The following is a 144,179-nucleotide window of genomic DNA, read 5'->3' on the forward strand; positions in this document are numbered from 1 at the left end:
ACCTCTTCCCTTTCTACTTGGTGAAATTCCAACATGCATTGCCTCTCCTTCATCATACAATCTTTTATAAGGGTATATGACATGGAGCCATCAGTTGGACTCATGGCATTCCTCAACTTGTCCACTTTGCCTGTAAAATATTAATATAATATGTCATTAAAGTAGTTTGCGATGTCGTGAGGTTTTGTAATAAATATACCCTCTGATTCAACAAAACAGGCGGACATGTTCCAATTCCTACTCATAATAGCGTTCAATGTTCTACACAGTTTTTTCCCATCACCCTTTACTTCATCAATTTTGTGCTGATAGATTCCCTTCTTCTTTCCTTTGTTTAGCTTGGTTACAATATTTCTTAATTTACAATAAAATTGCTTATCAAACAGAGTGCCAGATTTATCTGCTGCTTTTTTGGCATCATAACGTTGAATCATTAAATTTCTCAGCTAATCATCAATCCATGGGGAACCGTTTGACCTCACAGTGCATTTTCTTAAAGGGGCATGCATATTAGCAATTCTCATAAATAATTTCATAAACAAACTTAGTGACATTTCAGGATCATCCTTACTACACACTTCTAACCATTGTATATTCTCAATCTCATCCACAAATGAGTCCGGATTGAACCCTCTGTAGGACCTTCGGTAGATTACCTTTGGTATTTTAGTTTTCCTAGTGAGTGCAGCAAGTTATGATCACTACAACCTAGTGCCACTGATACAGCTTTAGAACAATGTTCAGCCATGTTAGTAAAAATGTGATCAATACAAGTTGATGATGTGATACCAGACCTATTAGTGAACGTTCTGGTAGGTAATGTCATAACTTGGGTCAGGTTACATACACTACCGTTCAAAAGTTTGGGGTCACTTAGAAATGTCCTTGTTTTCGAAAGAAAAGCAGTTTTTTTGTCCATTAAAATAACATCAAATTGATCAGAAATACAACTGGCAGCTTCATTAAATAGTACCCGCAAAACACCAGTCTCAACGTCAACAGTGAAGAGGCAACCCCGGGATGCTGACCATCTAGGCAGAGTTGCAAAGGAAAAGCCATATCTTAGACTGGCCAATAAAAAGAAAAGATTAAGATGGGCAGTCTGAGATATGGCTTTTCTTTTGAAAACAAGGACATTTCTAAGTGACCCCAAGCTTTTGAATGGTAGTGTACATTGGCAACAGAAATACATGTATTTCTCATTGGACAGTTGGTGTTAAATTTTTTTAAAATTAATATCTCCCCAAAATATATTTGCCTATTTTCAACAGATACCTTATCCAACATTTCGCAAATTACATCAATATATTTCACATCAGCCCTAGGTGGCCTATAGCAGCAACCAACTAGTATAGGTTTCAAATGTTGGAAATGCACCTGTACTCATAGCGCCTCTAATCCATTCAACATTAAGTCCTTACGTTGTTTTGCTGGAATATGACTCTGGATGTAAACTGCAACTCCACCCCAATATCTATTTCTGTCCCTCCTGAACAAATTGTATCCATGTACAGTGGCTTGCGAAAGTATTCCCCCCCCTTGGCATTTTTCCTATTTTGTTGCCCTACAACCTGGAATTACAATATATTTTATTTGGGGTTTGTATCATTTGATTTAAACAACATGCCTACCACTTTGAAAATGCAAAATATTTTTTATTGTGAAACAAACAGCAAATAAGACAAAAAAACAGAAAACATGAGCGTGCATAACTATTCATTTCCCTCAAGTATTTCCCTGTATTTAGCGCCATCCATCATTCCTTCAATTCTGACCAGTTTCCCAGTCCCTGCCAATGAAAAACATCCCCACAGCATGATGCTGCCACCACCATGCTTCACTGTGGGGATGGTGTTCTCGGGGTGATGAGAGGTGTTGGGTTTGCGCCAGACATAGCGTATTCCTTGATGGCCAAAAAGCTCAAGCTTATTTTTTTCTTTAAGCAATGGCTTTTTTCTGGCCACTCTTCCATTAAGCCCAGCCCTGTGGAGTGTATGGCTTAAAGTGGTCCTATGGACAGATACTCCAATCCCGCTGTGGAGCTTTGCAGCTCCTTCAGGGTTATCTTTGGTCTCTTTGTTGCCTCTCTGATTAATGCCCTCCTTGCCTGGTCCATGAGTTTTGGTGGGCGGCCCTCTCTTGGAAAGTTTGTTGTGGTGCCAAATTCTTTCAACTTTTTAATAATGGATTTAATGGTGCTCCGTGGGATGTTCAAAGTTTCGGATATTTTTTTATAACCCAACCCCTCCACAACTTTGTCCCTGACCTGTTTGGAGAGCTCCATGGTCTTCATGGTGCCGCTTGCTTGGTGGTGCCCCTTGCTTAGTGGTGTTGTAGACTCTGTGGACTTTCAGAACAAGTGTATGTATACTGAGATCATGTGACACTTAGATTGCACACAGGTGGACTTTATTGAACTAATTATATTACTTCTGAAGGTAATTGGTTGCACCAGATCTTATTTAGGGGCTTCATAGCAAAGGGGGTGAATACATATGCATGCACCACTTTTCCATTATTTATTTTGTAGAATTTTTGGAATTACTTGTGTCTGTCGCTCAGCCTAACTCCTTGGGAGAGAGGTTGAACAATCAGTTTGTCATACCTTAGGTAGGCTATGTCATCTCATTCTCTTGCAGCCTTCATAGCTGATATTAGTTCCTTTCTTCTTTGACGGACTGTATCAGAGAAATCCTCATTGATGAAGATGTAGGACCCTTTAAGGCATTTGTATTTTTCAAGGACTGCAAGCTTATCCTTGAGTTTCACTACAATTGGCCTGGGTCTGGTTCCATTGGCACCACCATTGGCACCACCATTGCCCCCTGGTTTTCCAGACCGGTGAGCACATTCCAGCTCAACCTGTTGATCCAATTGTAGCTGTGGCACGGGGGGCACCTCAGGGTCGAGTGGGCCCCCCTCTCTACTGCTGGGGACATACCCTCGAGGGGAATCAGGTGAGCGGGACCTCAATGCGGTCGCAGCGAAGGACCACTCCCCCCACTGTCGCCCTCTTGGAGAGCCGAACTGTGGGTTTGCAGCCTGCTGCATAGCTCAGGGTTACAAAAAACTATTGTGTCAGCTTGTAGCCCTCTCCCTGCCTTGGCTCGTGGAGGGTGTGGCAGACCAGGGGGTTTGGTCAAGATGTTTACACAGATCAGACATGGACAGAATTGTTTTAGCTCGGTTTCAAGGGTGTTTATTTAAATAATAAACAAAGATAAAATAATAGGTCTCCTCCAGGAGACCTCCTCCTGGATACCGTCTTCTGGGCTCCGGGGTCTTGCTGTATCCTGTGGGGAACAAAACAGAGCTCCCTCCGTTATCTCTGTACGGGAGTAACCTCTCTTCCCCAGTCCCCACTCCCGTGTGCTGCCCATCTGGCAGCTTTATGGGACTTGTCCAGCTGGTGAGCAATCAGCCCCTTGATTACTCACCAACCACAATCAGCCCCAATTAGTCCTGGCAAGTCCAGCAGTGGGAGCCATTGTCGTGTGATTCAAACTCCGTCTGTCACCAGGCATCAACGAGTCTCCCCCTGGTGGCTAACCTGCGGTACGCCACAAGGGGTAGACCTGGCTGCCACGGTACCCAGACCTATAGGGCAATTAGAAGTTGAAGGCTTCACCTTCCTTCTTCCGCATTTCACACCTCTGCCGCATGGCGGCAACAGAAGGACCAAACAGTTCCTTTGGCGTGATGGGAGCATCGAGGAATTGAGATTTTTCCTTGTCCGAGAGGCTGGACAATACAATACATTAGTTTGTGTGTTTCTTTGCCTGATAGTGTCGCCCCACACAAGCAGGGCTGTGCCGGTAGTTAGGCAGGGGCAGGAGTCCTTCTCGGTTCTCCCTGTTCCACAGCATGGGCAGCAGGCTCTATGGCTCCAAGAAAATAGTTTTCCTCTAGCAAATTACAAGCTAGCTAGCATCAGCCACGCGGCCGATAGCGTAGCTAGTCAGCACAATGCTACCCAGAGAAAGCTTGTGCTTTCTTTGTCTCTCGTTTTGAGCTAAATGAGAGAGGAGAGCAAGCAATTCAACCTTTCCAGGTAGAAAAGCTAGTTACAGTTGAAGTCGGAAGTTTACATACACTTAGGTTGGAGTCATTAAAACTCGTTTTTCAACCACTCCACACATTTCTTGTTAACAAACTATAGTTTTTGCAAGTCGGTTAGGACATCTACTTTGTGCATGACACAAGTAATATTTCCAACAATTGTTTACAGACAGATTATTTCACTTATAATTCACTGTATCACAATTCCAGTGGGTCAGAAGTTTACATACACTAAGTTAACTGTGCCTTTAAACAGCTTGGAAAATTCCAGAAAATTATGTCATGGCTTTAGAAGCTTCTGATAGGCTAATTGACATAATTTGAGTCAATTGGAGGTGTACCTGTGGATGTATTTCAAGGCCTAGCCTACCTTCAAATTCAATGCCTCTTTGCTTGACATCATGGGAAAATCAAAAGAAATCAGCCAAGACCTCAGAAAAATATTGTAGACCTCCACAAATCTGGTTCATCATTGGGAGCAATTTCCAAACGCCTGAAGGTACCACGTTCATCTGTACAAACAATAGTACGCAAGTATAAACACCATGGGACCACGCAGCTGTCATACTACTCAGGAAGGAGACACGTTCTGTCTCCTAGAGATGAATGTACTTTGGTGCAAAAAGTGCAAATCAATCCCAGAACAACAGCAAAGGACCTTGTGAAGATGCTGGAGGAAACAGGTACAAAAGTATCTATATCCACAGTAAAACGAGTCCTATATCGACATAACCTGAAAGGCCGCTCAGCAAAGAAGAAGCCACATCTCCAAAACTGCCATAAAAAAGCCAGACTATGGTTTGCAACTGCAATGATGAAACAAAAATAGAACTGTTTGGCCATAATGACCATCGTTATGTTTTGAGGAAAAAGGGGGTTACTTGCAAGCCAAAGAACACAATCCCAACCGTGAAGCACGGGTTTGGCAGCATCATGCTGTGGGGGTGCTTTGCTGCAGGAGGGACTGGTGCACTTCACAAAATAGATGACATCATAAGAAGGAAAATTATGTGGATATATTGAAGAAACATCAGTCAGGAAGTTAAAGCTTGGTCGCAAATGGGTCTTCCAAATGGACAATGACCCCAAGCATACTTCCAAAGTTGTGGCAAAATGGCTTAAGGACAACAAAGTCAAGGTATTGGAGTGGCCATCACAAAGCCCTGACCTCAAACCTATAGAACATTTGTGGGCAGAACTGAAAAGGCGTGTGCGAGCAAGGAGGCCTACAAACCTGACTCGGTTACACCAGCTCTGTCAGGAGGAATGGGACAAAAGTCACCCAACTTATTGTGGGAAGCTTGTGGAAGGCTACCCGAAACGTTTTATCCAAGTTAAACAATTTAAAGGCAATGCTACCAAATACTAATTGAGTGTATGTAAACGTCTGACCCACTGGGAATGTGATGAAAGAAATAAAAGCTGAAATAAATTATTCTGTCTACTATTATTCTGACATTTTACATTCTTAAAATAAAGTGGTGATCTTAACTGACCTTAGACAGGGAACTTTTACTAGGATTAAAACTGAGTTTAAAGGTATTTGGCTAAGGTGTATGTAAACTTCCGACTTCAACTGTAGGTATATTTTTGTATATTTTATTTATTTAACCAGATAAGCCAGTTGAGAACAAGTTCTCAAATACATATCAAGCCTTGCAGCGAGTTACCCAGGTTAGCTAAGCCTTTTGGCGAGAGCTAGCCCTTTGTGGGGTTAGCTAGCTTTCCAGAGAGGCGAAACTTACCAGAGACGGGGCGATTGGAGTCTTATGAAGAGGAGAGGGGCTCACCTCATTCACCGCTCAACCTGTCTGTCTCCAACAGACAATGTGATTGGTACTTCAGTTAGTGAATCCTCTAGAGCAGGGCTTCAATCCTGGTCTGGAGGGCCAAACACTTTGTTTTTCTTCACCACCTGGTTTCCAGTGAATTAGCCCCTGATAGAAAATAAACAGTTTTCGCCCTCCAGCATCTCAATGAATCCTTATGAAGTGAGATATCGAAATGATATATTTGAAATAGAAACACAATTTGGTTTGCGGAAACTTATTCAAATACATAGCTTTAACTTAACTTAACTTTAATACATATTATTATTTTATTTATATTTTTATTTAATTGTTTTATCTTTTTTTTTTTTTTTTTTTTTTTAAATCTTTTTTTTTTTGGAAGGAGCACGTCGGGGAGGTCGTCGGGTAAGCTTGGCGTCGGGTAAGCTTGGCTTTACACATAGCTTGGGCTTTGTCGAGTAAGGCTTAAACTATGTATTTAGATTGTAGTTAGGTATTGTAGGTAGTTATTGTGGGTTATTGTATGTAATTATTGTAGGTTAGTATTGTATTCGGCTGTGCCCAGCGTAGCCCAGCGTAGCACGAAGCTAGCTAGCTAACCCACCACCGGGACTAGCTGGCGAGTAGCTATTAGCAAAGGTATAGTTATTTCACGCCTGAGAGTGCCTGTAATTACGCCAGCTGGCTGCCTACAATAATTACATACAATAATTGCCTACCATTCAGCTGTTTCCTAACCTCATTGTCTGAACCGTTAACGTTGGGTAGCAAGTGGCTACTGTGCTTGAAATATTAGCTAGCTTGTTGCTACCTGGATAGCTACTAGTAAACAATAGCTGGAACGACCGTGTGAACAGACGCAAACTGGCTGAGTCAATTCAGTGGCTAGCTTTGCACTTGGCTAGCTAACAGTAGCTGCTAGGGGTAAGTCATAACCTACATTTGTGTTTTGTTTTTTACATATTGATAGCCCGAGTCGTTCAAGGAATTTGGGACATGGGTGACTAGTTAACGTTAGTTTGGCTCTCTCTGTGAGTTCGTGCCGTGAAAGAAGGGGTTCTTCTTTGTCTGAAAGCAATGGCTAGCTAGTTTGCTAACTATTCTAGCTAACTAACTGGCTGAATAACTTGACGACGGACTCGCTCAAGCTGTCGGGACTAACCCACAACGTTAGACACGGACACGAACGATCTGCTTGCGTGTTGATACACTGGTGGTTTGTTGTGGCAGAGTATTGGCGCTAAACCGTGTTGCTGGAGTCCGGCATGCTAGCTGGCTGTGGCGTCATATGACTTGATGCCCGGACGATTTTCACGGAATAATACTGCACCTAGTTAGCTAGCTGAATAAACTGAGTTAGTCTATTCCTAGAAACATTGAACCGCTGTAGTTTACAACAATTATAGTTTCTGAGGTGGAAGTTGGGAGAGTTATATTTGGGAGTTGTGCTGAGGGAGGCCCTGCTCTCTCCTTTCCCAGATGTTTAGTTCATTTCATTCCGATCTCCTCTGCATTATTGTAGCCATTTGCTGCAGCCTGTCAACTATGCCTATCCCTGTTCTCTCCTCTCCGCACAGGCTACACAAACGCCTCACACCGCGTGGCTGCTGCCTCTCTAACCTGGTGGTCCCTGCACGCACCACCCACCTGGAGTTCCAGGTCTCAGGCTGCCTCTGGAACTGCCGTTCTGCTGCCAACAAGGCAGACTTCATCCCAGCCTATGCTACCCTCCAGTCCCTCGACTTCTTGGCGCTGACGGAAACATGGATTACCACTGAAAACACTGCTACTCCTACTGCTCTCTCCTCGTCTGACCATGTGTTCTCGCATACCCCGAGAGCATCTGGTCAGCGGGGTGGTGGCACAGGAATCCTCATCTCTCCCAAGTGGACATTCTCAATGTTTCCCCTAACCCATCTGTCTATCTCCTCATTTGAATTCCATGCTGTCACAGTCACTAGCCCATTTAAGCTTAATATCCTTGTCATCTATCGCCCTCCAGGATCCCTTGGAGAGTTCATCAATGAGCTTGACGCCTTGATAAGTTCTTTTCCTGAGGATGGCTCACCCCTCACAGTTCTGGGGGATTTCAACCTCCCTACGTCTACATTTGACTCATTTCTCTCTGCCTCCTTCTTTCCACTCCTCTCCTCTTTTGACCTCACCCTCTCACCGTCCCCCCCTACTCACAAGGCAGGCAATACGCTTGACCTCATCTTTACTAGATGCTGTTCTTCTACTAATCTCACTGCAACTCCCCTCCATGTCTCCGACCACTACTTTGTATCCTTTTCTCTCTCGCTCTCCTCCAACACTACTCACTCTGCCCCTACACAGATGGTAATGCGCCGTCGCAACCTTCGCTCTCTCTCTCCCGCTACTTTCTCCTCTTCCATCCTATCATCTCTTCCCTTTGCTCAATCCTTCTCCCTACAATCTCCTGATTCTGCCTCCTCAACCCTCCTCTCCTCCCTTTCTGCATCCTTTGACTCTCTATGTCTCCTATCCTCCCGGCCGGCTCGGTCCTCCCCTCCAGCTCCGTGGCTTGATGACTCATTGCGAGCTCACAGAACAGAGCTCCGGGCAGCTGAGCGGAAATGGAAGAAAACTAGACTCCCTGCGGACCTGGCATCTTTTCACTCCCTCCTCTCTACATTTTCTTCATCTGTCTCTGCTGCTAAGGCCACTTTCTACCACGCTAAATTCCAAGCATCTGCTTGGAACCCTAGGAAGCTAGGAACCCTAGGAAGCTCTTTGCCACATTCTCCTACCTGCTGAATCCCCCCCCCACCCCCCTCCTCCCTCTCTGTGGATGGCTTCGTCAACCACTTTGAAAAGAAGGTTGACGACAGCCGATCCTCGTTTGTTAAGTCAAATGACACTGCTGGTCCTGCTCACACTGCCCTACCCTATGCTTTGACTTCTTTCTCCCCTCTCTCTCCAGATAAAATCTTGCGACTTGTGACTGCAGGCCGCCCAACAACCTGCCCGCTTGAACCTATACCCTCCTCTCTTCTCCAGACCATCTCCGGTGACCTTCTTCCCTATCTCACCTCGCTGATCAACTCATCCTTGACCGCTGGCTATGTCCCTTCAGTCTTCAAGAGAGCGAGAGTTGCACCCCTTCTCAAAAAACCAACACTCGATCCCTCTGATGTCAACAACTACAGACCAGTATCCCTTCTTTCTTTTCTCTCCAAAACTATTGAGCGTGCCGTCTTTAGCCATCTCTCTTGCTATCTCTCTCAGAATGACCTTCTTGATCCAAACCAGTCAGGTTTCAAGACTGGTCATTCAACTGAGATTGCTCTTCTCTGTGTCACGGAGGCTCTCCGCACTGCTAAAGCTAACTCTCTCTCCTCTGCTCTTGTCCTTCTAGACCTGTCTGCTGCCTTTGATACTGTGAACCATCAGATCCTCCTCTCCACCCTCTCCGAGCTGGGCATCTCCGGCGCGGCTCACTCTTGGATTACGTCCTACCTGACCGGTCGCTCCTACCAAGTGGCGTGGGGAGAAGCTGTCTCCGCACCACGTGCTCTCACCACTGGTGTCCCCAGGGCTCAGTTCTAGGCCCTCTCCTATTCTCGCTATACACCAAGTCACTTGGCTCTGTCATATCCTCACATGGCCTCTCCTATCATTGCTACGCTGACGACACACAAATAATCTTCTCCTTTCCCCCTTCTGATAACCAGGTGGCGAATCGCATCTCTGCATGTCTGGCAGACATATCAGTATGGATGACGGATCACCACCTCAAGCTGAACCTTGGCAAGACGGAGCTGCTCTTCCTCCCGGGGAAGGACTGCCTGTTCCATGATCTCGCCATCACGGTTGACAACTCCGTTGTGTCCTCCTCCCAGAGTGTGAAGAGCCTTGGCGTGACCCTGGACAACACCCTGTCGTTCTCCGCTAACATCAAGGCGGTGACCCGATCCTGTAGGTTCATGCTCTACAACATTCGGAGAGTATGACCCTGCCTTACACAGGAAGCGGCACAGGTCCTAATCCAGGCACTTGTCATCTCCCGTCTGGATTACTGCAACTCGCTGTTGGCTGGGCTCCCTGCCTGTGCCATTAAACCCCTACAACTCATCCAGAATACCGCAGTCCGTCTGGTGTTCAACCTTCCCAAGTTCTCTCATGTCACCCCCCTCCTCCGCACACTCCACTGGCTTCCAGTTGAAGCTCGCATCTGTTACAAGACCATGGTGCTTGCCTATGGAGCTGTGAGGGGAACGGCACCTCCGTACCTTCAGGCTCTGATCAGTCCCTACACCCAAACGAGGGCATTGCGTTCATCCACCTCTGGCCTGCTGGCTCCCTTCCTCCGCGGAAGCATAGTTCCCGCTCAGCCCAGTCAAAACTATTCGCTGCTCTGGCACCCCAATGGTGGAACAAGCTCCCTCACGACGCCAGGACAGCGGAGTCACTCACCACCTTCCGGAGACATTTGAAACCCCACCTCCTTAAGGAATACCTGGGATAGGATAAAGTAATCCTTCTACCCCTCCCTTAACCCCCCCCCCAAAAAAAAAAAAGTAAAATTGTAAAGTGGTTATCCCACTGGCTATAAGGTGAATGCACCAATTTATAAGTCGCTCTGGATAAGAGCGTCTGCTAAATGACGTAAATGTAATGTAATGGGACTAACAAAATGTCCCCAGTTGGTCAAATTTTGTTTGTTTACTATTCTTGTGGGGACTTCTGGTCCCCACGAGAATAGTTAAACACGCACGCACACACACACACAAACACACACAGGGCAGAGTGTGGATGCTGTAGCTACAGCCGGGATCCCTCTTCTCCTGCGTCCCAGATTCACTCAGGTTTCCACCCAAAACCTCAATTGAGCAGAGAGAGGGAGAGAGCGAGGGGGTAGATAGAGAGGGAGAGGAGAAGAGGGGCAGAGCGAGAGGGAGGAAGACAGAGAGGGGGAGAGAGAGAGAGAGAGAGGGGGGGGGAGGACAGCGAGTGAGAGAGAGAGTATTGTGAAGGGGGGAGGGGGGGGGGGGGTCCAAGAAAGGGAGAGCTAGAGTGACTTGTGGTTTGAAAATGGTCTGGGAAAGAAGATATATGGGACGAGAAACTCAGGTAGCAATCAACCCTGTCTCCTCCTCCTCCTCCTCCTCCCTCCTCCCTCTCATTCCAACCCAAAACAATATAAAGCAGTCCTAGATCTGATCTTCTGGGCAACTATACCTGCAGCACTGGACATACTATGTCCAAGTATGGACATTGTACATTCTACTACTGAACTAATTTGTCTACCCCTCTTTCCCCCTCACTTTCTCTCTATCATATCCCCTTCTTCTATTGCTTATTTCCTGTGTCTCCCTCTACCGTTCTCAACTCCCTCTCTCTCTTTCTTTCCATCATTCTAACCCAATTGCCCCTTCCTTCTGATCCCTTTGTTCTCGCCTCCTCCTATTCCTCCCTCTCCCATCTTTTCCCCTGCTTCCCTTGACTTGCCCTCTCTCTCTCCCTCCTTCCTTCATTCTTTCCCTTCCACCCTCTCACACTCTCACACCTACTGGATTTACTCACTGTGTGTATGTGTGTGTGACACAGGAGGAGAACGCCTCATAACAATGGCCGGAACGGAGCAAAGGGAATGGCATCAAATACCTGGAAACCATGTGTTTGATGAATTTGATACCATTCCACTAATTCCACTCCAGTCATTACCACGAGCCCTTTCTCCCTAATTAAGGTGCAACCAACCTCCTGTGGTGTGTGCATGTTTGTGGGCCTGTCTGCCTCCCTGCCTATCTGCATGCATGTGCACCCACACACGCCCCCGTGTGTGTGTGTGCTTCCACTCCGGGGTGTCTATTCCAGTTAGTCTTTCATTTCCCCTAGCAACTCGGTACAATAACACTCCAACACCTCCTTATTTATTTGACTGTGGATGGCAGGGCTTCAGACTTTACATTGGGGGCTTTTGGGGGGCCCAACAGAGACAGGAGCCACAAGACATTAGGGGAGATAGACGGTAGTCTCTGGTGGAGTCATGGGGCCCGCGTGGGACCCTCTCTCAGTTTTTATTCTCAGAGTTACGGCTGTGGGACTTAGAGCACGCCGGCACCAGCGTCGGCGCCCGGGCTCCGTGTGAGAATCCGCCAACTGGTGGCGGTCGCCATCCAAGTCAATGGCTGGGGTCGGCCCCCCCTAGGCGGCTGGCATATGGCGGACTGGGGGAGACTGAGGGGAGACTGGGGGGAGACTGAGGGGAGACAGAGGGAGATCCAGGCAAGACCCCTTTGGTGTGTCACATACATATCAGAGAGAGTAACACACAGAGGAGCCCTGGAGCCACCCAGGCTAGGCCCCGGTCGCCGCCAGAGACGCCGTGTCACCAAGCCGAGAGAGAAAGAGAGAGAGAGAGAGAGCAAGGAGAGATAGAGATCGTCGTCTGAGAAGCTAGGGAACAGTTGATGAGGACATCATTGGGGTTTAGGGGTGTTGGTTTGAGTGGGTTTGAGTGTGTGTTTATGTGTGTTTGTGTTTGTGTGTATTGGGTGCGGGGGTAGACAACCCAAATCCCACCTTGTCGCCCCCCCTCCTGAGAACGCTCAATCGCACATCCCCATGGCGACTCACTGCTGTCTCTGTTCATCAAAATTAGGGAGATTTACCTACCCCCCAACACACACACACACACAGATACACCACACACATGCTGAACAGGTGGCAGGCCTTGCTCTGCTCAGCAGGGCCCTTCAAAGGTTAAACATTCAGAAGAGTGTGGGCTCTTTCTTTGGCCTTTTCCCAAGGGAGGGAGGGAGGGAGGGAGGGAGGGAGAGAGAGAGAGAGAGAGAGAGAGAGAGAGAGAGAGAGAGAGAGAGAGAGAGAGAGAGAGAGAGAGAGAGAGAGAGAGAGAGAGAGAGAGAGAGAGAGAGAGAGAGAGAGAGAGAGAGAGAGAGAGAGAGAGAGAGAGAGAGAGAGAGAGAGAGAGATTCTTACCTAGTGTTAAAAGGTCCTATTCTAAGTCTTGGCCATGTCTATTGTGTCATCACCACTAACCCCTTCTCTGTCTTTCTCTCTGGTTTGCTCCTGTACGAATGCTGCCAAGCTGGGGGTGGACAACTGGTAAAGCCGATCCTGGATCAGTTTGGCTTCATGCTAGGGCCCTGTGTTTTGTGTCCCGTTTTCTTCTTATGGCAGATGGTCCAGCACCATCCGCAGACAATTGCTTTCATTTTGGGTGTAATTCTAGATAAGGCTCAAAATACAGGATAAAATCTTGCTATTTCACAGAATTGCACAAAACACAGGGACCTATAATGACACAGACTGGTCCCAGTCTCTATGGCAGTCTCTATCGCAGTCCTGAAGATGCATCCCTTCACCACCCATTCCATTGAGCATGGCGTTAAGGTCTACATCTAATCTTATGAATTATATCTGCCCATCTTTAATATCTAAGCTCATACATAGTTATTTTTGTTTTTCAGATGTTAAATCTCAAATCTGGCGATGAGCTGCTCCACGTTTTCTGTACTTTATCCAACAGAATATCCTCTCTGATGATATAAGTGTGTGTGCGTGTGTGCGTCCTTGTGTGCACGTAAATATGTGTGTGTCTGTCTGTGTGTATGAGTGTGTGTTTTGTCTGCAGTTTGTTGTGTTCCCATGCCAACCCCTGTGTGTCTGTGGTTGTGGGTCAGAGGGTTAGCGTGGCTCCGTGTTGCCTATAAGCAGATAAGAGCCAGCGGGGGGAAACTATGTGAATCCTAGTAACACTGCCCCCGCTCTCCCTCCCTCCGTTCCTTGTCCAGCCTGCCTGCCTCCAGTCTGTCTGGTGCCAAGTATCAGATTTCAGAATTTCCTTCTACAAGCCACATTTAGAGTCAGCCAGCAGAGTCCACACATCCCCTTGCCCCTCTCTCTCTTTCAATCTTTCTCTCTCTCTGTCTCTCTCTCTCTTGCTATCACTTTTTCTCTCTCACTCTCCCGCCCTTTCTGGCTCTATCTCACACTCTCTCTTTCTGGCTGTCTCTACTTTGCTCTCTCTCAACCTCTGTCCCCTTTATCCCTCTCTGTCAGTACTGTCCTTCTGCCTCATTATGCATCTCTCTCTCTCTGCCTCATTATGCATCTCTCTCTCGCGCACACACGCACGTGGAAACACACACAATCCTTCACCTTCTGTGACATGAATACAATGATAATTGTAGAAGTTACCTCTAACCAAATCAAAAATAATATCACATTTTAATTGTCACATGCTTCGTAAACAACAAGTGTAGACTAACAGTGAAATGCTTACTTACAGGCCTTTCCCAACAATGCAGAATACAATAAAAAAAGTATGAATGTAACACGAGGAATAAATACACAATGAGCAATGACAGCTTGGCTAAATACAGTATATGTTGAGTATGTATGAGTTGATGTGCGGGAGTACAAGGAAATGTAGGTAGATACAGTATGTACATATACAGTGCCTTCGGAAAGTATTCAGACCCCTTGACTTTCCACATTTTGATACGTTACAGCCTTATTCTAAAATGGATTTAAAAATAATATCTTTAGCAATTTACGCAAAATACCCCATAATGACAAATGTAAATACCTTATTTACATAAGAATTCAGATCATTTGCTATGAGACTCGAAATTGAGATCAGGTGCATCCTGTTTCCATTGATCATCCTTGAGATGTTTCTACAACTATATTGGAATCCACCTGTCGTAAATTCAATTGATTGAACATGATTTGGAAAGGCACACACCTGTCTATACAAGGTCCCACAGTTGACAGTGCATGTCAGAGCAAAAACATAGCCATGAGGTTGAAGGAATTTTCCGTAGAGCTCCGAGACAGGATTGTGTTGAGGAACAGATCTAGGGAAGGGTACAAAAACATTTCTGCAGCATTGAAGGTCCCCAAGAACACAGTGGCCTCCATCATTCTTAAATGGAAGAAGTTTGGAACCACAGAGAATCTTCCTAGAGCTAGCCGCCTAGCCAAAACTGAGCAATCGGAGGAGAAGGGACTTGGTCAGGGAGGTGACCAAGAACCCGATGGTCACTCTGACAGAGCTCCAGAGTTCCTCTGTGGAGATGGGAGAACCTTCCAGAAGGACCACCATCTCTGCAGACGTCCACCAATCAGGCCTCTATGGTAGAGTGGCCAGACGGAAACCATTCCTCAGTAAAAGGCACATGACAGCCCGCTTGGAGTTTGCCAAAAGGCACCTAAAGACTCTCAGACCATGAGAAACAAGATTCTCTGGTCTGATGAAACCAAGATTGAACTCTTTGGCCTGAATGCCAAGCGTCACGTCTGGAGGAAACCTGGCACCATTCCTAAGGTGAAGTATGGTGGTGGCAGCATCATGCTGTGGGGATGTTTTTCAGCGGCAGGGACTGGGAGACTAGTCAGGATCGAGGCAAAGATGAACAGAGCAAAGTACAGAGAGATCCTTGATGAAAACCTACTCCAGAGTGCTCAGGACGTCAGACTGGGGCGAAGGTTCACCTTCCAACAGGACAACGACCCTAAGCACACAGCCAAGACAACACAGTAGTGGCTTCGGGACAAGTCTCTGAATGTCCTTGATTGGCCTAGCCAGAGCCTGGACTTGAACCCGATCGAACATCTCTGGCAAGACCTGAAAATAGCTGTGCAGCGACACTACCCATCCAGCCTGACCGAGCTTGAGAGGATCTGCAGAGAAGAATGGGAGAAACTCCCCAAATACAGGTTTGCCAAGCTTGTAGCGTCATACCCAAGAAGACTTGAGGCTGTATTCACTTCCAAAGGTGCTTCAACAAAGTACTGAGTGAAAGGTCGGAATACTTATATAAATGTGATATTTCATTTGATTTGATTTTATAAATTTGCAAAGAAAAAAAAAAACTGTTTTTGCTTTGTCATTGTTGTGGGGTATTTTGTGTAGATTTATGAGGGGGGAAAATTAATTTAATCCATGTTAGAATAAGGCTGTAATGTGACAAAATGTGGAAAAAGTCAAGGGGCATGAATACTTTCCGAATGCACTGTATATGTGAGTGTGTGGGTAGAGTCCAGTGTGTGTGAATAGAATCAAAAAGAGTTAGTGCAAAAATGGCCGATGCAGATAGTCTGGGTAGCTATTTGGTTAACTATTTAGCAGTCTTATGGCTTGGGGTTAGAAGTTGTTCTGGAGCCTTTTGGTCCCAGAATTGTCGCTCCGGTACCGCTTCCTGTGCAGTAGAAGAGAGAACATTCTATGACTTGGGTGGCTGGATTCTTAGACAATTTTTAGGGCCTTTCTCTGAGACTGCCTGGTATAGAGGTCATGGATGGCAGGGAGTTCTGTCCGAGTCATGTACTGGGCCATACGCACTATCCTCTGTAGGGCCTTGCGGTCAGATGTCGAGCAGTTGCCATACCAACCGGTGATGCAGCCAGTCAAGATGCTCTCAATGGTGCAGCTGTATAACATTTTGAGGATCTGAGGGCCCATACCAAATCTTTTCACCCTCCTGAAGGGGAAGAGGTGTTATTGTGCCGTCTTCACGATTGTGTTGGTGTGTTTGGACCATGATAGGTCCTTAGTGATGTGGTCACAGAGGAACTTGAAGCTCTCAAAACGCTCCACTACAGCCCTGTCAATGTGAATGGGGGCATGTGACTGGGCAACTCTCGGCTGGGTTTTCCTTTGTTGTCCGTGATAGTTTGCATGCCCTGCCGACGAGCGTTAGAGCCGGTGTAGTAGGATTCGATCTTAGTCCTGTATTGTAGCTTTGCCTGTTTGATTGTTCGTCGGAGGGCGTAGCGGGATTTCTTATAAGCGTCCGGATTAGTGTCCCGTGCCTTGAAAGCGGCAGCTCTATCCTTAAGATCAGTGCGGATATTTCCTGTAATCCATGGCTTCTGGTTGGGATATGTACGTACTGTCACTGTGGTGACACTTATTGATGAAGCCGGTGACTGATGTGGTAAACTCCTAAATGCCATCCGCTGATACAGGATCTGATGTTATTTACAGTAATTTCCCTAAGGGTTAAGGTTTGGGATAGGGAGGGTAATCTTATCCTAGATCTGTGGATGAGGACAATGTGTATCTATACCAACAAGCTCTCACAATCTCACTGCAGAATTGGATGTTTATCCACATGTCAAATTTAGAAGTAGGTTTTTCCTTTAGCAGACATTCTTGTCCAGAGCGACTTACAGGAGCCATTAGGGTTAAGTGCTCAAGGGCACGTTGACAGATGTTTCACCTAGTCGGCTCAGGGATTCAAACCAGCAACCTTTTAGTTACTGTCCCAACGCTCTTAACTGCTAGGCTACCTGCCGAAGTTGCCCTAAATGTCAAATTTCAAATAGTTTTTGACACCCTGGGATTACTCCCCCTGCTCAGTATCATTCCGTTTCTCCAAATGTCAAATTTCGAAGTTGCTCCAAACGTCAGATTTAGAAGGTTAAGGGTTAAGGTTTTGGATAGGGTTAAAACATAAAGTTTAGGCACTAATTCCAAATTGTTAAGATAAGAGTTAAAACAAAAAATGAGTGCCCACCACTGGGATCGAACACGCAACCTTTTGATCCAGAGTAATTGGATTACACCTATCCGCCACCCCCAACGTTCTCAGGACATGAATATACGTCCAATTTCGAAGTCACTCTTGAGCGATCTGCCTGATCCATACCTGCATGTTGTGTATGTTGTTCATGTGACAGAAAGCTACATTCAGAGAAACACACAACTACTGTGCACACACACGCACACACTCTGGAAGACACATATCCAGAGATACCTACACAAACAACCGACCCCAGCGCACCCTGCGGCCATACGGCCTAGGAGAGATTTATGGAGGCCTGTGGCGGCAGATTGGCCTGGTGTGGAGGGGCCAGCTTGCCAGCACATAGCGGACGTGAGAGCACGACACACACACACACATACGCACAGACGCACACACACACGTACAGTGAGGGAAAAAGTATTTGATCCCCTGCTGATTTTGTACGTTTGCCCACTGACAAAGACATGATTAGTCTATAATTTTAATGGTAGGTTTATTTGAACAGTGAGAGACAGAATAACAACAAAAAAATCCAGAAAAACGCATGTCAAAAATGTTATCAATTGATTTGCATTTTAATGAGGGAAATAAGTATTTGACCCCTCTGCAAAACATGACTTATTACTTGGTGGCAAAACCCTTGTTGGCAATCACAGAGGTCAGACGTTTCTTGTAGTTGGCCACCAGGTTTGCACACATCTCAGGAGGGATTTTGTCCCACTCCTCTTTGCAGATCTTCTCCAAGTCATTAAGGTTTCGAGGCTGACGTTTGGCAACTCGAACCTTCAGCTCCCTCCACAGATTTTCTATGGGATTAAGATCTGTAGACTGGCTAGGCCACTCCAGGACCTTAATGTGCTTCTTCTTGAGCAACTCCTTTGTTGCCTTGGCCGTGGGTTTTGGGTCATTGTCATGCTGGAATACCCATCCACGACCCATTTTCAATGCCCTGGCTGAGGGAAGGAGGTTCTCACCCAAGATTTGACGGTACATGGCCCCGTCCATCGTCCCTTTGATGCGGTGAAGTTGTCCTGTCCCCTTAGCAGAAAAACACCCCCAAAGCATAATGTTTCCACCTCCATGTTTGACGGTGGGGATGGTGTTCTTGGGGTCATAGGCAGCATTCCTCCTCCTCCAAACACGGCAAGTTGAGTTGATGCCAAAGAGCTCGATTTTGGTCTCATCTGACCACAACACTTTCACCCAGTTCTCCTCTGAATCTTTCAGATGTTCATTGGCAAACTTCAGATGGCCCTGTATATGTGCTTTCTTGAGCAGGGGGACCTTGCGGGCGCTGTAGGATTTCAGTCCTTCACGGCGTAGTGTGTTACCAATTGTTTTCTTGGTGACTATGGTCCCAGCTGCCTTGAGATCATTGACAAGATCCTCCCGTGTAGTTCTGGGCTGATTCCTCACCGTTCTCATGATCATTGCAACTCCACGAGGTGAGATCTTGCATGGAGCCCCAGGCCGAGGGAGATTGACAGTTATTTTGTGTTTCTTCCATTTGTGAATAATCGCACCAACTGTTATCACCTTCTCACCAAGCTGCTTGGCGATGATCTTTTAGCCCATTCCAGCCTTGTGTAGGTCTACAATCTTGTCCCTGACATCCTTGAAGAGCTCTTTGGTCTTGGCCATGGTGGAGAGTTTGGAATCTGATAGATTGATTGCTTCTGTCGACAGGTGTCTTTTATCAGGTAACAAGCTGAGATTAGGAGCACTCCCTTTGAGAGCGTGCTCCTAATCTCAGCTCGATACCTGTATAAAAGACACCTGGGAGCCAGAAATCTTTCTGATTGAGAGGGGGTCAAATACTTATTTCTCTCATTAAAATGCAAATCAATTTATAACATTTTTGACATGCGTTTTTCTGGATTTTGTTGTTGTTATTCTGTCTTTCACTGTTCAAATAAACCTACCATTAAAATTATAGACTGATCATTTCTTTGTCAGTGGGCAAACGTACAAAATCAGCAGGGGATCAAATACTTTTTTCCCTCACTGTATATGCACAGAAAAGTGGCGGTCGGTGCCATTTAAGATGAAGGAGGATGATTTTTATTTTCATGAGCATGGCCTTATTTCTATTACAGCATATTGGATGACTGTCATTCATATTCCATTCACCCAGTTCAATTTAAAAGCGATAGGTTTAGACTACTACATGATACTCACATTTTCCATAGACCCATCATGAGGTTTCCACAACCTAGCCTATGAATTAATATTTACAACGTAGGTGCAAACAGGTCGAGAGAAAAATTAGAGGCGACAGACAGTGACACATTCAATACTGCCTTGCGCATTCTGGCCTGCATCTAGCTGATCTAGGGTGTAATCATTAGTCCAACAGTGGCAAACAAGAGTTTCTATTGGACAAATCCAGGTATGTTTATCCCTGTTTCGTTCCTTTTGCTCCTGTTTAAGAAACGTTTTTCAACAGTATAGGCAGAATGAATACACAAGTAAATACAGTTCACTTTCATAGCAGCTACGTTGTATTCATTCTCACATCTATGCACTCTCCTCCTCTCACCTTTTCTCTTCACTTGTGGACTTCAATGCACAACACATAATCTGTATGTGACCAGGCAAAAAACCTTTCCAAGCCAAACCATATCCTAACCACTACACACAGCCTACATTGTTGTCACCATATTAACTAAAGTAACGTCATAGCCAAGATAGCTTATAGAACTAACATGTTAGTAAACCCTCTACAATCATGCATTAAAGTTACAGTGTACAGTCAGTAAGCTGTTTAGCACTTACACCGGTGGGCCCCGGTGGCAATTAATTAGTCAACCAAAAGCTTACCTTGACTTGGAAGAGTCCCAGTGTTTTGTTGGATAGTCATAGCCAGCTAACTAACATAGCATCACTCTGTTTGAGTATGGTGTTTGAGTAGGCTAAACTAGCTAGCTACATTTGCTAGCTAAGTAAGTGAAACTGAAAGTGAAAAAAAATGACAATCTCTCTATCTCTCTCTTGCTTCTCCATCATTTTGGAAGAAATTCATTTGTTCAAAACTGTTCAACCATTGTCTTTCTCTCTCTTTGCGTCAACTACTCACCACATGTTATGCACTGCAGTGCTAGCTAGCTGTAGCTTATGCTTTCAGTACTAGATTCATTCTCTGATCCTTTGATTGGGTGGACAATAATAATATGCCATTTAGCAGACGCTTTTATCCAAAGTCATGTGTGCATAATTTTTTTTTTTGTGTATGGGTGGTCCCGGGGATCGAACCCACTACCTTGGCGTTACAAGCGCCATGCTCTACCAGCTGAGCTACAGAGGACCACATGTCAGTTCATGCTGCAAGAGCTCTGATTGGTTGGAGGACGACCTCCAGAAGTTGTCATAATTACTGTGTAAGTCTATGGAAGGGGGTGAGAACCATGAGCCTCCAAGGTTTTGTTTTGAAGTACAATCTACCCAGAGGAGGATGGAAGCTAGTTGTCCTCCAGCTACACAATGGCGCTACCCTACAGAGTGCTGTTGAGGCTACTGTAGACCTTCATTGCAAAAAAGTATGTTTTAATCAATTATTTGGTGACGTGAATATATTTAGGATAGTTTTATCTAAAAAGGATAAATTCACTAAGGAGGATGGTCCTCCCCTTCCTCCTCTGAGGAGCCTCCACTGGCACAGACGCACACACACATACACACACACATACACGCACACACATACGCACGGGGGCACACACACATGCTTTCGCACACATAGGCACAGAAACACAAACACACACAGGGATATGCACACACACACACATACACAAGGGAGGGAGGGAGGGAGTAAGGGGAGACAGAAAGCGAGAAAGAGAGTGGGCAAGGAGAGGGCAGTCAAAGAGGGAAGGAGGGATGCAGAAATGAGTGAGTGAGAGGGAGAAAGAGGGGAGGATGAGGGAGAGGGCAGGAAAAATTATCTGCAGTGAGAAAGGTGGAGAAAGTGAGCAAGAGAAATACAAGGGATGGTGAGAAGAGGAGGGGGAAGGAGAAACACACACACGGAAATGTGCACACACACACACAAACACATACGCACGCGCACACACACACACAGCTCCCATGTTATACAGTAAGCATCCATGTGTAATTCCACTCCCTGTGTCAGAGTTCCAGTAGGTACTGACAGGGATGGATGAAAAGGAAAGGTGGTAGGATGGAGGGAGATAGGGTATAGCGGGAGGAGGGGAATGGAGGAGAGGAAATGGTGGTAGAGAAGACTGGTGTGTGTGTGTGTGTGTGTGTGTGCATGTACATTGTGTATGAGTGTGTCAGTGGCGGCGGCGGTGGTGGTGGTGGTGGGGCTGTAGCTGTGCTATTTGATGTGGGCTTGGTGAGGGGCCAAGCATGAACCCAGGATTCTGGTAGGGCTTTGTTCCCAGCAGGACTGTTTCCTGCTCACAGCGTGTTATAAGGCAGGAATGGGGTGCGTGTGTGTGTGTAATATACCCAACGGTGGCTTAAACAACGTATGTTCTACCCTCTTGTAAGATTCCCAAGATGAAGAGTTCTCTAATGTGTGCTGGGGTGTCGCTGATAGGTGCCTTAGCCATATTGGATTCCAGTCCTGATGGACTATATCAGTATATGCATTTGATCAGCTACAGTATGTCCTAGATCTGTCATTGTCCTATTGTACATGGGGATTTTCAGCACCTCTGTGTCCCTGCTGGGTGCTGTTCTTTACTAGAAGTGGACTGACGAGGTCAGGGTTCCCCTTTGTTCTCTAAAGTGGACTGGTCTGTGCTAATTCTGTTCCCCCATCCCCAACTTTGACAAATTGGGTGTTGAGAGGTGTCGTGTTAGAATGCTGTGGCTTTCAATGCTGTGGCTTTCAAGAGTTATTTTGCTCTCTCTGTCCTCCCCCATCTCTCTCTCTTTTTCTTTCCCTCTGATTCTTGCCCTCACCTATTACTGTCTCTCAAAGCTCAAACTCTTAACTTGCCCTCCCCCTCTCCTCCCTATCTTAAACTTTCTCTCTCCCTGCTTTCCTCTCCATTTCACCATCTCTCTTTTCCTCTTTCTCTCTCTCTGGTGTTGGAGACAAAAGGGAGTCACTGGGGGAATCAGTGACTGTCATTGAGGAGTGACTTTCGGACAAGTCACGTATGTACGTGGCGGGCAGCGGCGTCCATTGATCTTTGAAAGTCGCCGCCACCAACCCCTCGCTAATGTCGTCAAAGAGTGATGGGCCTTCTGGCGGCTGACAGAAAATGTCTGTTCCATCTCAGACAACAAACAACAATAAGCCTGCTGGAAATTCCTATACTACCTCCTCTTTGAAATGGATACTCAGAACATTACAAATATATCTCTGTTTTATCTGTGCCTCAGGCCCTGCCCCATGGAAAGATTATTCCAAATACCTGCGCCGTTTATCTGCCCCTGGAATAGGCTTGCCCAGGGAACACGAGGAAGCCTAAAATAAGACCCTCTATTATGGGACAGAACATTGACTGAGGAGAGAGGGAGAGGAGAGAGGGAGAGAGTGGGGATGTGATGGGTGTATTTTGGTGTGTCGTCCTGCCTGTGAAAGGGGTTGACGCGGGGGCGATCGGTGGCTCCACCGACCGTAGCCTTTATCTATGAGATATGTGGGCCCCGCCGCCACTGTCAGCTGTTGTTCAGTGTGTGTGTGTCCCTGCGTGTGTGTTAATCCTGATTACAGAAACACTTTAACTCACTTAAATTCTCTATTAATTATTCTCTATTCTCTATTAACACTCATAAACATCTGACTAGCATTGGAAATTGACTCTTTATACTGATTCCACCTTAGGCTCAATGTGTGTCATGTGCATTTGGTCCATGACATACACACAAATTCAATAGGTGATTCACTATTAACTAAGCAGAGGGAGGCTCTTTATTTTTTCTTTATTTTCTTTATTTTTCCACACTTCCTCTCTTTCTTTCTTCATCTATCTCTTTCTTTCTTATGTGGGATCGGGTGACGGAATGCGTCACCACCACCTCTGCATCCCGTTGATATTTCCGTCAGCGGCTAAGTGTGTGTTAGCGTCACTGCCCAAGCTCCCCCAGTCATTCACATTGTTCCTGTGGCAGAGTGGAGAGGGCAGCGTAGCTGCCATGCCACAGATGCCAAAATAGGAAGGAATGAGAAGGAATGAGCTCACATCAGCCGCTCATGAGAAAGAGGTGCCAGGTTGAGAGGGCAGGACTGGCAGGACGGGCAGTGGGCAGTGCCAATGGTAACTCATATGTTAACTATCATAATTACGTAGAAATGATGCCAATGCGATGGAATTAAGAAAACGTGTCAGGACTAGGACCAGGGGTTTGTCCTGACCACCTGACCAGGAAAAACGTCAGGTCCAAGTTAAAACCTTATTGTCCATTATTAGGGCCCAGAGTTTTCCCTTGTCAGGTCATATGGCTAGGAAAAACTCTGGGCCCTACCTCATAACACATGACCCTTAAAAAAGAGGCAAGTCACTTCCAAAATAGTGCATTCATTCAGTAGCTGGTGTAGGATCTAATGTGTTTTGGCTGTATTTTCTTAGTCTTCGTCAGACCCTCCATGTTAAGGACATTCTAAACAAGACATTCTAAAGATGTTAACAAGCAAGGTACTGTTTCTTATAACAGGCAGAAGCTTCAAATATGTGGCCCACCAAACATACTGTAGGTAATGTTTGGTGCATTCTTCAAAAGTGTTGGTAACCACAGTGCTAGTGATTCAAAAATACCAGAAGTACAACAAATACTCACCCGATTCCCCCTGTGGTTCCAATGGCTCAGTGGGTAAGTCCTAGCAACACCAGGCTTATGGGTTTGATTCCCTCATGGTCCCCAAATACTGAATATACTATAGTTGCCTAAATAAACTCTGAGTCACTTTGGATAAAGGTGTCTGCTAAAATACCATACTATGACCGATATAATGATGATACTAATACTCACCAAAACCCACATTCGCCCTCCCATGCATCCATGCACCCCTTTCTCCCCACAGGGCTGATTCAGCCAAGATGACCCAGCGAGAGATGCGAGAGCCTCACTATTTTCCCACCCGGAAAAAGTCCACCAGCCTGTCATCCCCGAGCACCGCCCGCCGCCTCTACAGGAACTTGTCGGGGAAGTTCCGTGTGGGCAACCTGCCTGGCCTGGAGGACAGTGAGGTGTCGGGACAGGGCGACAAGGAGCGCCTCCGCAAGTCCGCCATGGTGAGGGACACAGGCTCAACACAGAGTCAATACAGGTTTAAACACAGGCTCAACACAGGTGAGATACAAGCGAGACACAGGCTCAACACAGACACACCACAGACTAAACAAAGACATAACACAGGCTCAACACTGACACAACACAGACTCAACACAGACACAATACTGGCTCAACGCAGACACAACACTGGCTCAACACAAGCCCCTAACACCAAAGTCAGATGAATTCATGTACAGGTAAAAGTCAGTAAATTAGAATATTTTGAAAAACTTGATTTATTTCAGTAATTGCATTCAAAAGGTGTAACTTGTACATTATATTTATTCATTGCACACAGACTGATGCATTCAAATGTTTATTTCATTTAATTTTGATGATTTGAAGTGGCAACAAATGAAAATCCAAAATTCCGTGTGTCACAAAATTAGAATATTGTGTAAGGGTTACATTTTGAAGACACCTGGTGCCACAAACTAATCAGCTGATTAACTCAAAACACCTGCAAAGGGCTTTAAATGGTCTCTCAGTCCAGTTCTGAAGCCTACACAAACATGGGGAAGACTTCAGATTTGACAGCTGTCCAAAAGGCGACCATCGACACATTGCACAAGGAGGGAAAGACACAAAAGGTTATTGCAGAAGAGGCTGGCTGTTCTCAGAGCTCTGTGTCCAAACACATTAATAGAGAGGCAAAGGGAAGGAAAAACTGTGGTCAGAAAAAGTGTACAAGCGATAGGGATCACCGCGCCCTAGTCAAGATTGTGAAAAAAAACCCATTCAAAAATGTGGGGGAGATTCACAAGGAGTGGACAGCTGCTGGAGTCAGGGCTTCAAGATCCACCACCAAGAGACGCTTGAAAGACATGGGTTTCAACTGCCGCATACCTCGTGTCAAGCCACTGTTGACCAAGAAACAGCGCAAAGCGTCTCACCTGAGCTAAGGAAAAAAAGAGCTGGACTGCTGCTGAGTGGTCTAAAGTCATGTTTTCTGACGAAAGCAAATTTTGCATTTCCTTTGGAAATCGAGGTCCCAGAGTCTGGAGGAAGACAGGAGAGGCACAGGATCCACGTTGCCTGAAGTCTAGTGTAAAGTTTCCACCATCAGTGATGGTTTGGGGTGCCATGTCATCTGCTGGTGTCGGTCCACTCTGTTTCCTGAGATCCAGGGTCAACGCAGCCGTCTACCAGCAAGTTTTAGAGCACTTCATGCTTCCTGCTGCTGACCTGCTCTATGGAGATGGAGATTTCAGGTTCCAACAGGACTTGGCGCCTGCACACAGCGCAAAATCTACCCGTGCCTGGTTTACGGACCATGGTATTTCTGTTCTAAATTGGCCAGCCAACTCCCTGACCTTAGCCCCATAGAAAATCTGTGGGGTATTGTGAAAAAGGAAGATGCAGAATGCCAGACCCAACAACGCAGAAGAGTTGAAGGCCACTATCAGAGCAACCTGGGCTCTCATAACACCTGAGCAGTGCCAGAAACTCATCGACTCCATGCCACGCCGCATTAATGCAGTAATTGAGGCAAAAGGAGCTCCAACCAAGTATTGAGTATTGTACATGCTCATATTTTTCATTTTCATACTTTTCAGTTGGCCAACATTTCTAAAAAATCCCTTTTTTGTATTAGCCTTAAGTAATATTCTAATTTTGTGACACACGGAATTTTGGATTTTCATTTGTTGCCACTTCAAATCATCAAAATTAAATGAAATAAACATTTGAATGCATCAGTCTGTGTGCAATGAATAAATATAATGTACAAGTTACACCTTTTGAATGCAATTACTGAAATAAATCAAGTTTTTCAAAATATTCTAATTTACTGACTTTTACCTGTATACCATTTTTTTATCTCTGCATCCAGTATGATAGAAGTTAGAGTTAGTTTTGTGAGCCAATGCTAACTAGCGTTAGCACAATGACTGGAAGTCTATGGTATATACTAGCATGCTAGCAGTTACCATAGACTTCCAGTCATTGTGCAAATGCTAATTAGCATTTAACATGTGTTTATGTGTGTTAGTTCCAGAGCAACGAGGTGCTGTTCGAGGCAGTGGAGCATCAGGAGATGGACCTTGTGCAGTTACTCCTGTCCCAGTACAGTCTGGAGGAGCTGGACCTCAACACCCCAAACAGTGAGGGCCTGCTGCCCCTGGACATGGCCATCATGACCAACAACATACCCATGGCCAGGCTGCTGCTCCACGCAGGAGCCAAGGAGAGCCCCCACTGTGGGTACCTGTTCTGGCTGGCTGATTGGCTGGCTGACTGGCTGTCTGGCTGGTTATCTGTCTGTCTTTCTGTCTGGCTGTCTGTATTTGTTCTGGCTGACTGACTGTCTGTTCGCCTGCTTTCCTGTGTGCCCACTTGCACGCCCGCTCCTTAGCTTATAGGATCATAACAGTTGTTTATTGAAGAAAATATGTAGCATGTTCCATCATAAACCACAGTATGAGTAGAAGGTGCCCTTTTGGTACTGATTTAGGATCAGCTTACCCTCCCCAAATCTTAACCCTTAGAATGCAAAACTGACTTTATATATATATATATATATACATATATATTTGTTTTTTGTATTTTACCCTTTTTCTCCCCAATTTCGATCTTGTCTCATCACTTCAACTCCCCAATGGGCTCGAGAGGTGAAGGTTGAGTCATGCGTCCCCCGAAATATGACCCGCCAAACCACACTTCTTAACACCCACCTGCTTAACCCGGAAGCCAGCCGCACCAACCCTCCCCTAACCCGGACGATGCAGGGCCAATTGTGCGCTGCCCTATGGGACTCCCAATCACGGCCGGTTGTGATACAGCCCGGGATCAAACCCGGGTTTGTAGTGAGGCCTCTAGCAAACTGATGCAGTGTCTTAGACTGCTGCGCCACTCGGGAGGCCCACAAAACTGACTTTAGATCAGTGTCTAAAGTGACTTCATCCTAACTCTGGTAAGTATGGCCATCGTCACGGCAACTGTACCCACTTCCATGGCAACCAGAGCAGCTGCCACAGCAACCACAACCAGCAGAACAACCAACCTCTCACGATGCACCAAACAACAGCACGTTCCCAAACTAGTTTGACAAACTGCAGAGTATGTCAAAGTTGGCAGAGAGAGAGAGGTGAAAAACACAATGGCGCTAAGGGGGTGTTGTTTGTCATCTTGATGCGATATTAGTCATCTTCATAAGGCTGTTCTGCCGCCTGTGATCTAGCAGCCTCCGCCGTCTCACTCTCTGCTAATGATTAGGCCTCACCGAGCTCTCCCAGACTATTTGTGTTTGCACTCCCTTTCCAGAACCTATCCAGACATTTTATAAAGGTATCACCAAATTGAAAACACTTGAGGGAAAGTGGTGTTTACTGAAGTTCGCTCTTTGATTGCTCTCCGGAGCCCAAATAACACATGAAGAAAAAAGAGAGGGATAGAAAGAGAGGGAGAGGGAGAGGGGGAGAGAAATAAAGGGCTCTCCCGTTAGCCCTAGCCAGGATACAGAGTCAGCATTTTTATAAGAGCATTGTAATCAAACTCCATCTGAGGAGAATTGAGATCAAAGACAATGCAGGGCTTTCGTTGGGCTTTGAAAGGAAGCCATTGATTCTGCTGTAGGAGACTTCACAGAGTCTGTCTGCGGCTCCCTGAGACAGACAGGAAACGAGACGTCAGAGCGACATACTGTACAGAGACAAACAGAGATATAGGGAGACAGATATAGACAGGCATAGACTCATAGTGGTCCTGTGTGGCTGGTACAAGAAAGAGAAATAACAATGACACATACTGAGACATGCACAGGGGCGTCATGCACCCCCAAAATCTGAGGGGACACAAAGTACATGAGGGTGGCTGTGGGGTGGTTCTCTGGAAGTTGGAGAATTTTGCATATTTCAAACACCTGAAACAGCTTTTTCCTGCAACCTAGAGCCATAATAATTTTGCTTAATTCTATGTAAAAAAAATATGTCAATTTTTCTGCATATCTAAGCAGACCTCTTGAGCTGTCTGTATCCTCGACTGGTGGTTATTTTTCTTTAAGAAACAAAATATTATCCTCTGCATCGCTGCTAAAATCTGGGTAAATGTGAGTCTTATTCAGGTCATTTAGCTATTGTTTGCTTTTCTAGAGTCTATCAACCTTGCCAGCAGGCATGCCAGCGAAGATAGTTAGACAAGCTAGCTACTCTAACTTATTGATAACCTGAAATGGCTTCTTGATAGCTAGTTATGAAGTTGGGAGATTGGGAACCTACAGTTGAAGTCGGAAGTTTACATACACTTAGGTTGGAGTCATTAAAATTCATTTTTAAACCACTCCACAAATTTCTTGTTAACAAACTATAGTTTTGGCAAGTCAGTTAGGACATCTACTTTATGCATGACACAAGTAATTTTTCCAACAATTATTTACAGACAGATTATTTCACTTATAATTCACTGTATCACAATTCCAGTGGGTCAGAAGTTTACATACACTAAGTTGACTGTGCCTTTAAACAGCTTGGAAAATTCCAGAAAATGATTTTATGGATTTAGAAGCTTCTGATAGGCTAATTGACATCATTTGAGTCATTTGGAGGTGTACCTGTGGATGTATTTCAAGGCCTACCTTCAAACTCTTTGCTTGACATAATGGGAAAATGAAAAGAAATCAGCCAAGACCTCAGAAAAAGATTTGGAGACCTCCACAAGTCTGGTTCATCCTTGGGAGCAATTTCCAAACGTCTGAAGGTACCACGTTCATCTGTACAAAAAATAGTACGCAGTATAAACACCATGGGACCACGCAGCTGTCATACCGCTCAGGAAGGAGGAGCGTTCTGTCTCCTAGAGATGAACGTACTTTGGTGCGAAAAGTGCAAATCAATCCCAGAACAACAGCAAAGGACCATGTGAAGATGCTGGAGGAAACAGGTAAAAAAGTATCTATATCCACAGTAAAACGAGTCCTATATCGACATAACCTGAAAGGCCGCTCAGCAAGGAAGAAGCCATACAGTGGGGAAAAAAAGTATTTAGTCAGCCACCAATTGTGCAAGTTCTCCCACTTAAAAAGATGAGAGAGGCCTGTAATTTTCATCATAGGTACACGTCAACTATGACAGACAAAATGAGAATTTTTTTTCCAGAAAATCACATTGTAGGATTTTTAATGAATTTATTGGCATATGATGGTGGAAAATAAGTATTTGGTCAATAACAAAAGTTTCTCAATACTTTGTTATATACCCTTTGTTGGCAATGACACAGGTCAAACGTTTTCTGTAAGTCTTCACAAGGTTTTCACACACTGTTGCTGGTATTTTGGCCCATTCCTCCATGCAGATCTCCTCTAGAGCAGTGATGTTTTGGGGCTGTCGCTGGGCAACACAGACTTTCAACTCCCTCCAAAGATTTTCTATGGGGTTGAGATCTGGAGACTGGCTAGGCCACTCCAGGACCGTGAAATGCTTCTTACGAAGCCACTCCTTCGTTGCCCGGGCGGTGTGTTTGGGATCATTGTCATGCTGAAAGACCCAGCCACGTTTCATCTTCAATGCCCTTGCTGATGGAAGGAGGGTTTCACTCAAAATCTCACGATACATGGCCCCATTCATTCTTTCCTTTACACGGATCAGTCGTCCCTGGTCCCTTTGCAGAAAAACAGCCCCAAAGCATGATGTTTCCAACCCCATGCTTCACAGTAGGTATGGTGTTCTTTGGATGCAACTCAGCATTCTTTGTCCTCCAAACATGACGAGTTGAGTTTTTACCAAAAAGTTATATTTTGGTTTCATCTGACCATATGACATTCTCCCAATCCTCTTCTGGATCATCCAAATGCACTTCAGACGGGCCTGGACATGTACTGGCTTAAGCAGGGGGGACACGTCTCGCACTGCAGGATTTGAGTCCCTGGCGGCGTAGTGTGTTACTGATGGTTGGCTTTGTTACTTTGGTCCCAGCTCTCTGCAGGTCATTCACTAGGTCCCCCCGTGTGGTTCTGGGATTTTTGCTCACCGTTCTTGTGATCATTTTGACCCCATGGGGTGAGATCTTGCGTGGAGGCCCAGATCGAGGGAGATTATCAGTGGTCTTGTATGTCTTCCATTTCCTAATAATTGCTCCCACAGTTGATTTCTTCAAACCAAGCTGCTTACCTATTGCAGATTCAGTCTTCCCAGCCTGGTGCAGGTCTACAATTTTGTTTTTGGTGTCCTTTGACAGCTCTTTGGTCTTGGCCATTGTGAAGTTTGGAGTGTGACTGTTTGAGGTTGTGGACAGGTGTATTTTATACTGATAACAAGTTCAAACAGGTGCCATTAATACAGGTAACGAGTGGAGGACAGAGGAGCCTCTTAAAGAAGAAGTTACAGGTCTGTGAGAGCCAGAAATCTTGCTTGTTTGTAGGTGACCAAATACTTATTTTCCACCATAATTTGCAAATAAATTCATAAAAAATCCTACAATGGGATTTTCTGGATTTTTTTTCCTCAATTTGTCTGTCATAGTTGACGTGTACCTACGATGAAAATTACAGGCCTCTCTCATCTTTTTAAGTGGGAGAACTTGCACAATTGGTGGCTGACTAAATACTTTTTTTCCCCACTGTATCTCCAAAACCGCCATAAAAAAGCCAGACTACGGTTTGCAACTGCACATTGGGACAAAGATCGTAATTTTGGAGAAATGTCCTCTGGTCTGATGAAACAAAAATAGAACTGTTTGACCATAATGACCATCGTTATGTTTGGAGGAAAAAGGGGGTTACTTGCAAGCCGAAGAACACCATCCCAACCGTGAAGCACGGGGGTGGCAGCATCATGCTGTGGAGGTGCTTTGCTGCAGGAGGGACTGGTGCACTTCACAAAATAGATGGCATCATAAGGAAGGAAAATTATGTGGATATATTGAAGCAACATCTCAAGACATCAGTCAGGAAGTTAAAGCTTGGTCGCAAATGGGAAGTGACCCTGTATATACTTACTTTCTCGTGTTCTTCTTATTTTTATTTATCTTACTATGTTATTTTTAGTACTACATTGATATTGATTACTGCATTGTTGGGTTTAGAGCTTGAAAGAAAGGCATTTCACTGTACTTGTGCAGGTGACATTAAAACTTGAAACTAGTGATGTGGACACCTAGGAACTTGAAGCTCTCAACCCGCTCCACTATAGCCCCGTCGGTGTGAGGGAGAGGTTGTTGTCCTGGCACCACACTGCCAATTCCCTGACCTCCTCACTATAGGCTGTCTCATCGTCGTCGGTGATCAGGCCTACCACGGTCGTGTCGTCAGCAAACTTAATGACGGTGTTGGAGTCATGCGCGGGCAGGACAGGAGGGGACTAAGCATGTGTCCCTGAGGGGCCCCCGTGTTGAGGGTCAGTGTGGCGGATGTGTTGTGGCCTACCCTCACCACCTCATGCATGAAGACACACTTAAGCCAAAGTGAGACACAGTGACATACTGAAATCCACTTTGAGTCAGGGAGACTGAGATAGATACTGAGTCAGGCTGAGATAGGTACTGAGTCAGGCTGAGATAGATACTGAGTCAGGCTGAGATAGATACTGAGTCAGGCTGAGATAGATACTGAGTCAGGCTGAGATAGATATTGAGTCAGGCTGAGATAGATACTGAGTCAGGCTGAGACAGATACTGAGTCAGATCTAGAATAACTTAGTTATACCTCAGAACCTTACAGCACTGACAAACTGTTTCCCCATCATAGTGTGTGTCCCATTGAAATCCCTGCTCAACAGAGGAACCAAACCCCGCCCGGCCACACTTTTCTCTGACATTTTAACTCTCAATTATGTCACCCTTAAAGAGTGACTGCGCAGTTAAATGGGCTTTAATTAGGAATTTGCATTAGTGCCTCTGACAAACAAAGACATTGAAAAGGCTAGAGGGTTATACCAGTGGATTACGGGAAAATAGGAGGTTTTCTTAGAATTATTGTTTCTCATTCTCTGAGGGAAGAGCAATATGTTGAAGAAATGAAAAAAAGGATATCTGCACGAAGCGCATGGCTGATAATGTAATGTGTTGATCGCCTCAGCGATTCTAGTGTTAATATAAATTACAACTGTGTGTTGTTGTGCCCTGCAGTCGTGAGCCTGGAGGGCCGTGCTGTGCACCTGGCCACATTGGTCCTTGAGGCAGAGGAGCGCGTGGGGGACCTGCAGGCCCAGATGTGGAGTGAGGGCCCCAGGGAGCGGGAGGCAACGGACCATGAGATGCAACTCAAGGCCTGGGAGTGGAGGCACCGGCTCTTCAAACGCATGCAGACGGGCTTTGAGCATGCCAGTCAGTAGACACACACACACAAACACACACACAAACATGCAGACCCAAACACAAGCCAAAACACACATAATACACGCACAGGGGCACTACCTTGTGCCACTTAATTGTAAAATATGCTGTGTATGTGTGTGTGTGTGTGACATTATACATTTTTGAGCCAGAGATCATGTGCTCAGCTCCACTTGAAGTACAGTTGCTGCCCAGATCTTTCCAGCATTACCTTGATTTAAAATGTTCTGTTATTTTTTGGGTGGCATTCTGTCTGGGCTGAGCTGTTAATGGGTTCCATGTTGTTACGGCTGGGACAGAGCTGTGTGTGTGTGTGTGTGTGTGTGTGTGTGTGTGTGTGTGTGTGTACACTACCAGTCAAAAGTTTGGACACACCTACTCATTCAAGGGTTTTTTCTTTTTACTATTTTTTACACTGTAGTATAATAGTGAAGACATCAAAACTATGAAATAACACATATGGAATCAGGTATTAACCAGAAAAGTGTTAAACAAATCAAAGTATATTTTATATTTGAGGTTCTTCAAATAGCCACCCTTTGCCTTGATGACAGCTTTGCACACTCTTGGCATTCTCTCAACCAGCTTCATGAGGTAGTCATCTGGAAAGCATTTCAATTAACAGGTGTGCCTTCTTAAAATTTAATTTGTGGAATTTATTTCCTTCTTAATGTGTTTGAGCCAATCAGTTGTGTTGTGACAAGGTATGGGAGGGTATACAGAAGATAGCCCTATTTGGTAAAATACCAAGTCCATATTATGGCAAGAACAGCTCAAATAAGCTAAGAGAAATGACAGTCCATCATTACTTTAAGACATGAAGGTCAGTCTATATGGACAATTTCAAGAACTTTTAAAGTTTCTTCAAGTGCAGTCTCAAAAACCATCAAGCGCTATGATGAAACTGGCTCTCATGAGGACCACCACAGGAAAGGAAGACCCAGAGTTACCTCTGCTGCAGAGGATAAGTTCATTAGAGTTACCAGCCTCAGAAATTGCAGCCCAAATAAATGCTTCACAGAGTTCAAGTCACAGACACATCTCAACATCAACTGTTCAGAGGGGACTGTGTGAATCAGGCATTCATGGTCGAATTGCTGCAAAGAAACCACTACTAAAGGACACCAATAAGAAGAAGAGACCTGCTTGGAACACGAGCAATGGACAATAGACCGGTGGAAATATGTCCTTTGGTCCGAATTTGAGATTTTTGGTCTTTGTGAGACGCGGTGTGGGTGAACGAATGATCTCTGCTTGTGTAGTTCCTACCGTAAAGCATGGAGGAGGAGGTGTTATGGTGTGGGGGTGCTTTGCTGTTGACACTGTCTGTGATTTATTTAGAATTCAAGGCACACTTAACCAGCATGGCTACCACAGCATTCTGCAGCGAGTCGCCATCCCATCTGGTTTGGGCTTAGTGGGACTATCATTTGTTTTTCAACAGGACAATGACCCAACACTCCTCCAGGCTGTGTAAGGGCTATTTTACCAAGAAGGAGAGTGATGGAGTGCTGCATCAGATGACCTGGCCTCCACAATTACCCGACCTCAACCAAATTGAGATGGTTTGGGATGAGTCGGACGGCAGAGTGAAGGGAAAGCAGCCCACAAGTGTTAAGCATATGTGGGAACTCCTTCAAGACTGTTGGAAAAGCATTCCAGGTGAAGCTGGTTGAGAGAATGCTAAGAGTGTGCAAAGCTGTCATCAAGGCAAACGGTGGCTACTTTGAAGAATCTCAAATACAAAATATTATTTTAATGTTTAAAACTTATTTCGTTACTACATGATTCCATATGTGTTATTTCACAGTTTTGATGTCTTCACTATTATTCTACAATGTAGAAAATAGTAAAAATAAAGAAAAACCCTTGAATGAGTAGATGTGTCCAAACTTTTGACTGGTACTGTATTGTATGTGTGTGTGTGTGTAGTGTGTATGCGCATGCGTGTGTGTTTGTGCGTATGTGTGTGTATATATCAGTTGAGGCTCCTCAGTGGAGGCAGGGATTGACCATCCTCCTCAGTGAATTTCATAAAAATAAGAATAGTGAAACATTTAAAAAGTGATCCTTTTTAGATAAAACTATACTATCAATATATTCACGTCACCAAATAATTGATTAAAATGTACTGTGTTGCAATGAAGGTCTACAATAGCCTCAACAGCACTCTGTAGGGTATCACCATGGTGTAACCGGAGGACAGCTAGCTTCCGTCCTCCTCTGGGTACATTGACTTCAATACAAAACCTAGGAGGCTCATGGTTCTACCCCTTCCATAGACTTACACAGTAATTATGACAACTTCCGGAAGACGTCCTCCAACCTATCAGAGCTCTTGCAGCATGAACTGACATGTTGTCCACCCAATCAAAGGATCAGAGAATTAATCTAGTACTGAAAGCATAAGCTACAGCTAGCTAGCACTGCAGTGCATACAATGTGGTGAGTAGTTGACTCAAAAAGAGAGAAAGACCATGGTTGTACAGTTTTGAACAAATTAATTTCTTCAAAGATGAAGGAGAAGCAAGAGAGAGAGAAAGAGAGGGATAAAGAGAGAGATATTTCATCATTTATTTTAACTTTCACATACTTAGCTAGCAAATGCAGCTAGCTAGTTTAGCCTACTCAAACACCCGGCTCAAACAGAGGCATGCTACGTTAGCTAGCTGGCTATGACTATCTGACACAACACTGGAACTCTTCCAAGTCAAGGTAAGCTTTTGGTTTTACTCATTTATTGCCACCGGAGCCCGCTGGTGTAAGTGCTAAACAGCTTACTGACTGTACACTGTACTGCATTATTGTAGTGGGTTTACTAACGCGTTCGTTTTATTAGCTATGTTGACTATGATGTTACTTTAGCTAATATGGTGACAACGATGTAGGTTATGTGTAGCGGTTATGATATGGTTTGGCTTGGAACGTTTTTTTGGTCACATACAGCTGATGTGTTGTTCATTGAAGTCCACAAGTGAAGGCAAAAGGTGAGAGGAGGAGAGTGCATAGATGTGAGAAGGAATACAACGTGGCTGCTATGAAAGTGAACTGTGTTTACGTGTGATCAGGGGTGCATCCAATTCTGTTGAAAAATGTTTCTTAAACGGAAGCAAACAGAACGCAACAGGGATAAACATGCCTGAATTTGTCCAATGGAAACTCTTATTTTCAACTGTTGGACTAATGATTACATCCTAGATCAGCTAGATGCAGGCCAGAGTGTGCAAGATTTTATTGAATGTGTCACTGTCTGTCCTGTGTTGCTGTCTGTCACCTTTGTCTCTCGACCTGTGTGCACCAAGTTGGAAACTTTAATTCATAGGCTAGGTTGTAGAAACCTCATGATGGGTATAGGGAAAATTTGAGTATCATGTAGAAGGCTCAACCTATCGATGTTACTTTGAACTGGGTGAATGGAATATGAATGACAGTCATCCAATATGCTGCAATAGAAATAAGGCCATGCTCATGAAAATAATCGTCCTCCCTCATCTTAAACGGCACCGACCGCCACTGGTGTATGTATACAGTACATACATGCAAGTGTACACATGCGTGTGTGTATGAGTGTGTAGTCATATGTTTGTGTGTGTGCTCGCATATGAGTGTGTGTCACCACTTCCGCCGAGGCTGCCTGCCCTCCTTGTTCGGGCAGGCTTCGGCGTTCGTCGTCACCGGAGTACTAACCACTGCCGCCCCAATCATCATCACAATTGTCTTGTCAATCACACACACCTGGTTCTATTCCCCTAATTAGTCCGTGTATAAGTGTTCCCTCTGCCCCTTTGTCCTTGTGGGTGGTTGTTTATTTGTGGAGGTTAGTGATGCTCGGTGGAGCACGTGTATTGTGTATCGACGGGAGTATTTTTCCCGTATGCCTTGTATTTTCCAGCGCGCCTGTTTAGTGCCCTGGAGTGTGTTTGACGCATTTCTGCGTAAACCTGTATTTTGCAGATTAAAGCCTGTTATTCTGTGATTTACCCTCCTGCACCTGACTCCTTCATCACCACCTCATCACAGTGTGTGTAGCGCGTCTGTGTTCTCTCTTTAACGTTTTATAGGCATTTCATGACATGCGTGGTAGTAGGTAGACCGGCAGCCCCCTTACACCCGAATCAATCATTACTCTACATACTCCGTGCTTTTATGACCGGATGGCTTTTGTAGTACAGTAGTGAAATTATTCAGATAGTGTAAGATGCATGTTATGATTATGAATAAAGAAAAATACGTCTGAGTTATTGAACACTGTATGTAACTGTTTTACTGTAAGTAGACTGATGAATAATTATGAATGTGGGATATCAATTTAGTTTATCTTGATTTAACCACGATAGTCCGCACAGCAAAACTTTTCACTGTTTTCCAGGGAGTGCTGGGTATGTGATATATTATGAAATTATTAACACTTTTTGACAGCACTGACTGACTGTGATGGCATGAATAACATTGTTGAAGCCTTAAAAAGTAAACAATAGCACATAATATAAAGATGTCTGTCTGTCTGTCCGCAGGCCCTCCGGATGCTCCCAGCTTTGTCCGTTTGTCTGTCAGTAGCAGCTCCTGTCTGAGGGTGGACTTCCAGGAGCCTCTCAGTGTCAACTCTGCATTGGTCACCAAGTACAAGGGTCAGCAACTGTTACATGCTTATTACAATGCTTACTAATAAGACATTAAGTCATGTTTATTATTTTATAGAGATTGGGAGGAAAGTAGGTACGATATGCACTAATGCAGGGATGGGCAACTTTGATGGCGGTGGGGGCCACATCAAATCTGAACTCGTCATGAGGGGCCGCAGTTGCTGCTCACCTGACATCTGCATATGCCATTCAGAAGGCCAAGACGTGTCTGCATCAGTGCATTCTAAACACTTTGAGGTCAACTAATTATGAATATTTAGTATTAGCACTGATGACAGTGCGGCGTGCTCGAAAGAGGCAGCAAAGTGCCGAGCAGGGCCATTCTTTGACATCAACATTGTTTGGCAGATGGTGCTGTCAGTTTTGCTCTAAGTTTATGCTTTCATGCATATGGCAGCATCCTTTAAAACCCACCAGCTCATGTATTATCTATGGGCAAAAAATTATATAATTGTTGCCATGGGGCGGAGAGGAAAATTTGCAGTTTTACACCAAATGTTCTGCAATTTGACACATTTTGCCATAGGGTGGAGAGAAATGTTTGCAGTTTTTAATATGATATCTGAATGAAACTGACTAAGAAAATCAATCGGGGCTCCCCGGGCTCTAATTCGACTTTGATTACTACAGGTTTAGATAGCTGGCCGTTAGACTAATTTACCAATCTAATATTTTTTTGCTGATATGGTCTAATTGAGTGACTATCAGTGACTGACATAACAAGATAAAACTGTTGATACAGAACCAAATTTCGAAATTGCACCTTGTTTATTCTACTACTCTACCTCGCAACAGTAAGTTTAGTTTTTTGTGGTGGGGTGGGGGGAATTGATCCAAGTGGCCCATGGGCCACCAGTTGCCCATACCTGCACTAATGTAACTGTGTGTGTGCGTATGTGCATTCGCATTCACGTGCGTGTGTGAATCCGTGTGCGTGTGTGCTCCACAGTGAGGTGGAGCAGTTCCCCTTCCCTCATTCCTCTGTTGGGTGAGACGCTAGTAGAGGACACCAGTCTACTGCAGTGCAACATTACTGACCTCACACCTGTGAGTATACTCATACATCAGAGTCATGTTCAGTAGGGCACACTGTACCAAAACGTTTTGCAATGGAAAAACAAAATTCCATTGCTACATTTATATGCTCTTTTTGGACAAGTTTAGATTGGACCTTTCTGTTTAACTCGGTTTTCTACCTACTGAACTCAACCCAAGGCTAATCCAAAGCACTGATGTTGTTTTCCCCCAGCTATCAGTGAATAGCCCTCCTGCATAAACTACCACCATACCTTACTTCATTGTTAACTTACACGTACGAGATACCAGACCCGGTCTCAGGGATGGCTAACACTGAGTTAGATAAATCTGCTTTTAGATTTTTGCAACTTACTTGTGGAATAATCTCCAAGGTTCTCTGAAATTGGATGAATTGGTGCCTCTATGGCAATTCAAAAGGCTGATTGAGGACCTTTTTACTGAAGAATGTGTTTGTTTTCTATGATTGTGTTTTGTGTTCGTGTATTGATGTGAATATTGATGTATATAGTGATGTGTACAGTGTGTATTGATGTGTATATAGGGCTCATCTGTAAAATAGATATTGGCCTCTAAGCATGACTCCCTGTCAAAATAAAGGTTAAATCAAATTAAATAAATAAACGTATTCTATCAATGTCAAAGCTAAAATACCACCCCTGCAGGATTAACTGACTCAACTAGGCACTGTCTATCCAATGGCAGTTCCGTTATCTCTTGCCCCTAATCTCTACAGATCTGATAGATGCCGCTCTGCCTTACCACTGAGCTAGTATACAGCTAGGGACTGTCCCTCAAACTCAACAGTAAGGGCCTTACAGTAGAGTGGGCTATCCCCGAAGTCGAGTGCCTATGCTCCGTCACCCTGCAACCCGGCGCCTCTTCAGAATCGTCCAGGCCAGAGCTTCAACCTTAGAACACTATGAGAGGCTCCTTCCCGGGTTGACTTAGCCCAGAATCTCCCCTCCTACGACTCCTACCAAGGCACTCAGTACCTATAGTTGGGTCCCAGGTCAGGTTCCTTCATACCAGCCACTCGGGTACCCGATAGAATAACTAACCCAATGCTATAAAAATCCTCAATCAATCAAGTCTATTCCGGAAACCTAGAGTAAAACGACATGCACTTGTATGACTCTTTGATGACACAGGGTTTCAGAACAATAAAGCAAGTTTATTCAAAATTACAGAAACAGGCATAAAAAATCACAAATCAATCAATCACAAATCAATATCACAAATCAAATGATAAGCAAAAATTGACAGTAAATTAAATTGATAGAGCACCTTCAGCGCCCTTAACTAAACCCCCGTTGGGCTGCGCCAATAAAATATTTTTTTGTCTATTACAATTTTATGAGAAGCACAATATTTAATAACACATTTTTTGGCTCCCCCCTCAGGATGATCAGTCCCTCAGATGGCGTCTAAAACTCTAACAACTACATTACCAAACCTCTACCAATGTGGTAACCTTAAGGATTCCTCCTAGAATTTTACTTTAACTGAGTATAATCTAAATCTAAATGTAAGTATAATATAAATCTAAATATATTTTAAGCTAAAAAAGCTACAGCAAAAATCTTCTTCCAGCAGTCAACAGGTTCTTCTAGCAAATCTCAAGGAGAGTGCTCCTCTCCCAAAAATCATAGCTCTTTTATACCCTCCATTCTTCTTTCTGCTAACTCATCGTGACTGACACCTGCTCCGATGACGCATTCAGTGGTGAACACCTAATGCGGACATCGCTCCTTTCCTCGCTTACACAGGATGCCCGCCTTGACAGGATGTCTCCTCCTTGCCGCTCTGACCAGGGAACTTCCAATGCAGGCTTGCATTCTTAATGTACTTTATTAAAACATAAATCTTTTAACATTACCATTCCCCACTTAGCTCCATTACAATCCCCCTCTAACCTAACTTATTACTCCCATTACCTCTTAGATATCCAACAAGTTAAACATCCCATCATTACAACATTTCAGCATTATAACCTTTCATTATCAACCTTCTACAGGCTGTACGGCCTTGTTCCTATAGGCTTAACAAACATAGTCTATATGCATCATACTTTAATGCAAATAACATTATAACATTGTTAACCATTTTACTGCATTACTTTAATCACACATTGTTAACCCTTTTACTGCAATACATAAAACCCTTTTTAATAATATCTTCCACTGTACATTTCCCCATGCTTTCAAACTTGAACATTTAACATATGTAACCTTTAATCATTATTTTGGTAAATTCCAGTCCAACCTTTTTTTTTAAACTTATTTTTCTTATTTTCCTTAGTCAATGTCAATTCTCTCTCAATGTTCATTCTTCTTTGTGCGCCGTGTGTGTGTGAAATTGAAACTTCTTCATGAGTGTGTGCATGGATGTATGCACATTTCCACTGCTTCCACCTCAGGCCGTATAAACACTGCCACTGATGGGATACAGCTACACTTTAAATCGTCCCCATTTACGGGTGAGAAAGCGACACACAAAAATACAACAGTTAGCTTTCCAGCAGCTGGTAGCTTTGACCGATAAAAACATTTAGAAGGCCTCTATTCCACATGAAGGGCCTTGATAGGAATCACATATGTGACCGACCGGCTTGATTCGGTCTTATGTAGCAACATTTGAAATGATGTTTTTTACATTGGATAAAAGTAGAGACTCAGAGCTAGAAAATTGTATATCATACACTACAGTTTAGGAACAATGGGAAAGTAATTCTGCTTTGAAAGTTGATAACCTTGTAACCTCACTTTTGAGAAAATGGCCTTTGAATGTTTTGGTACACCCACTGGAGAGCTCTTCTTTGTCTACACCCATTCAGCATCGTTCACTCCCTCTTAAGCTATAGCGCCGCCCGTAAACTCAGAGCGTTGTCAGATTGCCCGTTTGTCATTTAAGAGCGTTTCGCTCTCGGAGCGTTCAGAGCGCACACTAGACGCTCTGGCCGAGGAGTAGGGTTGATCCGAGAGATCTGTCCTAACAACAGCAGTCAAGCACCCAAGCTATCTGGCTAATGTTGGCTAGCTTGCTAGCTACTTTCATTTTACTCGCCTTAGCAAATCAAATCAAATCAAATTTTATTGGTCACATGCGCCGAATACAACAGGTGCAGACATTACAGTGAAATGCTTACTTACAGCCCTTAACCAACAGTGCATTTATTTTTAACAAAAAAAAAGTTAAAATAAAACAACAACTAAAAAAGTGTTGAGAAAAAAAAGAGCAGAAGTAAAATAAAGTAACAGTAGGGAGGCTATATATACAGGGGGGTACCGTTGCAGAGTCAATGTGCGGGGGCACCGGCTAGTTGAGGTAGTTGAGGTAATATGTACATGTGGGTAGAGTTAAAGTGACTATGCATAAATAATTAACAGAGTAGCAGCAGCGTAAAAAGGATGGGGTGGGGGGGCAGTGCAAATAGTCCGGGTAGCCATGATTAGCTGTTCAGGAGTCTTATGGCTTGGGGGTAGAAGCTGTTGAGAAGTCTTTTGGACCTAGACTTGGCACTCCGGTACCGCTTGCCGTGCGGTAGCAGAGAGAACAGTCTATGACTAGGGTGGCTGGAGTCTTTGACAATTTTGAGGGCCTTCCTCTGACACTGCATGGTATAGAGGTCCTGGATGGCAGGAAGCTTGGCCCCAGTGATGTACTGGGCCGTACGCACTACCCTCTGTAGTGCCTTGCGGTCGGAGGCCAAGCAGTTGCCATACCAGGCGGTGATGCAACCAGTCAGGATGCTCTCGATGGTGCAGCTGTAGAATTTTTTGAGGATCTGAGGACCCATGCCAAATCTTTTCAGTCTCCTGAGGGGGAATAGGCTTTGTCGTGCCCTCTTCACGACTGTCTTGGTGTGTTTGGACCATGATAGTTCGTTGGTGATGTGGACACCAAGGAACTTGAAGCTCTCAACCTGTTCCACTACAGCCCCGTCGATGAGAATGGGGCGTGCACAGTCCTCTTTTTTTTCCTGTAGTCCACAATCATCTCCTTTGTCTTGGTCACGTTGAGGGAGAGGTTGTTGTCCTGGCACCACACGGCCAGATCTCTGACCTCCTCCCTATAGGCTGTCTCATCGTTGTCGGTGATCAGGCCTACCACTGTTGTGTCGTCGGCAAACTTAATGATGGTGTTGGAGTCGTGCCTGGCCATGCAGTCATGGGTGAACAGAGAGTACAGGAGGGGACTGAGCACGCACCCCTGAGGGGCCCCCGTGTTGAGGATCAGTGTGGCAGATGTGTTGTTACCTACCCTTACCACCTGGGGGCGGCCCGTCAGGAAGTCCAGGATCCAGTTGCAGAGGGAGGTGTTTAGTCCCAGGATCCTTAGTTTAGTGATGAGCTTAGAGGGCACTATGGTGTTGAATGCTGAGCTGTAGTCAATGAATAGCATTCTCACGTAGGTGTTCCTCTTGTCCAGGTGGGAAAGAGCAGTGTGGAGTGCAATAGAGATTGCATCATCTGTGGATCTGTTGGGGCGGTATGCAAATTGGAGTGGGTCTAGGGTTTCTGGGATAATGCTGTTGATGTGAGCCATGACCAGCCTTTCAAAGCACTTCATGGCTACAGATGTCAGTGCTACGGGTCGGTAGTCATTTAGGCAGGTTATCTTAGAGTCCTTGGGCACGGGGACTATGGTGGTCTGCTTGAAACATGTTGGTATTACAGACTCAGTCAGGGACATGTTGAAAATGTCAGTGAAGACACTTGCCAGTTGGTCAGCACATGCTCGGAGTACACGTCCTGGTAATCCATCTGGCCCTGCGGCCTTGTGAATGTTGACCTGCTTAAAAGTCTTACTCACATTGGCTACGGAGAGCGTGATCACATAGTCATCCGGAACAGCTGGTGCTCTCATGCATGCTTCAGTGTTGCTTGCCTCGAAGCGAGCATAGAAGTGGTTTAGCTCGTCTGGTAGGCTTGTGTCACTGGGCAGCTTGCGGCTGTGCTTCCCTTTGTAGTCTGTAATAGTTTTCAAGCCCTGCCACATCCGACGAGCGTCAGAGCCAGTGTAGTACGATTCAATCTTAGTCCTGTATTGACTCTTTGCCTGTTTGATGGTTCATCGGAGGTCATAGCGGGATTTCTTATAAGCGTCCGGGTTAGAGTCCCGTTCCTTGAAAGCGGCAGCTCTACCCTTTAGCTCAGTGCGGATGTTTCCTGTAATCCATGGCTTCTGGTTGGGGTATGTACGTACGGTCACTGTGGGGACGACATCATCGATGCACTTATTGATGAAGCTAGTGACTGATGTGGTGTACTCCTCAATGCTGTCTGAAGAATCCCAGAACATGTTCCAGTCTGTGCTAGCAAAACAGTCCTGTAGCTTAGCATCTGCGTCATCTGACCACTTTTTTATTAACCGAGTCACTGGTGCTTCCTGCTTTCGTTTTTGCTTATAAGCAGGAATCAGGAGGATAGAGTTATGGTCAGATTTGCCAAATGGAGGGCGAGGGAGAGCTTTGTATGCGTCTCTGTGTGTGGAGTAAAGGTGGTCTAAAGTTTTTTTTCCTCTGGTTGCACATTTAACATGCTGGTAGAAATTAGGTAGAACGGATTTAAGTTTCCCTGCATTAAAGTCCCCGGCCACTAGGAGCGCTGCATCTGGATGAGCGTTTTCCTGTTGATTTATGGCCTTGTACAACTCATTCAGTGCAATCTTAATGCCAGCATTGGTTTGTGGTGGTAAATAGACAGCTATGAAAAATATAGATGAAAACTCTCTTGGTAAATAGTGTTGTCTACAGCTTATCATAAGATACTCTACCTCAGGCGAGCAAAACCTAGAGACGTCCTTACTATTTGATTTTGTGCACCAGCTGTTGTTTACAAATATACACAGACAGCCACCCCTTGTCTTACCGGAGTCAGCCGTTCTATCCTGCCGATGTAGCGTATAGCCCGCTAGCTGTATGATATCCATGTCGTCGTTCAGCCACGACTCGGTGAAACATAAGATATTACAGTTTTTAATGTCCCGTTGGTAGGATAACCGTAATCTTAGGTCATCCAATTTATTTTCAAATGATTGAACGTTGGCTAATAGGATTGATGGAAGAGGCAGTTTACTCGCTCGCCGTCGGATCCTTACAAGGCACCCCGATCTACGTCCACGATATCTCCGTCTCTTCCTCACGCGAATGACGGGGATTTGGGCCTTGTCGGTGTCTGTATGATATCCTTCGCGGCCGCCTCGTTGAAGAAAAAATATTCGTCCAATACGAGGTGAGTAATCGCTGTCCTGATATCCAGAAGCTCTTTTTGGTTATAAGAGACGATGGCAGAAACATTATGTACAAAATAAATTACAAATAACGCGGAAAAACACACATAATAGTACAATTGGTTAGAGGGCTGTAAAACAGCAGCCATCTTCTCCGGCGCTGTCCCCACAGTGACCGTAAGTACATACCCCAACCAGAAGCCATGGATTACAGGAAACATCCGCACTGAGCAGAGCTGGTTAGGCTGTTTTTATGTTATCCAGGGCGTTGGTGACTGCAACTGTGCTGCTGGCAACAATTTAATTACGCTTTTTCTGCCAACGTTTACTGACACCGGCCATATTCAACGGGTGTGAGCGTTTGTACATTCGTCAGTTATTCTGTGCTCTGGCACACTCAGACGAGAGTGCTCTGAAATCGGAGTAGATAGCCAGAGCGAATTTACCAGCTACGTCTATCAACAGTTGTCGCATTGACATCATGAACATTCTATTGAAATGGTTACTTGCATAGTGGAGTCTTTTGTTAAGCTAACTAGCTAGCTAAACAATTAACCATAATCCCAACTCATGACGTTACTACCCTGCATGAATCTGCAGGTAGCTAATATCAGGCTATAACTAGCAAAGCAAATGGCTCTGAGATACAAATAATATTACTATACAGATCATGCACGTAACATTAGCTAGCGAGGCAGCCAGCTAACGTTAGCTAGCTAGCTAACAGTACACTTAAATTTGAAATGAAAACGACTTTCAGAGAAAAATAGAAACGTGTAATATCAGGAAATGTAGCTAGCTAGACTATCTTACCCGTATACATGGATGGACTCTTCTCCCTCTCTGTCACGGTTGCCCTTAGTTTGAAGATGTAATCCAGAGACAGGTGTTTTCTCCATCTCCTTAGCTATCATACTCTAATTCCACTGATTTCAAAACTCAATCTCTCGGCATGTCCAGCCCACTCATTATCTCAACCAATCATGGCTAGTGGGAAGGTAGCTATCTTTTTCTGTGGCTAAACCAACTAGGCTCGTAATTTAACAATTTTATTCGTATTTACAGATGGCAGACAAGTTTGTTATTAAGGCACATGAAAGTTCACATGTTCCAGAAGGCATTTCTGCCAAAAAGATTAAGTTTACGTTCAAATGGTTCTCCTGTGAAGTAGTGACGCGCGACAGATGCCTAGCCACTCCATTAAATGTCACATTGTTGTCATTTTATCATGTGATACTTCTGTACTCCAAAAATTCTGTTTAATTTCTACTTACTAGTCATCTGAGCACACACATATTATAAACACACACACACATAACACACACACACACACATAAACACTAGCAGCTGAAATTAATAGTCATGCCCCCCTCCGTCCTTGACTTTTCCTAAATAAGTCTATTTAACACATCTATGCTGTTAGAATTTCAATATCACAATCAGAAGTTGTGTTATAAGCAGTTTTACGAGGACATGTATTTTATTTCCGGAGCGCCAAAAAGTGACTTTTTCAAATCTTCCTACAGAGTCACATGCAGGTAAGACGTTTTGATTTGTATTTAGTATCATAAAGAGCAGATTCCAAAAAAACATACCTTTGCCAATAACTATCAAAATTGAAGACATTAGCTATATTTCAAAATATCACTTTTCCTTTGCGCTCCACACGTGAGCACTTACGTGAGCACTTACAAACTTGATATTGTTCTTTGAAATGCATTTATTTTCGTATTCTAATATAAGCCAATACCTTCATAACACAACTTAAATGTACAACTTAAACGTATTTATTAGACTGTCAAAATGGCTGCTCATTGGCGTAGTTAGGAGGGTGGCGAGGCCTGGCAGTTTAAGTGTTAAATTAGGGCAGAAAATGTTATAGCTCTGTAAGATAAACTGCTCAAACACAGTTCATTGTTTAAAGTCTCTGCTCCAATCATTGCATTAGAGAGCTCAGCAAGAGAGTTGGGACACACGCACACACACACACACACACACACACACGCACACACACGCACACACACACACACTCGCACACACACACACACACACACACACACACACACACACACACACACACACACACACACACACACACACACACACACACACACACACACAATCACACACACACACACACACAGAGAGAGAGAGCAGAAAATTAGTCTGTTTATGTGTCACATTATGTATCTACTGTATTCTAGTCATGGCTCATCCTATATAACTACTTCTGTACACACCTTTTTCTATTCATATACTGTCACTACTGTCTACACACACTATTATACAGTGCCTTCTAAAAGTATTCACACCCCTTGACTTTTTCCACATTTTGTTGTGTTACAGCCTGAATTTAAAATGGATTAAATCAAGATTTTTTGTCACTGGCCTACACACAATACCCCATAATGTGAAAGTGGAACTATATTTTTTTATTTGTACAAATTAATTCAAAATAAAAATAAAAAGCTGAAATGTCTTGAGTCAATAAGTATTCAACCACTTTGTAATGGCAAGCCTAAATTAGTTGAGGAGTAAACATTTGCGTAACAAGTCACATAATAAGTTGCTTGGACTCACTCTGTGTGCAATAATAGTCTTTAACATGATACAATTATCTGTAAGGTCCCTCAGTCGAGCAATCAATTTCAAACACAGATTCAACCACAAAGACCAGGGTGGTTTTCCAATGCCTCGCAAAGCAGGGCACCTATTGGTAGATGGGTAAATATAAAAACAAGCAGACATTGAATATCCCTTTAATAATGGTGAAGTTATTAATTGCACTTTGGATGATGTATCAATACACCCAGTCACTACAAAGATACAGGTGTATTTCCTAACTCAGTTGCCGGAGAGAAAGGAAACCGCTCAGGGATTTCACCATGAGGCCAATGGTGACTTTAAAAGAGTTAATGAGTTTAATGGCTGTGATAGGAGACAACTGAAGATGGATCAACAACATTGTATTTACTCAACAATTGATTGACAGATTGAAAAGAAGGAAGCCTGTACAGAATCAAAATATTCCAAAATATGCACCCTGTTTGCAATAAGGCACTAAGGTAATACTGCAAAAATTGTGGCAAATCAATTAACTTTTTGTCCTGAATAATAAAGTGTTATGTTTGGGGCAAATCCAATATAACACATTGCTGAGTACCACTCTCTATATTTTCAAGCATAGTGGTGACTGCGTCATGTTATGGGTATGCATGTAATCGATAAGGACTTGGGAGGGAGTTTTTCAGGATAAAAAAGGAGCTAAGACAAAATGCTAGAGGAAAACCTGGTTCAATCTGCTTTCCACCAGTCACTGGGAGATTAATTCACCTTTCAGAAGGATAATAACCTAAAACACAAGGCCAAATCTACAATGGAGTTGCTTACCAAGAAGACAGTGAATGTTCTTGAGTGGCCGAGTTACAGATTTTACTTACATTTACTTGAAAATCTTAGTGAGTCTGTTCTCAGTTTATATATAGAGTATATACAGTGCATTCGGAAAGTATTCTGACCCCTTCACTTTTTCCACATTTTGTTACATTACAGCCTTATTCTAAAATTGATTAAATTAATAAACATCCTCATCAATCGACACACAATACCCCATCATTACAAAGTGAAAACAGGTTGTTAGAGTGTTTAGCAAATTTATGTTACAAAAATAAAATAAAAATACCTTATTTACATAAGTATTCAGCCCCTTTGCTATGAGACTCGACATTTAGCTCAGGTGCATCCTGTTTCCATTGATCATCCTTGAGATGTTTCTACAACTTGATTGGAGTCCACCTGTGGTAAATTCAATTGATTGGACATGATTTGGAAAGGCACACACCTGTCTATATAAGGTCCCACAGTTGACAGTGCATGTCAGAGCAAAAACCAAGCCATGAGGTCGAAGGAATTGTCCTTAGAGCGCCGAGACAGGATTGTGTCGAGGCACAGATGTGGAGAAGGGTACCAAAACATTTCTGCAGCATGGAAGGTCCCCAAGAACACAGTGGCCTCCATCATACTTAAATGGAAGAAGTTTGGAACCACCAAGATACTTCCTACAGCTGGCCGCCCGGCCAAACTGAACAATCGGGGGAGAAGGGCCTTGGTCAGGGAGGTGACCAAGAACCGGATGGTCATTCTGACAGAGCTCCAGAGTTCCTCTGTGGAGATGGGAGAACCTTCTAGAAGGACATTCATCTCTGCAGCATTCCACCAATCAGGCCTTTATGGGAGAGTGGCCAGACAGAAGCCACTCCTCAGTAAAAGGCACATGACAGCCCTCTTGGAGTTTGCCAAAAGGCATCTAAAGGACTCTGACCATGAGAAACAAGATTATCTAGTCTGATGAAACCAAGATTGAACTCTTTGGTCTAAATGCCAGACATCATGTCTGGAGGAAACCTGGCACCATCCCTACAGTGAAGCATGGTGGTGGCAGCATCATGCTGTGGGGATGTTTTTCAGCGGCAGGGACTAGTCAGGATGGAGGGAAAGATGAACGGACCAAAGTACAGAGAAAGATCCTTGATGAGAACCTGCACCAGAGGGCTCAGGACCTCAGACTGGGGCGAAGGTTCACCTTCCAACAGGACAACGACCCTAAGCACACAGCCAAGACAACACAGGAGTGGCTTCGGGACAAGTCTCTGAATGTCTTTGAGTGGTCCTGCCAGAGCCCAGACTTGAACCCAATCTAACATATCTGGAGAGACCTGGAAATAGCTATGCAGCGACTCTCCCCATCCAACCTGACAGAGCTTGAGAGGATCTGCAGAGAAAAATGGAAGAAACTCCCCAAATTCAAGTGTGCCAAGCTTGTAGCGTCATACCCAAGAAGACTCAAGGCTGTAATCGCTGCCAAAGGTGCTTCAACAAAGTACTGAGTAAATGGTCTGAATACTTATGTAAATGTGATATTTCAGTATTTTTTATAGATTTGCAAAAACTTCAAATAACTTGTTTTTGCTTTGTCATTATGGGGTATTGTGTGTAGATTGATGAGGGGAAAAAACTATTGTATCCATTTTAGAATAAGGCTGTAACGTGACAAAATGTGTAAAAAGTCAAGGGGTCTGAATACTTTCCAAATGTACTGTACACTGAGTAAACAAAACAGTAAGAATACCTGCTCTTTCTATGACATAGACTGACCAAGTGAATCCAGGTGAAAGCTATGATCCCTTATTTGTTTCACTTGTTAAATCCACTTAAATCAGTGTAGATGAAGGGGAGGAGATTAAAGCCTTGAGACAATTGAGACATGGATTGTGTATATGTGCCATTCAGAAGGCCCATTGCAAGGCAAAATATTTAAGTGCCCTTGAACCGGGCATGGTAGTAGGTGCCAGACGCACTGGTGTCCCGTGTGTATCATGAATGGTTAACCACCAAAAGGACATCCAGCCAAGTTGACACAACTGTGGGAAGCGTAGGAGTCAACATAGGCCAGCATCCCTGTGGAACGCTTTCGACACCTTGTAGAGTAGAGGCTGTTTTGAGGGCAAAAGGTGGGGGTGCAACTCAATATTAATTAATTAATGTTTTGTATACTTAGTGTATATTTATATTCCGGGCTCTGACATTGCTCGTTCTGATATTTCTTAATTTTTACTTTTGGGATTATGTTCATATTGTTTTGTATTGCTAGGTATTATTACTGTACTGTTGGAGCTAAAAACAAGCATTTCGCTGCACCTGCGATAACATCTGCAAATCTGTGTACGTGACTAATAAACGTTGATTTCATTTGATTTTATATATCATATGTAAAACAGCAGCTTGTTATCCCACCTAATACACAACCTGATTTTAGCCAGATGCTCCCTGGATATTATTGTGCAGGAGAAATCCCCATGAGAAACACTCTTTTTACACCACTTCGATACGGAAGTGACTTTTTCGTAGCAGGTTAGGAGAACTTACGCAGCAGGTTAGGATAATTAATGTAGCAGGTTAGGATAATTAGGTTAAGGTTAGGAAAAGGATTAGGGTTAGCGAAAACGCTCTACTAACCTGCCAAGAAAATCACTTCCTGTCGTAGCTGTATCAAAGTGGCGTGAAAAGTGAGTGTCTCTTGTCACCATGCCGCCCCTTGGCCCAGTGCAGTACAACGGGAGCCACCGTCACATGACAGGGGTCAGCGCGGGGTCAGGAAGTGGCTGGCGGCTGCCTGATTGATCTGGCTGAGAAAGGGGAGAGCAGGCTGGTTCCACAGCAAGGCCATGTGTTGTGTTACTGGTGGTGCTGGTGGTGGTAGGCAGTAGTAGACATGGGATGGGAGGCTCCCACACACACTGGGATAAATGATACATATGGATGCTTGCACACAGAGATGGAGATAGAAACTCATACACACACACTGCAACACAGACACGTTGGGATGCATAGAGACATGGAGATGGAAGTGGCTGTGGGGTCATGCTGTAATAGCCATAGTTCATCGAGGGGTCAAGGAAACCTGATGTTGGGCCCGGCCTCAGCGTGTTATGGTCAGCTGCGGAGGCACTCGATAGTAAGCAGCTTTTCCTCTGGGCTTTGTTACATCAAAGCACACACACACAGTATGAGACATGCAGGGACAAACATTGCCACCCAATGTACTGTATATGCTATGAAAGAGAATAGATCATTTGTCAACTGCATCACTATTAGAGACACTTCTTGCAAGTAATTAAAAATACCCATTAATAATTTAAACATTTTATTTACTCACAGTGCATTGTGCTAATGCCATCTCTTTGTGTTGTTCTGTGACAGGGGACATATTACTATGTCCAGGTGTCTGCCTACAACATGAAGGGATGGGGTCCTGCCCAGACCTCCACCCCGTCCTGCGCTTCCCCCTCCAGTAAGTCCACCTCTCTATCCCCTCCTTTGTGTGTGTGTATATGTGTGTGTTCGTGCGTGCATCCGTGCATGCATGTGTGTGTCCGTTCATGCGTGTGTCGTGCTGTTCTCATTGAACCCGCATCTAATGTGTCCTCTGAGCAGAATTTCCATGGTATTGGGTGGGTGGTGGTTGGCAGCTGGACCCCCCATCCAGGCCGGACGTCAATGTGTGTAACCGTAGCCGTGTGTTTGGGCCAATGAGATCAGCCAATGAGATCAGTGGTGTGAAGTCATCCAAGTCAACAGCTGAAGAGATGAGTGGCCAGAACAGTTCTCTATTTATTTTCTTCTTTCTCAATCTTTCGATATCTGTTTCTCTTCCTTTATCTCTCCCTTTTTCTTTTGTGCTCTCTCTTTTTCGATCTCTGTCTCTTCCTCCCCTCTCTCTCTCCTTCCCTCTATCTCTAGCTCTCTCCCTCTCTCTCTCTCAGTAAGGACACAAGGAGAGGAAGCCAGTTTAGATTATTTAGATGTACCCGACCCTAAGTCGCTTCCCCATTCCGAGTGGGATTCCCGACGGCATGGTGTGGGATGAGTTTTAGAGCATGTGCCTAAAAACCTCAAAGTGAGTCAACTGGTGTTGACTTTCTTATGTCTCTCAATACCTGACCTGAATGTCCATGGTAGGAGAGAGAGGGAGAGGTAAGTGCAGTGTATGACAGTAGAATAGACAGTTTGTACTCCGGCTTTTAGAACACATTCAATATATATATACGTTAGTGTATACGTAACATATATAATTGTTTATCTGCACGCGCGTGTTCATTTTAAGCATGTTTCTGTATTTCCGTACTTCTGTAAAAAATATTAAACACATACATACATACAGTGGCTTGCGAAAGTATTCACCCCCTTGGTATATTTCCTATTTTGTTACAACCTGGAATTAAAATGCATTTTTGGGGGGTTTGTACAATTTGATTTACACAATATGCATACCATTTTGATGATACAAAATATTTTTTCTTGTGAAACAAACAGGAAATAAGACAAAAAAAAACAGAAAACTTGAGCGTGCATAACTATTCACTCCCCCAAAGGTAATACTTTGTAGAGCCACCTTTTGCAGCAATTACAGCTGCAAGTCTCTTGGGGTATGTCTCTATAAACTTGGCACATCTAGCCACTGGGATTATTGCCCAAACCACTGGAGTGTTGCTTTAGCAGTATGCTTAGGGTCATTGTCCTGCTGGAAGGTGAACCTCCATCCCAGTCTCAAATCTCTGGAAGACTGAAACAAGCTTCTCTCAAGAATTTCCCTGTATTTAGCGCCATCCATCATTCCTTCAATTCTGACCAGTTTCCCAGTCCCTGCCGATGAAAAACATCCCCACAGCATGATGCTGCCACCACCATCCTTCACTGTGGGGATGGTGTTCTCGGGGTGATGAGAGGTGTTGGGTTTGCGCCAGACATAGCGTTTTTCTTGATGGCCAAAAAACTCATTTGTAGTCTCATCTGACCAGAGTACCTTCTTCAATGTGTTAAGCAATGGATTTTTTCTGTCCACTTTTCCGTAAAGCCCAGCTCTGTGGAGTGTACGGCTTAAAGTGGTCCTATGGACAGATACTCCAATCCCCGCTGTGGAGCTTTGCAGCTCCTTCAGGGTTATCTTTGGTCTCTTTGTTGCCTCTCTGATTAATGCCCTCCTTGCCTGGTCCGTGATTTGTGGGCGGCCCTCTCTTGGCAGGTTTGTTGTGGTGCCATATTCTTTTTTTTTATATATATAATGGATTTAATGGTGCTCTGTGGGATGTTCAAAGTTTCTGATATTTTTTTATAACCCAACCCTGATCTGTACTTCTCCATAACTTTGTCCCTGACCTGTTTGGAGAGCTCCATGGTCTTCATGGTGCTGCTTGCTTTGTGGTGCCCGTTGTTTAGTGGTGTTGCAGTCTCTGGGGCCTTTCAGAACAGGTGTATATACAGTGGGGGAAAAAAGTATTTAGTCAGCCACCAATTGTGCAAGTTCTCCCACTTAAAAAGATGAGAGAGGCCTGTAATTTTCATCATAGGAACTATGACAGACAAATTGAGAGAAAAAAAATCCAGAAAATCACATTGTAGGATTTTTAATGAATTTATTTGCAAATTATGGTGGAAAGTAAGTATTTGGTCACATACAAACAAGCAAGATTTCTGGCTCTCACAGACCTGTAACCTCTTCTTTAAGAGGCTCCTCTGTCCTCCACTCGTTACCTGTATTAATGGCACCTGTTTGAACTTGTTATCAGTATAAAAGACACCTGTCCACAACCTCAAACAGTCACACTCCAAACTCCACTATGGCCAAGACCAAAGAGCTGTCAAAGGACACCAGAAACAAAATTGTAGACCTGCACCAGGCTGGGAAGACTGAATCTGCAATAGGTAAGCAGCTTGGTTTGAATAAATCAACTGTGGGAGCAATTATTAGGAAATGGAAGACATACAAGACCACTGATAATCTACCTCGATCTGGGGCTCCACGCAAGATCTCACCCCGTGGGGTCAAAATGATCACAAGAACGGTGAGCAAAAATCCCAGAACCACACGGGGGGACCTAGTGAATGACCTGCAGAGAGCTGGGACCAAAGTAACAAAGCCTACCATCAGTAACACACTACGCCGCCAGGGACTCAAATCCTGCAGTGCCAGACGTGTCCCCCTGCTTAAGCCAGTACATGTCCAGGGCCGTCTGAAGTTTGCTAGAGTGCATTTGGATGATCCAGAAGAGGATTGGGAGAATGTCATATGGTCAGATGAAACCAAAATATAACTTTTTGGTAAAAACTCAACTCATCATGTTTGGAGGACAAAGCATGCTGAGTTGCATCCAAAGAACACCATACCTACTGTGAAGCATGGGGGTGGAAACATCATGCTTTGGGGCTGTTTTTCTGCAAAGTGACCAGGACGACTGATCCGTGTAAAGGAAAGAATGAATGGGGCCATGTATCGTGAGATTTTGAGTGAAAACCTCCTTCCATCAGCAAGGGCATTGAAGATGAAACGTGGCTGGGTCTTTCAGCATGACAATGATCCCATACACACCGCCCGGGCAACGAAGGAGTGGCTTCGTAAGAAGCATTTCAAGGTCCTGGAGTGGCCTAGCCAGTCTCCAGATCTCAACCCCATAGAAAATCTTTGGAGTGAGTTGAAAGTCCGTGTTGCCCAGCGACAGCCCCAAAACATCACTGCTCTAGAGGAGATCTGCATGGAGGAATGGGCCAAAATACCAGCAACAGTGTGTAAAAACCTTGTGAAGACTTACAGAAAACGTTTGACCTGTGTCATTGCCAACAAAGGGTATATAACAAAGTATTGAGAAACTTTTGTTATTGACCAAATACTTATTTTCCACCATAATTTACAAATAAATTCATAAAAAAATCCTACAATGTGATTTTCTGGATTTTTTTTTCCTCATTTTGTCTTTCATAGTTGACGTGTACCTATGATGAAAATTACAGGCCTCTCTCATCTTTTTAAGTGGGAGAACCTGCACAATTGGTGGCTGACTAAATACTTTTTTTCCCCACTGTATACTGAGATCATGTGAGATCATGTGATACTTAGCTTGCAGACAGGTGGACTTTATTTAATTAATTATGTGACTTCTGAAGGTAATTGGTTGCAACAGATCTTATTTAGGGGCTTCATAGCAAATGGGGTGAATACATATGCACGCACCACTTTTACGTTATTTTATTTTTATTTTATTTTTTTCACTTCACCAATTTGGACTATTTTGTGTATGTCTATTACATGAAATCCAAATAAAAATGCATTTAAATTACAGGTTGTAATGCAACGAAATAGAAAAAACGCCAAGGGGGATGAATACTTTTGCAAGGCATTGTATACCAATGAGTGTATGCATTTGTCTGTGCAAGTCTGTATAGTGTGCGTACTCTGTACATAATGTTTGTAAGTGAGTGTTTGTATATCTCCCTGTATACACGAGAGAAAGAGAGAGATAGATACAGTGAGGGAAAAAAGTATTTGATCCCCTGCTGATTTTGTACGTTTGCCCACTGACAAAGAAATGATCAGTATATAATTTTAATGGTAGGTTTATTTGAACAGTGAGAGACAGAATAACAACAAAATAATCCAGAAAAATGCATGTCAAAAATGTTATAAATTGATTTGCATTTTAATGAGGGAAATAAATATTTGACCCCCTCTCAATCAGAAAGATTTCTGGCTCCCAGGTGTCTTTTATACAGGTAACGAGCTGAGATTAGGAGCACACTCTTAAAGGGAGTGCTCCTAATCTCAGCTTGTTACCTTTATACAAGACACCTGTCCACAGAAGCAATCAATCAATCAGATTCCAAACTCTCCACCATGGCCAAGACCAAAGAGCTCTCCAAGGATGTCAGGGACAAGATTGTAGACCTACACAAGGCTGGAATGAGCTACAAGACCATCGCCAAGCAGCTTGGTGAGAAGGTGACAACAGTTGGTGCGATTATTCGCAAATGGAAGAAACACAAAATAACTGTCAATCTCCCTCGGCCTGGGGCTCCATGCAAGATCTCACCTCGTGGAGTTGCAATGATCATGAGAACAGTGAGGAATCAGCCCAGAACTACACGGGAGGATCTTGTCAATGATCTCAAGGCAGCTGGGACCATAGTCACCAAGAAAACAATTGGTAACACACTACGCCGTGAAGGACTGAAATCCTGCAGCGCCCGCAAGGTCCCCCTGCTCAAGAAAGCACATATACAGGCCTGTCTGAAGTTTGCCAATGAACATCTGAATGATTCATAGGAGAACTGGGTGAAAGTGTTGTGGTCAGATGAGACCAAAATCAAGCTCTTTGGCATCAACTCAACTCGCCGTGTTTGGAGGAGGAGGAATGCTGCCTATGACCCCAAGAACACCATCCCCACCGTCAAACATGGAGGTGGAAACATTATGCTTTGGGGGTGTTTTTCTGCTAAGTGGACAGGACAACTTCACCGCATCAAAGGGACGATGGACGGGCCATGTACCGTCAAATCTTGGGTGAGAACCTCCTTCCCTCAGCCAGGGTATTGAAAATGGGTCGTGGATGGGTATTCCAGCATGACAATGACCCAAAACACACAGCCAAGGCAACAAAGGAGTGGCTCAAGAAGGAGCACATTAAGGTCCTGGAGTGGCCTAGCCAGTCTCCAGACCTTAATACCATAGAAAATCTGTGGAGGGAGCTGAAGGTTCGAGTTGCCAAACGTCAGCCTCGAAACCTTAATGACTTGGAGAAGATCTACAAAGAGGAGTGGGACAAAATCCCTCCTGAGATGTGTGCAAACCTGGTGGCCAACTACAAGAAATGTCTGACCTCTGTGATTGCCAACAAGGGTTTTGCCACCAAGTACTAAATAATGTTTTGCAGAGGGGTCAAATACTTATTTCCCTCATTAAAATGCAAATCAATTTATAACATTTTTGACATGCGTTCTTCTGGATTTTTGTTGTTGTTATTCTGTCTCTCACTGTTCAAATAAACCTAATATTAAAATTATAGACTGATCATGTCTTTATCAGTGGGCAAACGTACAAAATCAGCAGGGGATCAAATACTTTTTTCCCTCACTGTAGATAGAGACTGCCAGGCTTTCCCTCTCTCTACCCCCACCCACCCACTTCCCCTCCAAGCTAATTTCGATGGTTTCGTGTTTGTGTTTTCCATTTGGGCCACCACTGGAAATATTTGCATGTCAGTGAGAGCTGTGGCAGTAAAGGCCCAACAGTGAGGCCCTTATACGAGGACCACTCTCTCCGCTGGGGCCATTAAAGAGGCTAGTTGTCCAGTCAGGACAGGAACCTTTCCTGGAATAGAGCTCACGGTGTTTCACCCAGCCTCCAGGGGCCCACAGGGGATAACCAAGACGCCCCTGTTGCTGCCGTCTTATCACCAGCACATCGTCCTCCCTCCTTCTTCTACTCCTCCACGGGACACTGCTGGCATGCTCTCTCCATCTAGAGGGAGAGTCTATGCAAACCTGTTTACCCCTGTGTATACAGTGGGACTGAGGGAGGGAGTATGTTGGGGGGGAGGGATGTGTAGTGTGTTTGTCTGTATAGTGTGTGTGTGTGTGTGTGTGTGTGTGTGTGTGTGTGTGTGTGTGTGTGTGTGTGTGTGTGTGTGTGTGGGGGTGTATTTGTTTATTTGGATCCCCATTAGCTTTTGTCTTGAAATATACAGACAGATGGATTAAAAGTAAGTTTACATTATAATACTTTATAGCATTCCTAGAAGGCATGGATTATTGAGTCATTGTTAGTTCTACACTAAAGACATGACTCTGCCGTTGTGCTGTAAAATTTGTGTAATCAATTCTATACAATAGTTTATACTGGATTAAGTGTACACTTTCGTTAAATGTAACTTTGTTAGTTATGTTCCAACATTCCCTCAAACTTGTGCCAATATCAGTTATTTTTAAGTCTTGGTTCCAGTAGTTTTGTACACTAAACAAAAATATAAACGCAACATGTAAAGTTTTGGTCCCATGTTTCATGAGCTGAAATAAAAGATCCCAGAAATGTTCCATATGCACAAAAAGCTTATTTCTCTCAAATGTTGTGCAAAAATGTATTTACATCCCTGTTAGTGAGCATTTTTCCTTTGCCAAGATAATCCATCCACCTGGCAGGTGTGGCATATCAAGAAGCTGATTAAACAGCATGATCATTACACCGGTGCACCTTGTGCTGGGGACAATAAATGAATTTCTCTACCATAAGCCGCCTTCAACATCGTTTTAGAGAATTTGGGAGTATGTCCAACCGTCCTCACAACTGCAGACCACATGGTATGGGCAGGCATAAGCTATGGACGAGATCCTGAGGCCCATTGTCGTGCCATTCATCCGCCGCCATCACCTCATGTTTCAGGATGATAATGCACGGCCCCTGTACACAATTCGTGATAGCTGAAAATATCCAAGCTTCCATTGCCTGCATACTCACCAGACATGTCACCCATTGAACATGTTTGGGATGCTCTGGATTGACGTTTAATTAGATCTGCTTTCTTATTGTTGAGGAATGGGGAAAAAATATATTCATATATTTGTTGTTTGCTGTCACTTATTAAGCATCTTATGTATTTGATATTTTTTGTGGTCCTGTCTAATTCTTTCTGCAAGCGGTTCAATTGCCAGTGTCACTGGCCTGTTTCTACCAAAGTGGAATTGTGTTTTGTGACATTTTTACAAATTAATTAAAAATAGAAATACAAAGTTGAAATGTCTTGAGTCAATAAGTATTCAACCCCTTTGTTATGGTAATCATAAATCAGTTCAGGAGTAAAGATGTGCTTAACAAGTCACATAATAAGTTGCATGGACTCACTCTGTGTGCAATAACAGGGAGGTTTTCCAATGCCTCACAAAGAAGGGCACCTATTGGTAGATGGGTAAGAAGCAGACATTGAATATCCCTTTGAGCATTGGGGAAGTTAATAATTACACTTTGGATGGTGTATCAATAGACCCAGTCACTACAAACATGCAGGCGTCCTTCCTAACTCAGTTGCCGGAGAGGAAGGAAACCGCTCAGGGATTTCACCATGAGACCAATGGTGACTTTAAAACAGTTACAGAGTTTAATGGTGGTGATAGGAAAAAACTGAGAATGGATCAACAACATTGTAGTTACTCCAAAATACTAACCTAATTGACAGTGTGAAAGGAAGGAAGTCTGTACTGAATCAAAATATTCCAAAATATGCACCCTGTTTGCAATAAGGCACTAAGGTAATACTGCAAAGATTGTGGCAAATCAATTAACTTTTTTCATTATGGTGTATTCTGTGTAGATGGGTGAGAAAAAATCCATTTTGAATTCAGGATGTAACACAACAAAATGTGGAATAAGTCAATGGGTATGAATACTTTCTAAAGGCGCTGTACAGTGGGGAAAAAAGTATTTAGTCAGCCACCAATTGTGCAAGTTCTCCCACTTAAAAAGATGAGAGAGGCCTGTAATTTTCATCATAGGTACACGTCAACTATGACAGACAAATTTAGATTTATTTTTCCAGAAAATCACATTGTAGGATTTTTTATGAATTTATTTGCAAATTATGGTGGAAAATAAGTATTTGGTCACCTACAAACAAGCAAGATTTCTGGCTCTCACAGACCTGTAACTTCTTCTTTAAGAGGCTCCTCTGTCCTCCACTCGTTACCTGTATTAAGGCACCTGTTTGAACTTGTTATCAGTATAAAAGACACCTGTCCACAACCTCAAACAGTCACACTCCAAACTCCACTATGGCCAAGACCAGAGAGCTGTCAAAAGACACCAGAAACAAAATTGTAGACCTGCACCAGGCTGGGAAGACTGAATCTGCAATAGGTAAGCAGCTTGGTTTGAAGAAATCAACTGTGGGAGCAATTATTAGGAAATGGAAGACATAGAAGACCACTGATAATCTCCCTCGATCTGGGGCTCCACGCAAGATCTCACCCCGTGGGGTCAAAATGATCACAAGAACGGTGAGCAAAAATCCCAGAACCACACGGGGGGACCTAGTGAATGACCTGCAGATAGCTGGGACCAAAGTAACAAAGCCTACCATCAGTAACACACTACGCCGCCAGGGACTCAAATCCTGCAGTGCCAGACGTGCCCCCCTGCTTAAGCCAGTACATGTCCAGGCCCGTCTGAAGTTTGCTAGAGTGCATTTGGATGATCCAGAAGAGGATTGGGAGAATGTCATATGGTCAGATGAAACCAAAATATAACTTTTTGGTAAAAACTCAACTCGTTGTGTTTGGAGGACAAAGAATGCTGAGTTGCATCCAAAGAACACCATACCTACTGTGAAGCAGGGGGGTGGAAACATCATGCTTTGGGGCTGTTTTTCAGCAAAGAGACCAGGACGACTGATCCGTGTAAAGGAAAGAATGAATGGGGCCATGTATCGTGAGATTTTGAGTGAAAACCTCCTTCCATCAGCAAGGGCATTGAAGATGAAACATGGCTGGGTCTTTCAGCATGACAATGATCCCAAACACACCGCCCGGGCAGCGAAGGAGTGGCTTCGTAAGAAGCATTTCAAGGTCCTGGAGTGGCCTAGCCAGTCTCCAGATCTCAACCCCATAGAAAATCTTTGGAGGGAGTTGAAAGTCTGTGTTGCCCAGCGACAGCCCCAAAACATCACTGCTCTAGAGGAGATCTGCATGGAGGAATGGGCCAAAATACCAGCAACAGTGTGTGAAAACCTTGTGAAGACTTACAAAAATGTTTGACCTGTGTCATTGCCAACAAAGGGTATATAACAAAGTATTGAGAAACTTTTGTTATTGACCAAATACTTATTTTCCACCGTAATTTGCAAATAAATTCATAAAAAATCCTACAATGTGAGTTTCTGGAAAAGAAATCTCATTTTGTCTGGCATAGTTGACGTGTACTTATGATGAAAATTACAGGCCTCTCTCATCTTTTTAAGTGGGAGAACTTGCACAATTGGTGGCTGACTAAATACTTTTTTCCCCCACTGTATATACTATTTCATATTACATTCATTATTTCAGCTGGAAAGTTGAAAGCTTCCAAAGTTTTGAATAGAAAATACCATTCAAGACGGTCGAAAGCCTTTTCGGCATGAACAGCCATTATTGATAAATCTATATCTTGTTTTTTTAGCGTATGGTATTAAACTGAAACATGTTCTTGTATTTGTTAGTAAGTGTTTATTTTGTTATAAACCCTGTTTGATTTATATGTACAGTATCAAGTCTGGTAAGAATTTTGCCATTCTATTGCTTATGAGCTTTGTTATTATTTTAATTCGCTCTGGCTATCTACTCCGATTTCAGAGCGGAGAATAACTGACAAATCTCAACACTCGTTGAATATGGCCGGTGTCAGTAAACGTTGGCAAAAAAAGTGTAATTAAATTGTTGCCAGCAGCACAGTTGCAGTCACCAACGCTCTGGATAACATAAAAACAGCCTAACCAACTCTGCTAGGGTGAGTAAAATGGTCAGTGTGAGCTGTTCTCATTTGTGTCTGGAAGTAGCTAGCAAGGCAGCCAACGTTAGCCAGTTAGCTTGGGTTCTTGACTGCTGTTGTTAGGACAGAACGCTCGGATCAACCCTACTCCTCGGCCAGAGCGTCCAGTGTGCGCTCTGAACACTGCTTCAAGAGATGGGTGGGGCTAAAGCTTAAGAGGGTGTGAACGATGCTGAATGGGTGTAGACAAAGAAGAGCTCTCCAGTAGGTGTACCCAAACATTCAAAGGCCATTTTCTCAAAAGTGAGGTTACAAGTTTATCAACTTTCAAAGCACAATTACTTTACCATTGTTCCTCAACTGTAGTGTATGATATAAATCAAAATCTAAATAACTTCACAGATCTTCATTGTAAAGGGTTTAAACACTGTTTCCCATGCTTGTTCAATGAACCATAAACAATGAATGAACATGCACCTGTGGAACGGTCGTTAAGACACTAACAGCTTACAGACGGTAGGCAATTAAGGTCACAGTTATGAAAACTTAGGACACTAAAGAGGCCTTTCTACCGACTCTGAAAAACACCAAAAGAAAGATGCCCAGGGTCCCTGCTCATCTGCGTGAACGTGCCTTAAGCATGCTGCAAGGAGGCATGAATGGGCAATAAATTGCAATGTCCGTACTGTGAGATGCCTAAGACAGCGCTACAGGGAGACAGGACGGACAGCTGATGGTCCTCGCAGTGGCAGACCACGTGTAACTACACCTGCACAGGATAGGTACATCCGAACATCACACCTGCAGGACAGGTACAGGATGGCAACAACAACTGCCCGAGTTACACCAGGAACGCACATTCCCTCCATCAGTGCTCAGACTGTCCGCAATAGGCTGAGATAGTCTGGACTGATGGCTTGTAGGGCTGTTGTAAGGCAGGTCCTCACCAGACACCACTGGCAACAACGCCACCTATGGGCACAAACCCACCGTCGCTGGACCAGACAGGACTGGCAAAAAGTGCTCTTCACTGACGAGTCGCGGTTTTGTCTCACCAGGGGTGATGGTCAGATCTGCGTTTATCGTCGAAGGAATGAGCATTACACCGAGGCCTGTACTCTGGTGCGGGATCGATTTGGAGGTGGAGGGTCCGTCATGGTCTGTGGCGGTATGTCACAGCATCATCGGACTGAGCTTGTTGTCATTGCAGGCAATCAACGCTGTGCGTTACAGGGAAGACATCCTCGTCCCTCACGTGGTACCCTTCCTGCAGGCTCATCCTGACATGACCCTCCAGCATGACAATGCCACCAGCCATACTGCTCGTTCTGTGTGTGATTCCCTGCAAGATAGGAATGTCAGTATTCTGCCATGGCCAGCGAAGAGCCCGTATCTCAATCCCATTGAGCACGTCTGGGACACCTGTTGGATCGGAGGGTGAGTGCTAGGGCCATTTCCCCCAGAAATGTCCGGGAACTTGCAGGTGCCTTGGTGGAAGAGTGGGGTAACATCTCAGAGCAAGAACTGGCAAATCTGGTGCAGTCCATGAGGAGGAGATACACTGTAGTACTTCATGCAGCTGGTGGCCACACCAGATACTGACTGTTACTTTTGACCCCCCCTTTGTTCAGGGACCCATTATTCAATTTCTGTTAGTCACATGTCTGTGGAACTTGTTCAGTTTATGTCTCAGTTGTTGAATCTTGTTATGTTCATACAAATATTTACACATGTTAAGTTTGCTAAAAATAAACGCAGTTGACAGTGAGAGGATGTTTTTTGTTGTTGCTGAGTTTACATTGAAGAAAGACTGCCACTTAAATATTGTGGTCAGTTTGTGTCAGTTTGTATTAGCTTGTAAATTAAATTCAAATATAGTGGCTGGTGGTGGTCTACTCGGGGAGTGTGGCTCCACCGAGAAACTGAAGTGAAATGAGTGGAGGCCCCACACACAGCTAAGAGAACTATCCAATGCCGTCCCAGTCACCCCGTCCCAATCCCCCGGACAGAGCCCCTCTCCACTCTCACCAATAACCACCATTGAATCTTAGCAATAATAGGAATAATAATGACTAAACATCTCCTAATCTGTCTAGAACTCTTATTCATTTTAGTTTGCAAGTCACAAAAATATATACAATGACATTGTAGTATAATTAAATCCTTCCTTCTCTCTCTCCCAAGCCAAACCCATCCCTCTCCATCCCCTCCCTCTTTTCTCCCTCCTTTACCCCACCCAAGCCAAGCTTTTCCGAACCTCCTGTCCTTACCCATCCTTACCCACCCTTGCACACCCAAGCCAAGCTTGTCCCAACCTCCCATCCTTGCCCACCATTACTCACCCAAGCCAAGCTCTTTGGATTCTATTGGATAAAAACTCTCCGACCATGTGATGGCAGGTGATGTAAAGCCATAGCAATTTAGTTTCTTCAATAACAATAATTGTTTGATGTTTGATGTTATTGATCATAAATTATGTATGATCAATAACATCAAAGGCTGCACTGTAATCTAACAATACAGCTCCAACTATCATCGTATTATACATTTATTTGAACCAATCATCAGTCATCTGAGTCAGTGCAGTACAAGTTGAGTGCTCTTCTCTATATGCATGCTGAAAGTCAGTAGTTATCTTGTTCTCTGAAAAATGGCATTGTATTTGTTCAAACACAATTCTCTCCATCAGTTTACTAAGAGCAGACAGCAAATTGATTGGGCTGCTGTTAGAGCCAGAAAGGTGCTTTACTATTTTTAGGCAGTGGAATTACAAGAGCTTCCTTCCACGCCTGTGGACACACAATACTATTTTAGGCTTTGGTTAATATTAATAGCAAATAGGGGTGGCAATAGAGTCTGCTACCATTCTCAGTAGTTTCCCATCAACGTTGTCTGTACCTGGTGCCTTATCATTATTGATGGATAACAATAGTTTTTCCACCTCTCCCACACTAACTTAACCTAATTCAAAACAGCAATCATTCTCTTTCATTATTAGATATTTTATTTAAAAAAAATATGATGGTTCAATGTTATCATTTCACTTCTGAGCTTTTCTACTTTACAAGTGAACTAGTCATTGAAATTATTGTCAATATCGAAAGATTTTGTTATAAATGACTCATCAATTTCAATGAACGATGGAGATTAATTGGGTTTTCTGCCCATGATATCATTTAAGGTACTCCAAAGTATTTTTCCATTGTGTTTTATGTCATTTATCCTTGTTTGGTAATATAGCTTCTTCTTCTTTTTGTTAAGTTTAGTCACAAAATGTCGGAATTTACATTGTCAACCAATCAGCTGAGCAGCCTGGCTTGTTTGACACTTATTTTGCGTCATTTCTTTGAACCATACAATTTTTCAATTAATCATCAATCCAGAGGGCTCTAACAGTTCTCACATTTAATTTCGTAATGTGTATGCTTGTCAACAATTGGCATGAATAATTTTACAAATACTTCCAGTGCTGCATCTGGATTCACCTCCTCATACAAATCAGACCAACAAACATTTTCAACAAAAGAGTCCTGAAAAAAACATTTTGTATGATCTCTTATAAATAACTTTTATTTTTGTTACCTTTATTTAACTAGGCAAGTCAGTTAAGAACAAATTCTTATTTACAACAACGGCCTACACCGGCTGGGCCAATTGTGCGCCGCTCTATGGGACTCCCAATCACGGCCGGTTGTGATACAGCCTGGAATCGAACCAGGGGGTCTGTAGTGACGCCTCAAGCACTGAGATGCAGTGCCTTAGCCCGCTGCGCCACTCGGAAGCCCAACCTTTGCACACTCTTGGCCTTATCTCAACCAGCTTCATGAGGTAGTCACCTGGAATGCATTTAAATTAACAGGTGTGCATTGTTAAAGTTAATTTGTGGAATTTAATTCCTTCTTAATGCGTTTGAGCCAATCAGTTGTGTTGTGACAAGGTAGGGGTGGTATACGGAAGATAGCCCTATTTGGTAAAATACCATGTCCATATTATGGCAAGAACAGCTCAAACAACAAAAGAGAAATGACAATCCATCATTACTTTAAGACATGAAGGTCAATCAATCCGGAAAATGTCAAGCGCTATGATGAAACTGGCTCTCATGAGGATCGCCACAGGAAAGGAAGACCCAGAGTTACCTCTGCTGCAGATGATAAGTTCATTGGAGTTACCAGCCTCAGAAATTGCAGCCCAAATAAATGCTTCAGAGTTGAAGTAACAGACACATCTCAACATCAACTGTTCAAAGGACACTGCGTGAATCAGGCCTTCATGGTCGAATTGCAGAAAAGAAACCACTACTAAAGGACACCAATAAGAACAAGAGACTTGCTTGGGCCAAGAAACACGAGCAATGGACATTAGACAGGTGGAAATCTGTCCTTTGGTTTGATGAGTCCAAATTGGAGATTTTTGGTTCCAACCGCTGTGTCTTTGTGAGACGCAGAGTAGGTGAACGGATGAAGCATGGAGGAGGAGGTGTGATGGTGTGGGGGTGCTTTGCTGGTGACACTGTCAGTGATTTATTTAGAATTCAAGGCACACTTACCCAGCATGGCTACCACAGCATTCTGCAGCGATACACCATCCCATCAGGTTTGCGCTTAGTGGGACTATCATTTGTTTTTCAACAGAATAATGACATAACACTCATCCAGGCTGTGTAAGGGCTATTGAGATGGTTTGGGATGAGTCGGACGGAAGAGTGAAGGAAAAGCATCCAACAAGTGATAAGCATATGTGGGAACTCCTTCAAGACTGTTGGAAAAGCATTACAGGTGAAGCTGGTTGAGAGAATGCCAAGAGTGTGCAAAGCTGTCATCAAGGCAATGGGTGGCTACTTTGAAGAATCTAAAATATATTTTGATTTATTTAACACTTTAATCCATATGAGTTATTTCATAGTTTTGATGTCTTCACTATTATTCTACAATGTAGAAAATAGTACAAATAAAGAAAAACCCTTGAATGCATAGGTGTGTCCAAACTTTTGACTGGTACTGTATGTAAATTGTAAAGTATTTTGTCTGTAATGTATTTTTCGTTATGTGTCGGACCCCAGTAAGACAAGCTGTTGCCATTGGTGTCGGCTAATGGGTATCCTAATAAATAAAATAAAAAATAATCAAAGGAATTATTTAAATGGGTTTCAGAGATGGCCAGTATATGAATGTTATCCGACGTTAGCAAGTTATTGATTTCATTAACCTTATTTCTAAGGCTACTTACAGTGCATTCGGAAAGTATTCAGACCCCTTGACTTTTTCCCCCAAAATGTACGTTACAGCCTTATGTAATGAATACTCAACGAGAAAAAGGTGTAGATTCACGCGCAGAGCGCGGCAGGTGTTTATTACGCCTTCGCAGAAGGCAGGAATCGTGGTCACAGGCAGGCAATGGTCATACACAGGTAGGCAAACAGGCAGGTGAATCAAAACTAGGACTGTAGGCTATAACTGGTTCTCACAAACGAGCTAGGAAAAGGTTTAGTAGAGTCAAAATGAACAATACCTCACAACTCACAAACAGAATGACCTGAACTAAATAAGGAGCTGATGAGACCAGATGAGTAACTAACACAGGTGAAATCAATTAACAAAAATGAAAGACAGGGATACGTTCAATTACACAAAGAAACAGGGCTGCATTCAAGAACACAAGGTGAACGAAGAAAATAAATACAGAACCTTACACCTTATTCTAAAATTGATTAAATTCATTTTTTTCCTCATCAATCTACACACAATACCCAATAATGACAAAGCGAAAACAGGTTTTTAGAAATGTTTGCAAGTAAAGAAATAAAAATAATACCTTATTTGCGTAAGTATTCAGCCCCTTTGCTATGAGACTCAAAATTGAGCTCAGGTGCATCCTGTTTCCATTGATCATCCTTGAGATGTTTCTACAACTTGATTGGAGTCCACCTGTGGTATATTCAATTTATTGGACATGATTTGGAAAGGCACACACAGTTGACAGTGCATGTCAAAGCAAAAACCAAGCCATGAGGTCGAAGGAATTGCCCGTATCTGGGGAAGGGTACCAAAACATTTCTGCAGCATTGAAGGTTCCCAAGAACACAGTGGCCTCCATCATTGTTATATAGAAGAAGTTTGGAACCACCAAGACTCTTCCTAGAGTTGGCCTCCCGGACAAATTGAGCAATCAGGTGCCTTGGTCAGGGAGGAGACCAAGAACCCAATGGTCACTCTGACAGAGCTCCAGAGTTCCTCTGTGGACATAGGAGAACCTTCCAGAATGACAACCATTGCTGCAGCACTCCACCAATCAAGCCTTTATGATAGAGTGGCCAGACGGAAGCCACTCCTCAGTAAAAGGCACATGACAGCCCGCTTGGAGTTTGACAAAAGGCACATAAAGGACTCAGACCATGAGAAACAAGATTCTCTGGTCTGATGAAACCAATATTGAACTATTTGGCCTGAATGCCAAGCGTCACATCTGGAGGAAACCTGGCACCATCCCTACGGTGAAGCATGGTGGTAGCAGCATCGTGCTGTGGGGATGTTTTTCAGCGGCAGGGACTGGGAGACTAGTCGTGATCGAGGGAAAGATGAACGGAGCAAAGTACAGAGAGAAACTTGATAAAAACCTGCTCCAGAGCGCTCAGTACCTCAGATTGGGGTGAAGGTTCACCTTCCAACAGGACAACGACCCTAAGCACACAGCCAAGACAACGCAGGAGTGGCTTCGGGACAAGTCTCTGAATGTCCTTGTGTCCCAGCCAGAGCCCGGACTTGACCCGATCAAACATCTCTGGCGAGACCTGAAAAAAACTGTGCAGCGACGCTCTCAATCCAACCTGACAGAGTTTGAGAGGATTTGCAGAGAAGAATGGGAGAAACTCCCCAAATACAGGTGTGCCAAGCTTGTAGCGTCATACCCAAGAACACTTGAGGCTGTGCTTGAACAAAGTACTGAGTAAAGGGTCTGAATACTTATATAAATGTGATATTTCAACAACAAAATTTTTTTGATAAATTAGCAAAAATATATAAAAACCTGTTTTTGCTTTGTTATTATGGGGTATTGTATGTAGATTGATGAGGGGGAAAAAAACAATTTAAACCATTTTAGAATAAGGCAGTAACGTAACAAAATGTGGAAAGAGTCAAGGGGTCTGAATACTTTCTGAATGCACAGTATATTAATATGGGCTATTCTTAGCCCTTTCCTGGGTAGCTTATTGGAGATAGACATATTATGAGGAAAAAATAAGAAGCATAATATATATATATTTTTAGCTAATTGTCAGTCAATCAAGCACTTGTGAGTGTCAGTTGGTGTGTGTGTGTGTGTGTGTGCAGTCGTGTGGCATGTTAGACTCCTGCGTCTCTGTGTCTGTGTAGGAGGTGTGGTGTACAGTGTGTTTGTGTACTGTAGGCTATGTAGAGTGTGTGTGGATGTGTGTGTAGGGGGTAGCAAGAGGGACAGGTTTGGACAGACTGAGTGCTCTCAGTCTGCTCTCTCTGAGTGGCAGCAGAAACACACATTGGAGCTGTCTCTTCCTCTCACTCTCTCAGCCAACCACAGCTTTCGCACACTGAGGTGGTTCTCACACACACCACGTGTTTTTGCTCCAGTATTCCCAGGTAAAGCAGGTTTATGATATTGATAGTTCACTGACACAGTCTAAGGTTTAAGTGCCTTGCTCAAGGGCACAACGGTTGTAGGTGGCACCTGAGATATTGATACCTTCACCTACATTTTTATTTATTGTTAATTGTATTGTTTCTGTATGTTTCGGCAGGTTGGAGGGAGATTAATGGTTGCGCACCTCGCCAGCGGGGCCAGAAGGAGGCGCTAGACCAGCTACTGGGACACATTAAAGAGGCGCACCGCCACTGTGTGTGCCACGGTATAAACAGTCCCCCTATCTTCTCTTCTCTTCCACTTCAACACATGGTAGTTAGGTAGAAGTAATCTCTAATCACTGATATAGGATCAGACCTTTCTGAATCCTCCTAAATGTTAAGGATAGACTGGGGCTATATTCATCTGATCCTAGATCTGTAGTTAGGGGAAACCTGAGTCACACTGTGTGCCACACTGAAATTAGCCCCCATCTTTTCATGAGTCAGCCGTTCTCCCTAACTGAATAATGTTCCTGGGTCTCTCACTTGGAGTAGGAGCATATTTAAAGTATAACTTGGAGATATTGTTCAATGCCTCACCATTAGCTGGCTCCCAGTTTTGCATTTCTTTCTAAAACACCACTTATAGTAAATTGGCTCCATGAAAGTCAAGGCTGGATCAAATAGAAGATTTTCACTGTTGGTTGTGAATCCAGTTTCACAACCGAGCAGTCAGTCAGCTCAGCCCCGTAGTGTAATGGTAGGAGATAATATATGCATATACAGTATATATAGTATACTATGTATAATTATATTATATAGTGTATATAGTGCAATGATACTGTGTATGTCATATGCCATAGTAATGGTAGTAGTTGTATGTGCATATATATAGTATAATGTGAATAATTATACTATATACATAGCATAATGACATAATGTGACATGTCACGTATAGTAATCAGGGGGGTAGCAGTGTATACTATTTACACATATAGTATAATGATATAATGCAACATGACATATAGTCATCCGTAATAATCTATATAATAGTCAGCATTCAGTCCCCTGGCCAGGCTTTTCCAGAGTACGCAGCACAAGTTCATGCACGGTAGCCGAGGTCGTCTGTACTGGGTCATGTTTGTTGTTCTTGTAGAGACGGAGCCTTAAGGGGTATAAATTAACACTGACTGGCTGCAGCCCAGTCCCTCTACAGTCCTCCAGGACCCCTGTCTGCTACCAATCCCCCCCACCCCGCCGGCACCCCCTTCTCCAAACACTATTAATTAAACTGTGAAAGGGGCCCTGACTAACACGGGCACCCCAGCGGACGGCTATACCTGTCTGTCTTACTCAGTGTCAGGGCGGTAAGAAAAGGGGGGGGCTCTAGTGGGGGGGTGAGTTGAGCTGCAGCTCGTTTTCTTGTTATTCCACTTCGACTCGTCTCATGAAAGGAAAATTAGTTAATTTCTCCTGAATTGGGGATTTATTGACTTAAGTGGCCTGAGCCGAAGTGAGATTGCCTCAGGGCTTCTGTGTAGGGCCTGTGGGTTGTAATGATTAGCAAAGCACATTATCTCACTTACTACGCCAACCCCCCCATTTGAACCCTAACCCTAAACCTAACCCCTTAGCCTAAAATAGCTTTTTTTCTTTCCAAAATGTCCCCACTTGTCAGAATGTTCCTTGTTTTACTGTCCTTTTGAAGACTTCTGGTCCCCATAAAAACACACACATGCACAGATCCAGCCCACCTTTAGGAATGCACTGAGAATGACTGGTTCCCTCTGGCCCTATGGTCTGCAGCAGAGTGTGAGTGACTGTGTCAACTGAACCCAACCTGAATAGAAGAATACATTCAACCACATTACATACACCTACAGTGCATTACAAAAGTATTCATCCCCCTTGCCGTTTTTCCTATTTTGTTGCATTACAACCTTGTCAGGCGTCAGTGTGTAGCGGTAGGACGGAGTCAGGCGCAGGACACAGAGCTAATAACGTACTTTACTCGTAAATAACAAATGAACATCAACTCCAGGCAGGGAGGACAATCCCGCTCACCAGTCGATAACACCAAACATAGAACAAACACGCACACAACACAGTGGGAGCCAGAGGGTTAAATAGGGAACAAATCATAGACACAATGTGAACCAGGTGTGTACAATGAAGACAAAACAAGTAGAACACAGAAACATAGATCGGTAGCAGCTAGTACTCCGGTGACGACGAACGCCGAAGCCTGCCCGAGCAAGGAGGAGGAGCAGCCTCAGCTGAAACCGTGACAGTACCCCCCCCCCTGACGCCGACACCGGCCTCGGGGACGGCCAGGAGGATGCGGCACAGGGCGAGTCGGATGACGACTGTGGAAATCCCTCAACATGGAGGGATCGAGGATGTCCCGTACCTCAGACTCCTAGAGTGGACCAGCTACCACCGGCCTGAGGAGAGACACATGGAACGAGGGGTTAATACGATACTCAGGAGGAAGCTGTAACCTATAACAAACCTCGTTCAATCTCCTCAGGACTTTAAATGGCTCCACAAACCGCCAACCCAGCTTCCGGCAGGGCAGGCGAAGGGGCAGGTTTCGGGTCGAGAGTCAGACCCGGTCCCCCGGTGAATACTCCGTGGCCTTCACTGCGGTGGCGGTCGGCACTTGCCTTTTGTCGCCTGATGGCCCGTTGCAGGCGTACATGGGCAGCGTTCCAGGTCTCCTCTGAGTGCCGAAACCATTCATCCACCACAGGTGCCTCGATCTGGCTCTGATGCCATGGTGCCAGGACCGGCTGATAACCTAGTACACACTGAAATGGAGAAAGGTCAGTGAAGGAGTGGCGGAGGGAGTTTTGGGCCATCTCTGCCCAGGGGATGAAAACCGACCACTCCCCAGGCCGGTCCTGGCAATAAGACCGCAGAAACCTACCCACATCCTGGTTTACTCTTTCCACCTGCCCATTATTCTCGGGGTGAAACCCTGAGGTCAGGCTGACCGAGACCCCCAGACGTTCCATGAACGCCCTCCAGACCCTTGAGGTGAACTGGGAACCCCGATCAGACACTATATCCTCAGGTACCCCGTAGTGCCGGAAGACGTGTGTAAATAGGGCCTCCGCAGTCTGTAGGGCCGTAGGGAGACCGGGCAAAGGAATGAGACGGCAGGACTTAGAAAACCGATCCACAACGACCAGGATCGTGGTGTTCCCTTTTACGGGGGTAGGTCCGTAATGAAATCCACCGATAGGTGGGACCACGGCCGTTATGGAACGGGTAGGGGTTGTAATTTCCCTCTGGGCAGGTGTCTAGGTGCCTTACACTGGGTGCACACCAAGCAGGAGGAAACATAAACCCTCATGTCCTTAGCTAAAGTGGGCCACCAGTACTTCCCATTAAGATAGTGCACTGTCCGACCGATGCCAGGATGACCAGAGGAGGGTGACGTGTGAGCCCAATAGATCAATTGATCGCGGACATCTAACGGCACGTACATACAACCCTCTGGACACTGGGGGGGAGTGGGCTCTGTACGTAACGCCCGCTCGATGTCCGCGTCAACCTCCCACACCACCGGTGCCACCAGACACGAAGCCGGAAGTATGGGAGTGGGCTCCATAGACCTCTCCTCTGTGTCATACAGTAGGGACAGAGCGTCTGCCTTAGCGTTCTGGGAACCTGGTCTGTAAGAAAGGGTGAACACAAAACTGGTGAAAAACATGGCCACCTTACCTGTCGAGGGTTCAGTCTCCTCGCCGCCCGGATGTACTCCAGATTGCGGTGGTCAGTCAAAATGAGGAAGGGGTGTTTTGCCCCCCCAAGCCAATGCCTCCATGCTTTCAGAGCCTTAACCACAGCTAACAGCTCCCGGTCCTCCACATCATAGTTGCGCTCCGCCGGGCTGAGCTTCTTCGAAAAGAAAGCACAGAGGCGGAGCTTTGGTGGCATACCTGAGCGCTGAGACAGTACAGCTCCTATCCCAGACTCGGACGCGTCCACCTCTACTGTGAATGCCAAGGAGGGATCCGGATGAGCCAGCACTGGAGCCGAGGTAAACAGGTCCTTCAGGTGACCAAAAGCCCTGTCCGCCTCAGCTGACCACTGCAGTCGCACAGGTCCCCCCTTCAGCAAGAAGGTAATGGGAGCCGCTACCTGACCAAACCCCCAGATAAACTTCCGGTAGTAGTTGGCAAACCCTAAGAATCTCTGCACCTCCTTAACCATGGTTGGAGTCGGCCAATTACGCACGGCCGAAATGCGGTCAATCTCCATCTCCACCCCTGACGCGGACAGGTGGTGCCCTAGGAAGGAGACAGACTTTGAAAGAACAGACATTTCTCCGCCTTGACATACAGGTCATGTTCCAACAGTCGACCAAGCACCTTGCGCACCAGGGACACATTCTCGGCTCGTGTAGCGGAGTATATGAGAATGTCATCTATATACACCACTACACCCTGTCCGTGCAGGTCCCTGAAAATCTCATCAACAAAGGATTGGAAGACTGATGGAGCATTCATCAACCCGTACGGCATAACGAGGTACTCATAGTGCCCAGATGTGGTACTAAATGCCGTCTTCCACTCATCTCCCTCCCGGATACGCACCAGGTTGAACGCACTCCTGTGATCCAATTTAGTGAAGAAGCGTGCCCCGCGCAATGACTCTGTCATACTAGCAATGAGAGGTAGTGGATACCTGTACTTAACAGTGATCTGATTGAGACCACGGTAGTCAATGCACGGGCGTAAACCTCCATCCTTCTTCTTCACAAAAAGGAAACTTGAGGAGACAGGTGAAGTGGAAGGCCGAATGTATCCCTGTCCCAGAGATTTGGAGACATATGTTTCCATAGCAGCCATCTCTTCCTGTGACAGAGGATACACGTGACTCCGGGGAAGTGCAGCACCTACCTGGAGATTTATCGCACAATCCCCCTGTCGATGGGGTGGTAATTGAGTCGCCTTCTTTTTACAGAAGGCGAGAGCCAAATCGGCATATTCGGGGGGTAGTGGAGACCTGGTTTGGACTTTCCACCGTAGTTGCACCTATGGAAAAACCTGCACACCTCCCCGAGCACTGATGTGACCATCCCTTGAGAGCCCTCTGTTGCCATGAAATCGTGGGGTCATGAGAGGTTAACCAGGGAAGCACCAACACCACTGGAAACGCAGGAGAATCAATCAGAAAGAGACTAATTCTCTCCTCATGACCCTCCTGCATTTTCATCCAGAGTGGAGCTGTGACCTCCCTAATCAGGCCTGATCCTAAAGGGTGACTATCTAAGGCATGTACAGGGAAGGGCATATCAACAGGAACAATAGGAATCCCTAAACTACGGGAAAACTTACGATCAATAAAGTTCCCAGCTGCGCCTGAATCTACGAGCGCCTTATGCTGGGAATGCGGGGAAAACTCAGGAAATTCGATGTCAATACACATGTGCGCAACAGGGGGCTCTGGGTGAGTAGGGTGCCTACTCACCTGGGATGGTCCACCAGTGCTCTGCCCGCTACCTCGACTCCCTGAGGACCCTCTGCAGCACCGACCAGCAGTGTGTCCTCTGCAGCCACAGTTGGTGCAGGAGACGGCCCCCCTTCCGGTCTCCCTGAGAGCAGCACCTCCGAGCTCCATCGGTGTAGGGTCGGAGGTGCTGGGGGATGGAATGGACGGACCCTGATCCGGACGTCCGCGGGTCGCCAACAGGTTACCCAGCCTTATTGACATATCCACCAGCTGGTCCAGGTTAAGGGTAGTGTCCCTGCAGGCCAGCTCCCAACGAACGTCCTCCCATAGGCTGCATCGGTAGTGGTCAATCAGGGCCCTCTCATTCCATCCCGCGCTGGGAGCCAGGGTCCGGAAATCCAGTGCGAAGTCCTGTGCGCTCCTCTTCCCCTGTCTGAGGTGGAACAGACGTTCCCCCGCTGCTCTCCCCTCTGGTGGATGATCGAATACCGCCCGGAAGCGGCGGGTGAAATCTTCATAGCGCACAGACGCCGCGTCTATTCCTCTTCACTCGGCGTTGGCCCACTCGAGCGCTCTCCCCGACAGCCAGGAGATGAGGGCGGACACGCTCTCGTATCCCGAGGGAGCCGGGTGGATGGTAGCCAGGTAGAGCTCTACCTGCAGCAGAAAACCCTGGCACCTGGCAGCTGTACCATCATATGCCCTCGGGAGCGAGAGCCGAATCCCACTGGACCCAGGTGACGAAGGGGTGGACAGCGGTGTGGGTTGCTGTGTAGTTGGAGGAGGTGTAGGAAAAAATCCTCTCTCCCATCGCTCCATGGTGTTCAACACGCGCTCCATTGCTGTGCCAAGTGTCTGTATCATGGTCGCCTGCTGTTGGACGCGTTCCTCCACTGATCCGCAAGGAATGAATGTACCTGATGACTCCATTTGTGGTGCGTGTTTCTGTCAGGCGTCAGTGTGTAGCGGTAGGACGGAGTCAGGCGCAGGACACAGAGCTAGTAGACAACGTACTTTACTCGTAAATAACAAATGAACATCAACTCCACGCAGGGAGGACAATCCTGCTCACCAGTCGATAACACCAAACATAGAACAAACACGCACACAACACAGCGGCAGCCAGAGGGTTAAATAGGGAACAAATCATAGACATAATGGGAACCAGGTGTGTACAATGAAGACAAAACAAGTAGAACACAGAAACATAGATCGGTAGCAGCTAGTACTCCGGTGACGACGAACGCCGAAGCCTGCCCGAGCAAGGAGGAGGAGCAGCCTCGGCTGAATCCGTGACAAACCTGTAATTTAAATAGATTTTTATTTGGATTTCATGGAATGGACATACACAAAATAGTACAAATTGGTGAAGTGAAATGAAAAAAAAAAGTGTAAAAAAAAAACTTTTAAAAAAATTACGGAAAATTGGTACGTGCATATGTATTCACCCCCTTTGCTATGAAGCACCTAAATAAGATCTGGTTCAACCAATTACCCTCAGAAGTCACATAATTAGTTAAATAAAGTCAACCTGTGTGCAATCTAAGTGTCACATGATCTGTCACATGATCTCAGTATATTTACACCTGCCACACCACTAAGCAAGGGGAAACACCAAGCAAGTGGCACCATGAAGACCAAGGAGCTCTCCAAACAGGTCAGGGACAAAGTTGTGGAGAAGTACAGATCAGGGTTGGGTTATAAAAAAATATCTGAAACTTTGAACATCCCACAGAGCACCATTAAATCCATCATACATTTTTTTAAAGAATATGGCACCACAACAAACCTGCCAAGAGAGGGCCGCCCACCAAAACTCACGGACCTGGCAAGGAGGGCATTAATCAGAGAGGCAACAAAGAGACCAAAGATAACCCTGAAGGAGCTGCAATGCTCCACAGCGGAGACTGGAGTATCTGTCCATAGGACCATTTTAAGCCATACAGTCCACAGAGCTGGGCTTTACGGAAGAGTGGCCAGAAAAAAGCCATTGCTTAAAGAAAAAAATAAGCGTTTGGTGTTCGCCAAAAGGCATGTGGGAGACTCCCCAAACATATGGAAGAAGGTACTCTGGTCAGATGAGACTAAAATTGAGCTTTTTGGCCATCAAGGAAAACGCTATGTCTGGCGCAAACCCAACACCTCTCATCACCTGGAGAACACCATCCCCACAGTGAAGCTTGGTGGTGGCAGCATCATGCTGTGGGGATAATTTTCATCGGCAGGGACTGGGAAACTGGTCAGAATTGAAGGAATGATGGATGGCGCTAAATACAGGGAAATTCTTGAGGGAAACCTGTTTCAGTCTTCCAGAGATTTGAGACTGGGACAGAAGTTCACCTTCCAGCAGGACAATGACCCTAAGCATACTGCTAAAGCAACACTCCAGTGGTTTATGGGGAAACATTTAAATGTCTTGGAATTGCCTAGTCAAAGCCCAGACCTCAATCCAATTGAGAATCTGTGGTATGACTTAAAGATTGCTGTACACCAGCGGAACCCATCCAACTTGAAGGAGCTGGAGCAGTTTTGCCTTGAAGAATGGGCAAAAATCCCAGTGGCTAGATGTGCCAAGCTTATAGAGACATACCCCAAGAGACTTGCAGCTGTACTTGATGCAAAAGGTGGCTGTACAAAGTATTGACTTTGGGGGGGTGAATAGTTATGCACGCTCAAGTTTTCTATTTTTTTGTCTTATTTCTTGTTTGTTTCACAGAAAAATATATTTTGCATCTTCAAAGTGGTAGGCATGTTGTGTAAACCAAACGATACAACCCCCCCCAAAAAAATCAGGTTGTATGGCAACAAAATAGGAAAAATGCCAAGGTGGGGGAATACTTCCGCAAGCCACTGTAAGTTGTGGGACACAGGATTCCATTCCTAACAGTGATGCACCGAGGAAAATAGGTTCTTACTGTACATTCTTACTGTGTCTTCGGCTTGGTAATTCTATTAATCCTTCTTTTGACTGTCTCTTCCTTCCAGAGCAGTGCAAAGCCCCTCCACACATGAGGAAACACTCTGTATCCAAAAGCTTGCGCCACCTCTTCCAGCCCAACAGCAAATTTGTCAAAAGTTTGAAACGGTACATAAGTGCTTTTCTGGTCTCCCTTTACACCTCCATGTATTGTATCTCCTGCCTTCTTCCATCTTCACTTTCATAAGATCATTTCTTTTGACCCCAATAAATGCTACAAATGCCACAAAATATAATCTCAAATGTAATTCTACCTAAAGGCTATTGTTAGAATTAATAGTTCAAGGAGGCCACCATTTTGCTGTCTTGAATTAGCGACTTTTGAGAATTGTTCAAAACTAAGTGACTCTGATTTGTCTCAATGGTCCTCCAGAGGTCTCTATTTGACATGTATATTTTACCAAGACGACAACGTCCTGGTGACGCCTGAGGACCAGATCCCCATCGTAGAGATAGATGACTCCTACTCCAGCTCACAGATGCAGGACTTCCTATGGTTCACTAAGGTAACAAACGCGCTAGTGCCATTCCTCGCGTTTCACATTTTACAGTTTCCACTGGTATTTAGAGATGGTACTTTCTGGTACTAACAGTACTTCAAATAATTCACAAAAATGTCTAACATGCTAACAACCTGATACCTAATGGTACCAAGTGGTGCTTGATTTAATGAGTCCTAGAGGTAATACACAAATATAGGTTGTTACTTTGCGATTACCATTTTACCCTTTACTTTCTAATACCTGGTAATTTCTGTAGCGTAAAAGAAAGTGCTTGTGTATCGTCCATCCCCAGGTGTCCTACCTATGGGAGGAGATTCCGTGGCTGCAGCAGTGTCTCAGCCCCTCCCAGTCCTCCTGCTCCTGCACCCTCCAGACACGCCTCAAGATGCTGCAGGCTGTCTCCCAGCTCCAGGTACTTCCTAACCCATCAATACAGTTATAAACATGACATAACACCTTAAAAACACCTTATTACCACTCATGGTTGTTTATGACTAGTTACGACTGATAACATGGTCAAAACCATCCAATCTTCATCAACACCAACAACTCTTAGCCAAAACCATTAAAAATTGATTAAAATTGGTCAGAACCATCAAATGTTAATTGAAACCATCAGATTCTGGTCAAAACCATCAAAGGTAATCTGTCTTTGAAAGTGTATTTTTGGGGATGTTTTTGCAGGGCATGCTGGGAACTCAGGACCTGGGTCAGGTTTACTTTGAGCCAATCAAAGATAAGCATGGCAACACCCTGCTGGTGTTGCTGAGGGACATGAACGCATGTCCCAGTCTGGACGGAATGAAGTGGACCCAGCTGTGTAAGCTCCAGCTCCAACGCAAGTCCATCACATCCCCTGAGGAGCCCACGGCCTTGGACATGCTGCTCATCACCCTCCATGTAGGTCCCAACCCATTACAATCACTGGTGTTTGTAGCTTAGCACTGTAGCATTAGCGACACTGACACCCTTTTTCTGAAACATTTCAGAATCCCCAGGGACTAACATGGAATAATTTGTAATAGCTAATTGGATTGAATTTGGATCGAGTTTGAATCTGAGGATAATGATGCGAAATATGCATCGTAGCTATTTGTATTCCTGGTAGTACTTACAGTAACTGCATTTCAGCATACAAAGAGGCTAAGGTTCCATTCATGCCAAACCAAAATTACAATGTTTAAACTGTTCCCTATATTTACCCTTCACCACATTGCATGTGATTATTTTAGTTGTAAACACACATGGCAATCCGCTGCCTGTCATGCCTACATGTCACTTGTATCTAAGTAGTCTATCAAGCTAGTCCAGTTGACTCACAGTCACAGCGGACATGTAAATGCTAGACAATGGATCCATGCCAGCAAAACAGCTCCCATAATTAATGTTATGCTCAAATTCCCTGAAACGCCATTCATTTAAATGAGAGTAATTAGAATAGTGGAGTCTTTCAGACATATTGGGTCGATTGCAACAGACAGGCAGAATTTAACGCGCACCCAAGTGGCGCAGTGGTCTAAGGCACTGCATCGCAGTGCTCGCTGTGCCACTAGAGATCCTGGTTTGAATCCAGGCTCTGTCATAGCTGGCCACGACCGGGAGACCCATGGGGCGGCGCACAATTGGCCCAGTGTCGTCCAGGGTAGGGGAGGGAATGGCCGGGATGTAGCTCAGTTGGTAGAGCATGGCGTTTGCAACGCCAGGGTTGTGGGTTTGATTCCCACGGGGGGCCAGAATGAAAAATAAAAAAAATATGTATGCACTCACTAACTGTAAGTCGCTCTGGATAAGAGCGTCTGCTAAATCACTAAAATGTAAATGTTAATGCTGGACCTGCATGTTAAAACAAACGATTTTGCAAACAAAAACCCTCAAGAATAAGCCAGCATATCAGTTGATCTCTTATTGTTACCTTGTCAAGTGATTACGCTGCTAGACAGCTGCGTCTAGGTTCTCTACTCCCGCCCTCAAGGAAATATTGACCTATCAGGTGTATTGGAAACCATAAGGCTGTTGAATGTAAAAAATATTTAGAGTATAATAAGAATATAGAATTAGTAGGCCTATATTTTATTCAAATGTTTCACCTTAAATGGCAAAATGATATAATATGTGCTATTTGAAATAACTTTATTAGACTACATTTGATAAAAAAAAGTATATATAGATAATATAACTCCCCCGATCTTGATAAGACATTACCATACTTTTTAAAGACAACTTTCTTTTTAAAGACAAGTTGTAGTTAATGGATTACATAAATTCGAAATGAAAAGGTGTCGGGTAAATTGCCACATTAGATTTGCCGTGGTAAACGAGAAAATACTTTATTTCAGTTGTACGGAATTATTGTCAAATAGATAAATCACCCTTAGTCTGCTAACAAAGCAGGATTCATTTGTTCCGATCATAATACCCACCAGAGGTCGAAATTGTCTTGAAAAATGTTGACAGCAATCAGGACTAAAAGTTCCCCCCAGCATCTGCTTTAGGGACCGGTAAATCAGTGGCCAATGATGGAGGCAATTGAGATCAGCTGTGCGGATGATTTTACCTTGGTTTGATGGTTTAACGAGAGATTACCTTGTGTTAGTACACTGGCCAATGCTCGTTGCAATAGACCCTACATATCCAGAAAGGCTCATCTAAATACTATCAAATAAAAGTTCAGTGGTCGCTTACACGGTTTAGCAGATGTTGCAGCGAAATGCTTATGTTACTAGCTCTTAACGATGCAGTAAAATGTCAAACACAAAAACATTTAGAAATAAAAAAATCTAGAAATGTCGGAACAAATCCAATTAACAATCAGTTTGTCGCTACCAATGCTCTCTGAATATGAATTAGAGTAAATGTTTTTTCTGGTGAACCTGATACCAGCCGATCTGATGTTGTTTTGTTTGCGCTGCATGTTGGTTTGGGGTTTTCATTCCAAAAACAATGGCTGGAACTTCAGTATATGTTAATATATAATATGAATGTGAATATTAATATATAATGATATATTGAATACAATATAAATATAGCTTATGATTCCAAATATGAACAAATTATATAATCGAACAAAAATCAAATGCATTATATGGTTATTATTTCATATTAACTTAAAACCCCAAAATAACCCGATCCTCAAAGCCCTCAAAGCAACAACAACATTTAAATAAATGACATCAAAATATACAAAATCAAAGGCAATCCCAGACGCCAACAACAGCTGTCTCATGTCTTTCCCATCTGGTTCCCGTCATTATTTCAGGAGAAGCTGGCATACCACAGACGGAGCAGGAAGCTCCTCTCCCCAGGCCTCTACCTGGGCTACCTGAAGCTGTGTAGCTCCATGGACCAGATCAGAGCCCTGGTGCCTCAAAACCTGCCCAATGTCCTCTGTCACACCAAGATACGAGACAACTGTAATGTGTCTAGGTGAAGTACCTGGCTATCCCGGTTTATCAGTGAATTTATTGGTTTCATGTTACGGTATTGTTATTGAAATACTAGCCGTTGTCTGTAATACTGTATACAGTGGGGAAAAAAAGTATTTAGTCAGCCACCAATTGTGCAAGTTCTCCCACTTAAAAAGATGAGAGAGGCCTGTAATTTTCATCATAGGTACATGTCAACTATGACAGACAAAATGAGGAAAAAAAATCCAGAAAATCACATTGTAGGATTTTTAATGAATTTATTTGCAAATGATGGTGGAAAATAAGTATTTGGTCAATAACAAAAGTTTCTCAATACTTTGTTATATACCCTTTGTTGGCAATGACACAGGTCAAACGTTTTCTGTAAGTCTTCACAAGGTTTTCACACACTGTTGCTGGTATTTTGGCCCATTCCTCAATGCAGATCTCCTCTAGAGCAGGGATGTTTTGGGGCTGTCGCTGGGCAACACAGACTTTCAACTCCCTCCAAAGATTTTCTATGGGGTTGAGATCTGGAGACTGGCTAGGCCACTCCAGGACCTTGAAATGCTTCTTACGAAGCCACTCCTTCGTTTCCCGGGCGGTGTGTTTGAGATCATTGTCATGCTGAAAGACCCAGCCACGTTTCATCTTCAATGCCCTTGCTGATGGAAGGAGGTTTTCACTCAAAATCTCACGATACATGGCCCCATTCATTCTTTCCTTTACACGGATCAGTCGTCCTGGTCCCTTTGCAGAAAAAACAGCCCCAAAGCATGATGTTTCCACCCCCATGCTCCACAGTAGGTATGGTGTTCTTTGGATGCAACTCAGCATTCTTTGTCCTCCAAACACGACAAGTTGAGTTTTTACCAAAAAGTTATATTTTGGTTTCATCTGACCATATGACATTCTCCCAATCCTCTTCTGGATAATCCAAATGCACTCTAGCAAACTTCAGAAGGGCCTGGACATGTACTGGCTTAAGCAGGGGGGACACGTCTTGCACTGCAGGATTTGAGTCCCTGGCGGCATAGTGTGTTACTGATGGTAGGCTTTGTTACTTTGGTCCCAGCTCTCTGCAGGACATTCACTAGGTCCCCCCGTGTTGTTCTGGAATTTTTGCTCACCGTTCTTGTGATCATTTTGACCCCACAGGGTGAGATCTTGCGTGGAGCCCCAGATCGAGGGAGATTATCAGTGGTCTTGTATGTCTTCCCTTTCCTAATAATTGCTCCCACAGTTGATTTCTTCAAACCAAGCTGCTTACCTATTGCAGATTCAGTCTTCCCAGCCTGGTGCAGGTCTACAATTTTGTTTCTGGTGTCCTTTGACAGTTCTTTGGTCTTGGCCATAGTGGAGTTTGGAGTGTGACTGTTTGAGGTTGTGGACAGGTGTCTTTTATACTGATAACAAGTTCAAACAGGTGCCATTAATACAGGTAACGTGTGGGGGACAGAGGAGCCTCTTAAACAAGAAGTTACAGGTCTGTGAGAGCCAGAAATCTTGCTTGTTTGTAGGTTACCAAATACTTATTTTCCACCATAATTTGCAAATAAATTCATTAAAAATCCTACAATGTGATTTTCTGGATTTTTTTTTCTCAATTTGTCTGTCATAGTTGACGTGTACCTATGATGAAAATTACAGGCCTCTCTCATCTTTTTAAGTGGGAGAACTTGCACAATTGGTGGCTGACTAAATACTTTCTTTCCCCACTGTATATGTAACTGTTTGTGTGTGTGTGTGTGTGTGTTTGTCAGGGAGGAGTGGCAGTGGCTGCAGGCCCTCAGTTCTTTGGAGGAGTCTCTGGAGATGGACCAGGATGTCCAGAGCGCTCCACACCGCCTCCTACAGGACCTACGCAGTGCTGCCAAGGACCTCATGGCCCACATGAACATCCCCGTCAGCCAGGTCAGCATCCATCCAACACACCCATCCATCAATTATTGCTTATTATCACTGGATAAACATTGTAGATCCTGAGCCTTCCAAAAAATAATAAAATGGCAGAAACACCCAAAGATGACCGCAGCAAAAACCTGTAGTAATAAAAAATATACAAAAATATACAAAAAACCTGTAGGTGTAATACATTTTAACCATCCATCCAGCCATCCATTTCTTACATCCATACTGTATATCCATCCACTACATGGCAATAATGTCATAGTTGTGACTCAGTATGCTGTCCCCCTCTTCCAGGCACAGGACTTCCGTATCTATGCCCAGGAGGTGTTGGAGTTTGGGGACAAGGTGTCCTTCCTGCTACTGCTGCCCCCCTCAGACGACGTGTGTACGGCCCCCGGCCAGAACAACCCCTACTCCCCCCAATCAGGCTTCCTCACCCTGCCTCTGCAGGTCTTTGAGCTGGGTCAGTACTGCTCTGTCTAGTAGGATTTCCTTCTTTCTTCCCATAACTGTTATTTATTCAACTATGTTCATTCAGTTGACCTCAGATTATATTATTGTGACTTAAAATAGTTTGTGCAGTTGACTCCAGATTAATGCTTGAGACTGTTGTGACGGTGTGCACTAAACCCAAAGCAATTAAAAGTCATTAAAAAGTTATGTGAAACTTATCTGAAGTGCATAAAGTGCATTTGGAAAGGTGATAGTATTTTTTATCTGTGAGTTATTTAGTATTTTTTCTTTAGATAATAGGTCTGTGTTGTGCGCTTTTCTATCCTGTCCCCTCTATAGTTCACTTTGATGCCTACTGCCCCAGCTTCATAGGGCAGTACTGCCGTGTGTCTGCCCTGCTGGAGCTGGAGTTGCTCATGTCCCAGCAGACCCTGAGGGAGGCCTTCTCAGAGACGGAGCTCCACGCCGCCAAGCAGAAACACCAGCAGGTCCAGGAGCACATGCAGGTAGATGGGAGTCCTAGCTGAGCTAACCGTAACCCTGATATTCTGATATGGATTTAGTCTCCAGGTGCTCAATAATAATGACTAGAGACATATAAGGGCTAAGATAGCATCACACAAGGAGCTAATAGAATACGGCTCACCTACAGTTCAATCATAGCACATGGCGTTTCAAAGTGCACTAAAAGTAAATGATTTTCCCCGCGCGTTTCCCCTTACTACAGCAAATGGAGGAGGTGTGGCGGGAGGCACGGTGGATTATGGATGCTCTACAGTATGCCCGCTACAAGCAGCCCACAGGGGGCATTTCCCTGGCCTGGATCATCGACTTCTCCAGGGACTTGATGCCTGACACGCCCCGCTCCACCTCCTCCCAGCCAGACTACCTGCCCTCGCCTATGCCCTCCCCCGAACCCAGCCGCAAGCACTCTGGTGAGACCCAGATAACTTATCTTATAGAGGAGAGGGATAGGGCCAGGAGTTTTTCATTCTGAAAACATGGTCTTGTGGTGTTGGGTCCGGGGGAGGACATAAAATAAATTATTGTTTGTGTGTGGGTTTTACAAAAGTGAATGGTTGTGTGTGTTTTACTTAAAGGGAATGATAGTGTGTGTTTTGTTTCTCCCTCCCAGTAGACTTCCACGGTCTCTCTGACGAAGAGGGTTCCTCTGAGGTCTTCCTCACCACCGACAGTGACTACGATTCCAGCCGTGCCCAGAGCCTGCGCGAACTGGACCTGCTGCCCCCCTCCCCCCTCTCCTCCACCAGTGACAGTGTGGGAGGAGGGGGTGGAGAGGGTTCAGGGATGGGGGAGCTGAGGGACTCCACCCCAGACGTCCTCCAGGCCTCGGAGCCCCAGGCGGGCACTGCCGGCGAACGACGGCTGAGGGGAGTGGGGCCCGGGGGGGAGAGGCAAAGGGACAGCGACTTCATCCTACCCAGCCGGCAGATCGAACTACTGAGGATCACGGAGAAGAGGCAAGCCTTCTGTGTGAGAACCAGTAGTCTTGAATTCCCCTCTCCCTCTGGTGGTCATCCTGCCCACTCACCCTCACCGTCGCCATCCTCCTCCGCCCACCGCCGCTGGCACCGACCCTCCTCTGTGGACCGCTACTGCCCTACTGAGCAGTGCCTGCCAAACCCCGAGCCCCTTGCCCGCACGCAGTCAGAAGACAGCGGCACCCAGAGGCTTTCGGGTGCCCCCTCGCCTGGTACCCACAGGAAAGGCTGGACTGCCACGCTACGGGTGTACCCACAGTACCGAACCAGGCTACCCAAGGAAACCAGCGTGAAGGTATGGGGAACTTGGCTTGAGGAAGTAAAGTTTTAATGAATTGTTGTTCATTTTTGGGTAACTCTTTGATTTGGATATCCAATTATAAAACTGTCATAACTCTGCCCCAGTTATACCATTGAAACCCCTTTTGACCATTCACGTTCTGTTTAATCTGATTGCCTGTGTTCCTCTCTCTCTTCCTCTCTCTACCCCTCCCCCCATCTCTCTGTCTCGCTGTCTCTCTCCCTCCAAGCTGCGGGTGACCCCAGGCACATCGGCCAGGGAGATGGTCCAGCTGGTGGTGCAGGAGATGAACGCGGTGTCGCGGCGGCTCCTCGGAGGTAGCAGTAGTAATGGAGGGGGAGCGGAGGATGAGCAGTGTATGTACAGCCCTGAGCAGCTGGAGCACTTTGGCCTGGTGCTGGTGGTGGATGGCAGGGAGAAGTGGCTCCAGGATGGCTTCTGTCCCCTGGAGCTACAGAACCCCTGGCTCCGGGGCAAGCTGTGCGTCCGCATCAAGGAGTACTCACCACTGGCACTGCAGTACAGCAGGGCGACTACTGTCTGAAACTAGGCGGTCCCCTCCCCCCCAATCAGGGAGGTCTGGACTATTAGAGGGAGATTCCTCCTTTAGAAATGTGGGACCATGAACTTCGAACATTTCACTTGGGCCAAAGGTAGGCACCCTACCTAGGATGAACTGGAATTTCCACTGGAACTTTCTCACCTTTTCGCGCTCTCTTTCTCTCTCTTTCTCTCTCTTTCTCTCTCTTTTCCTCTTTGGTAGTTTTTTCCGTCAAAGTACTGTAGCTACAGAGCCTAGTCGATGATTTTATGTTTGTTTATTTGTTTTTGTTTTTTGTTAGCTGAAATGCTGCTGTGAGACTCTGTTTCCATGAAGTCTCCTCCCACCCCATGTAAACTTACCTTCCTTCCTCAACCCTCATCTGGGCACCAAATGAACAAAAGCAAATGGAAAACGGTTATTATTATATTATTTGCATCGTCAAATGTCGGAGCCCATAAAGGAATGTGACGGTGTAGAAGATTAATGAATGAATGCCACGGCACTCTGGCATGAGGCGTGATTGACGGCAACACATTTTGGCGCCTGCGTTGCCAGAACACCACGGTATCGTCATCTGCAGCCATATGCGGGTGGACAAGGCTTTTTCTCTCTCATGGTGTCATTCCAAGAGGCTGTTGGCTTCAGCCCTGCAGCCGGCCTTCCAGATGTTCCCAGGATGTAGGCCCTGGACTCTTCCCAGACAGCCCATCGAGAGGGAAGGGGGCTTGCATCTCCCAGCTCTGGAAAGAATCTGGAATCTGTCCGGCAGTTTGACCTGTCTGCTTGTCACTCTGTCAGACTCGCCTCCCTTGGCCACTGTTTTGACTTTGGGAAGGAGAGAGCTAGGAGTACACACAAGACAGAAGGATAGAAATAAGGAGGAAGGGAGGTAGGAGGGAGGGATGGGAGAAAGGAGGATGCCATTTCTTTGGGATCATGGCATTTACTTTCTGGTGTTTCTTTTTCGACCTGAGTGCAGGAACAAATACTTTGTACAAGGCGTCTCCCGCCATACTGTGGTGGGGTCATAGAACAAACAATAATCTCATCTAACGCAGCTAAGGATCAGAAAGGCAAAGACAACAGATTTGTATTTATTTTTATGAAACCCAAACAGGAACAAAAGAAAGAGAAGCAATACTTGTTTTTTCCCATTTGTTTCTTTGTGATTCGAGACGATTGTCCATCTTCCAGAATTCCTTCAAAGACTGGGCCATGCTAGTCATGTGCTAACCGTTAGCCAGTGCAGTGTTTTGTGTTATCCGACCAGTAAGAGGTGTTTGTCACCTCATTGGGGGTCTGTTAGTCAGTACAGTGCTGTAAGTACTCCAATGGAAATAGGAATGGCCAAGTTGCTCTTCAACGTGATACTATTAAGCTCCTTGAGCTCACAGTGGCTGCAGGATTTGGTTTTAGTCGAGCACTCATCTTCGTGTTCATTTGGTGGAAATCCAATGTAGCAAAACCTTCAAGGCATTCCTAAATTCTTCTTTGGAGTGAAATGGCATTTGAAAGGGTTCAAACAGAAGGCATTTCAGCCCTGTATGAAAGACCCTGGTTGAATATGATGCCCTGATGTCTGGAATGAAAGCCTGTACTTACTGTGACATTGTGGGTCCAGAAAAATGTAGACCTAGAACCTTCTACCCTGTTCTATAGCCTTCCCTTAGACGTGGTTGGGATCTCCGAGCCTGATAAAAGTGTTTACAGTTTAGTTTCCTTTACCCTCCCCCCCAAAAATGTGTGTTTACATATAACTATGAAAATAAGTCTTAAAGAGCAACTGATGTGAAGTTGTAATTGAAAAGTATTGGTTTTACTGATGGTTTGAATTCTTGTGTTAGCGCTTAGATGTATCTTTTATTCACATTGTTAAAGACGGTTTTTACAAGGGCAGACTGCAAAAAAACAACAAGAGAATACTTGGACATAGAGAAAACGGGACTGAATGTATCTACTGTTAGACGTCAGGCTGCTGGGTCTGTCAACAGTATAGAGGTCAGAAGTCAATTCTGAAGGGTGAAGGGGCAGAGGGTGAGGGGGGTTTGCAAGTCCCTCACCAGCCAAAGGAGAAGAAAAGCCTGATCTTTACAAGGACCCTTTGGCAGATCCACTGGGCACAGTCATGAAGGAGACATCACGTCATTTAAAATATATATATATATATTTTTATTGAACAATAAATGAATATTATCCAATAAAACCGCCATTGTTTTGAGAGTTTCTCTTTTACAGATCACCGTGCACGATTGTAGAAAGTAGACAGGGGTGCATGTTCAAACTACTCAACGTTCGGAGAGGCTTTTTTATGTGATGTCGGTCCTTTTTTAACAAATTCTGCACTGTAAGACTTTTCTGTAATTTCAACAGAGAAACACTGTAGGATGCACAGTATAATACCTTATATGTGTTTTACAGCGTTAATGCTGTAGATTGCACTGCATTATGGGTAAAATGCTGAAAAATACTGTTATTAACTGTAATTCGGAAGCCTCTTGGAAAAATCACTCTAACATACTGTATTTCTTTACAGTAATAGCTTATGCCTACTGTAGATTCAAATTATCAGTTTCAGGCGCCAAACACATGCTGTCGGGTGAGACACATGAAGTTCAGACTACTTTAGTAAATATTTTCTTGAAGCCGGTGTGAAGTGGAATAATATTTTCAGCAGCTGCTGGGTAGGTACCTTGACTTGTTTATAAGTATATTTATTGCTAGTCAACGCTGAATTTCAGCATGTTTCCTTAGCTAACCTAGCTAGCTAGCTGATTAACATTTGCTAGCTAGCTAGCTCAAGTTGACAAAAGTCATTTCGGTCAGCTCTAAATTGCTCGTGAATATCTAGCTGTGCGACCTAGAAAAACCTCTCCCAGAGAATAATTATTGTGATTATAGGCTGTATCGCAGCCCCTGAGTGCCATAGAGCATACATTGAGCGCAGATTTGTGACCATTATGTTTCCATCATTATCACAGAGAAAATGGCTGGTTTCTAGCAGTTCAAAAGATGACCCCTATTTTTTCGGATTGACGGGCAGCATTTTAAACACAAACCACGTTGTGGGCCGTACTCGCGAGCCACTAAAGCCGATGCGAATGACCAGTGCACCATGTTGTATCAAGGTGCCTGTCAACCTAAGGTGCAGTGCCACTGGTCAGCTGTAGCCTAACACAGTGTCGGTGGCGGAAGCTAATAACGTGGCAAATTTTTCCCCTCCCAGGATTATACAATATTTCAAGTAGGATAGCAGCCTACACAAGAAATAACTAATATTGGTAGCCATCTAGATGTCACCGTGATATATTCTACTCAATTGAGAGACAGTGTCCTCCTTAGCTGTCACAACCTTGTGTGATTAGGTTCACTTGTCTCTCATCTGTGCGATATGAGTCATCGTTTTACAGGCCAGGAGTGTCTGTATAGCCTCTCCCGCTAGCCATTTGTTTAACTGATTTTTTCCATAATGTTACAGTATTAGCTAAACCTATTCACTTTACCTATCGTATGCCAACATTTGTTGGCACAGCTAGAAAGGAAAATGTTGTGAGTCTGGTTAAATAATCTGTGATATTGTGTAGGCTATACTGCCCTACCAAGCAATAAGGAAGTAACTGCTCATAGCGTGGAACAGAGAAAATTTTCATTAATTTACCTTGGTTTCAAAGTAACCTTATGCAGTTACTGCTAACATGACCTCCATTTTCTCCAAAACACAATACAATAGAGGCAGGATACTTGTCCACATGATTAAGCATGTATTTAATGTAGCAAAAATGACATTAACTAATGTCCGACCAAATTAGCATTTACTGCCTTTTTGCTTGGTAGGGCAGTATAGCAATGTTATAATAGTTTGCTATTGTGTGAAGTAGGTGTATCTAGCTGTCTTATTTGTATTTGCTCAATGCCTCAATTGATTTCATAAACTATATTGGATATATGATGTAGGTTCGAATCAACCCAAGATGATGAATCCTGAAGATGGGACAAAGTGCATGACAAGGTGGCCCAGAGGAAGCCAGCTGTTTGTTCTCAATCCCTACATCGACCCATTCTTCGCTAGTGAGGTAAGTACACATACACACACACACGACACCAGATTGATATGTCCCTTGTCCCCTGTATTTATACCCACAGAGTAACAGTCCTAGTGCTCTCTGTCTCTCATTCTATTCTTTCTTTTTCTATGCTTGTCCTAGGGGTGAGAAGAGCTGACAAATCAGAACTGAGGAGGATTGTTACAGAGCCCCATGAGGAACACCTGATGCTGCGCTGACTTCTCTCTCCTGGATGCCCAAACTGATCATCAGGGACCCCAGCCACCTGAGCCACGGCCTGAAGTGTTCGAGATGTCATCGAGTTTCGTCAGTGTTCTCCAAGAAACCTAATCATGTTTCAGACTAGGCATGTTGGATGTTTTAAGGGCATCTTGTATTAATAAAGGCATCCACTTACAAACAGGCTTCAACCAGAAGGATCATACATGAGGAAATCCAATTTCGGTTACAAAACAGGTGCCCTGCCAAATGTCAGCAGAGCATATGAAATGAAACTGGAGCAACTTTAAGGAGCATACGCAACCAAAGGCCAGTCTAGTGGCTGATATGAAGGAGAATGAGTGACAAATAGAGCTCACTTGCTCATACATATGCTATATAGCAATGGCCTCGTCCGTATGAGCTGGCCAGCCAATGAAAAATGAATGGTATGTAGCTCCACTAGCATTTCAGCCTATGGGAATGGCATTGGCATTTTGATCTTCAAACTGTCATAGTGCTAAGATCTGTAACACTTTACTTAAAGCTGATATGTATAATGCATTATGATGCAGTTATAATGCATTGTTCGACATCCTCTGATGTCCGACAGTATAATCTCATAACGATATCATAATGAGTTATTGTCATTTTGAGTCTGTGGAAAAGGAGTTATGATGAGTAGGGCTGTAGCGGTCATTAAATCCTGTCAGCTGGTAACTGTCATGCAAATAACTGCCGGTCTCACGGTAATTGACCATTAATTAACATAAAAACGTTTAGCATCTCCAGGCTTCCACGCATAGCCTACAAGCCACTGATGCAGACCTTTGGAACATCTACATTAAAAAAAAGTCTAATCAATCCATTTAATATAGTCTACACCATCACAATAAATCCATTATTTATTTTAGGCAGGTCTAAAGAAACATTATGATATGAAGAAAATGAGGCTTATTTCAGAAGAACAGAATAGCATATTCTGAGTCTTCCGTACGTTAGGCCCTGATCTGGCTATGCCATATTGCTGTGGGCTGCACTAGTTCATTTAGCAGACAAGATTTGCTTATAATGCCCATGGCATTATTTTATATTGTTTTATGTAAGAAGAATACAACTGAACAGATATTAATAAAATAGAAATGATATTTTCCCCAAATGATTTCCAAGGGAGTGCGCACATGCACCTATTTTGTGTTGAGCAGTTAACAAAGTGATCATTTGAAAGAGGTCCTCCTATATGCTTAATTTATTTATGCAACTTTAGTTGTGATACAAACCTTAGGCTATATGTTTTCATTTTTAATACATTCTAATGCTGCATGATGCGACTCTAATGATGATTTGAAAAAAGTTCTGATCTGTTTCTTGCGCAGGCTGCACACACTTCATCAGTCTCTCATTCACAATTTGACAAGCACTGATAATATTCTCACCCATTAGAGTATTCTCAATTTAATCTGGTCTTTACATATAGCCTACTAATACAGTGCCTTCAGAAAGTATTCACATCCCTTGACTTTTCCACATTTTGTTATGTTACAGCCTGAATTTAAAATGGATTAAATTGAGATGTTGTGTCATCACTGGCCTACACACAATACCCCATAATGTCAAAGTGGAATTATGTTTTCAGATTTTTTTTTTTTATATATATATAAAAAATGAAAAGATGAAATTGAGTCTAAGTATTCAACCCCTTTGTTATGGCAAGCCTAAATAAGTGTAGGAGTAAAAATGTCCTTAACAAGTCACATAATACGTTGCTTGGACTCACTCTGTGTGCAATAATAGTGTTTAACATGATTTTTTTATGATTACCTCATCTCTGTACCCCACACATACAATTATCTGTAAGGCCCCTTGGTCGAGCAGTGAATTTCAAACACAGATTCAACCACAAAGACAAAGGAGGTTATCCAATGCCTCGCAAAGAAGGGCACCTATTGGTAGATAGATTTTTAAAAATTAAAAAGCAGACATTGAATATCCCCTTCAGCATGGTGAACTTATTAATTACATTTTGGATGGTGTATCAATACACCCAGTCACTACAAAGATACTGGCATCCTTCCTAACTCAGTTGCTGGAGAGGAAGGAAACCGCTCAGGGATTTCACCATGAGGCCAATGGTAACTTTAAAAAAGTTAGAGAGTTTAATGGCAGTGATAGGATAAAACTGAGGGTTGTAGTTACTCCACAATACTAACCTAAATGACATAGTGAAAAGAAGGAAGCCTGTACAGAATATTCCAAAAAATGCATCCTGTTTGCAATAAGACACTAAAGCAGTGGTCACCAACCGGTCAATCGCGATCGACTGGTCAATCTTCAAGGCATTCCTTTGATCACCAAACATTTCTGTAGAAAAGCCAATGATTAAAGCTTGCGCTCCTTTAAAAAAAATGTGTGTTGCGCTGTTGGCGGTGGGTGCACTTGATTCAGAAGCTCGGCGCACCCTGAGACTGTGCATGATAGGCAGAGGACTGGTTATGCTTGACACGAAGCTGCTGTAGCACCTGTGCAAACATGTGAGAGGTAGAGTTAGAGCCTTGTTCACTCTGAATGACCTTAGGAATGCCAAATACAGAGAAGAACTGAGATAAAGCCTTCACAACAGACTTAGTAGTTATTGTGCGTAGCGGATAAGCAGCAGGGTACCTGGTTGCTTGGCACATCACTGTAAGAAAATAGCTACTGCCAGACTTAGAGTAGGGCAAAGGACCATCACAGTCAATGATCAAATGTTCAAAAGGCTGACCAACGAAATAGGATACAGAGGAGCAGGTTTAATTGATTGATTTGGCTTACCAGTCAACTGGCATGTGTGACATGTTTTAATGTAAGCAGAGATGTCACGTTTCAACCTTGGCCAGAAAAAGAAACGCAAAATACGGTCATACGTTTTCCTAACTCCCAAATGTCCAGCAACATTATCATGGGAGGTTTGAAGCACTGTCTGGCGAAACTTAGAGGGCACTACAATCTGCATGATAGGATCACCTACAAAGTTTTCCCAATGAGGCACCCACCTGCGAACTAGCATACTGTTTTGAAGCGAGTAACCTTGTGCAGAGCTTTCTATCCCATCAGCTGGCAACGCTGTCAAACCGCTCCTTCAAAGAGGGGTCATCCTGCTGTTCCTTCACCAAGTCATCACGAGAAACAGACGAGAGATGCTCAGGCAAAGGCGAGTCAAACAGTTTTGTAACAGACACAGAATTTTGTTCAGTTACTGACACCTCACGGCTCATGGCACATGTCACTGCACAAGCTGGATAGATAAATGGACTATCTGGAGAGTTGTCTGACTCCTCAGGAGCAGGGAGAACAGGGATTTGCTCTGTAACCACATAAGGTGGTGGCACCCCAGCCCAGACCTGTACACCGGCTAACTGGTTACCCAGAATAAGATCAATACCCTCAACTGGTAGATGAGGATGCACACCAACACAAACCCTTCCTTTAACAAGATCTAAGTCAAGTTGCAATGTATTCACAGGAACAGGAAAAACTAACAACCCCATCCCACAAATGAGTATAGACTCACCTGTATCTGACTCAGAAGAGATACAGATTCACAAACAAATGATTCCACAGAGCCTGTGTCTTGCAAGATGTTGGCTGAGAGAAGTTGATAATACAAAGATTGTGGGAGCTGTTTTGTTAGACTTCAGTGCAGATTTTGATATTATCGATCATAATCTGCTGCTGGAAAAACGTAAGTGTTGTGGCTTACATCCCCTGCTATATTGTGGATCAAGAGTTAGCACGGCTGGCCCTTATACATGGAGAGCTAACATTAATAATACGCATGTCAATCTCTCCTGGCTCAAAGTAGAGGAGAGATTGACTTCACCACTACTTGTATTTGTGAGAAGTATTGAAATGTGCATTGCCCCGAGCTGTCTGTTTTAAATTACTAGCATACAGCTCAGACACCCATGCATACCCCACAAGACATGCCAGAAGAGGTCTCTTCACAGTCCTCAAGTCCAGAACAGACTATGGGAGGTGCACAGTACTACATAGAGCCATGACTACATGGAACTCTATTCCACATCAAGTAAGTCATGCAAGCAGAAAAATAATATTTTAAAAAACAGATACAAATACACCTTATGGAACAGCGGGGACTGTGAAGAGACAAACAAACACTCCAGGAAGAGTAGCTGCTCCTTTGGCAGCAGCTATTGCGGATCCATAATAAATACAAATAGAGGCCATCAAAACTCATGCTATTGCATAGCTTAGCCTATATAAATGTTTATAGGAGCACTTATTTCATTCCATGCATCAACCAGCTATGAGGAGCTGGCTCTCACTGTGCAACAAGTGATCTTACTCTGAATGCCAGTGCTCTCATGAAGTGTTTGATTCGATTTTCAAATGCATTTGCATTGATGTCAGAGTGATTAGAGAGTCAATAGAGCGCTGAGTACCAGGCCATCAGTAACTGGCCTTTAGCATGTTTGGGACGCTACTAATGACCATCAGCAGCATCAGAGCGCAGTTTTGGAGAAGTCTAGTTATCATGACTCAAAGGTCCCATGGAATTTGACTACGGTCATGACTCGTGACTGCCGGTGTGGCGGTAATACGGTCACCATAACAGCACTAGTTATGAGTTGATCTATTATCTTCATTATTGAATATCAATCTACACACACACACACACACACACACACACACATACACACAGCGTTAATATATAGATGCAAATGCACATGCATACAAACACACAGAGACCTTTATGCCTTTACACACACCCACACACACATAGCATGACACACTTGAAACACACACACACAAGCACACTGCATCTTTAAGATAAGTTCTTGACCGTTTATCGACAGTAACATAAGAATTGTCCTGGTATTCTGACACCTCCTAATTTTAAACCTGAAGAGTCTGGGAAGACCCATGCTAATTTTAGGCTGCGGCAAATCTGGAAATACTTTTTTTTTTAACATTTAGAATAGTGGCAATTCACACTCATAAAATACATTGAAGGTATTTAGCCCTGGTGCAATGCCTCATCAAATACACTACATGGCCAAAAGTATGTGGACAGCTGCTCGTCGAACATCTCATTCCAAAATCATGGGCATTCATAAGGAGTTGGTCCCCTTTTGCTGCTATAACATCCTCCACTCTTCTGGGAAGGCTTTCCACTAGATATTGGAACATTGCCGCAGGGACTTTTTACCATTCAGCCACAAGAGCATTAGTGAGGTCGGGCACTGATGTTGGGCGATTAGGCCTGGCTCGCAGTCGGCATTTCAATTCATACCAAAGGTGTTCAATGGGGTTGAGGTCAGGGCTCTGATCTCGACAAACCATTTCTGTATGGACCTCGCTTTGTGCACGGGGGCATTGTCATGCTGAAACAGGAAAGGGCCTTTCCCAAACTGTTGCCACCAAGTTGGAAGCACAGAATCGTCTAGAATGTCATTGTACGCTGTAGAGTTAAGATTTCCCTTGACTGGAACTAAGGGGCCTATCCCAAAACCATGAAAAACAGCCCCAGACCATTATTCCTCCTCCACCAAACTTTACAGTTGGCACTATGCATTGGGGCAGGTAGCGTTCTCCTGGCATCCGCCAAACCCAGAAGTGTGATTTATCACTCCAGAGAACGCATTTCCACTGCTCCAGAGTCCAATGGCGGCGAGCTTTACACCACTCCAACCGACACTTGGCATTGCACAAGTTGATCTTAGGCTTGTTTGCGGCTGCTCGGCCATGGAAACCCATTTCATGAAGCTCCCAACTAACAGTTATTGTGCTGACGTTGCTTCCAGAGGCAGTTTGGAACTCGGTAGTGAGTGTTGCAACCGAGGACAGGAATGCTTCAGCACTCAACGGTCCCGTTCTGTGAGCTTGTGTGGCCTATCACTTCGCGGCTGAGCCGTTGTTGCTCCTAGACATTTCCACTTCACAATAACAGCACTTACAGTTGACCGGGGCAGCTCTAGCAGGGCAGAAATTTGAAGTCACTGTGCTCTTCAGTAAGGCAATTCTACTGCCAATGTTTGTCTATGGAGATTACATGGCTGTGTGCTCGGTTTTATACACCTGTCAGCAACGGGTGTGGCTGAAATAGCCGAATCCACTCATTTGAAGGTGTGTCCACATACTTTTGATTAATTTGATCCTTTTCTTTCTTCAGCGCTTACTGGATCCAAAAGTGAGGATTCAGAGGCAGACACCAGTGAAGTCTTGCTGCTGGCCATTATAGCCTGTGTGTGTGTGTGTCTGTGTGTCTGTGTGTGTGTGTGTGTGTGTGTGTGTGTGTGTGTGTGTGTGTGTGTGTGTGTGTGTGTGTGTGTGTGTGTGTGTGTGTGTGTGTGTGTGTGTGTGTGTGTGTGTGTGTGTGTGTCTCCGTGCATGTCCTGATGAAGGTCCATGTCCTTAATGAAGGGGTGATACCCCCTGCCTCAGTCCCCTCCCCTTCCGTCTTAGAATTGACCCCCTCTAAAGTAAGGATAGCAGCCCCAGGATGTAGTGATCAGATTACCTTATAAATGACCTTACACACTCTTCACAAACACAAACACGCATTCATGCATGCACACACACACACTTTGGAATATAAAATGTAAAATAAGTGTTTTCTATTAAAGGATATGAGAATTCAGGACAGTAAATACATGCTGTCATATATTTTATATTATGTCATTTGTTTTGACAGGGTGTCTGTTGTGCCGGTGACAGACCAGAATCCCTCTCTCCTCTCATTCCATTCCTTTCCTTCATCCTGTGATCACCTGTTTCCCCCAGTTCAGCCCCATACATCCAGACACACACAGCTAGCGTTAGCAGCAGCAGCAGCAGCAGTGCGGTGGGTGGAAAAACAGGGCTGCCGTGCGTAGATTACTGCATCACTCAGCTCTCTCTCCCCAGGGCCAATAAACCTTTAAAGCACCTATAAAACACTTGGCAAGGGCTTTTTGAAGTTTTTATGAAGATCTGCTTCATTGTTCCCCAGAGATGAGACCCGCTCCAGTGGCGCCTCTGAGCTTTCTGGAAGTGCCAGTGAATTCAGAGGAAGGGAGGGATTGAGGGAGAGGGGGAGGAAGGGAGGGATTGAGGGAGAGGGGGAGGAAGGGAGGGATTGAGGGAGAGGGGGAGGAAGGGAGGGATTCCCAGAGAGGAGAGGGTGTCTGCAGCAGTGGAGCCTCTGTTTTTAGGCGTTGTGTGTCTGCATGTGCACACACACAACGGGGGGTGGTTAGCAGTAAGAGTCATACTAAAAGTAGTTGCTATTGACATAGCATGATATTGTATAGAAGTAGTGACCCTAGTAATAGTAAAGGTAGGTGCTTTTGCTGTGGTAAAAATAGCATTTCTCTAGGAGCACTATGTACGCCATTTAGCAGACGCTTTTTTTCTAAAGTGACTTCTAGTCGTGTGCATACATTTTACGCATGGATGGCCCCGGGAATCGAACCCACAATCCTGGCGTTGCAAGCGCCACGCTCTACCAACTGAGTCATACAGGACTCTCTTGGAGTACTAGTAAGAATACCATTGTAAAATAGTCAATAACACCATGGCCAAAATCTTATGTGTGTGCGCATGCTTGTCCGTGTGTGCATGCCTACATGCTCGCTTGCCTGCCTGCGTGTGTAGACTGGGGCCAGTAGTGGCAGAGAGTCAGTGCTTGTTTTTGAAGTAGGGGCGCTGTTGTTCACATGGAGCTGGTCCCCCCTGCGTCTGAGCCATCGGCACCAGCCTTCCCTCCCAAATCCCAGCTCCGCCGCCATCCCTCAAAGGAACAGTTGGCAAATGGACGGCCATTAAACTGCCTCCCCAACAGGCTGGCGGCCCGCTCATCTCCAGCACTTGTTGTTGAGAGAGAGAGAGAGAGAGAGAGAGAGAGAGAGAGAGAGAGAGAGAGAGAGAGAGAACACAGCCCTATTCCAATTGAAAAAGCGTTTTCACAACACACACACACACACACACTCTCTCTCTCACACACAGCTAATAAACGGAGCAGGAACAGTCAGGATTCACTGGCCGTGACATTAGAAGTTGTTGGTGGCTTTGACCGTGTCTTTGACCTAAACAGGACCAGTCTGATTTTGATGGTTTTACCAAAAGCAACAGTTTGTTCTTGTCCTTTTTCTATTGATTAATTCAACCTTTATTTTACCAGGTAGTCCCATTGAGGTCAAAATAACTTTTTCAATCGCTGGAGTCTGGTGTAACGGTCTAAGCTCCCGACTCTGGACCACATATGCTCACTTGGCGACAGGGGTCCGAGCCCTGGCTTGGCTGACTGTCTGTGCCCTTAAAATAACTGCCCAGTGTAAATCTCACTCTTAAGAATGTACCTTCTGGTAACTCATATGCCAAATAATTTTGTTGACTTGTCCTATGCTTGTATTTGTGTCCAAAAAATATATTGGAGAAAAACCCCCAACTCAAACTTGTATCTCAAACAGACCGTTTAAAAAATGTTTCCTATTTCTTCATAGAACATGATGTAATCACCCTGAGGAGGATGAGATGGCCAATCAGCATTCTAGAGGAGGATGAGCTGGCCAATCAGCGGTCTACTTGCATAAATGGAAACTATTTCACTCATATTGTAAGTAATTATAGGTCATATTTCATAGAAATCTGGAAACACTGGTCAGTTACTTTAACAATGTTCTGTACCCCTCTCTATATACGTCTCTCAATCTTTACCTACTGTACATAGTATGTCCTGTCAAAAACAAAATAAATACTTAAGGGGATCAGAACTCCGATCTCAAAGACAAAAAATAGATGCTTTTGAGTGAATATAAAGCTGAGAAACATTTGCACAAAAGCATGAAGATGAGTGCAAGCATTTTTTTGTGGCGTGAGTTTAGGAAGGAATACACTATTTGTATTAGCTAGTTAATCTGTGGCTATTTGGTAAATAATGATTGGTTTTTGGACATTGAGTGAACAAAACCATATCACCAATTTGTCATCAGTGGCTGAGTTCCGAACAATTCTGAAATGTTTTTGATAATCTAAAAATGCTGTGAAACGCAGCATTAGTGGCAGCTTTCATGGTTTGAATCCCCCTGTCTTGAGACTAGAAAGGAAACGATAGCTTTGGTTCAAACTGCTCTTTGTATACATGCCAAGATGCCTGGCGATTGGTTGGAAGGGAACCGTCATCAGCGACAACAGCAACAAGTAAGGGAGAGAACTCTGGGGAGGGAGAAGGAGGTGAGGGGGTTTGTTGTACTTGTTTTGGTTGTTGTTGTATTGTCATCTCACAAACAACCAGAAGGCAATACATTATTTTTTTTTTCTTTCTCTCAGATGCTGAGGATCAGATCATGTTAGCCTCATACATCCAAGGCTCCAGAAATGTACTTTGTTAGAAGGCGGTTGGAAACAGAGCAGATTAGGTGTGTGTCAGATGTTCAGAGATTTTGTGTGCCTCTCTTTGAGATAACAGGAAGGTTATGGCTGGAGAAAGACATAGACAGCTAGAGAGATGGAGCGAGATCATATATTTCACATGCCATTTAGCAGACGCTTTTACCCAAAGTCATGCCTGCATACATTTTACCGTTGGGTGGGGCCAACAGGGATCAAACCCATAACCTTTGGAATTGCAAGACCATGCTCTATTGTCTGAGCCACACAGGACCACACCTCTAGAAATGCTGAGATAAAAATAGATATTGGGATACAGAAAGTAAGAGGATGATAGAAAGTAAGAGGATGATAGATGGATGTATAGACAAAATGGAGGAGGTGAAACAAGGGAGGGTATGAGGGGCATATTGAGGATTTCGTGAAAATAGTGAAATTCTGGATAAATAGAACAGGTTTCTGAGAGAGAGAGAAATGGAGAGGGAAGGCTGAGAGAGAGAGACCGAGAAATAGAGAGATGGAGAATGTAAATAATAGAGAAACAAAGGAAAGAAAGATAAGACCAGAAGTGAAAGGAAGAGAGGAGTAGGAGTATGAAAAATGTATGCACTCACTAACTGTAAGTCGCTCTGGATAAGAGCGTCTGCTAAATGACTAAAATGGTAAATGAGTAGTAGCGTTAGGAGCCCAGAGGATGAGCCAGAGCAGCTGAAAAGGCAACTTGCTCTCACAGTCTCACGTCAGAATTAGACGTTCATCCATGTTTCTCAAACGTCAAGTTGTTGCAAATGTCAAATTTCAATGTGTTTAAGGTTAAGTTTAAAACATAAATCTCAAGAACAACTTTCTATCGCTGGATTCAAATATGCAACCTTTGGCATCAGAGGCAGATGCTTACACACAGCCTCTGTCTCCGTCCAAAACACCCTAGCAAAAGCGAAACCTACTTGAAGGTAACAGCACTCACTGTTGCCCCTAGTGGCCAGTTTCCACGTAATCTCCCGACGTCCTCAGACATAGATGGACGTCGAATACTGACTTGTATCACGGGTGACCTGGCTGGAAAAGGGCCGGTGTGCTGCAGTCCGGCGGCCAGGCAGCAGTGTTGCTGTGTGACTGATTGGTGGGTTTACTGGTGCCCCCTCGCTCCGTATCCCGTTCACTCTCCCCTCCCTCTCCCCTCCCCAACCCCCTTTGTTAATGGGATGATGTCATGCCATCTGAAAAACATGGGGGGCCGAGGACGGGGCCGAGGGGGATTCCTCGGGTTCCTTTTAAGTTTAGCAGAGGAGAGTTGTTCCCCTGACCAGCGGAGACAAGCAAAGGGGCGGGGGGATCAGTGCAGGACCCCTACAGGAGAAGTCACATTAGGCACGCTCCCGCCACGCCATCAAAGCCTGCCGTGCACCGTAGACACACACACATCAGCTCAGAGATGTGCACGCACACGAGCACACACTCAAACCACCATGTTCACACTCAACTAAAACAAACACATAACTAGATATAGAGATATAACGCAAAATCACCTGTCATATACATAGACGCACACACATTTACTCACTCAAAGAAACACACTCACACAAAACACACACACAAAATGACCACTGTTACCCTGACATACACTGTCATACACACACACACACATACTGACATATTCACTCACCCCACCCCTTCACTCTCACACATACACACACACACACACAAACACACACAAGCGGGCACACACACTCACACTCACACACAATTAAATCGTGCCCCCCTGGCCCTGTTATTGTTTTGAAAATATGATTGCTCTGACGGATAGAGTGATGATCTGAGAGGGGCTGACGCGAGTGGCAGGCCCCTCCATTGTTCTAAGCCAGTGTGGTGCTGTGTCCATATCTATAGAAACCAAGCCAGACTGGGAAGGCATGCTTTCATCTCAGCAATCGGCTCACACTGGCAATAAGGGGTCAAATAAATCCCTCAACTCACACACACACACACACACACATACACACACACGCTCACACACACGCTCACACACTCACACACACACACACACACACATACACAAACACACAGGGTCACATATGGGGTCACACACAGGGTCACACACACAGTCAAAGGCACAAAGATGCGCAGGCACACGCACAGGCAAATAGACAAACACACATGAGAGAATGCACACAAACACATACACATACACATACACATACACATACACATACACATACACATACAAATACACACACACACACACAGTCATTCTCTCATTGGAACAAACAGGAGAGTCGGTCTACTTGTAACACACGTTACACACGCTCATAGCTTCATACATTCTTGCAAACATCTTTCAAGATTTGTCTTTTAAATATTTATTTTCCCTTATGATCAATGGCTGCCAATTCTTCAAGAGGGGAATCCGAGTTAAGCGTAAATGGAACATAATTCCCTTTTTATGCACTTTTCTACACGTACAGTATTCTGCTCTTGAACTTACAGTTTTTTACAATCACTTTGGCACTAACTTCAGAACCTTGACGTAATTTTTCAAAACTCTAGACACAAAACTCAAAACGGTCATCAGTTGTAACACAGGCTTTCCAATGTTCAAAACATTGCATTGTGCAAGAAATCTTGCACTTGCACAATCATTGGTTCAAAAAACAAATTTATTGTGAAATACCAATGAAACGTTAATTTAGATCACCCACACACAAGCAACCGATATTTTCACTTTGTCATTGTTCGTACAATCATTAAATATTGTAGTACAAAATAGGTGATACATGTTTCATTATGGTACTACATGTAAATACATCCCTGTAAAAGTACTGCTGTATTAGAGAGAATACTACAGACGCAGTGGAATCATTGAACAAAATCTGAAATATGTTGATGAAAAACTATACAGTACTGTAAAACATCAAATGCAGTGTTCCTCAACTTGCTTGCTTGTACTGTAAAAAGCAAAACATAGGAGTAATTACTGTACTTCGACATTTTCATCAACTCTGTCTTGTGGAGTTGGCCACAGGTTCTCATCTAAATCACAATGGATGTTTTCATTAGCCAAACATCTTGGAAAAAACCTTCGGGCATGGCGAATCCAGGCCTGACACTGGTCTGCCGTGATGTCATTGCATGTGTCATCCATGGCCTGGAGAAAAGTGACTTGTTCATGAGGGCGCCTATCATAAACCTTCCATCTCCATGTGGAGAAAAATTCCTCAATCGGGTTAAGGAAAGGAGAGTATGGGGGTAAATACAGGGTGGTAAATTGTGCATGGGCCTGAAACCATGCTTGCTCGGATTTCATTGGACACTCTTTGCTGTTGCTGCCGCAGTCTTGGTCCGTGGCCTTGTCCTCTACCACGTTCCCCCACACCTCTCAAACGAGGCCCACCACCACCTCTCAGAAGGGGTTCTTGTCCCCTGCCATTCCTTTGACCAACACGTCTTCCTCGTCTTCCTCCCACCACTGCTTGACCTCTATTGTGACCTGGATCACCTGCCGGCTCCATGTTACAGTACGTATCGCTATATTGTTGCAAGTGGATCCCAATCAATTCTTTATATACTCGTTCCATAATGTGAACTCAATCATCAGTAACAAGTTGGCAGAATTGGACAAGCAATTACAAGGGCCTTCATCCATACAGTGCAGTACTGTCAATACTGTAAATAGTCTGAAAAGGTTGTACATGGGACCATAGAAACGGTGTCTGATAAAGAATGATGATGAAATATTACATCCATAGATAATGTAGTCTAATTGGTTCATGCTCCACGCTAATTGGTGACAATGAATCTCGTTATCTTGAAACTTTCATGATCTAAACATGGAATATTGTTTGTCTGTTTCCATACAACTATGCATTAAGAGTAATGCAACAGTTACTTATCATTTTGAGCAGTTGTATCAATTGATAGTTGGATAATTGTAATGAAATGAATAGACACTCATCTGAAATGTAATGTGTGAATTGCCTTTTGAAATAGTAGTACTTTGATGTTAAGTTGTGTCATATTGAACAGGTGATTTTTGTTAAATGATCTTAGTTGTATGTGTATTGTATCCAAGCAATTGAAAAAAAGTGTTAGAGTTTTGAAAAATTTGCATTTTGATCATTGGTTGTGAGTTTTGTGTCTAGAGTTTTGAAAAATTACGTCAAGGTTCTGAAATTAGTGCCAAAGTGATTGTAAAAAACTGTAAGTATGAGAATAGCACGCTATTCACCCGCTATTCGTTTGGGGTGGAGATCAAAGAAATTAAGGTGTGTCTACAGATACCTTGACTTAAGTCCCTCAGAATTACACCACCTTTATGCGCAATGAAACGATGAATAAGGTCGAGCAACCTGTCGGTTCCAAGTCGAACGACATCTACTTGCTTTTTTCCAATATAAATAACGCCATTCTCCATGCATTGTAATTTACAAATTTATAAGAGCTATTGATAAGAGCTAGGTAAATGAGTAAACCATTTGGATAAGTGGATTGTAAATATATATGTTTTAGATCTATTTTACCTTATGATCGTGAAACCAGTCATATGGCAGCAAACTGAAGCATATCAACAAATCACCTTTTCCACAAAGGAGTTTGTAAAATGCCAGCCTTATAACTTGCAGGGATGAAATTTGGAGACCTAAGCTATATACTCGATCACCTATTCTGCCTTCCTCTTGTGGTGATTTAGTTGATAACTTTAACCTTTTCGCGTGTGAGTTCCAAATATCTCTAATGGTCGCCCCAGTGTGAGTTTATTTATGCACGTGATGTCAGAATTCACTCACTGTTCCAAAATGTGATTGTTACGCAACAGGACAGTTAACCCACACTGCCCGCAAACCAAAACACACTGCCTGCTAATTATCTATAGGCGATGTTTCAACTTGTCAATTTCAAATTATTTTCTAACAAGTTTTATTTTCTAACAAGAGCAGTTTGAATTGAGGTGTGTTCCGCCTCCTCATTAATTCACATAGAAGTAGACCATTTCACTGTTGCTTACAATTTATTTTTGAGGCTTTACTGAGCTGGACAAACTTCTCTCTTCTCTCCCAGTGTTTCCCCAGATCAAGTATGCAGACAATTGCGCAGTGTTGCACAAACCTTTTCTCCCCGGCACATTTTCTGGCTGGCGCTCACATTGCTTTCATTGTTGTTTTCCTTACAAATAAGAACATGTGTGCGTTCCTATCAATGTGTGTGCCTAATTTTCTATATATGGTGTTGTCGTTTCTACTGTAGTACCGTATGTATGTATGGAGCATAATGTATTTACTGTTATATTCACGTTTTCAAGTACTGGTGACAAATCATGCATTCCGATTCTAATTTTTTGAAGGTCTGTCACGACTTCCGCCGAGGCTGCCCCCCCTCCTGGTTCGGGCAGGCTTCGGTGTTCGTCGTCACCGGAGTACTAGCTACTGCCGATCCCATTCTCATCACTCCACTTGTCATGTCTTGTCAATCACACACACCTGGTGCTCATTCCCCTAATTAGTATGTGTATAAGTGTTCCCTCTGTTCCCCTTGTCTTTGTGAGTAATTGTTTGTTGTGAGAGCGGCAGCGCGATGTAAGGGATTCCTACACCAACTGGAGTTGTATTTCTCCAGGATCAGGCCGGAGCCCCGGGAGCGGGAGAAGGTATCCGTCCTCGTTTCCTGCCTTTGTGGGAGAGCCCTGGATTGGGCAACGCGGTACCTCCCTCGTTCCACACCGCGTTGCCCAAGGAGGACTACGGGGAATTAGCTCGCCTCTTTCGGGCCGTTTTTGATCACCCGCCTGAGGGTCGAGAGGCGGGCGAACGACTGGTTCATCTGAGGCAGGAGACGAGGACCGCTCAGGACTATGTGCTGGAGTTCCGGACGCTGGCAGCGGGGTCCGGGTGGAACGAGCGGGCCCTGATCCACCATTTCCGGTGCCATCTAAGGGAGGACGTCCAATGGGATGCCATGATATCGTTCTCCCAATTGGTGGACATGGCCATCCGGCTGGACAATCTGCTAGCAGCCAGAGGATGTCCTGGTAGGGGTCTTCCCGTTCCCACTCCGGACGACTCTGACCCCGAGCAGATGGAGCTGGGGTGAGCCGCCGGCCGAGAGAGCGCAGGAGGACAGCGACAGTGCCACTCTGGTGGCACGAAGGGACAATCCACCTCACGTCGCAGTCAACGTTCTTTTGGGTCTGGAGGCGGTAGGCAGGGTACTCACGCATCACCCCAGGTAACGAACACCCAAACGTGTTCAGAGCCCTTTGCGGCGTCCTGTACTTTATCTATCTCCTTTCCCGATCACTTGTTTGGTTCCCAGTGTAAGGTGCTAGTCGATTCAGGCGCAGCTGGGAATTTTATGGAGACGCATGTTGAGCAGATCACCTTTATGATTATTGAGTCTCCTGCTTACCCTGTAGTCTTGGGTATCCCGTGGTTAGCCCTTCACAACCCCAATTTCTCATGGCTGCAGAGGATTCTTACGGGGTGGTCGTGTGAGTGTCCGGGTAGGTGTCTAGGTGTTTCCGTTGGTGCGACCACGTTGGAAAGTCCAGACGGAACCCCCACCGTGCGCATTCCCCTCGAATACCATGATCGTGGGGCGGCGCACAATTGGCTCAGCGTTGTCCAGGGTAGGGGAGGGAATGGCCGGCAGGGATGTAGCTCAGTTGGTAGAGCATGGTGTTTGCAACGCCAGGGTTGTGGGTTTGATTCCCACGGGGGGCCAGTATGTAAAAATAATGTATGCACTCACAAACTGTAAGTCGCTCTGGATAAGAGCGTCTGCTAAATGACGTAAATGTAAATGTAAAATCTGGCGCTCGCGTTTTCTAAGACACAAGCGACTAAATTACCACCTCATCGGTAGGGGGATTGCACGAAAAACCTTCGGGTAGACGCAAACCTCCCAGGAGTCAAGTGTATCCCCTGTCGCAGGATGAAATGGAGGCTATGGAAACATACGTCACCGAGTCCCTGCGCCAGGGGTATATACGTCCCTCCTTTTCACCAGCCTCCTAAAGTTTTTTCTTTGTGAAGAAGAAAGATGGCGGTTTACGCCCGTGCATTGATTATCGACCACTGAATAATGTGACAGTACGATTTAGTTATCCTCTTCCCCTCATTCCTTCAGTGATTGAGTCAATGCATGGGGCCCGCTTTTTCACCAAATTAGACCTCAGGAGTGCCTACAACCTGGTGCGTATTCCAGAAGGGAATGAGTGGAAAACAGCATTCAGCACAACCTCGGGCATTATGAATACCTGGTGATGCCCTACGGTTTGATGAATGCTCCATCCGTTTTCCAGTCCTTTGTGAACGAGGTGTTTCGGGACATGCTTGGTCGCGGTGTGGTGGTCTACATCGATGACATCCTGGTGTATTCCGCTACGCGCGCCGAGCATGTGTCCCTGGTTCGCAAGGTACTGGTCTGACTGCTGGAAAATGATCTTTATGCCAAGGCCTGCTGCAGGCGTTCATGTGCAGCGTCCCAGGTCTCCTGCGAGCGCCGAACCCACTCGTCCACCGCAGGTACCTCGATCTGGCTCTGAAGCCACGGTGCCAGGACTGGCTGATAACCTAACACACACTGGAAAGGAGTGAGGTCAGTTGAGGAGTGGCGGTTGGAGTTTATAGCCATCTCTGCCCAGGGTAGGAAAACCGACCACTCCCCTCGCCGGTCCTGGCAATACGACCTCAGAAACCTACCCACCTCCTGGTTGATTCTCTCCACCTGCCCGTTACTCTCGGGGTGTAAACCTGAGGTAAGGCTAACCGAGATCCCCAACCGTTCCATGAACGCCCTCCAGACCCTCGATGTAAACTGGGGACCCCGATCAGACACTATATCCTCAGGCACCCCGTAGTGCCGGAAGACGTGTGTTAATAGGCCCTCAGCAGTTTGTAGGGCCGTAGGGAGTCCGGGCAGAGGAAGGAGGCGACAGGACTTAGAAAACCGATCCACAACGACCAGGATGGTTGTGTTCCCTCTTGACGGAGGAAGATCAGTCATAAAATCCACCGATAGGTGGGACCACGGTCGTTGTGGAACGGGTAGGGGTTGTAATTTCCCTCTGGGCAGGTGTCTAGGAGCCTTACACTGGGCGCACACCCAGCAGGAGGAGACATAAACCCTCAAGTCCTTGGCTAAGGTGGGCCACCAGTACCTCCCACTAAGAAAGTTCACTGTCCGACCGATGCCAGGGTGACCAGAGGAGGGTGACGTGCAGGCACAATAGATCAAACGATCGCGGACCTCCAGCGGTACGTACTTCCGACCCTCTGGACACTGGGGAGGAGAGGGTTCGGTACGTGACGCCCGCTCGATGTCCGCATCAACCTCCCACACCACCGGTGCCACCAGACACGATGCCGGAAGTATGGGCGTGGGCTCCACGGAACTCTCCTCCGTGTCATACAGTCGGGACAGCGCATCTGCCTTAGCATTCTGGGAGCCTGGCCTGTAAGAAAGGGTGAAAACAAAACGGGTTAGAAACATAGATCACCTTGCCTAGCGAGGGTTTAACCGCTTCGCCGCTCGGATGTACTCCAGATTGCGGTGGTCAGTCAAAATGAGAAAAGGGTGTTTAGCCCCCTCAAGCCAATGTCTCCACGCTTTCAGGGCTTTGACCACCGCCAACAACTCCCGGTCCCCCACATCATAGTTGCGCTATGCTGGGCAGAGCTTCTTCGAAAAGAAAGCACAGGGGCGGAACTTCGGTGGCGTGCCCGAGCGCTGAGAAAGTACAGCGCCTATCCCAGCCTCGGATGCGTCCACCTCAACCGTGAAGGCCAAGGAGGGATCCGGATGAGCCAGCACTGGAGCCGAGGTGAACAGGTCCTTCAGGCGACAAAAAGCCCTGTCCGCCTCAGCTGACCACCGCAGACGCACCGGTCCCCCCTTCAGCAACGAGGTAATGGGAGCCGCTACTTGACCAAAGCCCCGGATAAACCTCCGGTAGTAGTTGGCAAACCCCAAGAATCGCTGCACCTCCTTCACCGTGGTTGGAGTCACCCAATTACGCACGGCCGAAATGCGGTCACTCTCCATCCTCACCCCAGACACGGACATGTGGTACCCTAGGAAGGAGATGGACTCCTGAAAGAACAGGCATTTCTCTGCCTTAGCATACAGGTCATGCTCCAACAGTCTTCCAAGTACTTTACGCACAGGGACACATGCTCGGCCCTTGTAGTGGAGTATATAAGTATGTCATCAATATACACTACTACCCCTTGTCCGTGCAGGTCCCTGAAAATCTCATCCACAAAAGATTGGAAGACTGATGGAGCATTCATTAACCCGTATGGCATGACCAGATACTCATAATGTCCAGAGGTGGTACTAAATGCCATCTTCCACTCATCTCCCTCCCGGATACGCACTAGGTTGTAAACGCTCCTGAGATCCAAATTTGTGAAGAAGCGTGCCCTGTGCAATGATTCCGTCATACTAGCTATCAGGGGTAATGGATAGCTGTACTTGATGGTAATCTGATTTAAGCCACGGTAATCAATGCACGGGCGTAACCCACCATCCTTCTTCTTCACAAAAAAGAAAGTTGAGGAGACGGGTGAAGTGGATGGCCGAATGTATCCCTGTCTCAGAGATTCGGCGACATATGTCTCCATAGCCGCCCTCTCCGCCTGAGACAAAAGATACACATGACTCCGGGGAAGTGCAGCTCCTACCTGGAGATTTATCGCGCAATCCCCCGGACGATGGGGTGGTAATTTAGTCGTCCTCTTTTTGCTGAAGGCGATAGCCAAATCGGCATACTCGGCAGGAATGTGCATAGTGGAAACCTGGTTTGGACTTTCCACCATAGTTGCCCCCAAGGAAACTCTTACACACCTCCCTGAACACTGACCGGACCATCCCTTAAGAGCCCTCTGTTGCCATGAAATCGTGGGGTCATTAATGGTTAACCAGGGAAGTCCAAACACCACAGGATACGCAGGAGAATCAATCAGATAGAGGCTAATCCTCTCCTCATGACCCCCCTGCGTCCTCATCAGAAGTGGTGTGGTGACCTCCCTGATTATGCCTGACCCTAACGGGCGACTATCTAATGCGTGCACAGGGAAAGGTTTATCAATAGACACAGTAGGAATCCCTAAACTACGAGCATACTGGCGATCAATAAAATTCCCAGCCGCGCCTGAATATACTAGCGCCTTATGCTGGGAATGGGGGGAAAATTCTGGGAAAACAGTATCAATACACAAATTAGCAACAGGAGGCTCTGGGTGAGTCGGGTGCCTACTCACCTGAGACGGTCGACCAGTGCCCTGCCTGCTGCCTCGACCTCCTGAGGACCCTCCCCAGCACCGACCAGCAGTGTGTCCTCTGCGGCCACAGTTGGTGCAGGGGACGGTCCCTCTCCCAGTCTCCCTAACCGCAGCACCTCCGAGCTCCATGGGGGTAGGCTCGGAGGTGCTGGGGGATGGAATGGACGGCCCCCGATCAGAACGTCCGCGGGCTGCCAACAGGTTATCCAACCTGATGGACATGTCCACCAGTTGGTCCAGGGTGAGATCGGTGTCCCTGCAGGCCAGCTCCCGACGGACGTCCTCCCTTAAGCTGCAATGATAATGGTCGATCAGGGCCCTCTCATTCCATCCTGCGCTGGCTGCTAAAGTTCTAAATTCCAGCTTAAACTCCTGTGCGCTCCTCATCTCCTGTCATAGGTGGAACAGACGTTCATCCGCCGCTCTCCCCTCTGGTGGAGGATCGAATACTGCCCGGAAGCGGCGGGTGAAATCCGCGTAGCGGACAGTACTTGAGTCTATTCCTCCCCACTTGGCGTTGGCCCATTCAAGCGCCATCCCCGATAGACAGGAGATGAGGGCAGACACGCTCTCGTATCCCGAGGACGCCGGGTGAATGGTGGCCAGGTAGAGCTCGACCTGGAGGAGAAATCCCTGGCACCCGGCAGGTGTTCCGTCATATGGCCTCGGAATTCTGAACAAATTCGTTTTTAAACAGCAAAATTATTTTTTAAGTGGCAACTGTATTTTTGAAAAATTCCAATCTGGTTTTCGAGCCTGTCATGCCTAATAGTGCCACCCTGTGCGTCACAATGGGATTAGATGAGTTCTAGCTTCGGTTGCTAGGGCTGTTCCTAGAACTTGCAAAATTCTGACCAGCCAACGTAATGAACCAAATTGTCCGTTGCTATGCTGGTTGATTGGCTCTATTTCACCTCATAAGTGCCCGCTTAGTCCACGCAAATGTATTACCTCAGAATTGCTCTCCAAGGACAGTGTTTTTGATGGTGACTTCCTGCTGACTACCTCCTGCTTCAGAGGACCGAAAAGAAAGTTAACCCTCTTTCTTTACCATATATTAGTCTTTATATAAGAGAATATTGTTAAATAGAAATAAATAATTTAAGCTGTTTTTAGATAAACAGTGCTAGCTACTATACTTATTTACCTCAGCCTGCCTAGTCAGCTAGCCAGCTAGCAAGCTAGCTAGCCAGACAGTTTTATTTAGATAACATTAGCTAGCTAGCTAACTGTTATTGTAGCTTTCTGTTTATATGTAGCTTGCACTTCAATGGCATCCCTCGAGGAGATTTTATTTTATCTTTGCAACCAGGCGAAGTACTATGAGGGTACTGCTGACTTCGACAAGAGGTGAAACATTCGTAGGGGGCAAAAAATAATCACAATTCAGGGTAACGTTAAGCAGTTAACATCTACTTGATAACTGGACAGATTTAGCTATGTACAACTATTTTTCAACAACCATTTTCCATCTAGCTAGTTGGTCATCTACAGTACATGTTGCTAGCTATACATATAGATAGTTATATGTCTGTCATATTGAGGTATCTAGCTATAAGTTAAACCTAATCAATCAAATGGATAGGTGTAAGCAATTATGGTAATTACAAATGCCCTTAAATAGGTGTCTTTGCTAGACAGACACAGACAGACAGACAGACAGACTGACAGAGAGAGAGGGGGGAGAGAGAAACAGAGAGAGAAAGACAGCAGTGCAAATTTATTTAGACTTGAGTATTTCAATAACTCTTCTCTTCCAACTTGTTAGGCAGTCACATGCACAGTGCATTCGGAAAGTATTCAGACCCCTTGACTTTTCCACATTTTGTTACGTTACAGCCTTATTTTAAAATGGATTAAATAAATGTTTTTCCTCATCAATCTACACACAATACCTCATCATGACAAAGCGAAAACAGTTTTTAAAAAATTTAAAAAACCAGAAATGCCTTATTTAAATTGAAATTGTGCTCAGGTGCATCCTGTTTCTACTGATGATCCTTGAGATGTTTCTACAACTTGATTGGAGTCCACCTGTGGTAAATTCAATTGATTGGACATTATTTGGAAAGGCACACACCTGTCTATGTAAGGTCCCACAGTTGACAATGCATGTCAGAGCAAAAACCAAGCCATGAGGTCGAAGGAATTGTCCGTAGAGCTCCGATACAGGATTGTGTCGAGGCACAGATGTGGGGAAGGATACCAAACATTTCTGCAGCATTGAAGGTCCCCAAGAACACAGTGGCCTCCATCATTCTTAAATGGAAGAAGTTTGGAACCACCAAGACTCTTCCTAGAGCTGGCCGCCTGGCCAAACTGAACAATCGGGGGAGAAGGGCCTTGGTCAGGGTAGTGACCAAGAACCCTATGGTCACTCTGACAGAGCTCCAGAGTTCCTCTGTGGAGATGGGAGAACCTTCGAGAAGGACAACCATCTCTGCAGCACTCCATCAATCAGGTCTTTATAGTAGAGTGGCCAGACGGAAGCCACTCCTCAGTAAAAGGCACATGACAGCCCGCTTGGAGTTTGCCAAAAGGCATCTAAAGGACTCTCAGACCATGAGAAACAAGATTCTCTGGTCTGATGAAACCAAGATTGAACTCTTTGGCTTGAATGCCAAGCATCACGTCTGGAGGAAACCTGGCACCATCCCTACAGTGAAGCATGGTGATGACAGCATCATGCCGTGGGGATGTTTTTCAGCGGCAGGGACTGGGAGACTAGTCAGGATCGAGGGAAAGATGAATGGAGTAAAGTACAGAGAGATACTTGATGAAAACCTGCTCCAGAGCGCTCAGGACCTCAGACTGGGGCAAAGGTTCACCTTCCAACAGGACAACGACCCTAAGCACACAGCTAAGACAACGCAGGAGTGGCTTCAGGACAAATGTTTGTCCTTGAGTGGCCCAGCCAGAGCCCGGACTTGAACGCGATCAAACATCTCTGGAGAGACCTGAAAATAACTGTGCAGCGACGCTCCCCATCCAACCTGACAGAGCTTGACAGGATCTGCAGAGAAGAATGGGAGAAACTCCCCAAATACAGGTTTGCCAAGCTTGTAGCATCATACACAAGAAGACTTGAGGCTGTAACTGCTGCCAAAAGTGCTTAAACAAAGTACTGAGTAAAGTGTCTGAATCCTTATGTAAATGTGATATTTCTGTTTTTTTTATACATTTTTTTCAGAATATTCAAAAAACTGTTTTTGCTTTGTCATTATGGGGTATTGTGTGTAGATTGATGGAAAAAAAAAAAGCGGTTTAATCCGTTTAGAATATGGCTGTAACGTAACAAAATGTGGAAAAAGTCAATGTGTCTGAATACTTTCCGAATGCACTGTACCTACGGGGGAAGGATGGCCAGCCACACAGGAGGGTGATTTTTACTAAGGAGGAGAAGGAGTCCATGCTAACCGAGATTCATGCTTGCCATTTCGGAGTGAAGCACATGATTGCCAAAATTATCCTACTCTTCTTCTGGCGTGGAATTGTCAAGGAGGTGGACACCTGGGCAAGTGAAATAACCTTTTGTTTTCAATCACATTAAGTATATCATAAATTATTATTATTTCAATGAATAGCATATCAAAGAGCACACAATGTTTCAACTTGTCACTTTGTGCTTAAAGGTTAGTACCCTGTCTAGCCTGACAGAAGTTTGAGAGGGTGAAGACTGTTGACCGGAGTTGAAACCCATCAAAGTTGTTTCACCATGGCATATGATCAGTAAGTGTCACAATTCAAATTTTGCCCTGATAAGTTGTTTTGTAATGGTTGCTTTATTTGACCACAACAGAGTTCAATATTATAGAATGTCTGTGTGTGTCAGTATCTTACAAATATGAAAATCTGCATTCTGTATGACCCAGATACGGGTAAGAATAAAGTAATCTTCTCTCTAACACTTTAAATGTTAGGGGTGGACCTCATCGGACCCTTCACAAAATCCAAGAATGGCAACGGCTGGTATCTGACGGCGACCGATCACTTTACCAAGTTGGTGGAGGCAATACCCATTAAGGTCAGTACAGGAAGAGAATGTGCTTTACTCTAAATTCCCTTCTGTAACCCATTAAAAAGGGTTATTGGAACCAAACATGTATTTTCATTTTGTAAGATAACAAACTGGCGAGGCCACCTCGAAGGCGATGATGGACATCTTCAACACCCAAGGTTCTCCTGAGGTCACCTTGAGTGACCGAGGTTATGAACACTGGAACAAGGTACGGATGTTATAGGTTATATTCTGTCACCAATGTATTTTTTTTTTTTCTTTTAATTAAATTTTAGGGTACATAATCAGACATATTTCAATATCTTACATTGTCAATAGATATCCCTTTCCTACCCCCTCCTCCAGGTTTGGATGACTGGACCAATCAGACCCTCAAGACTGCCATGGACAAGTCCCTTGGTATTGGTATTTGGTATTTTATTAGGATCCCCATTAGCTGTTGCAAAAGCAGCAGCTACTCTTCCTGGGGTCCACACAAAACATGAACATTAACAGACAAGAACAGCTCAAGGACAGAACTACATAAAGAATTTTTAAAGGCACACGTAGCCTACATACCAATACATACACACAAACTATCTAGGTCAAATAGGCGAGAGGTGTTGTGCCATGAGGTGTTGCTTTATCTGTTTTTTGAAACCAGGTTTGCTGTTTATTTGAGCAATATGGCTCTATATAATACTGTACACTTTCTTGAATTTGTTCTGGATTTGGGGACTGTGAAAATACCCCTGGTGGCATATCTGGTGGGGTAAGTGTGTGTGGCAGAGCTGTGTGTAAGTTGACTATGCAAACAATTTGGGATTTTCAACACATTAATGTTTCTCATAAAAATAAGAAGTGATGCAGTCAGTCTCTCCTCAACTCTTAGCCAAGAGAGACTGGCATGCATCTTATTTATATCAGCCCTCTGATTACAATGAAGAGCAAGACGGGTACCAGGAATGGTGGGATGACAACCTGAAGGTAATTCTCTTTGCACGCAACAGCAGTGTCCAGGCCTCCACCGAGTACTCGCCCTATGTCACGGATTCTGCCGAGGCTGCCCCTCCTCCTTGCTCGGGCAGGCTTCGGCGTTCATCGTCACCGGAATACTAGCTGCTGCCGATCTATGTTCTATGTTTCTATTTTGCACCTGTTGTCTATTGTTACACACCTGTTGCCCATTATGTGATTACTCCTTCCCTATTTAACCCAGTGGCTCCCAATGTGTTTATGTGCGTGTTTGCTTTTCGTTCCGTGTGTCGTTGGTGAGCGGGTTTGTTCCTCCCTGTGTGGAGGTGTTTTGTATTGTTTTCTTTAGTTCTACAGTGAAGTACGTATCATACGTGTTTCTGTGTCCTGAGCTAGACTTCGATCCACCGCATTACACTGACACTCGTGACATAAACACGCACCATAAAATGGAGTCAGCAGGTACAGTCGGTCCGTCCGGATCGTTGGAGGAACGTATCCAACGGCAGGCGAGCAGAATCCAGACTCTCGGCACCGCTGTGGAGAGGGTGATGAATACTATGGACCGATGGGAGAGAGGTGGCCTTCCTACACCTCCTCCAACCACTCAACCACCCATACCACAGTCCACCCCTTCGCCACCTGGGCCCAGTGGGATTCGGCTCTCGCTCCCGAGGGCATATGACGGTGTCAGGGTTTCCTTCTCCAGGTAGAGCTCTACCTGGCAACCATTCACCCGGCGCCCTCGGGATACGAGAGCGTGTCCGCCCTCATCTCCTGTCTGTCGGGGAAGGCGCTTGAGTGGGCCAACGGCGAGTGGGGAGGAATTGACACTACATCAGTCCGCTACGAGGATTTCACCCGCCGCTTCCGGGCGGTATTCGATCATCCACCGGAGGGGAGAGTGGCGGGCGACCGTCTGTTCCACCTACGACAGGAGATGAGGAGCGCCCAGGATTTCGCGCTGGAGTTCAGGACTCTGGCAGCCAGCGCAGGATGGAATGAGAGGGCCCTGATCGATCACTATCGTTGTAGCCTAAGGGAGGACGTTCGGCGGGAACTGGCCTGCAGGGATACCAATCTCAACCTGGACCAACTGGTGGAGATGTCCATCAGGCTGGATAACCTGTTGGAGACCCGCGGACGTTCTGATCAGGGCCCATTCATTGCATCCCCCAGCACCTCCGACCCTACCCCCATGGAGCTCGGAGGTGCTGCGCTCAGGGAGATCAGGAGAGGGGCCGTCCCCTGCACCAACTGTGGCCGCAGAGGACACACTGCGGGTCGGTGCTGGGGAGGGTTCCCAGGGAGTCGAGGCAGTAGGCAGAGCACTGGTCGACCATCTCAGGTGAGTAAGCACCCGACTCACCCAGAGCTCCCTGTTGGTCAGCTGTGAATAGAGTTTGTTTTCCCAGAGTTTTCTCCTCATTCCCAGCATAAGGCGCTAGTAGATTCAGGCGCAGCTGGGAATTTTATTGATCGTCAATATTCACATAGTTTAGGGATTCCCACTGTTCGTGTTGATGTGCCCTTCCCTGTACACGCATTAGATAGTCGCCCACCTGGGTCAGGCCTAATCAGGGAGGTTACCGCAGCACTCTTAATGAGGACGCAGGGGGGTCTTGAGGAGAGGATTAGTCTCTATCTGATTGATTCTCCTGCGTATCCTGTGGTGTTGGGACTTCCCTGGTTAACCACTCATGACCCCACTATTTCCTGGCAACAGAGGGCTCTCAGGGGATAGTCCAGTCAGTGCTCAGGGAGGTGTGTAGGGGTTTCCTTAGGGGCTACTACGGTGGAGAGTCCAAACCAGGTCTCCACAATGCACATTCCTTCCGAGTATGACGATTTGGCTCTCGCCTTCAGTAAAAAGAGGGCGACTAAATTACCACCCCATCGTCCGGGGGATTGTGCGATAAATCTCCAGGTAGGCCCTGCACTTCCCCAGAGTCACGTGTATCCTCTGTAACAGGCGGAGAAGGCGGCTATGGAAACATATGTCTCCGAATCTCTGAGACAGGGATACATTCGGCCTTCCACTTCACCTGTTTCCTCTAGTTTCTTTTTCGTGAAGAAGAAGGATGGTAGGTTACGCCCGTGCATTGATTACCGTGGGCTTAATCAGATCACTGTCAAGTACAGCTATCCCTTACCTCTGATAGCTTGTATGACAGAGTCACTGCACGGGGCGCGCTTCTTCACGAAATTGGATCTCAGGAGCGCGTACAACCTGGTGCGTATTCGGGTGGGAGATGAGTGGAAGACGGCATTCAGTACCACCTCAGGACACTATGAGTACCTCGTCATGCCATACGGGTTGATGAATGCTCCATCAGTCTTCCAAGCCTTTGTCGATGAGATTTTCCGGGATCTGCACGGACAGGGTGTAGTGGTGTATATTGATGACATTCTCATATACTCCGCTACACGGGCCGAGCATGTGTCCCTGGTGCGTAAAGTGCTTGGACGACTGGCAGCAGCTAGTATTCCGGACCGTACCCCTCCCACTGCCCCTCCTCCTTGCTCGGGCAGGCTTCGGCGTTCGTCGTCACTGGAATACTAGCTGCTGCCGATCTATGTTCTATATTTCTATGTTGCACCTGTTGTCTATTGGTACACAACTGTTGCAGATTATGTGATTACTCCTTCCCTATTTAACCCAGTGGCTCCCAATGTGTTTTGTGTGTGTTTGCTTTTCGTTTCGTGTGTCGTTGGTGAGCGGGTTTCTTCCTCCCTGTGTGGAGGTGTTTTGTATTGTTTTCTTTAGTTCTACAGTAAAGTACATTTATACGAGTTTCTGTGTCCTGCGCCTGACTTCGCATTACGCTGACCCTCGTGACACCCTATTGGCTGCTGTACGGATGGGAGCCTTAGAGGACCACCTTCAGGCACGGACTGAGAAGGATGTGGATGTTTTTGACCAGGTAAAAATGATTGTCCGCTGTTAATTTTTTTTCTGGCCCTCCAAGAGATATTTAAGAAATGTATTTGTAATATGAAATATAATGCATTTATTCCTGTTATCAATCAAGGTGAGACTGAACATCGACAAGGCGCAGGAGAAACAGAAGGAGAGCTACCGAAGGAGAATTAAGAAGGGGACCAAGTGCTTCGACATCCGGGCGAATTACTTGTTTTGGAAGAAGGAAGAAAAGAAGGCTAGACATGGGAAACTTTGCTGCTCTTTCGCTCTTAGCTGGGGTCACCATTTGTTAAGGTGAAAATTAAAATCTCAGATAATAACTATTTGCATTTGCACACAAAATAACCTGAAGCTAGTTTTAGTTTCCTTAACACTGATATTTTTCTCTTTGTCTTCCTAGGGTTACCTCGGTGGAAGCCAACAATCTTCTCCAGTTGGAGCAGTTGGACGGTTGACCACTGAAAGTCCTGACGCCCTACACTTCAGTGAAGCCCAATAGACAAAGTATGTTAAGCTTTGGTTGACATTTGAGAAAGCAAGAAATGGTAGTTATGCTGAGCTTATAAAAATGTACCTCTTCAATTTACTGTACCTCTCCAAATGACTTTAGGACCATCGACTGTCCGAGCCCCCCAGGAGGTATTCCATCCACCAGAGCCAGTGAGTTCGGATCAGTCTGATTCTCTGTGCTCTGAGTCAGAGGGGGACCAGCTTGGGGTAGGCTATACCTTCCAAAAGTGTTGAAAAGTACATATCTCCCATTTATAATACTGCACTAATCCATCAGATTTTCTCACAGTAAAGTGTAACTAACCTGTGTGTTTGCTTGTTTATGTCTCTGTCTCCTACCCTGTTCCCTTTAACTCTGCTCCTGTTCTCCAGGAGCTAGGGGTTCTGCCCAACACCCAGACATGGATCCACCTGATGACCTCCATTACCATCCACCCTCCAACTTTTCATTACATCATCTACAGCTACTGTTGTTGTCATTATCTGCTAAGGAAGTTATCTTGCTCTATCATACTGGGCACATAATATGTGAGATACACAGATTAACTAAAAACACTCGCACTGCAAACACTCAGAACAAAGAGAGCAGCAGTGCCTGGACTTTACAGTCTCCCTCTTCAAGTCCCCCTTCCAGGACTGGCTGCCTGTTGAGAACAAGTGACAGGCAGAACCTCCCACCCACACAGCAACCACCTCCTCTATATTCCACACACCAGAATTCAGTAGTTTAGTCTGATTGCCATGTGAGTGTACAACAAATCTGAAAATAAATTAACGATACAACTGTACCAAAAAAATATCAAAGTTGATATATTAAACTCTTCAATATTGGCAGGTTGGTTTTCACAGCTGGTTCACAAGGTGTTCATTATTGTAAGTTGTAAGGTATCCTTTGATGGTATTTGTTAGTTCCACATTATTCATTTTTGTTTCCTAGGACCTACAATAGATACATATATATTCAACCACAAGGGTGTACTAATGAGAATAAAAATGAATCATAATAGTGGACTACTGTAATAATAGTATTTCAGTGTAGATAAGGGAAGGGCAGGTTAAAATAAAAACATGCCAGCCAGTCATGCCAGTGTATGAATCAAAAGGATTTGCATATGAATGGAGTGGAAATTAGCTGACTGTGTGATCTGTAAGGTAAGTAACATTAATGTGTCAAGCAGATGACACGTTTTCTTTGCTATTTCCAAAATGTAGCAACGTTTAAGACATGGATTTCATGTTGTTGTAATGTTAACAAGGTACCCAAAAGTAGTTTGAAATAATGTTTCCATCTTATTAGCTAAACAAAACTTGTTTAAACAGCGAAATTGTAGCGGAAATCAGCCTTGTTTGCATAGCGAGGATAAAAATAACGTAATTTAGGTTGTAATGATATCCCAAATTCAATTCATTATGTCATCACACGATTAGGTCATTACTCGTTGATATATCAACAGAAGCTAATAGTTTATCGAATCCCATTGTGACGCAGGGGGGAGACACTTTTTGGCTGGGGGACATTATTTGGCATTACAGGCCCACCACAGCACAGAGACAGCCTTAGTTAAAGTGATAAATGATCTTACAGCCAACACAGATGCCAAACAGCTCTCTGTCCTTGTACTCTTGGATTTAAGTGTTGCATTCGACATTGTTGATCATGATGTCCTTCTGGACAGACTGAAGAGGTGGGTTGGCCTCTTCGGTCCACTTCTAAATTGGTTTAGGACCTATTTAACCGGTTGAGAGTTTTTTGTTACCCTTGGTAAACTTAACTCAGAGAAAATACATATTACATGTGCCGTTCCATAAGGTTTGATACTGTTCAGTTTATATATGTTACTCCTTGGGAGCGCTATCAGAAAGCACAGCATTGATTTTCACTGCTACGCAGACGATACACTACTTAACATTTCTGTGTCACCAGAGGATTTTAGCTCCACAGATAAATTATTAGACTATATTAGTGATTTCAATACTTGGAAGCCTCACAACTTCCTCCAGCTAAATCAGACAAGACTAAGGTACATATTGTTGGAGCCAAAGCACAGAGAGAGAATATGGCCGCACATTTTAATTCACGGGCAATAAAGATAAAACACCATGTAAAAAATCTAGATGTTATTTTAGATTCTGAACTCAATTTGGAATCACACATTAGGAATGTGACCAAAATAGCTTTTTACCACCTGAGGAACAAGGTGCGAACGTTTCTCTCTCAGGCTGATACAGAGAGACTCATCCATGCTTTTATTACAAGCAGGCTTTACTACTGTAATGCTCTCCTGTCTGGTCTATCCAAGAAAGCCATTGGTCAACTGCAAAACATACAGAATGCTGCAGCACGGGTACTGACCAAGACCAGATGGAGAGCACACATTACACCGATTTTAAGGTCTCTGCATTGTTTGCCTGTGAGTTTTAGAATTCATTTAAAGATTATTCTATTAGTTTTTAAATCAATCCACGATTGTGCACCCCAATACATGTCAGACATGCTTTTAAGTAGGTCCCAGTAGGTCGCTCAGGTCCTATGGCACTGGCTTTTTAACTATCCCAAAGCCTAGGACCAAGAGGCATGGAGAGGCAGCCTTTAGTTACTATGCCCCCAGCCTCTGGAATAGCCTGCCAGAGAACCTGAGGGGGGCCGAAACTGTGGACATATTTAGAAGAGATCTTTTAGCTTTTCTTTTCCTTAGGGTGCTTTTTTTGTCTTTCAGTTTTTATTGTTATTCTTTTGTTTTTTATCCTCTTATGTTTGTTGTAGTAAATAGTTCTGTTTTTATTTTCATTGTATTTCTTCGTTTTTTCCTGTGAAGGACATTGTGTTGCATTCCATGTCTGAAATGTACTGTATAAATAAAGCTTGATTTGATTTGTATGCTTCTGTAGCCATGCACAAATGACAGTATAGCGCCAAACCTACCGAGTTAATTGATGATTTCTAGAACGTTTTAATTATATGCCCAGACTTTTCACTGTATTTTTATTTATTTGCTATCGTGTTAAATATTAGCCACTATCGGTAGCCACCATCAGTTATACCCACATACATTTATAACTGACACTTAAGTGTTAGTTTCCTTACATTTTGCATCATTCCATTACATCATTAGTTTACCTTTCTTTCCTCTGTCACGTTCGTGTGATTGTTCCTGAGGATCGCTAGCAATAGCGGATCATATTAAGCTAACGTTATGGAACACAGACAATACGTAGCAGTTTAAACCTGGAGCCCGCTTCACTACGACTGGACTGTTGTCATCACAGTTCCATGATTAGTGAGGATTATTAAGGTAGATTTATAGGACTACTGTTTAACCCCTATTTTACGCTTTTCTCACCTTCCAATATTTCATGGATTGAACAATTGAATATGGAAACTTTCAGGATGAACCAAACCACTGTATTTTTGATTCACCAATATATTTTGTGCATTGCTCTCCAAACCTATTTATTTTATATTCAAAAATACTTTCCTAACCTTAAATCAGAACATTCTTTTATCTACCAATTGGTGAATGAATATTTTTACATGGCTTTCTTTAATTGAACCCTAATATTCTGAACCATTCTCTCCATATTTTCTAGTTTCTGTCTAGAAAATTAAAATTAAAAGGTACACCAAATTTAAAGGGATGCCTTTAAATAAATGTACTGGAAACCCTATTGAATGAAAACTTAACGAGAAAATCTGTTGACCAGCAAGTGGGAGGGTTTTCAGTGGTTGAATTACATTTATTCAGCATGCGGAAGGTAACCATGCCTACGTTTTTCATCATGAATCTTGCTCTGGAGGCAGCTCTGCGGAGTGGTCACTAACTAGCACAGGCACAAAGTCATAAAATGTGGATTTAAACCAAACCCTAACCTTAACCCTAAACGTAACCCTTAGGCTACAATTTCCGCGCCCCCGCAGAAATCAAATTAATATAATAAAAAACCCCTGTTTATTTAAACTAGAGATATCCTGTTTTTTGCATGGGCTGCGTCTCAATCCACACCATCCGCCGACATCACCCTTCCACATCTGCGGCAGACCATGAGACATCCCGAAAATCGGTCTTCTCACAAAATGTCTATAGTGTCCAAACGGTTTGGCCTAGAAAATATTATGACCACCCTATTGAAAGATGAGACTCTCGCAAACATGATGGTTCTCCATTTTGCTCTAGGATGCCCACAAGCCTCACAAAACTCTTCTGAAGGTCCCCAGTACCAGTTAAAAACATTTATGGAAGTATATATGGATAGTTTAGTGCATAAAATAAGGGGTTAAATACATGTAAAAATGGTTTCCTGATCTCTCTTATACTGTATCTCAGATATAGGACAGACACTTCAGAACAAGCTTCCTTTAGATTTTTTTGGGGACTATCTGTTGTTCCATGTAGTGAATCTGTTTTTCAATGCGTTTCTATTGGCTAATAGCATTAATGCCAAATTCAATGTTTCTTCCAACATTGTTTTTATATATATGTTTTTTATACCTTAAGGGGAATTAAAATAAAATAAAATCAATAGCTAAATTATCCTTGGTATGACCATCTTAACCTATTAAGGATCAGACCCTTAATCTAACTGCCTGTAGCTCAGGACCTGAAGCAAGGACATCCATATTCTTGGTACTATTTGAAAGGAATGAAGTTTGTGGAAATGTGAAATGAATGTAGGAGAACATAACACAATATATCTGGTAAAAGATAAAACAAACAAAAAAACACGTTTTCTATTTGTATTTTTGTTGCATCATCTTTGACATGAAAAAGAAAAGCCATACATTCAGATAGGAAGCTTGATGTAATTTAGATGTTGTCTACGAGAGAGCAACAGTGTATGTGCAAAGTTTCAGACTGATACCTTCTAGAATGAGAGAGCTACATAACATTTAGTATGAAGTCACCCAGGTGTCCCTCACGAGTTTGCCCAAATGTACCCAAGTGGCCTCCAAGTGGCCGAATAGGTAAATTGATACATTTTCAAGTAGATAACTATAGAGAACATACAAAAATGCTATGGTAATAAAAAAATACTAGTTTACACACTCACAGGAATATCATACATGATGGATCATTAGCTTCCCTACATAAAAGATACGAACAGGAGACTCGACGAGAATGCTGATCCAATGCCTCCCAACACAGAAGTGAACTATTTAAGATAAGGGCCAAGTTAGCAGCCAACACTGATCTAATGTCATAAGTGAACACATCACAAACCACATACAAAGTTCGATTTTTTTTTAAATATATATAAAGCAATCAAATAAATGATCTCAAGAATATCTCAAATGAATAATATGCAACCATTCAAACAACTGCATTAGCATGAGTAGAAAAAAACGTATTTCACTAACCAGTCTAAAGTGGCGTCCTCTCATTCCAAAAACAGCTGTTGAGTCTAACCTATATTCACTAAGTCCTCATCTACTGGTTCTGTGACACTTTCCAGGTCAATTTCTGCTATAATCTCGTCCAAATCTGTATACCTGGACTTTGATTTAGCTTTTCCAGTATTAGTAGCCATATTGTACTTTCAAAATTTGCAGAAAACTTTGTTTACTAAATCGAGCTGTGCGTAACATGATGCAGCACGTCTTTGTTTAGATTTCCAATGGACACTAAACCGCGTTGCACGCTAGCTGAATATACAGGCTTTTCCTCAGACAAAGGACCATCTCATACTCATGTAAAGTCCAGCTCATTGGCTATCTAGCTAACTATATTTCAAAATGATGGGTGGTCATTGGACCAAGATACAGTCAATCAAGTGAACACCGCCCACCTCATTGGTGCGTAATCATGTCAGGTCTTGGTGGGCTCAAATAGCTTTTGTATAGCCTATACAGTGGGGGAAAAAAGTATTTAGTCAGCCACCAAATGTGCAAGTTCTCCCACTTAAAAAGATGAGAGAGGCCTGTAATTTTTAATCATAGGTACACGTCAACAATGACAGACAAATTGAGGAAAAGAAATCCAGAAAATCACATTGTAGGATTTTTTATGAATTTATTTGCAAATTATGGTGGAAAATAAGTATTTGGTCACCTACAAACAAGCAAGATTTCTGGCTCTCACAGACCTGTAACTTCTTCTTTAAGAGGCTCCTCTGTCCTCCACTCGTTACCTGTATTAATGGCACCTGTTTGAACTTGTTATCAGTATAAAAGACACCTGTCCACAAACTCAAACAGTCACACTCCAAACTCCACTATGGCCAAGACCAAAGAGCTGTCAAAGGACACCAGAAACAAAATTGTAGACCTGCACCAGGCTGGGAAGACTGAATCTGCAATAGGTAAGCAGCTTGGTTTGAAGAAATCAACTGTGGGAGCAATTATTAGGAAATGGAAGACATACAAGACCACTGATAATCTCCCTCGATCTGGGGCTCCACGCAAGATCACACCCCATGGGGTCAAAATGATCACAAGAACGGTGAGCAAAAATCCCAGAACCACACGGGGGGACCTAGTGAATGACCTGCAGAGAGCTGAGACCAAAGTAACAAAGCCTACCATCAGTAACACACTACGCCGCCAGGGACTCAAATCCTGCAGTGCTAGATGTGTCCCCCTGCTTAAGCCAGTACATGTCCAGGCCCATCTGAAGTTTGCTAGAGTGCATTTGGATGATCCAGAAGAGGATTGGGAGAATGTCATATGGTCAGATGAAACCAAAATAGAACTTTTTGGTAAAAACTCAACTCGTCGTGTTTGGAGGACAAAGAATGCCAAGTTGTATCCAAAGAACACCATACCTACTGTGAAGCATGGGGGTGGAAACATCATGCATTGGGGCTGTTTTTCTGCAAAGGGACCAGGACGACTGATCCGTGTAAAGGAAAGAATGAATGGGGCCATGTATCATGAGATGTTGAGTGAAAACCTCCTTCCATCAGCAAGGGCATTGAAGATAAAACGTGGCTGGGTCTTTCAGCATGACAATGACCCCAAACACACCGCCCGGGCAACGAAGGAGTGGCTTCGTAAGAAGCATTTCAAGGTCCTGGAGTGGCCTAGCCAGTCTCCAGATCTCAACCCCATAGAAAATCTTTGGAGGGAGTTGAAAGTCTGTGTTGCCCAGCGACAGCCCCAAAACATCACTGCTCTAGAGGAGATATGCATGGAGGAATGGGCCAAAATACCAGCAACAGTGTGTGAAAACAGACTTACAGAAAACGTTTGACCTGTGTCATTGCCAACAAAGGGTATACAACAAAGTATTGAGAAACTTTTGTTGTTGACCAAATACTTATTTTCCACCATAATTTGCAAATAAATTCATTAAAAATCCTACAATGTGATTTTCTGGATTTTTTTTCCTCATTTTGTCTGTCATAGTTGACGTGTACCTATGATGAAAATTACAGGCCTCTCTCATCTTTTTAAGTGGGAGAACTTGCACAATTGGTGGCTGACTAAATACTTTTTTTCCCCACTGTACGTCATGCAGAATAATGAAAAAAAGTTTGGTTGCCTTCTTGAGTATCTGAGGGTCGCCAAAAAAACGAACTTGACCGGGTTAAACAAGGTGTAGTGTTTATATGATGTCAAAATGTTTTGTTGCAAGTTGAATGAGTCGGAATTCAGGTGAAACGCTGTATACAACATGGATCGTGTTAGGATATAAAAATTGATTTTATCAACAAAACAACTCTACATTTTATCTCTGGGACCCTCAGGATGACAAATCCGAGCAAGATTGCTTAATGTATCAAACCAGTTGCCTTGATAAAAGTGTTTTGTTGTTGTACACTATCAACAATTGCATGGTATTTTTTCGCTGTAATACCTACTGTAAATTGGACACTGCAGTTAGATTAAGAATAATTTAAGCTTTCTGCCCATTTAAGACATGTAAATGTCCGTGAAAATTTGCTTTTGTTTACAATGTCATTGTAGTCACATTATCCGTATTGAGCAACAACTGTCCCGATTTCGGGACACCCATCCCGTAGAGGTTAAAACAATTCCATATGTTAGCTTAGAACCCCCCCACCCCCCTCCCCCGGCTTAAACAGGGCTTAGACTCTAGAGGGTTAACCACATTGCTAACCCTAATGCCTAATCCAACCATAAATTAAGGCCAAAAAGCACATTTTAGTTTTCATTAATTTTTACAATATAGCCGATTTTGACTTTGCATCTGGCCTATGTAAAGGGAAATCACTCAGTTCTGCCTCCAGGACAAGACTCATGATAATAAACGTCAACCTGCGTTACGCACCTGCATAAGGTAAGTCTAAATACCAAGTACTGAGTGCAATGGAAAGGCGTACATTTCCTAAGTCTGAATCGGGCCCCTATTCAACCAAAGAAAAACCAGCTAGAATTGAGACCTCACAGAAATCAGTGTGTTATATCACTTTGTAATTTAATGTGTGAACTGTTACTTTGCTTGTTTCTGGAAAAGCACTTGGATAAATAGGCTGGAGCGTGTGTGTGTGTGTGTGTGTGTGTGTGTATGTGCGTGTCTGTATGTGTGTGTGCGCTTGCTCCTGCCTGCGAGTGTGTGTGTGTGTGTGTCTGCATAAACAATCACAGACAGTCACAGGAGCAGTGTTTTGTCACTCACCCATCATCCACTGAAATAATGTCCATGTGTGTATGTGTGGAGCAGCCCTCCAAAAGGCTGCCCTTGTTTGGCCACTCAAAATATTTGCCCAGGATAAAGAGGGGGACCTCGCGTCTTGGAAATAGACAGACTGACTAGGGGCCAAACTGGTCCCAGAGGACAACACAGGTAACATAGGATCACAACGTTGAGCGTAAATATTAACAGTGTCTCGAGACATTCCTGACTGGATAATCAGTGCCTGACTTGGGCAGGAGCTCGCCGAAGCTGAGTACCGGTACATCAAATGTTCTACTGCTTGAGCTCCTGCTCCTCTTATAGAATATTAGATCAAAAATATTGTGGAGCTCCTGCACCTAAATGTAAACAGTACCGGCACCCAAAATAAGTACCGGCAAATGTTTCAGTCCAAGTCAAGCAATGACACACACACACACACACACACACACACCCCTGGTCCATGTATCAAACCAAACATTCTCTGCATTTTCAACAGATGCCATAGACCCATCCCAGCTATGTACCTCAGTCCCTCAGGATTAGTGTCAGACCCCACTGCTTAGGGTGCTGTGTGTGTGTGTGTTCATACGTGCACGCGTGTGTGACTCCCAGTGTGTTTGTGTGTGTGCGTGCTGCAGGAAGGGGAGGTATAAGGGCCACAGGGGCCACAGGGGGCTGGTCCCAGCGTGGAGACAGAGGGGATAGAAGAGACACACAGACAGGCGAGGTAAATGGACTCCTTAGCCAGAAGTAGATGAGAGGATCATGGATATGAGCACTCTCATCACACATCCATAGTTTCACACACGCACACACACACACACACACACACACACACACACACACACACACACACACACACACACACACACACACACACACACACACACACACACACACACACACACACACACACACACACACACACACACACACACACACACACACACACAGTATCAGTAATGTGACTCAATGACTCAGTAAGTGACAGTATATGCTCACCATAAGGTATGCTCATCAATTTATTACAGACACACACAGGCTTATAACGCCAAGAGTTATAGTTGCACTTTGACTGAAACTTGGATATATTGGCTTGCATATCACCTCATTGATGCAGACACTAGGTATGTTGTTCACTATTGAACACACACACAAACAGACACACAAACAAACACACACACACTCCTGGAAACAGCCGCACACATACACATACACAGAGAGAGAGAGAGAGAGAGAGAGAGAGAGAGCAGAGCCAGCTTTCCTGTTAACACCTGTGTGTGAGCAGGCCCGGCACGGTGTCTCAGGGAGAGAAAGACACGGAGACAGAGGAGCGAGAGGAGAGGGAAGGTCACCGCATGCCAGAGACAGAGTGACGATACTTAAACTGGGCTCCTCGCCTGTGACCTGGGTGTAATTACAGCACACACACACACACACACACACACACATACACATACACATACACTGGAACCAGACGGCCTGGAAAAGGGTGCCCAAGCTCCTGCTCTGTCTCTCTGGCCTCTCTTTTGAAGGGTTCTCTGGTTGTCTCTCTGTCTGGATTAGTACTGTGCACGGCTCCTAGCATTTTGGAATGTATGCTGTGTGGTAATTTCACTGGTCACTTCTGATGTTGTTGTGTAACACACACATACAGTGCCTTGCAAAAGTATTCATCCCCCTTGGCGTTTTTCCTATTTTGTTGCATTACAACCTGTAATTTAAATGGATTTTTATTTGGATTTCATGTAATGGACATTCACAAAATAGTCCAAATTGGTGAAGTGGAATGAAAAAAATGTGTTTCATAAAATGCTAAAAAACTAAAAACGGAAAAGTGGTGCGTGCATACAGTGGGGCAAAAAAGTATTTAGTCAGCCACCAATTGTGCAAGTTCTCCCACTTAAAAAGATGAGAGAGGCCTGTAATTTTCATCATAGGTACACGTCAACTATGAAAGACAAAATGAGAAAAAAAAATCCAGAAAATCACATTATAGGATTTTTTATGAATTTATTTGCAAATTATGGTGGAAAATAAGTATTTGGTCAATAACAAAAGTTTTGTCAATACTTTGTTATATACCCTTTGTTGGCAATGACACAGGTCAAACGTTTTCTGTAAGTCTTCACAAGGTTTTCACACACTGTTGCTGGTATTTTGGCCCATTCCTCCATGCAGATCTCCTCTAGAGCAGTGATGTTTTGGGGCTGTCGCTGGGCAACACGGACTTTCAACTCCTTCCAAAGATTTTCTATGGGGTTGAGATCTGGAGACTGGCTAGGCCACTCCAGGACCTTGAAATGCTTCTTACGAAGCCACTCCTTCGTTGCCCGGGCGGTGTGTTTGGGATCATTGTCATGCTGAAAGACCCAGCCACGTTTCATCTTCAATGCCCTTGCTGATGGAAGGAGGTTTTCACTCAAAATCTCACGATACATGGCCCCATTCATTCTTTCCTTTACACGGATCAGTCGTCCTGGTCCCTTTGCAGAAAAAACAGCCCCAAAGCATGATGTTTCCACCCCCATGCTTCACAGTAGGTATGGTGTTCTCTCAGCATTCTTTGTCCTCCAAACACGACGAGTTGAGTTTTTACCAAAAAGTTATATTTTGGTTTCATCTGACCATATGACATTCTCCCAATCCTCTTCTGGATCATCCAAATGCACTCTAGCAAACTTCAGACGGGCCTGGATATGTACTGGCTTAAGCAGGGGGACACGTCTTGCACTGCAGGATTTGAGTCCCTGGCGGCGTAGTGTGTTACTGATGGTAGGCTTTGTTACTTTGTTCCCAGCTCTCTGCAGGTCATTCACTAGGTCCCCCGTGTGGTTCTGGGATTTTTGCTCACCGTTCTTGTGATCAATTTGACCCCTACGGGGTGAGATCTTCGTGGAGCCCCAGATCGAGGGAGATTATCAGTGGTCTTGTATGTCTTCCATTTCCTAATAATTGCTCCCACAGTTGATTTCTTCAAACCAAGCTGCTTACCTATTGCAGATTCAGTCTTCCCAGCCTGGTGCAGGTCTACAATTTTGTTTCTGGTGTCCTTTGACAGCTCTTTGGTCTTGGCCATAGTGGAGTTTGGAGTGTGACTGTTTGAGGTTGTGGACAGGTGTCTTTTATACTGATAACAAGTTCAAACAAGTGCCATTAATACAGGTAACGAGTGGAGGACAGAGGAGCCTCTTAAAGAAGAAGTTACAGGTCTGTGAGAGCCAGAAATCCTACTTGTTTGTAGGTGACCAAATACTTATTTTCCACCATAATTTGCAAATAAATTCATAAAAAATCCTACAAAGTGATTTTCTGGAAAAAAAATTCTCAATTTGTCTGTCATAGTTGATGTGTACCTATGATGAAAATTACAGGCCTCTCTCATCTTTTTAAGTGGGAGAACTTGCACAATTGGTGGCTGACTAAATACTTTTTTCCCCCACTGTATGTATTCACACCCCTTTGCTGTGAAGCCCCTAAATAAGATCTGGTGCAACCAATTACCTTCAGAAGTCACATAATTAGTTAAATAAAGTCCACCTGTGTGCAATCTAAGTGTCACATGATCTGTCACATGATATCAGTATATATACACCTGTTCTGAAAGGCCCCAGAGTCTGCAACACCACTAAGCAAGGGGCATCACCAAGCAAGCGGCACCATGAAGACCAAGGAGCTCTCCAAACAGGTCAGGGACAACATTGTGGAGAAGTACAGATCAGGGTTGGGTTATAAAAAAATATCTGAAACTTTGCACATCCCACAGAGCACCATTAAATCCATTATTAAAAAATTGAAAGAATATGGCACCACAACAAACCTGCCAAGAGAGGGCCGCCCACCAAAACTCACGGACCAGGCAAGGAGGGCATTAATCAGAGAGGCAACAAAGAGACCAAAGATAACCCTGAAGGAGCTGCAAAGCTCCACAGCGGAGATTGGAGTATCTGTCCATAGGACCACTTTAAGGCGTACACTCCACAGAGCTGGGCTTTACGGAAGAGTGGCCAGAAAAAATCCATTGCTTAAAGAAAAAAATAAGCAAACACGTTTGGTGTTCGCCAAAAGGCATGTGGGAGACTCCCTAAACATATGGAAGAAGATACTCTGGTCAGATGAGACTAAAATTGAGCTTTTTGGCCATCAAGGAAAACGCTATGTCTGGCACAAACCCAACACCTCTCATCAGTATGAAAAATGTATGCACTCATTAACTGTAAGTCGCTCTGGATAAGAACGTCTGCTAAATGACTAAAATGTCATGCTGTGGGGATGTTTTTCATCGGGACTGGGAAACTGGTCAGAATTGAAGGAATGATGGATGGCGCTAAATACAGGGAAATTCTTGAGGGAAACCTGTTTCAATCTTCCAGAGATTTGAGACTGGGATGGAGGTTCACCCTCCAGCAGGACAATGACCCTAAGCAACACTTGAGTGGTTAAGGGGAAACATTTAAATGTCTTGGAATGGCCTAGTCTAAGCCCAAACCTCATTCCAATTGAGAATCTGTGGTATGACTTAAAGATTGCTGTACACCAGCGGAACCCATCCAACTTGAAGGAGCTGAAGCAGTTTTGCCTTGAAGAATGGGCAAAAATCCCAGTGGCTAGATGTGCCAAGCTTATAGAGACATACCCCACTAGACTTGAAGCTGTAATTGCTGCAAAGGGTGGCTCTACAAAGTATTGACTTTGGGGGGGTGAATAGTTATGCACGGTCAGGTTTTCTGTTTTTTTTTGTCTTATTTCTTGTTTGTTTCAACCCCAAAAATATTTTGCATCTTCAAAGTGGTAGGCATGTTGTGTAAATCAAATTTTACAAACCCCCCAAAAATCTATTTTAATTCCAGGTTGTAAGGCAACAAAATAGGAAAAATGCCAAGGGGGATGAATACTTTAGCAAGCCACTGTACATGGACAGTGAAAGACAGTAATATAACAATGTACAGTGCTGTGAAAAGTATTTGCACCCTTTCTGATTCTCTATTTTTGAATTTTTTTCATACTGAATGTTATCAGATCTTCAACAAAAACCTAATATTTGGTTTTCACCAGGCATAATGGGACCCATGTTGTCCAAAACCTTATACTTTTGACTCATCTGTCCATAGAGCATTCTTCCAAGAGTCTTGATGATCATCCACGTGCTTTTAGGTGATTTTTGGCGAAAACCAAACACTGCATTCCACAGTAAGAACCTCATACCAACAGTCAAGCATGGTGGTGGTAGTGTGATGGTTTGGGTATGCTTTGCTGCCTCAGGACCTGGACAACTTGCCTTAATAGAAGGAACCATGTATTTCTGTTTCAGAGAATTCTACAGGAGAATGTCAGGCCATCCGTCTGTGAGCTTAAGCTGAAGCGCAGCTGGATCATGCAGCAAGAAAATTATCCAAAACACACAATCAAGTCTACATGAAAATTGATAAAAAGCAGCACATTTGAAGTTTTCGAATGGCCTAGTCAAAGTCCAGACCTAATCCCTATTGAGATGTTGTGGCAGGACTTGAAACGAGCAGCTCATGCTTGAAAACCCACAAATGTCGCTGAGTTAAAGCAGTTCTGCATGATATAGGCCAAAATTCCTCCACTGCGATGTGAGAGACTGATCAACAACTACAGGAAGCATTTGGTTGCAGTCATTGCAGCTAAAGGTGGCACAACCAGTTATTGAGTGCAAGGGGGCAATTTTCACACAGAGGAATCGGGTGTTGCATAACTTTGTTAATTAAATAAATAAAATAAGTATCCATTTTTTGTGGTTATTTGTAAACTCAGGTTCCCTTTATCTAATATTAGGTTTTGGTTGAAGATCTGATAACATTCAGTATCAAACACATGCAAAAATGAAGAAAATCAGAAAGGGGACAAATACTTATCACGTCACTGTATCTCACTCTCTCTGATATTCCCACTGTTCTATCATAAACTAATAAATGTTTATGTTATCGGGACTGACCTCAAAAAATATATCATTAGGGCATGGTAAGATTAACTTTTTGACATTCACTCAAAAGTGAACACCCTCTCTCTATGTGAATGGATACTGTTTGCTAGGTTACCCGAGGTAACCCCTACCTCCCAAATCCAAGGTTAAATCAAGTTAACGTTACTTCACACAAACCACAATTGCGATTCAATTTGGCTCTTTTGCTAACACAACCAAGATCTCTGTAACCAATAGCCCCTTGTTAGTCTGACTGACTGGGGCTCCCTTTCTCCTGGCTGTCTACTCCTTGTGAGGGTTATTGAAGTGTGAATAGACTTCATAGTCTCTGCTTTGTTAGTCTGGTTTGGGGTTATTGGTCGTCTTTGTTAGTGTTGGTCTGTCCTCTCTTCTGTCCTTGATTACTGCTGTTTGTTGTCTTCTGCTGTCTGTCGTTGCTGCCTGTTGCTTGCTGTCTCTGGCTACTAGTGTCTCCTACTCTATAGGTCCCTGTCAGTATCTACTGTCCATCTGCCCATCTGCTTGCCTACCTGCCTGCCTGTCTGTCTGTTTGTCTTAGCAGTGTATGGTTGTTGTGCCTGGTTCTGGACACCAGCCCAATCCTTGATTTAGAGCTGAGTGATGTGGGCTCAAAGTCTCCCTGCTCTCCTTCTCTTTCTTTATCTCTCTCGTTCCAATTCTCTCCAACTGTTCCATGCTATCTGTTGTCTAATTACACATATACCATATCCCTCTTCATATTCTGTTGTCTTCCTACTCTATACACTCCCCTCTCTCCCTCCCTCCATTTTTCTTTCTCTCTCCATCACGCTCTCTCTTTCCCCAGTCTGACAGAGCGAGGCAGACGCTCGTATTTACTCATGGCTCCAGGGGCTTGTGGCTCTCGATTAGCAAACCAGTGCGAGTCAACAGTTGGTACATCCTCTGGACAATCACCCCCCTCACCCCCGTTTGACACATACACACATACATACACACACACATATACACACACCGTTGCCGGTCTGCTGCCCCCCTGTCCCGTTCCCAAGCAGACAGGCGGGGGGACAGTTCGCACTCGCACCCCAGCGAGACATTTCCCAAAGCCTTCCCATCCCTCCTGGTGTCTCTGGGGACCATCACCCTCTTACCCTCCCGCATGTTCTCCAAACATACCAGGGGGCAAAGGGCACGGTGAGCCAACGTTGGCTGTTTGTTAACATTCACGGCCCGGGGATTGGGTTGTTCGGTTAGTTTGAGTTGCACCGTTCGTCATTCGGGCTCAAAAATACCCCAGTGTGCTTCAGCTATGATGAGTGACTATGGAACTACCCAGTTAGACATGGAAACTCAACAGGACACATATGCTGTGGGGGAGCGAAAACAGAGGGAACATCTGTTGTGGTCATCCGTCAGTGTGTGGTTGTGGGCAGGTGGTTTTGTGTTGGGGGCAAGACAATGACTTAGTGGTTAGGTTAGAGGAATCTGTTCCTTACTAGAAGGGCTATGGTTCCCTGTAGCTTAGTTGGTAGAGCATGGCGCTTGCAACGCCAGGGTTGTGGGTTCGTTTCCCACGGGGGGCCAGTATGAAAATGTATGCACTCACTAACTGTAAGTTGCTCTGGATAAGAGCGTCTGCTAAATGACTAAAAATGTTTTCAAAAATCTAGTCCGGTACTGGCACTGCTGTGGTGACATTCACCTTAGTTGTGTCAGTGAAATATTGAATATGTAACTGTGAAAGAAATGAAGCAAGTTTCATGATTATGAATTACATTTCAGTCTGTTAAACGACACTGAAACTGAAATGCACCAACTGCGATGACACATTTCAGTTATTTAACTATCCTCCAATAAACTCTGCATGATGTGACATAACATCCCTTGCAAAATGTTCTTATGACACCTGTAAAGTCATGTCTAGGACAGGCCTACGACAGCCTAACGAAGGCATTATGACTCCTCACACACCCAGTAGAGTGAGGAGCAGAAACACTGAGCATGTTTAGATTGTAGTGAAGCAGGGCTGCAGGTCTCAACACTGCTGGATGGGGTTTTTCTCTCTCTTGGCTGCGGTGCCACTGTGGAGAAAGTAACAGCGACCCTATTGTGAGAGGTGGGAATTGGGCAGGCCGCCAATGATGTCACCGCGCCGTAGGGAAGACCAGGGAGAACGCCCTCCTGGCGTTCGGAATGCGCTGTTCTTTCCTGTTGTTTTCCGGAAGGCAGCGATCAATTTAATTTCACCCTCACCACTTCTTCTCCGAGGGGTGAAAAGAAGAGAGGGAGAGAATAGAAAGACGACGGGGCGCTTCTCTCTCTCGTTTCTGAAACGGGCCAGGGCACGCACCAAATAAAAAAACACAGAAATAGCAAAGAGGAAGGGCTAAGGCTGTTGAGACTGTTGGGATTCATTCTCTTTTATTTACATTTTCAGAGACATGAATAAGGGTAATCATGCTGGAATGCAATGAGGTCACTCTACCTCCCCAATTAAAAGTTGTCGGGATGATTACGGAAGAATGGTGGCGATTCAAAGCAAAGAAAGGGACTGATTTACAGAAACTATCCCCCCTCCACCACCCAGCAACCACCCCCCAATCCGTTGCTTCACAACTCAGAGTACAGGGAGCCTTTTTGGAACCCTCCCGTCATTGCTCCGCCCCTCCTTTCCAAGAACATTGTCTGTGTGTCTGTCAGGGTGAGGACTCAGTGTGCCCACTGGGCAGATGGACAGACAGTCATAGAGAGTGTGTAGACCCACCGCTAAGACCCTGCTTCTCCAGGGAGCCATTGTCTAAGGATGCCCAGGATCATCATGACCACAGAGGATGACCTCTCACACCCCACCACTTTCTCCATTCAGTGTGTGTGTGTGTGTGTGTGTATGTGTGTGTATTCTTGTATACGCGAGCGTGCATGTGACTCTGACTATAAGTGCCTAAATATGAGTGTGTGTGTATGAATACAGTATATAAACGCAAGCATGTGTGAGTATTAGCTAGGATGTTTCCACTTTTAGTCGCATGAGTGCAAAGAGTCCCCAAGAATCCCTAAGAGGCCTAGTTCAAAGTCAACTCCAGCAGTCACATCACAAACGCATCAAGTCGTTCACGATGCGATCACAATTAATCATAGCATGTGATAAAGCGCTGTGTTTCTTCATCTCGACTGGAATGCCATATAGAAACTGAGAACTTGTCCCATGTTCAGATTGACTTCGGATTTGCCATCGACCAGAACTTGGTTCAAATACTATTTGACATCTTTCAAATACTTTGAGCTTTTGCTCTAGCCTGTCTGGAGTGCCAGTTGGGTGGGCTTTAGAGTTTTGGAACAATTTTATTGGTCAGGCAGACTTACTCAATCAAGCAGATCAAGTATTTTGCATTATTTCAAGTAGCATTTGAACCCAGGTCTTTCGTTGATGGAGAGCGGGCATTCTTAATAACGAGGGGGACCAATTTCATAAAGAGCTCAGCAACAATTTATGATTTCTTTTGTTTGTTGTCATCGGGGGGAAAATGTCACTTTGATGCTGTTTACTGACTAGTTTTGCAAAAAACTTCATGAAGAATAAAAAGAGAAAGCATCAAAAGTATCCTGTTAACGGGACACAGATTTTTGTCATGCTTCCCGACCCATCTGCTTCAAGTTAGGGCTATTGAGCTAGAGGAGTGAGAGTGAGGGGTAGGATGTGAGGGGTGGTGGTGGGGGCTATAGAGGGGTGTAATATTGACAGAGGACAGTGGGGAAATGTATGTGTGTTTTTCAAACCCCTCTGTTGTTTTGGATGAGGAGGAGGATGAGGAGGTGTGTATGTGTGTGTGTGTGGGGGGGGGTTCTTGTCGGTCTAGAGGTAGATGCAGGTGCGAGTTGCAGTGTCTTTTTACAGTTAGAAAAGTGGCATGATTTCCACCTTCTGAAACTGTATAGTATTTAATGAAGATATGAAGATAACTCATAAATGGTTTTCTTGCATTTAGTAGAACAGAGAATCCAGCATTGTCTTGTAGGATTTTCCTTGTGCAATACCGAGGATTATCTATAATGATAAATTAGCTCAGAGACAAGCTTAAACCAGTAAATTATAGCAATGTTGTAAGAGGCACCCAGGGCATTGCGGCTCATTTGAGGGTGTGTTGGGAGATGAGTGGGGGGTGGGAGTAGTAGCTACAATGTTAGGTGTTGAAGAGTATTTCCAACAGGCAAGCCAAATTCCTCAATTCTCTGTATAATCTAAAATAGCCTCTCTCTCTCTAGTCCCTCGGGGCAACTGAAAAGATTGGGAAGTAAAAAAAAAATAAAAACTTTGTCAACACAGTTACCCCTGGTGATGCTCTTTGTCTTAGTAAAGTAGTGATGCCCCCTTTTTCCGTGTCCCGTTCTCTCTTCTCCTGTTTTTTCCAATCTGTCTCCTACCCCTTCTGTCTTCTGTACCATTCTAGCAGTCCCTTGAGGACCCTAGGACCCTAGTCAGCCAGTCTGGCTGGGGCTGCCCTTGGTGGTGCCTGTGCTGGTTAAGCTCCCAGTGGGCCTTCCTTGGGAAGCAGCCTGTTTGTATGGAGCAGGGGGCCCTGTGCTCGCAGCCAAGGGGAAGGGGGCTCAATCTGTGCTGGGGCCGACCCCCTAATGCACTCTTGCCGTGCGCCCTATTGAGGCCTAAGGAAGCGTGAAAAATCGCTGCAAAAACCAAAGAGCTAAGTCTCCTTGTTATACAAGGCCAATTTTCGGCACTGACCCCACCCCTCCCTCTGTGTGTGCCCCCCACCCCTCTCTCACTCAACCCCCCTTGTCAGGCTTGGAAGGCTTCGTTAAAGCGAGCCGAGCCCTTTATCACATCATTTAATTAGCCATTCCACAGCAAACTGCTACCGCCGTGTCCCCCTGTTGCTTGCTGCCGCCCCCCCTCTTCTTCCTCCCTCCTCCTGTCTCTCCCCAATCCCCCACTACACCCCTCCTCCTTTCCCTCTCCTGACTGACCCTCCCCCCAGTCCCCCCGGTCCACTCTTTATCCTAGGTAATTAGCCGGAGGGCTTGGCGCTGGTCTGGCCTGCATAAAGGGGATGGGAAGATGGGAAGATGGGAAGCGGTGTTCGCTGGGCTCCGGACTCCCCTGGACTCCCTGCTCCCTGTCAGGGGGGGCTGCCGATGGACAATAGCAGGGTCTACAGTAGCCAGCCAAGGTCAGCCCAGGTCCCCTACTGCTAACTGGTTCCTAATCATTAGCCAGCTAGACAGCTACTGCATGATGACTAGAGAGGTTACAGGGTTTAGAGCTCGAGGGTAAATTATACTGCTGTGAGTTCTCCAAAATGTTGTTCCACATCTCCCTATAATGATCTTATTAATAACATAATTTCTAATATTAGTTTTCTTCTTTAATCTTAGTTTAGAATAAAAAGTGTTATTTTCTTAGAAGCTCCATGCTTTACCTCCATTTATATCCATATCTCTAACACAGAAACAATAATTGATAAGATAATTAGGGTTAATTGGTACAATAAAAAACATGAATCAAAGTATCCTTTGAATCAAATTCTCTAACCAATTTTCTTTAGATGGAGAAGATGATACAGAGATGGGAAGTTAGTAAATAAAGACTTGTTATGACATTGTAATGACATGAATATCAATTGCACACTCCCTCCCCATTGATTAGAATGCATGGTGAGGCAAACAATCCTGGGATTCCTGCACGCTGGATCGACGCCCCCTAGTGACCACTATAAGGGCAAGTACCCTATCACAACCACAAATATCAGTCTGTCTTTCCACTGTGTACAGAGCATCGTTGAAAATAGATCATACAAATGATACATTTATCAAATAGCCTCAACCCAAAAAGATTGTATAATGATTGTATGCGTCAAGAGGTCAAGTATTGAACACTATTCCAAAAGATGTTACATTTTATTGACCAAGCATAAAGTGTATCTAATAACTTCTAAGTAGGTATTAATGACAAGTGACTGTGTTGATAGTAAGATAATGTCAGTGGCATCAACATTCGTTTAGAAAAGCCTGATCACGCGTAATTAGGCCTACGAATGAAATCAGTTTCTCCATATCAGTTGCATTATTGACAGCTCCATATATTCAACTGAAACCAACGTTTGAGGCTCAAGCATGCATGATCCTCTAATCACTGCAGTTAGTCAGCATGAGAGAGGTTACGTTTAGTAAGGCTATCCATGACCATTTATAGCTTTAATTGCGCGCTTATTTTGTGACCCCAAAGTTCAAACAGCGAAATCCTGTGTGGGGACAGAGGTCCTCATGAACAAAGGTGGAATGTGACGCTCGTTTTCAGTTAGAACCCCTCGGACACACTACTAAACGTTTCCCACCCTTCTCATGGGAATGTTATAAACTGGGAAACACTTAAGTACTTCAATTAAATATTGACAGCGTATTGAACCTATCAACTCGAGTGCGTTGCAGCAAGATAGTCATTGCGCACAAGTTCCGAAATATGAGGAGGAGAGACATGCAGATTGTAATGTGAGGAGCCTGCTTATTACTATTTTATTTAGGGGAGAAAGCAAAATATGTGGCTATATCACAGTTTAGGATATAATGTCACTCTCGGTGATAAATCGGTTTCTTTAGGACCCTGTGGATAGTGTGATTGTGGCCGATCTTTTTCGCGTTCTGTGAGGGGAGGGGGCGGAGGGGTGCTGTCAATCATAGTGAAAGTGGCAGTGGTGGGCAGGACCCACTGACACTTTGTACGGTCGGAGGGGGATATTTAACTTGGGATTGAGCACCGCTCGCAACAGACACACTCACACACAGTGTGCCTAAGCAAAGAGACGCTCAGCGCCAAGTCTGAGACCTCCTAAAGTAGGAGCGAGTAAGTAGGAGATACTGTACCAGCTATCAAAGGAGTAAAGATTCTCCCCCAGGAATTAGCGCAAACACTGACCGGGCAAAAGAAGGCAGAACTTGGACTGATTCAACCATGCAACGGCGGTGGGACTTGTAGCTCTTTTTGATATCTGTAGTGAAATCATCGTGTCATCGAGGTGAAAAGGGATATCAAACTGAAGTGAACTTAAACTGGCTTGTTACCTTTTGCGTTTGATATGCATTTTATTCGTGTCAGTTTATATTAAGATGTGACGTTTTTTTAGTTGTTACTAAAAATAACAACTAAAAAAACAGTGCGTCCTGGAGGAGTATAATTTCGTTTTTTAGAGGTAAAGCTGCATTTTGGTTTGGATAGACCTTTTCAACAGGACTGAGAAAGGGTTCTGCTTGCATAGGTGTGGGAGACTACAGTGGTGCGTTTTGCCAAAGAGACATCTGAATATGCTTGGACAATTTCAGTGAGGTCCTATGACTCCAAACAGAACGTTGGAATATCGTACTGGGACTGAATAGAAGTCACAGGACACCGCTCACTCCATGGATTCTGCGCTCGCGTTTGGACTTTCTCAAACCTGAGTGCGCCAAGCCAAGTTGAAAGAAGCCACGTTTATAAAAGTCGTGCGTAAAAAGAACATTGGCCAAGACAACCCTCAATACCGGAACAGTGACATTTAAAACTTGGTGAAGTAGCCTACTCTTTTGTGCACCCCTCTCTCTCGGGGCGTTCTGGATCTATTTTGTCTCTGAGGAGAACGCAGATCTTTATAAACACTTCATTCCATGTCACTCTCGCCTCAGCCACTGTCATCCAGTCTAGACAATTTGTCGTGGCTTTGAGTGTCCCTGGCGTAACCATGACAACCATAAGAAACCCAAAGTGAATTTAAGGAAAACAGTGACACGGGAGAGTGGGTGAATAGAGTTTTTCCATTTTGTTTTGTGCTGTTTTGGTTGAGCCTAAACTTTAATTTATTAATTTATTTACAAAGAAGAGGCACCCTTTGCGTTCTACAAGATTGCATCAGCAAGCAAACGTAAGAGGCATATTGCTAAGGATCTCTAAAAAGAAACTCCACTCCATGTCATTCAAACCTGACGTGGTCTATTAAAAGTATCGTCTTGCTCGTGCCTCTACTTCAACTATTTATGAAGCCCCCGGGCTACTCATTTCAAAGAGCACAGTAGCTGTGAAAATAAATCAATATTTAGGCTAATACACCAGAAGAGCCTTTACGCAAACAAGGTAAATATGGCCTTTTCACAGACGCTACTAGTTTATGTACTGGTGTCCATTCACCTTGGAGTTTCTCAACATTATCTACGCCTGCGCCCCTCGCCCAGCGAGCACCTTCCCGTGCCAGACCTCAAGGAGGACCCCGACCCGGAATACGACCCCCGGGAACAGGACCTGGCCGAGAGGACTCTGCGGAAAAAGCTCGGCAGCAACTTTGATCCCAACTTCATGTCCATCAGCTCGCCCATGCTGGTGAACGTCTCCGTGCAAGACACCCAGATGAAACTGCAAGGACCCATGCCCAACGAGATTAAAAAGCTGGATCTCTTAGAGACCCCCTACGGGAAGCGGGTAAAAGTGGGCAAGAAAGCCCGCAGGAAATTTCTGCAGTGGCTGTGGACGTATACGCACTGTCCGGTGGTTTATACCTGGAAGGATTTGGGCGTGAGGTTCTGGCCACGCTACATCAAGGAGGGAAACTGCTTCAATGAGCGATCTTGTTCCTTCCCGGAGGGGATGTTTTGCAAACCTGTCAAGTCAATCACCAAGACTTTCCTCCGGTGGTATTGTCAAGGGTTTTTAAGACAGAAATATTGTACGTGGATACCGGTGCAATACCCAATCATCTCAGAGTGTAAGTGCTCTTGCTGAGTTTCAATGGAAGTAGAAGGGTTGGGGAAGTGGACTGGAAATATACGGTTTCTATTGCACTGTAAACTCTGAACAGAGGTGGGCACCATAGCGAATCTATTTTTTTATATAGCATTTTAATAAAAATGCCAACATTGTACATATTTAAGAAAGATGCAGCTATTTTTTTTTATGAACAGGACCATATTTTATTTCATCCCTGAAACGTGTTTTTGGATGAACACAAGCACTTCGGAAAGAAGAGCTTTTATTTTTTATGAAAAATGTAAGATGGAATGCATACAACTTCTCCAAGGAGTTAACTTTTTTCAACTGAACATTGATGCTGACTGTTATTTCACTGCAATGCTGCCTAGAGTTTTTGTATGATATTAATATCAATAATAATTAAATTGAAAGTTGAGGATAAAGATATATATATATATATATATATATATATATATATATATATATATATATATATAAAGGCGTGAACTCAGCTTTTGGAATATTGTAGAAAAAAACAAATCTGTACGGTTTATTTATTATTTTAACGATTGTGAGTATAGAACATAAGCAAAGAAAATAGCAGAGTATACCAGAAATTATGGGAGATGTCTACTTGAATATTTCTAAAAAATTAAATAAAAGGTAAACATATCAGTGTACATGTTATGGTTACACGTTTTAGCAATAAAGTCAATATTTTCTCGAGCAAGTTGCTTATAACGTGTGTGTCCCTGTCCAAGGGGGCGTGTATGGTCGTGGAGTGGAATGGAGTTGCTAAATGCACAGTAAGTCCGAGCTGAAATGAATCGGGACGTTACAGACGCTCCACGCTGTCACTGTGATTTTAGAAACGGGTGATTTACTATGTTGTGTAACTAATGCGCAACACATACCTAAAACGCCTCGACAGAACTGGCATTCATTGTTTGAGCCAGCGGAGAAGAGAGGCCATGCGTATCTATCCCCTCTCTCATGCAAATGCTCATTTCTCGGATCCAAGGTGTTAACATAACGGTAAAATATGATTCAGACATTTCAGACAGTGTCCGATGATGAAATGGCGGGGTATATGCAAGCCAGGGGCGTCTGGGTCTGTGCTATTCACTGGAAGCTCTGCTGCACAAAGTTCTACTGGGGGGGTTGTGTTGAGGTAGAGCAGACAGGCGCCTATTCAAGCCCTATGACAGCATTCGAAAAAAACAAAGACCATAAAACAATGGTCAACTGTTTTTGACGTTACCAGCCTATTATTTTTGCGAGCGGCTGAGCTGTCTGCAAGTTAAAGAGATATGGTCAATTAAAGAGCCCTAGACACGCATGGAATTACTCCATGAAATCAAAGCAACGACTATTTTACTCCAAGTAGGGATTTTATTGTGTTTATATTATTCTTTAAAAACAATCAACGACTTAAACAGTCGCCATTACCCAGTGTTTAGAACATGACCAAATGTTCTAAAACTGGAGCTGTGTAATTTCCCGGAAAATACCATCTTGTGCACGTTAAAGTGATTTGTGTCTTCGCGGGCTGAGTTGGATTTGACACATGCCACACGGTTATTGTGACAGATATGCTGAAGGGATTTTGTAAGGAGAGGAGAGTGGCAATATGCCAGCGGAAGAGGGAGCTGCTTTCCTTACTGTCAGCTTCTTTCTTGATGATGTCTCGGGGTTTTAGAAACTGCGTCTCTGACTCGGCCGCGCCACTCAGCCGCCCCCTCTCGACTGCGCAGAATGAAGCACTTTGGGAAACAGTAACCCTTTCAGGCTCTGCCCGGAGTGTATTTTAGAAGCGTGTGAAAGGCAATACGCCGCCATGGCTCCAGCGAGCTAGGTGCGCACCTTTTAGAACAGCCCTGTCAGGCATTCTGGAGTTGTTAGTTTGGATTCCTCTGTGCCATGACTCTAGTTTCCTTGCTATTTCATATAATTGATGTGTAGAATGTATATTCCTCCCCAATTGTAAGGTGTGCATCTTATAGAAAAGTAAGCCCCCGGAAGACAAATTATATGCAATAAACCTGGAGTTTATATGAAAAACACAAATTACGCACGTGTTTTATAGTTCATGTTAAAAACACAGATTATACACAGATTTTGTGTTAATTACTTGATGTCTGAAATCTTACTATTCAGTCATAAAAAGTGCTATTCCAATAGTAATAAAAACAGTTGGATCTGAGTGTCATTTTAAAGCTTTAACCAAGGGATACAGCACATTGGCTCTCCCTGTTTCCCTATCAAGTTGCGCACAATGGAACGCATTGCGACCATGGAAGATTTGATGCATGAATGTGGAAGAAACGTGCTAGCCAACCACGAACATTCAAACCTCAATGGGCAC

General features: G+C 44.4%; 2 protein-coding genes across 2 annotated transcripts; both read left to right on the plus strand.

Annotated features, from left to right (window-relative positions):
- The first annotated feature begins 24,280 nt into the window (after window positions 1-24,280).
- Window positions 24,281-88,415, plus strand: LOC121546976 (ankyrin repeat and fibronectin type-III domain-containing protein 1). Its single transcript, XM_045209684.1, has 18 exons — window positions 24,281-24,573; window positions 26,604-26,811; window positions 32,669-32,866; window positions 37,390-37,503; window positions 38,468-38,565; window positions 51,547-51,637; window positions 69,399-69,506; window positions 77,671-77,770; window positions 78,036-78,168; window positions 78,458-78,577; window positions 78,850-79,065; window positions 81,422-81,588; window positions 83,333-83,483; window positions 83,775-83,943; window positions 84,273-84,439; window positions 84,661-84,868; window positions 85,069-85,730; window positions 85,966-88,415. Exons 1-18 carry the CDS (start codon window positions 24,379-24,381, stop codon window positions 86,278-86,280), a joined length of 3,420 nt encoding a protein of 1,139 aa, XP_045065619.1. The 5' UTR covers window positions 24,281-24,378; the 3' UTR covers window positions 86,281-88,415.
- Window positions 88,416-139,857: 51,442 nt separating this feature from the next.
- LOC121546975 (noggin-2-like) lies at window positions 139,858-142,263 on the plus strand. The gene has a single exon (XM_045209685.1). The coding sequence runs from the start codon at window positions 141,212-141,214 to the stop codon at window positions 141,845-141,847; it is 636 nt and encodes a 211-aa protein (XP_045065620.1). The 5' UTR covers window positions 139,858-141,211; the 3' UTR covers window positions 141,848-142,263.
- Window positions 142,264-144,179: the final 1,916 nt, after the last annotated feature.

Source organism: Coregonus clupeaformis, chromosome 31 (genome assembly GCF_020615455.1).
Source record: "Coregonus clupeaformis isolate EN_2021a chromosome 31, ASM2061545v1, whole genome shotgun sequence".
Lineage (NCBI taxonomy): Eukaryota > Metazoa > Chordata > Actinopteri > Salmoniformes > Salmonidae > Coregonus > Coregonus clupeaformis.

Coding starts and splice junctions, on each gene's coding strand:
- LOC121546976 (XM_045209684.1), top strand. CDS start 24,379: ATGACCCAGCGAGAGATGCGAGAGCCTCACTATTTTCCCACCCGGAAA. Junction 38,566..51,546: donor ACATTACTGACCTCACACCT/GTGAGTATACTC, acceptor GTTCTGTGACAG/GGGACATATTACTATGTCCA. Junction 79,066..81,421: donor TGCTGCTCATCACCCTCCAT/GTAGGTCCCAAC, acceptor TCATTATTTCAG/GAGAAGCTGGCATACCACAG.
- LOC121546975 (XM_045209685.1), top strand. CDS start 141,212: ATGGCCTTTTCACAGACGCTACTAGTTTATGTACTGGTGTCCATTCAC.